Genomic DNA, 117,890 nt, shown 5'->3' with positions numbered 1-117,890 from the left:
GCTTTGTTTTATAGTGGTTGTGTATTAACACAAACCACACTGAACTGAGTGTAAAAGTTCTTGGCCAGCTAGTAGTTATCCCAAAATTATTGTCTCAACTATTGTCCTTTCATACAGCATAAAAGGATCTTATGTTACTTTTGCTTTCACAGACCTCAACAATTCCCAGATGAAGTTAGCATCGCACATCAGGAAAAACCACATGTATCAACACTTAAAAAGTACAACAGTTGTTTTTCTCCCGTAATCCGAGACTGCAACTGTTTTAGTTTTCTGATGGCCAATGCAGGAAACTCCTGAGAAGTATGCAAGGGTTCCGGGGGACACAAAGGGGAGAAGTTGCCTTGTGGGATTTCAGTTATAGAAAACTTTCTAAAAGGCTTTTCAGACCATAATTCCACCCCACACACATCCCCGCTGTGCCTAGTTCCACAGCTACTCTCCTGATCTTGAACACTAAAAAGCAGCTGGGCAGCAAGTCATGAACCCAGTGCATGATGTTCCCCAAATTAGAATGAGACTGCATGCTATAGAGAATGAGCTGCAGGCTTTATGGAAGTGCAGCTGATACAGCCTAAATGGTTGTGTGAAATGCGTTACTCCGGTGACCAAATGTCTAGTGACTGACAGGGCTGGGCTTTGAAACACAGCCTGGGGTTAACAGCTTAGAGTCTGACATGTATGTAGTGTGCCTTGTTGACTTAAAGCCTGTCTGTCCTTCTACCAAAACCAAATGTTGTGTAAGACCTACCAGATAATCTTGATTCAGCTGACACCTCGAAAAAATGTTGGCCCCTCTCAGCAAATCACGTGGTTGATTTCTTTAATTCAGCACTGTCCAAACCTTTAAAATGGGAACCCTGTTTTAGAAAAGGAAATTAATTACTGTGTGCTTCAACACTGCTGATGCTGTCGAGTCTACCACTTTTCAGTTTACATTTAACAAATCTACATCACCTCTGATGCCAGAACACTTGCATGTAAAGCTTAATCTCAAGAACAGCTTGCAATGCAACCTACAAGCCTGAACCAAACCAAAAGAATTGTATAGAGCAATTTTGAATTTTGGTGATATCAGCACTTTTTAAAAAAGTGTCACACTTGTATGCAAAATTGCCAGGATAATCTACATTCTGAAAACCATATTCAAAAAGAATTTGATGTAATTTCTCTAGTACCTTTTTATAAGCATAGGGGCTTACCCCATATACAGAATAAACAAGTGAATTTCTTTGAAAGTTCAAAACAATTAGGATGTTGTTACTACTAATTCTTAATCCACTCTTGTCTCTATCCTTATCCTATTCCAGTACACATCCATCCCCTGCCCAGGATGTGCTGTCAGGACTTCAGAAAAGCAAAGTTTATAAAGAGCTACAACATTAGCAGAGCAGGATATGTATTCCTATTTTCCGCAAACTTAGTTCCTACCAAACAGGAAAAGTAGATGGCAATCAGAAGTACCTAAATCCTAGTTAACTGGGAAGAAGCTGACCCCTCCTAAGCCTTTTATCCAATTACAGCAGCATGATTTATCACATGATGTCAAATGCAAAAATTAGAGATTTGCATGCCTTCAGATTTTGCTTGTTTTCTACAAAGTTATCTTCAACCAATAGTTGCTTGTGTTTTTCTAACAATTTTCTTTCCTCCTTTCAAAATTAGCATATTCTGTGTATGACTTTAACTGGTTATATTGAAACATTCATTCTTGGTCATTCTTCAAAAAAAAGGCAACTAGAAGTGGCTTTCGCAGTAGATTTGGACTGTGTTAAACTAAGTAGAATTGATTATGCCTGCTTGACGCAAATGCAGGGTGTCCCTCTACTGTTCTTGGAATGCCAACTGAAAAGAGGTTTGCCAACTTTCTGATGCCTATCCACCCATAATTTCTCTCCTCACTTACTAAGAATTTTAACAGATCTTAACACAGATTCAGAAGTTCACCAAGCACTACATGAGATTTCAGAAGATTTTCAATTTTATAATTTATTTACTTAGGTGGCAATTCAAACACACACTCCATCTTAATTTTTTCATAATGTATGTCAAGAGCTTAATTAATTTTTACAGTTACTTTGCTTTATCTTACTAAGGTCTGAACTTTTACAATTTTATTTACATCTAGAATCCATATGGATCCTTAGAGCTGGATTTATGTGCATCTGTGGCCCTCTTGGCTTCATGTAGCAAGGTCTCTGCCCAAGAGTTACTACAGTAGTAGCCCATCAAGTATTCATCCTGTAGTCCTCCCAGATAACCTTATTATCTCTTGAATATTCTTTAATTCTTTTTAAATAAGCAGAAAGAATTATAAGTCTCCTTAGGATTTTTATTCCATACACTAAATCTGTAGATGGTATAAAGGGCTTTAAACTAAATATGTTGTGGTTTTTTTTTTTTTTTCTTGTTTGTTTGTTTGTTTTAAGTGCTGCACTATCTCTTCTGTTCCACATAGGTTATCACATGTGATGATTGTGTTATTTCTGAAGCCTCCTTGGCATGTTGTCAGCAATCCTCTATTCAAACTCCAGTTGTAAGGGTCATAACTTACTTGGAGATCCCTTTGAAAATCTCTGTTTAGTAGGTTAGAACATTGTAACAACACTCTACAGTAACGTCTCTTTCACATTAGCTACTGACAAGGACTTGTCAACGCACACAAAAATGTATTGAAAGCACTTATTGTGTTTTTAACTTCATTAACCTTTGAAAATTAACACACAGAAACAGAAATAGCTGCAATCATTTTGCTCCTCTGGTTCTCCACTCTTCACAGGGCAATTATCTGGCCAAAAGCTAAGCAATTGCATGTGGATGTGAAACAATTGAGGAACCATTTCTGTTCCCGCAAAAGCAACCCCTGCAAAGGGCATTGACACCAGAGCATACACTGCCCTCCATGTACCTTCCTAATCACTGTGATTTTGCCAGGCACTTTGACAATCTTCAGACTGTCAGCCGAGTCCCAACAACCCCAGCTGGAGAAAAGCATTTGGAAACCCCCTTTTGATGTGCAGGAAACTCTAGGGCAGTGTTTTGTATGGTTCTCTGCTGGGAAGAGAACCATACAAAATGCTGTTCCCCCTGTACTCAGCTCTGGTGAGGCCACACCTCGAGTACTGTGTTCAGTTTTGGGCCCCTCGCTACAAGAAGGACATGGAGGTGCTTGAGCGGGTGCAGAGAAGGGCGACGAAGCTGGTGAGGGGCCTGGAGAACAAGTCCTATGAGGAGCGGCTGAGGGAGCTGGGCTTGTTCAGCCTGGAGAAGAGGAGGCTCAGGGGTGACCTTATCGCTCTTTTTAGGTACCTCAAGGGAGGCTGTAGCGAGGTGGGGGTTGGCCTGTTCTCCCACGTGCCTGGTGACAGGACGAAGGGGAATGGGCTTAAGTTGAGCCAGGGGAGTTTTAGGTTAGATGTTAGGAAGAACTTCTTCACTGAAAGGGTTGTTAGACATTGGAATGGGCTGCCCAGGGAAGTGGTGGAGTCACCACCCCTGGAAGTCTTCAAAAGACGTTTAGATGTAGAGCTTAGGGATATGGTTTAGTGGAGGGCTGTTAGCGTTAGGTTGGAGGTTGGACTCGATGACCTTGAGGTCTCTTCCAACCTAGGAAATTCTGTGATTCTGTGAAGAGCTACAGGGAAAAAAAGGGATGCGCACATCTCACAGGCATCACGTCAGCAACAAGGCGGGTTTCCTCTCACACAACGCACCCCGAAGAGAAGGGGGACGTAGCATAGAAACTCCCCTGCCCTCTGCAGGGGCACCCCCTGCATTCTGCCTCCGGGGGCCGAGGCTTTTCGGGGCCCGTCCCTCCATCCCCGTCCCACAGAGGCCGGGGCCGGGGACCCTCCTCCCCGCCGCATCCCTCCTCCCTCCCCTCCACGGCCCGCAGTCCCGCCTCCGCCTCCGATTGGCGGGCAGCGCGCCGGCCGCGCTTCCCATTGGCTGTGCCGGCTGCCACTCGGGGCGGCGGCGGCCGGGGGAGGCGGTGAGGGCAGCGGGGCCGCTCTTCGGCAGCGGCGGCGGCGGCGGCGGCACCATGGTGAGCTCCGGCCGCCGCCATCCCTGCCCGGCGCTGACGGGGCCGGGACCGGGACCGGGACCGGGACGAGCTCGGCGGCGCGGAGGGGAGAGGCTGGGGCAGCTGGGGAGGGGGGCCGGGCATCCGCCTTTTATTTTTTGGGGGGTTTTGGGGTGGGGGCGGTGAGGGGAGGGGGCGGTGGGGGTGTGGGGGGACCGGGGCCTCCCCCCTAGGGCGCCTGCTGACCGTGCCGCCGCCTCGCCCTGCCCCGCAGTACGGCTTCGTCAATCACGCCCTGGAGCTGCTGGTCATCCGCAACTACGGCCCCGCCGTCTGGGAGGACATCAAGTAAGTGTGTGTGGGGATGGGGTGTGGGGTGTGGGGTGTGGGGATGGGGTGTGGGCGTGTGGGCGTGTGGCTCTATCTGCAACTGGCGTGCAATTTTGATAATATGCTGCGCGTGAATTAGAAATGTCACTGCGTACAGGGACTGTAACTTCATGTAGACATCAGAGTGATTTTTGCGTTTATCCTCTTGAACCCGCTTTTTTGTATCCGACCTTTGCATGCAGGGCAATGACTGTCTCCATTTAAAACTTCTGATGGATTGTGGGATTGAAAGAAATATGCGAAATGCGTAGTGCCAACAGCGTTCTGCTTGCCAGAAATATGGTAGTTCTGATCCATAGCCACAAGTACAAGAAATGCTTTAAAAAGACATAAATGCTTACAGAGTTGTAAGCTTTGTAAGGCTTCAGGCTGCTATGTAGTTAGAAGAGATGGTTTAATATGGTCTCTTGATATTGTATGTTTTAAGGGAGAAGGAGATTATCCAACGTAGAGAAAGCAGTCTTCTTTCAACAGGACAGCTTCTATACTACCCTATCTCATTTATTCTGTGGCAGTTTTAATAATATGGCAGTGTAGCTGTCTTGCCATTGCTCTACTACAATTTTTGAGTTACAGGGTTGCCGTTGAATGTGAAATCTTTGTGACCATGCTTTTTTTTTCTTGAATTCATTCATTAAAGACGGGGTAATCTTACCAGAGAATCACAGAAATGTTGGCTTGAAGGGACCTCTGGAGGTCATCTAGTCCAGCCTGTGTTCCAGCCAGGAGTGTTACCAGCACTAGATCAGGGCTTGGCTGTGACTTCATCTAGCTGAGTCTTTAACATCACCAGAGATGGAGATCCACAGTTCTAGTTCAGCAGTCACTGTTCCACTGATCCAAGACAGTTAATCTCTAAATTACACATTGCAAATACAGTTCTATGGATTGCATAGATGAGTCTTTAGTGAATACCGTACAGTTTTGGACTGCAAGTTAAGTAAGCCGTGTTAAGTTTATTTTTCTTGCACACCTTAATTAAACACAACAATCTGTTTTGAATTCTTATGCCTCGATACTGAGTTTATATGATACATGCAAGTTAAGAGACTTAGTAAGGAAAAAAAACAAACGTTAGTGGTACATCAATCGTTTTCCATGAAAATTATAATAAAATAAGTATAAAATGTACTAAAGAATGCTCACTCTTTCCTGGCATATTATCCTTAACAACATGCCTTTGAGTCCCCTTTTGTCCAGTTCACCCGCTCATCAGAACTTGTAGACGAAAGGAATCCATCGGAGAAGATAAAGGTCTCCTCTAGTAAGGGTCGTGCTGCAGACTGTCAGGACCCCCAGCCATAATTTGTGATGCAGCCTACCTATAGGAATTTTGCACGTACCCAGTAGAGTACCAGAGATCAACATATAATGAGTATTACTCATTTAATGTTTTGGAAAAAAAAATATAAAAAAAATGTTTGGCTAAAGGTCAGCAGTGAAAATTCAGGAAGCTGCTACATCCTGTTTCTGTCTTTCAGCTGGGAAACATTTCTGTCTTGTTGCAGCCCAACTGCAACTAGGCTCTGCTATTAACTCCCAGAAGATGGATTTTTGGAAGGAAGCAATACCATAACACCATCCAAACAGAAGAGTGATCATGATCTGCAAGAAAGAGCAAATATATTTGTATATGCAACAGCTGCTGTAGCTCTGTATGCAAAAGGAGTTTGCAACTGGGTTTTTATTCATCAGGATTTATCTTAAGAGTTAGTATATTCTAGAGTGTATAAACCAGTGGACAAACCCCTGTAAATCTGGAACAGGTTACAGCAATTGCACTTCTTTAGGGGATGGTACAGGGTCCTCCGCTAGCCATTAAATATCTGCTATTTTAGGTCCTTTCAGTTCCTCTGTTACACTTAAGGAGATGTTGTTAGGTTAGATGGTTGATGCTCTGGTGAAAGTGCATCATTGCCATCATTTGTTGTTAATTGAATCAGAATGATGATGTCATTGTACTTCAGTCCTTGGAAGGAGAGACCTGGAATACATGTAGAAATGCTCTGATCAGCACTCCACTAGTCCTGCGGTCATTTTCTTAGCAAATAAACTGTTACTTAGAATGATTAACCACATTTTTGCTGAGAAGACACTTCTGATTTGTCCCTTCCCTGCTTGAGAACCTCTCTCAAACTCCTTATTTTGTCACTGTCACATCTAGAGAGCTAATTCAGATTGTTTGGCAATTGCAGTGTCCCTAAAAGATAGTTCTCAAGATGCCTTTGGCATTAGATATCTTTACTTCTCCTGCAGCCAACACAAATGCTAGCTAACATTTTAAATTGTCAGGCCTGACCACTTTCACATACATGCAGTTTTGTGCTCATGTTTGATCGAGGCCAAATTTGTGTTGCTGGGTAGTCCTGCAGTGTGTGACTGTGATGGTAAGCAGTGGGCATGGAATTACTGTCCCTATACCTGTCCAGAACAAAATAGAGACTACCCACATGAAAAACAAAACAGCAGTAACAACAAAAAACACAAGGGAAAGCAAACCAAACCAACCAAACAAACACACAAAAAGTTGTTTTTTGTTTTTTGTTTTTTTTTGTTTTGTTTTGTTTTTTGTTTTTGTTTTTTTTTTTTGTTTTGTTTTCTAGTGGATATATTTAAAAATTGTGTGGTTACATATTTTTAAAGGGACTTCTGCTATGATAAAATGTGAGCTCCTTTGCAACAGATTCCGCATGTAGCTGAGCAGCACAGCCAGTACATGTGAAAATCTGAGCACTCTGTTCAGCAGCTCTAAAGGTTTAAGTGTGTAAAAAACTGAAGTATTAACAGGGATGTCTTCCTGAAACGGCTCCAGGGTGGTATGTGGGAGCTAGGGCACTGTTGTCAGCTGGGAATATGTACACAGTAGCTTTTCCTGTGTTTCCCAACAGCATCACTTCACTCTGTGTTTGATTAAATGAATACAGGATTTTCCCACAGGCTCCTAAAGCTAAATTTAGGCCAGGTTAGTTGCTCAAACTGTGACAATTTCAGATATATTGCCAAGAATAGGAATGAGAACTTGAATGTCATATTAAGAAACACATTCAAACAGTGTAAAATGAATCAGTGTTTTTCCCACATAGGTACAAGAAGGATCTAAAGGATAGTTTTTGAGAAATGAAATGCTACAGTCACTCAACTGTAGCCTCCATCTTCCTTCTGTTTCTGTGTTAGAAGTCCCCACAAAACATGTGTAGCCTGTGAGCATGGAAAAACTAGAGCAGAAGTTAAAAACTGTTGCAAAAACTAAACATCTAGAGGTAAAAACACTTCTTAATTGATTCTAGAAAAGAACATCTGTGTTGAAATTTTCACAGTAGCAAAATACTCATTTTGTGCCCCGAGAGTCATGTATTCTTTGCCAGGTGAACCTTAGTATGGGATGCAGAAAGCAAGAAGTAGTATTATTTTCCTGTTGCTCAGTGCTTGGTGTGGAATCAAAGCATCATCCTGCCTTTGCCTTTTCGTGGATCAGTCTGTCATGCATTGGCTACACATGCTCTTAAATGCTAATGCTCAAGGTCTGAGTAGCCTGGATAACACTAACTTCCCATGGATTCAAGGACTGAAAGTGTGTACCAAGGAAGATCAAAAGGTGATCACTTTTCCTCTGAGGAAGGAAAGCTTTGCTGTCCTCCTCCAGACTTTGTCCATTATCAGCTACCAATCATCTAGGCTAGTTCACTCATTAGAAGTTGTTTTCCGTAACTGTCCTGTTATGCTTAAAACAGTGAAACACAGGGGGCTGGGTAATTAACATGCTATAATTATCCTGGTATAAAGGAAGGAGAGAGCTTCTCTCCTCGGATTCAACTTGGGTTCAGCTGAAGTGATAGAAAAAAATACTCAATTTGAGGGAGTGAAATAGGCGGTAGAGCTGGCATTTTCCTTTAGGAAATAGTACGGACACAGCTTGATGTCAGTAAAGGGTAGCATAGATCAGACTAGTTACTGTAGGCTTTGCAGTAAAAAGTAGATGATTTAAGAATACATGTTTATTGGATAAATTTTCAATGGCATTCCTAGCAGGTATATTGGTATTGTTGCCAGTTGGCTAATTAAGTCAAGAGAGGTAGATAATTTTGTTCATTTATGCATGTAAAATTGCCCTCCAATAACTCTCATTAGAGTTTGGGTTTTTATGAACTTATGAATTCATTGATAGAATGTGATATTCTCATTAATTTTATTTGCAGTTATATTCCAATATAGTAAATAATATAAAGTCAAATAATATAAAAAGAGAAAATCTACTCAACTGTGCCTTTAAGAATATGTATTATTATTATTATTATTATAATTTTTACAGGGTAAAGAATTGGATTTGGTTTAAACTCACATTGTTTCCTGGGAATTTCTAGTATAACAAAATCTAGAGTTTTATGTTTCCTATACAAACGAACAAAAAAAATTATTTTGCATCTGGAAAATAAAGGGACTATACTTCAGTATGTAGACTCGCATCTATATACTGAATTTAGAATGTTACCTTGCCAAAGATAATTTTCTCTGCTTATGTCTATGGCAAAACACAGTTTTTGTTTGTGGCAAATCCTGTAAAAATCAAGGTTTTTGCCTATTGCTTTTGCTTAGCAAAATGTTTAGATGTAATAATACTTCATAATGTGTCAATTTGCCTTTTCAGGTATTATTGACAAAAGCTACAATGAAAGGCTTGTTACAAGTTACAACAGTAAGCTCTTAAGAGGTGCTGGAGTTGAGGTGAATTGTGGATCTGATGCTGGTGACATGAAAGCTGTGCTTTGACCATAAAAAGTGCAGAGTATCATGAAAAAACAGGTTCACCTGTCTCAAACTGGGCATTCAAGATTAATGAAACCTTTTCTTCATTTATTGTTACCATTACATGTATTTTTTGATCTGTCGTAGTGTCATCCATTTAAAACAGAAATTATATAATTGGTCTCACTAGCCTGTTAATTAATACTTAACCATGCAAATATGGGGATCAGTTCCACAGACAGGCTTCTTGGGAAGGACCAATTCTGTCTTCAGAGCTGGATTATAAAACTATGCTGTATATCAAGCCTGATGTTATATATTGACTAATAGGATAAAATAAAATATTGAATAGCTGTGTACTATCTGTGTAGAGCCTGTCCTCAATACTGAAAGATTCAGTAGCCTTGGGGAAAATAAGATGTCAGGTGTGTTGGGTAGGTTGCATCATGTAGGCTCGGGGAGAGGCAGGGGAATGTAGTAAGGAGCAAATTTCACCAAGTTTGCTATAAACAGTACTTGAGCTCATCTTTCCAGCTTGTGCAAAGCAACAAAAAGAATCTCATCAAATACTTCTGGCTCTTTATGACATATTTGTTTTACTTATACTCATTTCAGAAAATGTCGTGTTCTCTAAGATTTCAGCTAATTTATATAGGGCAATATAAATAGAAAAGAAAAAAAAACAAACAAACATATAAATGTATTAGAAACGATGTAAAACTGTACCGTAGTCTGTATCAATCTGTACTGTGTTAACAGTATCACTTCTGCTAGGGGAGAAGGTAGGTTAATCATCAGCTTGTAATGTAAAGTTTCTAGAGAAACTATACTTCCCTTTATAGATACATAGGCATAGAAATACTTATGTGTACAGGTATATACATGTGTGCATATGTGCATATCACATCTACATAACCACAATGTGGCCTGGACAATAAAAATGTAGATTAAATAGGCAAAATCAAAGACCAGCATAAAATGTGGGGTATGTTATTTCAATTATGTATCATGTTGTTGAAGCATGGGATAGTCCTTTTTTTTTTTGTGTGTGTGTGTTTTTTCTCAACGAGCTGATTTGCATAAGAAGCTTGGTGCCAAACTCCTTTTAGACATCTGAGTGTAGACTTGGATGTGCTTAGGACTTCAATTATTTTATTTTATTTTAATCTTAATGCCTTTGGGATTTCTCCCAAGTTGCTGGCTTTTCTGTTTCTTTCCTATGTACTTCTCTTGGCAGGAACTGTAGAAGTCCAGGTGCCTATCAAGATGGTTATGGATTTTACCACACAGACATGTAGAACTATATTGCAGTACTGATAATGACTCCCATGTGAATCGTCTCTTGCTTTGTTAAGCTGCAGGACCTTGCTCAGTATTTGCCCTTCCCAGCCCAGAACTAATTTATTACAAGGAATGTTTGCTTTACAGTTTACCCAAAGTTACTGATTTCGTCATGCTCAAAGACATTACAGGCATACTGTGTTAATTATCTTAAGTGCCTTTTCACCATGAACACTAACAAAAAAATAGACTCTTCACTACAGCTTTATATATGGGAGTCCATACTTTTTCTGGGTTGTGTAGGACCAAGTTATAATTAACTGCAGTGGTCTGTGAAAAGCCAGGAAAATCGATTTTTTCCTGCCTCCATTAGCATTTTGTCTATCCAGTACTGAAGATGGAGTGTTCCCTTTGATCAATCTCATAATAATTAAAAAAAAAAAAGTACAGGTTAAGTATAAATAGAGGTCAGAAAGACAATTTGGAAAGCCATTAGTGGTGAAAGGACAATAGATTAATTGTTTTAATCCATTACACCTCTTAACATTAGTAAGTGGTTGCTCCTTCAGTTCCTCACAGCAGAAAGACCCGTTTGGAGGTCAGGATTTTAAACTGTGTGGATGCCAGATTCTTTAACTCATTTGGAAAAGACCTGGCTAAAAAGAAATAGTGCCATGGTTTGGAGCATGGTGTGAGTTTGCTTGCAGTATCTCTCAGGTACTTTTTATTTTTCCCAGAACTGGGAAGTACTTTTAGGTATGTCACGATACCAGGTGTTATAAACGTATCAGTCACTCTTATAAACGAAATGATTAAAAGAAATACCATTTCTTGGTATGGTAAATACCATTCCGTTTAGTCCACTTATGTAAAAGGAAGCAAAATAATACTAGCTTTGTGTTTTTAATAATATTTTTAGTATTTGGATTAGTAACAAAGAACTTGCACATTTGTTAACTGTATCTTCTAGGATAATCTTGTTTTGAAAACCTACATTAAACACTCTCATCTCCAGCTTGTAAAACTGGGAAATAGCTCAGAGCACTGAAGTCTATAAATATACCTATTTACTTTACCCAGAATGTCATTTTCCTGGACAGATTCCCATTTTTTTCTAATCTTGTAACTTAATATAATTTATGTTTTTCCCAGCTGGGTGTTTAAAATATCTCTAGACCATCCATAGCACGTACAAGTCTATTTTCTTTCTTTCTTTTTTTTTTTTTTCTTTTTTTTTTTTTTTTTTCTGGGAGGAGTGGGAAGATTGGATCAATATTTTAAATACTTTTAGTAAAGCATCTTTGTGAAATACATGAAGAAAGATTAATAGTGTTTTGAAAACACAAACCATGTGTGAAGTAATACAATAAGCAGTGATTTTGCCATCTTAATGTAAGAGGGATGCAAGGATGATGATTCGGATTTCACTGATATTATCTTTAGTTCTGACACATGTAATTCTGCTTAATAATATTGCTGTTGGAACTGAATTAAGCTTGACATGCTCCTATCAGTGAGATCAGAATCGTGCTGGGTTTCTAAGTGTTAGTAGTGTTATTTTGTCAAGAAGATTGTTTTGACTGGTTTCTTCAATTTAACAAGCACTTTTTCCATCCTTGGTACACCAAGAATAGTTAAGCACAATGGTGGCAAAAGTCCCAACAGAAACAACGCCTACCATGGAAGGAGTCATAGATGTGGTCTTGGAAGTCGCTGTTGTGGCCTGTTCAAGGTGACACACCCATGGCATGCACTTAGGACCATAGTTTTGATAGGAGGAGGTCCAGTTGTACTTCTGGTACAATAGATGATCTGTTAAAGTGATACCAACAGCTTCTAAATAGTAGTATAGCTGTCATAGAGAAGTTTGTGTATCTTGAGGATACAAAGAACTGTTCCACGTAGTCTCCAATCATCTAATTTTCCTGTTTGTATCCATTATATTTTCTCAACATTTACTGCATGCAAAGTTCTATGACGAGAAGGGTTCTTCTGTAGAAAAAAATGCTTTTTTTTCATTGTTGTTGTGTGTTGTTTTTTTTTTTTTTTTTTTTTTTTTAATTCCAGCCTTATGACTGACTACGTGGATAAAATAACCAAATGCTGCATAAAAAAAATAATAAAGTTCTGAAAGCTGCAACCTTCTACTTGATTATGATTTATTACAATTGCTTTTAAATGCTACAATCTGACTGCAAAACTACATTAAAATCCACTTTGTGGAGGATGTACTATATAAGTAAGAAAAACATGTATGTAGGACCAACCTGTCCAACATCTTGTCCAACTATGTTGCCTGTAAAATCTCTTAAGATGGCAAAAGGACATCCTTGAAACATCAAAAGAAAGTATTTCCCATATGTTTCCAGGACCTTAAAGATCAACATTCATAGCAAGCCTTTTCCCATGCATACAAGTTAGGAATCTCTGTGCTAAGAAAAAATGGGTCTTTTCTAGACCACATTTCTTTGAGGTTTACAGTGTGAAGTCTGAGAGTGAAATAAAAATGTGTGCAACCTGTGGTCTCAAAATCCATAGTACAAGATCTGTTCTCATTTTAAGAATGGTTTTTGTCTGAATGTTTGTTAGCACTTAAGATTTCATTCATCTTTGTGAATTATTAACGCTGCCTTTGAACATGAGTATGTGTTTTCAAATACTAAACTAGCTTCACAATGGAAAAGATTTTCAAAGGGCCCATTGTACACCTGTAACACTATTTTGTGCTTCTAGACCAATGACAATTTGGGGGTGTTAGCATGACCAGTAGCGGAAGGGCTGCTTTTAGGACTTGATCCTGCTTTGATCAGCTTGGTAGGAATTTTTCCATTGATTTGGATGATGTCAAGGTCAAAGCTGTACGTGAGAAATGTCTTCTGTGTTACTGTTATTTTCCATGGTGCAATGGTTAAGGTTATTTTTCCCCAAGTAAACTTCCACAGATTAACCTGGATAATTTAAACATTTGGGAGGAAAACATTTTAGAAAAAGTCCTGGCTGGAATCCTTGTTTGCCACAGTTGGGATAGCTCTGTGTAATCATTCAAAATTAGCCTAGAGTGAATAAAAAGGGCTGCCAGACCACAGCAGTTAGGACAGGCATAACAAAGGATGCGAGTTTTGAACCATGAAATAGCACATCCTGTGTGCTGACAGCAGGAGTCTGTTCAGGCAAGAGCATCAGTCTCCTGGGATTTTTTAAATTTTTAAACAAACTTACTGGGGAGCAAAACACACCCTTCTTTTATTTCTAGAAATGTAAATGAGAAATTAATTGTAAATCATGTTCTATTTGTCTTAGAACTTGTTTTGAAAGCAAGGGCATATGAAAGTTAAAAGTTTGCTACTGTAGTGCTGCTGCTTCACTAAAGAATTAACCAGAGCTGGAACTGGGAATTTGCCAGAACTTGTTGCTTTTGGTTCATTTCCAGTCAAGCCCTTAAGAAAGTCACCACATGTTATTGCTGTTAATACCTTTGTGATCAAACACCAGGGTCTGCAGAAAATATCTGTTTAAAAAAAAAAAAAAAAAGAATGATTGCAGCAAAATGTTTCAAGAGAAGTGCCACAGTTTTTCATAAAGCTGTGGATGATGACATTTTTTATGAAATATAGTCAGCCAAATGTAAATTCTGTGCATTGAAGGAGGCCATGTTATATTCCGGTTCTAATCCCAGCTCAGGAACCATCTGTCAACCAGGAGAGAGAAGCTGTTCAGATGAGAGCAGTTGCAGCCTTCTCGTATTTTAAGGTTCAGAGACCCAGGCTTATAGTCACATCTTGTTCCACACAGGCAGGTTTGTTTTCATACATGATACTCATAGGTCGTGGAGTAAAAACAGCTAAAACTGGTAGAATTGTTGATTTCTTCATATCACCCTTGTTGTAGAACCAGCTCCTTACTGTAAATGCAGACAGGTTTGATAGAACAGGTAGGGGTCAGGCAATTAGGTGAGAAAACTGCAGCGGTGAGGAAATAACCTGGGCATTGCCCATTCACCTAAAAGAACATTTCAATGGCTTGGTCCTGTTTCCTGGACTGCTGGTGTTAACATTGTGGTCAGCCTCTGGTGCTCATAGCTCTGATGCTGTGCTCTCAAAGCTTACTAGAAGACCTGCAATTTGATTCATTTGCTGAAGGACAAATGCCTCTGTGAAAATAAAAGCTTTCTCTCATTGCGTTGGTCATTTTGGATAAACTTACAGCAGCATTTCCTCATCACCTGTAGCCTTAAGGATAAAGTTCTCATTGATGTCAGATTACCAAGAGAAGCAGAAAGGCTTCAGAAACCACAGTTCATTTCACTGGAGGCAGGGGAAAAGGCTTCAGCCAAGTTCACTGAACTGCCTGTCATGTCCTCAGCAGCTCTGCCTACCTATGCATGCACAGCAGCAGCTTCTGTGACCAGGGGAAGAAGAGACTGGGAAATCCATCCAGCAGAAAAATAACCCAGTAAAACAAATACTTAGCTGAATTACAAGTCAGTTCTGCATTGAGCTAAATGATTGGGATGTACCAGCACAGCAGGGCTGAGAGGTATGTGGAAGGAATCATCTTGGGAAAAAAAAAATAATAAAATAAAATCTCGATTCAAGTATTTTTCAAGCACTGGTTTTAGAAAAAATCTATTTGTCTTTTGACAGAGGTTTACATCAGACATTGTCAGGGGATTTACCATAACTGTAGGACAAACAAAAAGATTTTTGCTCACACAGTTTTGAGTGAAGAATGTAGTCCCTTGCTACAGCAAATATTTACTTCAGCAAATTCTCTAGAAAGAAAAAAAATCCCAAAAGGAGTTTGGCTTCTGTTGAGTCACATTTTTTTAATATCTTTCTCTGTCTTTTTAAAATAAAAAATTACTAAAAAGCAGGCATTATTTTTTCTCTTGGATGGTTAGGCTGCAGTACAAACAGAAGGCTCTATGCCTGTACTGCTGGAATGCCCATCAGCACTGCTGATACTGAGGGAGAGTGAAGCCGTGAAGCTTGCAGTTTCTTCCCAGAAAATTATGTCCTATGCAGACGTAATTGCTAATGAACTTTTTGTTTGTTTAACTTTACCAATAAAGTTATTTTAATAGGAAATACATGCTAAGGCTGCAAAGATGATGGCTGCTGAGTGATGCAAAGCATCTAGAGAAAAGTGGAGAAAACCAAAAGTAGCTGAATAATGTAAATGGGGTAGGCATTGAAATAACCAGTGATAATTTTAAAAAGTGATGGCTCAGAGAGGCTGTAGGCATTGAAGACAAACTTTGATGAAATACAGTGAAGCTAATTAAAAAAGTAAGCATGGCTTGGCACTGAGAAAGAAACAGGAAAAGTTCCAGTCAATGTAATTGGAAGGAACTAAACATTTTGAAAGAGATACCAGACTGATCAAACTCGTTCAATTTTTTTTAATACAGAAAATTCTCACACACAAAAGCAGTGTCTAGTGGCTTGTGCAAATATGCAGTATTTCTGAGGATGTTCATTGCTTTTCCAGATGTGTGTGTAATCCTTTGTGGTTTGGCTGCGAACCGAGAGACTAAGAGAAAGCACAGTGTGTATCAGGGATGTGGGAAAGTTTGTGCACCCTTTGCAAACTTCCCTGTAAACCATATTTGACTTCCAGTTACATACCATTTTATGAGAATCAAAGAATCAAGATGGTTTTCTTTTCTCATGCGATTTCAGTTCAGTTCTTAGGAAGTGTAAACACCTTCTTGTCACTGAGGGACATCATATGCTTCAGCATGTTTACCATTAAAAAGCCTAGTTATTCTGCTGCTTAGGAAAAGATGGAATATATGGCATGGGAGCTGTTTGCAGGAATCAGTGAGACTTGATATGCTGCAGGCTGATCTGAAGTTTTCAGAGAATGATTAAGGAGGAGGACCAGAAGTATTTTTTTGGAGTATGAAAAAAAGAATTGTAGGGGACTGTGTGCACACAAACAATTTCTGCTTGATTTTTTTATAAAAGCACTATTTCTTAACATAACGAATAAATTATTGCAATTGATTATTCATGAAAAATAATACAGTGCTTTTTATTGTTATATATTTGAGAAAACTCTTGCAGCCAGTTTTGCTCTGTTTAATAATGTCTATTCTTTTATTCCATTTGGGAAGCTCCCACAGAGTAAATAAATAAATAAATAAGTAAACTTAATGTGGTTTTTATTATTATTAATGTTTTCCATGTCATTTAATAGCAAGTTTTATATAGTCCTTTTATATCTATCCCATAAGATGTTCACTTTCATCTAAAGGCTATATAGCCTTGTGAAACTTCTGAAACTTGAGAACTTGGGAAAGTTGTTTAGCTTGTTTTTAGCTCATTATGCCTATTCATAGTTTGGGTATAAAAAGGCATATGTCATGTAGATGGTATGAGAGCTCATTAATTACTAAAAAATGTCAGCATATTTTAAATATAAAACCAATGTAGTATATTTTTTGGTCAGTGGTCAGAATATGATGAGCATGATTAAAGGAAGTAGAAGAGGAAGAAGAACATAAAGGATTCCAGACTTCCACTGATAAGTGGGCAGATGGTCAAAGACTGATGATTACTAACTGGAGGGTTAAATGACAAGTAACTTCATTTAGGTCAATAGAATAATATCACATGAGATTGGAATCAGGCCTTATCAACAGTACCATTTGTCATCTAGCACTTTTAACATGAAACAGAATACTTAATCCTCAGGCCTCTCTTCCCATTGAGTAACATAGAAAATGTTTCTGTGTTTGTATGGATGGATATTTCCAGTACAACTGTAAATACGTGAATTGTTGTACAGGCATTATTAGTTTGTATTATTTCTTTTTAAAAAGAAAATATGCTAGCTTTAGAAAATCAGAAGCTAAATGCCAAAGAATTTTGTTCTAATGATGCATGAAATATGGTGGTAGAGATGGAAGATTTTGTTGTAAAAGGGGATACAGAATTTTAGATAGTAGGTTTAGAATCTAATTTTTAAAGGTTTATAAATGTGATGATTGTTAGAAGTTTTGAGCCATTAGAATATTTGCTCTTATGCAATATGTTTCAACCATATCTCAAGACAAGTTTTTGTCCTTCTCTGGTAGGAGCCCTTCATTACCACAGTACTAGTAAGTAACTTTTCCCCATGGTTGTCTGTTATTTTTCTATTAGAGAAATAATTAGGGTACATTGGTGAGTTGATGATTGTCTTAATTCATATGACATATACCTAGTTTTTTATTAAAAAAAAAATCACCTGTCTTTTTGAAAAAATTTCTAATCTTGGTTTATTAGATATTTACCTTTTTAAACTACAAATTCTATATTTAATTAGTTCAGTAGTTTCTTTGTGAGGCTCTGTGCTGAAGAATCATATTTATTTTCTCCCACATAATTATTATTTTCAGAGCACAAATGATCATAAGAGAATGGTGTTGCACTTTAATTATCCTGAGGTATGGGTCAGATGTATTTCTAATTTTCTACAAGTAATTTCTTAAAGGTATAACCTATGGACTTACCTTATTTAAAGATTATTACCAAACAATATGTAATTGATTTATAGATCTGGTGCTTCTCCCTCAACCAAAAATATTTTGTTATATTTTCTTTTTAGGAAGGAGGCACAGCTAGATGAGGAAGGACAGTTTCTTGTCAGAATAATATATGATGATTCCAAAACCTATGACCTGGTTGCAGCTGCAAGCAAGGTCCTTAGTAAGTAATATGGAAATCTTCTTTGCCCACTTATCACATGTATGATTAAAAAAAAAAATCCATGTAGCAGAGAGACACAGGATTTAACAAAGAAATAGAAACATGGTAATGGTCAGAGAGAAAACTAAGAAATCTCAGAAGAAAGGATTTGATCTCTGCAGCTTTGATCTCTCTGCTGAACAAGCATGCCCAGTTACAGAAGTGTTTATGGCATGTCATATTTCATATCTACCCTTAACTGGGGTAGCATTTGAGCATTTCAATCATTCCAACACTGGTCTGTAGTTTAAAAGGCAGAATTATGCCCATCATCTGTATTTTATCTGCAGACCCAAATGCAGTATGATTTTGTTCTGAAAGAGTAATTAGCCAAGAACTCAAAAGACAACAATGACTAGTAGTCATGTTGAATTAGAACAGCTGATGTGGTTTCACACTATTGTAACCCAGAAGTAACTCCCCTGAGATGAACATTGATGATTGTTTGCAAACAGTGTTTCCTTATCTGTATCAAAATCTAAAACACTACAGATACACAGAATGCACAATGCCCCCAAACCACAAAGGTAATCAGTAAATTGTACTGAGATTCCCGTATTGAATACACATTACTGGGTATGTGGACCCTGAATCATGTTGTCCCCATATTCTTGGCCTGCTGGATCTGGGTAGAGTTTAGGTACTGTCTTTCTTATTTATAAATATGAGACTAGTAAGCAAAGTGCATGAAATGCAATTTGAACTAAGTCACATTTTCTTGTTTTAACTAGATCTAAATGCTGGGGAAATTCTTCAAATGTTTGGGAAGATGTTTTTTGTGTTTTGTCAAGAATCTGGTTATGATACAATTCTACGTGTCCTGGGCTCAAATGTCAGAGAATTTTTACAGGTAAGATTTTTACACCTAATTATTTCAAATACATTGGACCAGACAGAAGTATGATCTAGCCAACAGGTTAGAATAGGATTTGGAGATAAAATGGCATAATCTGGTATTATCTTCCAGGTACTTGTGGAGAGGTGTATGAAAAATGTCTTTGGTGGTATTTGTGTTCTATAGATCTTTTCACTACTCAGAAGTTCTGGCATTGCTGTTGTGTTTCCCTCTTGGTTAATATATTCTTCAGTTACCTGATACTTCAGTCCTATTTCAGTACCTGATTTCAGAGTACTATTTTTCTCTTTAAACAATCATCTTTGTCTGTTTAATTACATGGAAAGGGAATGAGAAGGCAGGTAAGCTGGATTTGCAGAGGCATTCATAAATCTGAAATTTATTTTGAAACTGTAAAGAAAAGTTTTGAACAGTTTTCTAGGTAACCAAAGTACGGAGTACAAGAGACATGAAAACCCCGCACCAAATTGTCTATGCATGTTAATTAAAAGGGCTTTACGTTGTTTATATTAACAGAGAACATGGTCTTCACATTTGCAGGATATTTTGTATCCCAACTGCTCTTTGACTGATTACAGATACTTGTTATTTCTAATTGTACACTATGTACAGAGTGGGGCTCATACACAGCTCATCTTTAAGACAGAAGATTTTATTTTCTCCATGAACTGAGGGTGGGATAGAGAAGCAGTGTTTAAGTCAATTTTTGTGCTTTTGTAACTTGATAGAACAGTTTGATATTGTACTGTAAAACAAAGCAAACTGAATGTAGTTTTTCAATAGCACGGAAGAAGTGTAATGACTTCTCTAAAGTTTTATTTCCAAGTGAGGAAAAAAGGGGCTTCCCTTTCTTGTTGCCTCAACATTGTTCATTTCAAAAACAGTTTGAATTTACGGTCTGTGATATATATTACTCTTGTGGAGACCTGCATGCTGTACTGAGTTTAAAAACACTGAACTGATTAAGGTTTCACAGGAGATTGTCCAGTAGTTGTGTCAAACCTTTATCAGTTTTCACTAGAAATTTAGCAGTTTGTCATCTTTGCCCTTAAAAATCTCTCCAGTAGTAATAAGTGAAAAGAGCAGAAAGCACGTTTTGCTGAATTACTGGAATATTTACTTGTATCCCTCAGTACCTGCCCTACAATCTGGATTATTGCAGAGCATCCTAAATTTATTCAACCCAGAATTCTTTTACAAATCCCATGGACTGTAATTGCTGGGCAGACAGACAGGTTATGTGTTTGTTCCCACTGATGCCTACCAAGTGTGTGGTCTGTGTACCATTGTCTGTCAGTGGGAAAGGATAACCTTTATATTTTATAGCCTCATTCACAGGCTTCCCTCAAAGCAAGCGTTCAGATCAATGTAATTTTTAAAGATGTACTGAAGCTGTGATTAGAGTTGAGAAAGGAGAGGATGAAAAAAAAAAAAAAAAAGATGAAAAAGATGTAGCTGGTAGCTCCATCACTTTGGGTACACACTGGTGGGCTAGTCCTCTCATCTTTTTCTCATCCCCTTTTCCATTATACTTCTCTTTCCATTCCTTACTGTGAGTAATGGAGGACACATTTGTAGTACACACCGAACCTCTGTAATGTGAACAGCATACATTTATATTCTTCTAATGACAGTGTTTTAGGCTTTTCTGTTTGCATTTCAATGCTAAAAGATGACATTAGCTATTATGTACTTCTGTAAATTCTATCAAGACAAATATATTAATAGCTGTCCCAGCAATGTACTTTTTAGCTTTTAATTATGATGGAAAATCAACATTATCTGTGATTTATTGTTTTTGCAGCTTCCAGCAGTCAGATTAGGTCAGGAAGCTCATTTATATGCTTACAAAAATAGGTTTGATTAGACTTGATGTGCCGAGATTTTGTCAGATTCTTAAAATAAATAAAACAGTTCCAAAAGGTGCTTCTTGAGTCCTGTACTGAGCCCAGGAATATGTGAAATAATAGAGGGCTGCTGGTTTTTTAAGCGTGTGAAAATAAATCTCATATTTATATTCTATTTCCCTTGACATCTCTGAGAGAATTCAGTTTATTCGTAGATGAAACACAGATACTTCAGGCTTCAAGAAAGAGGAAGAAGACAGCACAACCAAATCTAATATTTATACTTCCTATGAAAAACACAGGACTGGAAAAATTGCAAATCATATTGAAAGAAGACACTGTGCCAAAGAGACGTAGCGTGAAAAGAGATACCTCCTAAGAAACCCAAAGTGTGCTTTTGTTATGTTCAGTAGCTTTCTGCTGAAAGAAAATGAAACACTGGAGTAGTGGTTTTAGTTCTGACTCATTTAGGTTATCATTTACTTGGCTATTTAATTGTTCATAATTGCAGTGCAATAAATTTAACGGGACTAATTGCTGTTTTAAAACACTTTCCAGATGCTCTGTACAGCACAGAGCTGAACAGCATATCTTTGTATTTCAGGTGCCAGTCATAACTTTGCTGTTTTCAGACAGGCCAGGACCTGCCTTAGTGTTGCTGGTCCATGTTCATTCCTGCTTGGAGATCCCTGTGTGTTTCACCATGGAGATGATCACTGCTCTCTGCAGCTCTAGAATTAGTGTCTCTGGTCACAGCACAAGCTCTGGCATAAATTTGGGAGCCAAGATTTCAGGGAGAGTACTTAACCTGTTATTTATGTGTACCTGACCACTCCTCTGGCCCACAGCAGGTGAACAAACTAGAAAAAAGACAAATTTGTTCTTCTAGAAGCTGCAATGTCAATTTAAAATGGTTCAAACAGAAGAAAGGAGTAGTTGTTAGAGGTGACAATGATAAGATGTCTAAATGACAGGATCTGGGAGCAATTTCAGCTCCTGGGTCTTGATGCATGTCTCTACTGCTTCTTGACTCTGTTGGAGCAAAGATCTGGATGCAGTAAGCTCTTTGCTCAGCCCATAATCTGCATGCACAGGGAGAAAACACACTGGGGACTCAAAAGCAGCTGTAGCGCATTCTGGGCAAGTCCTCCACTCCAGCTGTTTAGACAGTCGAGACTAAAGGGCAAATCATGTGGATTCACCTGTGCTGTTGCTTGGACAAAGTCAGTAATGAGGTATTAAGGAGGCAAAGTGGTCTTTCACAATTAGGCCACTGCCATTTGTTAGCAACACTTGTGCCAGACTTAAATGTTAATCATTAGACAACCATATTATAAACATTCTCTGCTTTACTCCTTTTGAGATTCTTCAGGTGTTGATGACTGTAAAACTGGATAGTGCACCCTCTGTTTCCGTATAAGAATCTTTTTTTCTAAAAGGTCAGTATATCCCAGCTGTTTCTGAGGCATGTGTACTGAAAGAACAGTTCTGCACACAATTAAGGAGATTCAGGAGCACTCCCTTGAAGTCAGCTCTCTCATGTTTTCATCCATGCTCTTTCAAAGCAGTCTCTTCCAATTTCGTTATCTTGAACTCTATGAAGATCTTAACAGCATTTGCCTTCAAGCCTGTTGCAGCTTTTTGCAATTGAATGCCCACTAACAGCTGGAATGAATTGACTCCCAGACTGTTGCCTCTTCCAGTTTTAATTTGGAGGTGTTGATATAGCAACAAAAACATGAATTTGAAACAAATTAAAAAACTGAAGGAGGAAGTTCCAGGCTGAGTGCCTGTTATGGAATTCATTTCTAAGAACCTCGTTTCCTCTGGAGGCCTCCCAAGAGAAGAGGCAGATGCTTGAGCGCCTCACAGCTCACATGAAATCAAGTTCAGTATGCTTCCACAAATTTAGTGATTGACAGATGGTCATGAAAGGTAGAGAATGGCCCAGCCCGCACATTGAAAGTATTTTCACCTCACTTCTCCTTGTGCAAAACAACGTGCAAAACCTGATGATAGCATTTGTTTGCGGTGTGGGGGAACTACATTTTAAATATACGGTAATGTTCTGGACTTAGGATGTAAAAACACTGCATACATTTTACAACAGGTAAATGTGGGTAGCAACATTAATCAGCACTCCAGATTGCTCTTTCTGTATTAAACATTATACAGTAAACAGCAAGCTGGAGCCATGATAATTGCTTCCTAATCAAAGTCAGAGCTAGCACTGTATTCTTAGTGTGATTTTGATCTTGTTGTTCTCTTTTTTATTATCTCATTAGATACGCCTATCAATTTCTCATTTTAACTTTCCTGCCCAGATTTGCAATTTGTCTTGTGAAAATTTAAAGTTAAATACATAAGATGTCCAGGATATCAGCTAAAATATAAAAGACCTTTTCTCTTTCTTGAATACCATTTTCTGAAACTTTTTTGTAGTAGCTATGATATGTTCTATGTGTTCTGTGTTGTTGGTTTTTTTTTTTTTTGAAGTTTGAGACTTTGTCAGGCCCTGTAAGCTTGGGTTGACTGTTATGGTGATAGAGCTAGTCTGTTGTTTCATTGACAATATGGAGAAAGATTCATGCTTGTTCAGACACACTTATTTGTATTTGACACCTAAATCTGAAGGGGAGATTATAGGGACAAGAATATGGAAAGGATGCAAATGGATGAGCTACAGGTTTGAGAAACACATGCAAGGTCTTTAATCACCAAATGTTTTGAAATACAGCATAACTGAGCATAAATTCTTAACCTAGAGTAATTTTTATAGTGCTAGTTTTGATGTCATTCATGTCTAAACATTTCCACAGTAGATGGAAAGAACTTTGCAAGCTACCTGAAAAGCCTGCTGAGGGCCATTTTAGAAATAGTAAAGCAAATGTGCAGGAAGTGTGACCAGGAGGAGAAAGGGAATCATGGAACAGATTAGACAAGATATGTACTTACATTCGTTAAAACTAATAAGTGAATGCCTTATAATTATGTTTTTAATTTCTTCTTCTAGAACCTGGATGCCCTGCATGACCATCTTGCTACTATTTACCCAGGTATGCGAGCCCCTTCCTTCAGATGCACTGATGCAGAGAAGGGGAAAGGACTCATTCTGCATTACTATTCTGAAAGAGAAGGTCTACAGGATATTGTCATTGGAATCATCAAAACAGTAGCTCAGCAGATCCATGGCACGGAAATAGATATGAAGGTAATGTGTGAAGGGTTGTACACATTGAATGTTTATGTCATTAGGACGCAATCAAGACAAGTGAAGTGATGGCAAACAATCGTTGTTGCTGTCCTCTGTTAGACTGTGGCTTTAGTATTGATTCAGGAAGAGCCACTGTCATTTGGGTTGCTTTAAACACATGCTGAAAAGGCCAGCATTTAATCTGCAAGCAGACCTACTCAAGAACAGTTCAGAACAAATTCTCATTGTTCAAAGAAGAAGATGATGTACAGAAACTTGCTACTGGGTTATTAGGGGTTCTCTTTCTACTTTCCTAAATTCTTTATCTATATGTAAACTGTGAGGCTGATGTGCATTGGTGATACCTGGCTGGAGAGCAGAGTCTTCCTCTTGGCATTCATGCCAGGTGCTTAGCAGAACCAAGATATGTTTGTGTGTCTGGGTTTGTGGGTTCCATTGAATGGGAATGTGACTGGATATGCACCTGCAGCCCCAGAAGAGGAAAAATTTTCCTTAGTCATACAGTTTACATAATATTATGTGTGCTAAGTCACTCGTGAAATGGAAGAAGAAACTTCTGATTTGAGTCTGTACGGAGTAACAGAGAAAAATTAACTGATCAGTCTAACAGTGTAAGATCGGGGTTTGATCTAACATGCAGTTAGCCTCAGATACATCAGGGGGAAAATGACAATATAAAAACTTGTTGGTGTTAGCAATACTGCAGTTCATATCAAATATTTTACATCAAGTACAGAAGAATCTAAGCAGGTACAGCATGCTTTTTTCTTTTATTTTTTTTTAATTGTTCCCTAACCACACTACCTTTCTAGCACAGTTTCACTACTCTAGCTGAAGTAATACTTTATTTTAGCATTAATTTGGCTAAAGTCTAAAAGCAAAAACTTCACTTTAACATTTATTTAGTCATTGCTATAAAATATGATTGATTGTTTGCTTGCTTTCATAAGAGATTTAAAAATGACCCAATGACAGAGGTAATTACTGCTCCTATATTGGAGTATTTGCTTATAACAGGCTTCCTGTTATAAGCTATCTCAAGTTTATAATGAATGGCTTTTTCCATATTGCAATGGAAATACGTGATGTCCTTTGTTTAAATTCTTGATTGGTAGAAATCCATATTTAAAACTTCTACAGCAAGTGTTAGCAGTCAGGTAGGTAAGGATGCAACAGAATCAAAACAGTCCTCTTCTTTTGTCCCTGTTTATTCAGTGTTAAGACAGGCTAGGAGGACCCTGTTGGAAAGCTGGCTGCAAGAATGCTGAAGCTGTTGCTCGACAAGCATTTCTTTTGGTGGTGCAGGCAACTTACACAGTCTCCCCTTCTCTTCCTACTCGAGCTTGTCCTAGAACAGCTTTTTCTGATGTGTCTCTCCAGCTGTTGTGAAGCTATAAAATAAACTAGATGGAGGAAGTGAACTAGGTTCAAAATAACATTTGTTTTTCTGGGTTATTTTTACCCATATCTGTTCAGTTATGTTGCTTGGTGTTCTATCACAGAGAGTTCTGCCAGCATAGTGAAAGGGTTATGTATAGACAAAAGTGATCACTGGGAAAGAGGAGAAATCCAGGTTGTGCAAAGCAGCTACCAGAACAAAAGTCTGACAAATTGTGCCCTCAGTCTGAATGTTACTTTACTGAGAAGATTGTATTGGACAGTACCAATATCTGTATATGACTTCTCACGAGTAATAAATGTCCTAAAGAAGTTTAAATAGTGTTTCTAAATTTTAATTTTCATTTTTATTTGTTTTTGTTAGGCTTTTCTGGATATCTTATTGTTGTGCTGTAATTAAATAGAATTTTGACAATATTGGTCAAATCCATTGTAAGTGAACACAAAGTTTCATTTAAATCCAAACTGTTTTTCCAGACTCTCTGATCCAAAGGCATATAGGCCCATAAAAATTGGTATTACCTCTTAACTGAAAAAGTGCACATTCTCTCTCATTTTGTTACATCAGATACCCTGATTTTTCTCATTGCTGTTAAAAAAATATGTCCCTGTTAGTATATTATCTCAGCCCTGAACTTCTCATCTTTGCTAGTTAATAAAGCCTAGCTTTTGACACCTTTAGTGACACCAAATAGTGCTTTACTCCACGGGTAATCACAAACTTCAGTGGTACCTAAGCAAGGAATAAACAGGTACTATGTTTCTGCAGGGTGACAGTGCCAAAATTTGCAATTAATCCACACAGACAATAGAAGTCTCTCCCTATTACACCATGGGTCAACTATTAATCATTGATGTTATAGAATGAGGATTTTAAACTAAAGTTTGTCATAGTGGTACCTGGCTAGTTTTACACCATTCTAAAAGTGGGAGCAGGAGAAAAAATTAAACCATTTTATTTCATCTCAATTCCTTGCTCCATAATTTAGTAATTACGTGTTTCTGACTGTTAGTAATGCATTGTTTAAATAGCACAGCACAGAGGAACAATGCAGTTGCTTTTTATCCCCTCAGTTTTTATAGACCAAGCAGTACCACCTTTTCTGTAAATTATTTCAGTTTGGACTTTAGCTAGATTTTTGCATGAAGAAGAATGTGTTTTGGCATTTATTTATTTATTTTGAACTGATAAGGTCCTTAGTACTCAGCGCTAAGTTTCTGATTTTGTTATGGGAGTTACCTTCCTACTTGAAAGAACAGAGCTGAGATTCCCGAGTTATCCTTCCAAATCTCTTTATTCAAACATTTATATTACAATCCAACATAGGACTGTTTTAGTAAGATCTATAGTTCTCTTTATATTAGTATGAAGTCCATATCTGCAACATGATGTTTAATACTTTGTTATCCACTTTTATCCTCCAACTGTTTAGAACAAATGCTCACATAAATCTTCTTAAGATAGTGCAGACTTCTAAGTTTACATTTACATTAAATTTTGCTTGAAGTTGTCTTTCATATTACAGTTTCTGAGAAGTTGGCAGAATATCTTAATTGTTTACAATTTATTTTTTTTATTTAATTAAGTGTTTAGATTTTGTTTCATGCATTGCACAGAATCACAAAATGGGTGAGGTTGGAAGAGACCTCTGGATTTCATCTTGTCCAACTCCTGCTCAAGCAGGACCACCTAGAGCAGGGTGCCCAGGACCACATCCAGGTGGCTTTTGAAGATCTCCAAGGAGGAGACTCCACCATCTCTCTGGGCAGCCTGTGCCAGTGCTCAGTCACATATATATGTATGTTCTTGTGTTATACAGTCGGGCTTTTCCCAGAACAGTGTCTGTCAGGAAAAATGCCTTTTAACGCCTGAGACGTGTGTGATGAAGGCAAGGAAAAAAGAAAGGTCTGAGTTTGTCTCTCTTAAACTCTGTTAGCACTGAAAGGGATTTATTTTTTTTTAATTTGAACTCACAATTCCAGCTGAATAGTTACGGAAAGCCTTGGTTGACATTAATCAACTGATTAGTTCAAATCCAATTTGCCTTATCTTCCCTGATATTGTAATCCATTTTAGCTAAATAGAATTAAGAACTTTTTTTTTTTTTTTCAGCAAATACTGTCCTAAGAATTGTTCCTGACTTTGAGAACACACTAAAAATATTTAACTTCTGCCAGTCTCAGTATGAGAACTAAAAATCGTCACACTGCTGGTTACTAGCTTTGGCGTAAGCTCTCTGTAAGCAGCCTTCTGGCTGTGCCTTCTCTTGCTTTGCTTGTCAGAGGTTGTTTGTATATAAATGAAGGTGACCTATAAAGGTGAAGTCAGGACACGGATTCTCTCAGGGCTACAAATGGTACAGGACAATGAAGAGTGTTGTAAAATCCTACAAAGCCAAAAAAAAAATAAAAATAAAAATTGGGAAAACAGCCTGCTGCAGTTCTGTTATTATCTGAGATTGGATTATAAAAATCTCTTTCAGACTGTCAGGGAAGACGGTTTACAGTATCAAATGAAAAAGTGCCGGAGAAGATCTTTGACAAGATCACAGGAGGGCCAACTGTACCCTGGGGTGCATCAGGCACGACATGGCTAGCCGGTTGAGGGAAGGGATTGTCCTGCTCTGCTCTGCGCTGGTGCAGCCTCACCTTGAGCACAGTGTGCAGTTTTGGGCACCACAGTATAAAAAGGACATAAAGCTATTACAGAGCATCCAAAGGAGGGCAACAAAGATGATGAAGTATCTAGAGAGCAAAACATATGAGGAGCAGCTGAGGTGACACTGCTTGTTCAGCCCAGTGCAGTTCCCTTCAGTTTTAGCCTTGGGTGTGCAAAGGTAACGATGGTACCACTTGGAACCACCCTGGAAGAGCTGCAGTGAAATTTGTCAAGTAGCATTGCACGGTCAGTTTTGATCAAAAGAGATAAAGAATGTAATCCTGTATTCAGTTTTAAATGACAAAAAAATGGCTATATATTCGTCTTCACAATGCAAAGGAAAAAGATCCTTGTCTAAGGACATTCTTGTTTGTCACTGATGCTGAGATCTGAGTATATCTCAGGCACCCACTCGTATGTATAGAACTGAGTCTTGTCTTGCAGTTACATTAGAGAAAGCTAAATATATTAATAAGCATGTGTTTGTTATACATGCTGTATCACATTGATACTGTTTGATTTAATACCTTGTGTGAAGCTCACCAAATATATTAAACCATAGAGGCATGTTTAAAATAATTGTTCCCTAAATTGTCCCTCCCTGAAATATTGGTCTGAGTTTTCACTTGGCTAAGCAAGAGCAAATGTTGAAAATACATTTTCTGAAAAGCACAGGTGGGTAACCAGTTAGATGTTATATATTCTCTTTGAAACCAAGAGAGTGATTTTCCCTTCAATTTTTAACTGCAGTTACTATGGTGATTGAGCTCTTAGACGTGGTGAGCTGATGTCACTTCAGCTAAGACCACAGAGGGAGGCAAAAGAATTAGACTTAATTCCTGGCTTTGTCACTTCTGTCACTGAACTTTCATTTGTCAAGCATTTAATTGAGGCTTCCTCAACAATATTAAAATTATGTTGAAATTCTGTGGCTTGCAATCTTTGCTTGCAGAATGAGACAATAGAAGAGTTCTATCCTAGTTAAGCTTACTTCAGGTAGAAGTTGTTGCTAGAAGCTGTTGCTAGAGCAGGTCTTTATGCCAAGTAGGTATCTGGCCAGTTAGGTTGGACCCATATGTACAAGGGTGAAAGGACAGACTTTAACGTATTATGTTAATTGCCGGAAGTGCTGATTTTAATTTTTCTGACAAGTAAAAGCTCAAGGCATTGTAGAAAAAATGACTAGAATTTAGTTACTGTGAATGTCACTGTAATTCAAGAATGCACTTGGAGAATGTGGTCTCTCTAAGCAGACAGCCCATGTTATTCTGTGTTACCTTCATTACTTTCTTAGGATGGATTTCATCTTCTAGGACAAGAAATATATATATGTATATATATATACAATGATATATAAATATATATCATTTTGAAGATTGATTTTTTTCACTATCTCTAATGCCACAGAAAAAGGGAAGTTGTAAGTTGTTTGAGGTGGGTGAGATCACAAGACAGGAAGATGAGCTAGTGCATAAATTAAATGAGCAGGAAAGACATCATGAAATTATATATCCAATAGGGAGTTATTTGAGGATGATTCAGTAGCTTTCTTAGCCTGTAGAGGAATATGATTGTAGCTTCTGTTAATAAGGGTCTGTGCATGGAAGACCAGAACCAAATTCAATAGATCTGCTGTGTCCACAGCATATCAGGCTTACCACTAGTGTGCAGCTGGTGCTCTGGCTGTTTTGTAGGTCTGACACATTTCCATGTGTTTTGCCTATAGTGCATCTGCTGCACTATCATGATGCGCTAGTACAGCCAGCATTTCTAGATGCCCTGGAGTCTAGTCAAAAATAGTGTTGCAAATGAAGTTGAAAATGCTGGGGAAATTTGCAGCTTTGTACTGTTACTGACATAGTTCTTATCTATAAAGATAAGTAAGATAGCACAATGTGCATGATGACTGACTTCATCACCGTGAAAGTCTGTAATAACTGCAGAGGATCATACCTCAAACAAACCTAAACATATTTTGAAGCAAGTAGCAGGTCTAGTTTAATGCTGTTCTTTTTTAACTAACACTTGAGTTTTGTTTATTGATGCATCATTCATTCTAATAAAAAATGGGAAGCTATGAAAAACCCTTACAGTGCTGCATGGTAGCAGGACAAAACATGTAAGTACAGGTGTCGCATGGTGACAGAGTATGCAGTGACTAAGATGGTCATTAGGTGGTAATACTAATATCTCTGAATATCATCTGCTGTTACTGTGAACATTTCCTTAAAAATATTCAATCTTTAAAGATGAATTTTATGACTGCTTTGGTGAATGAAGAAACTTTTTATAGTCAAATAGGAGATCTAGGAGCACCACCTTCTTAAATTTAGCATCATTTAGAAATAAAATACTATTATGTTGTTTTATGCTGCTGCGTGCAAATAGGAACAAATAAAGTATCATCACACCCCAAACCACCAGCTAACACAGCTAACAGTTGTGGAGGGAAAATGTTTAATAGTCTAAACATCACTGTTTGCACAATCTATGTTTTGTTTTCTTATTTTAACCGTTAGTCTCTGTGGCTAGATGTGTAAAGGGCAAAATCAGGATGCATTAGAGATTTTAAGAAGCCTTTTTTTGTTTCAGTGGCTGTTAAGATCAGGCTCTGTGAAAACAGAACCAAGAGCAACATGTTCCAAAAAGTTGCTGCTAAACAATACTGTGTAAATAGAGTTGTTCTGTTCCAGTCATTAAATCTAATTAGGCTTGAGAAGAGGTGAATTTGGCCTCTCAGGGTATATTATGTTATTCTATTAATTATTAGCTTTAATTATACTATAACATATGACTCTCCCTGCAAACAAAATAATCCCTATTAATTTTGTCTTCTTCACTAACTTTCAGTAAAATTTCTAAAGAGAAATGCTTATTCAAGACATTTGAGATTTCACTGATGCAGAATAACCAGAGTCATCTATGATTTCATTTAATATGGAATACAACTCTGAGAATCACACAGAATCACAGAATTTCTAGGTTGGAAGAGACCTCAAGATCATCGAGTAGAAGATTGTAATTGCTTTTTGTTTTATCTGTTGTGTGTGATCTTGAACTCATCACTGGATAAGAACTGCACATTCAAACCTTTGCTCCATTTACCTCTCTTCTGGCTGACTATGACATGCCCACCCTCCAATCAAGCACTATTTGCTGTTGTTTTACAGGCCTTGCAAGCAGTTTTCATTAATAGAAGGATTCAAGTGGTTTGTGTAATTCAAGACTTGACACAGATCCACTCAAGGAGAGGGGAGAGTCGTGTTGGGAGGCACATACCAATAAAAGCAAGCATAACCTGAGCCTGAATCCCTGATTTCAAGATGTACATTTCACTCATCACATATATATTATATTTGAATGATCATCAGTATGTTGTTCATGTGAAGAACAACTGTTGCTAAGCGAAGACACAATTCCTCCCCTGGAATTACAAATACTTTTTAAAATCAGAAATACTTACTAAAACACAGAATTTTTAAAGACACAGTTATCATTCTTGAATTTGTCTTTCTGGTCTAAATGTATCCCTGTCTTCATAGTAGCATTGCAGTTAATAATGAATAGAAGGGTTTTCAGTCTTTCATCTTTTCCTTCATTACTTTTTTTCTAGGTAATTCAGCAGAGAAATGAGGAATGTGACCACATTCAATTTTTAATTGAAGAGAAAGAGTCTAAAGAAGAGGACTACTATGAAGACCTTGACAGATTTGAAGAAAATGGTACCCAAGAATCTCGCATCAGTCCCTATACTTTCTGCAAGGCCTTTCCTTTCCACATAATATTTGACAGAGATCTGGTGGTCACACAGTGTGGCAATGCTATATACAGAGTCCTTCCACAGGTTAGATGATTCTGTTACATAGTCATAGAGATGCCTTATGCTAGATGATACACAGCTGTTGTTTGTTTGTTTATTTATTTTAAAAGATGAGTAAAACAGGTTTAGGATTCTCTGTCTAAACAGCATTTCCATTTAAGTCTGTAACACTTGCTGTACTGTGCTCCTGTTGTTTGAAAAAAGAATATGAAAAATAGCCCTTAACCTGCAACAGTTCTGTTCCTTAAAGATCATGTCTGTAATGTGCAGTAACAGACCAGAGAATAAGCTCAAACAGAGAATACCTGATCACCCACATGGCTCAGGTTTTAGCTTTTTTTTCCTTTTTTAATTTTATTTTTATTTTTTACTTTTCACGAGCCTGCTCCAAGATATATTTGTTGCAAAAGTGTTAGATTAACAAGTGGATTTATGACAGCATGACTTGTTGGCCTGTGGTTTAGGAAATAGTCTTGCACATACTTCTCTATAATGTAGCGGCAGGTGCATACTCTGTATATATTACTTCACAAAAATGCCTTGATATGTACTTGAGGTGTCTGATGCACATAAAAGGAAGAGCTGAATAACAGAAGTTATATGCTTTCTTAGCTTGTGCATTATAAGCATCAATATTAGCTGAGGTGAGCCAAACTATGATTGTGATATAAATCTGTGTTCTGAACTGAATGCAGCTGCTGTGATTTCCTCTGGTTATTTGAAATAGAAGATCATTCAAAGGCCAATTTAATGTTATGTATTCTGTATATGAATAGGATAACTTGGTTCTTGCCTGAAAGGACAGAGAGTTTCTAAAAATAAGCAGTAGGAAAAAATGATACGATAGAAAGAAACAAAAGTAAAAGAATTAAAAAAATAAATGGCCTTTATAGTTATGTGGGCTAATATTGCACATATGATGTTGTATATGAAACATAGCCATATTTTTTAAATGCAATTTTACATTATTTACTTTTTCCTGCTATTGGCTTGTGGTGATGTCTTCCTGGATTTTGTGGAATGATTTGAAAGAAGAGCTTTGAAATTTTTCTCAAGGTCATTCATGGAACAGCTATAACTATTTAGCCTGCTGAGGATGGCCATTGGAATCCTTGCTACCAGATGACACTTTAGAGAATATGGATTACCATTGTAAAAGGAGTTACAGGGAGGATACTTAAGAGGAAAACACTGAAAAGCTTTTTTATACTTTTCTGTAGAATGGGGGCAGTTTGTCAGATAATTAATGTGAAATATCCTAACACAAATTTACAAGGTTATCTTGCAGGCTAGAGTTGTACTTTGAATTCTAACATACTTTTGTTGTAAAATTCTTAATTTGAAAGCCTTGTGTTGTAATGGAGAAATGTAAAAAGTACATGTTCTCTTCTGTTCAGTATTGTCATCTAAGCTAATTGAATATAATTACTCCATGTATACTTTTATTGTAAAACATTTCATTTTTTCTTTCCTTTTTTTTTTTTTTTTCCCTTTACATTTTAGCTGCAGCCAGGAAATTGCAGTCTGTTGTCAGTTTTCTCCTTGGTCCGGCCTCATATTGATATTAGTTTTCATGGGATTCTCTCACATATCAATACAGTCTTTGTACTGAGGACCAAGGTAATTAGAGAATATTCACCTGGCTTTTCTATAAGTAAGTATGCTTTGGAGAGATAAGAAGTGCTGAAAAAGCAGAAGTATTCAGAAAATATTCTTTGAACAGTAGTAAGCTCAATCTCTTTTGAGTCTTGAGACAAGAAAAAGTGTCAGGTCTGAATTCATGTTCATTAGTTAGGTTAAATGTTTTATAGGAATGGTGAAGTATACTTACTTCATGCCTGATGGTTTCTTTGCAAGGGGCCAACCCCACATATGGCATATACCAAAGTAAATCTAGAAAGGTAATTATATGCTCTTTTGCTTCATAACAATATGGGAGACAAATATGAAATTTTGCTTGACAAATATTGCTTAAGCCCATACATTCCTATACATTTCTGTACCCTTTTCTCTAGGGAGGGGAGGAGGCAGCAATGTGAAGCAATGCAGCATGTAGAGTAGAGCCTACTATGCCAAAGAGCCTGTTTATTTATAGAAAACTGTACCCGAGAGAAACCAACAAGATTTCTTAGAGTTTCTCCCAGGCACAATTAGAACTTCATAGAATAGGCAAATCTTGTTTCAAATGATTGTGAAGAAATCACACAGAAGAAAACAAGAAGTTATAAACATGAAGATAAAGATACCATGTTTTGTAACTTTGAAGTAGAAAATGATAGTATTAAAGTAAGGATAGTGTGCTGTGCTCAAATGATAATTGGGTTTTAACGTTGGGTGTAACTTTTAGACATTCTGACAGCCTTCATTGTGAAAGCACTTAACATACACATTGTGATAAGTAACACACATACCAATGCCATAATAATTGTGACTTTGCAAATAATTGTGACTTTTTTTTTTTTTTAATCACCAGGAGGGGCTGTTAGATGTAGAAAAACTGGAGTGTGAAGATGAGTTGACTGGCACAGAAATCAGTTGCTTACGCCTGAAAGGGCAAATGATCTACTTGCCTGAAGCAGACAGCATTCTCTTTCTTTGTTCACCAAGGTACTTTAAACCATAAGAGTTCTGTAATATTGATTTTCATTTTACAGTTACTAATTTTATGAGCACTTATGAAAGTACTTCTACAGAGATTAATTGGCCCAGGTATTGATTTAATTGAATTTCGTTTATACTGAAAGAGGAGGTAGAATTTAAACATCAGAAGTTAGCTGATTATTAAATAATTCAATATAAACATTGAGATGCTCTGTCTTAGTTTGGACAAGTGAGAATATCTCATGATTCAGTGATTTTTGGCAAGTCTTGCCCCTTATTTCTTATTCTGGGAAAGCTGAGATGTCACTATGATTTAGTTTCCTATGAGGATTCATTTTTTGAGGATTCAAGCTTTAATTTAAAAGAGCAGTGATGTTTATAAAAAGGGATTGGGACTTGAATGGAAGGCTTTAGCTAATTGAGCTAGTATACCAGATTACCTCATTAATCTCACGTGTAAAAGTGAAACAGAGAGTGGATGAAGACAAGAAGAGTAGAGGCTACCTTAAGATAATCTCACTTTTATTTGTTCACTGAAGAATGTGCATTTCATATGTTCATGGAACTCCTCAGTAAGAATTCTGTATTTAAATTCAAAAATCAACAGACATGTTTTAACACAAATAAGGTAATTTGTAGAAGGAATATTTTATATATCTAACCAGAATTTTAGAAGTATAATTTTTTTTTCTGTTATTCCACAATCTCTGCTGTTCATCTGAGGTTTAAATGCTCCTTTGGCAAACTTAATTGTACCCATATTGCTATCTGTTTTTCCACACTGCAGTGTGATGAACTTGGATGATTTAACCAGAAGAGGGTTATATCTGAGTGATATTCCATTGCATGATGCTACCCGTGATCTGGTTCTTTTGGGAGAGCAGTTCAGAGAGGAATATAAGCTGACTCAAGAGCTTGAGATCCTCACTGACAGACTGCAGCACACACTACGTGCACTGGAAGATGAAAAGAAAAAAACAGATACGTAAGAACCAAATCCTGATTTTGATCTGAAACAGTCACAGCAATATGTTATTTATAGGTACCTTCTTCACAAAATAGAAGAATCTGGGAAGGAATATAAAAGATACGCAGCGCCAGTAATTTTGGAGTCAAGAAAGAGCATTTCATTTTAATTCGTTATAGGGTTTTCTGTAATTCAGATTGTCAAATGTCTTCTGCAGCATAGGCTGTAGCTCACACAGGTGTTTTGATGTCTCCTTCCTTTATACGGACAGTTATGAGAAGTGAACTGGCAATCCTTTTTGCTTTCCTAATTAACCTAAAATAGCAGTTTTGCAAGCTTTCTTACCTGCCATTGCTGTAGCCAGGTGAATCTGATGAATGCCCAAAATGTTACTATTAGACAGCGTTCTATGGACCACTTACTATATCCTCTGTACCACCACGCTGACAGGTTAGTAGATATAGCAGAAATGCTTAAGGAGTAAGTAGAAATGATCCAAGACACTACTAATGGATCATGTCAGAAGAATTAATAATGTCTGCAATATGTAAAGTCCTTTCTTAAGTTTCTTTCTTTTTTTGCTTTTGTCTTTCTTTCCTTACTCATTTAGGTTACTGTACTCTGTTCTACCACCATCAGTGGCAAATGAGCTGAGACACAAACGTCCTGTTCCAGCTAAGCGTTATGACAATGTCACCATTCTCTTTAGTGGCATTGTTGGATTCAATGCTTTCTGTAGTAAACATGCCTCTGGAGAGGGAGCCATGAAGATTGTTAACCTTTTAAATGATCTTTACACAAGATTTGATATTCTGACTGATTCACGAAGGAATCCATTTGTTTACAAGGTAAGCAGAAAAATTTCAAGTAATTTAAACTGTGACTTTTCAATAATTTACTGTCATGTCTCTCTTTTCCATCTTTTGGACTTCAGGCTTTTGAAAGAAGTAGTTAGATTTGAATGGTGTTGCCTGATAATACATAGCTAAAGAAGAGTATGTTGTTTATCGCTAAGTGTGTGAAGGAGCACACAGGGCATAGTTTTCAGCAGTTTTTCTGCACAGGCACTGGTTGCGTGGATGTATAATTTTCTTTCCACATTTAGCAAATGTAAATACTTAAGTAAGCAGTTTGTCGTTCTGCTGACCCTATGCTTTAAGACATATATCTCAGTCTCCTGGTTGTAAATTATAACCTATTACTTGGTTATTCAATGTGATTTTCATTCCTTCAGTAGCAATGAGGTATAGTTGGAGATATGGTCGTTACAAGATACAAAAGTAGATATGTATGTCTCATATATATATATATTTATGTGTGTGTACATGTATATGCTTGTATGTTACATGTATGAAATCTATTGCTAGTTTTTACTAGAAATCAGTTTTATATCCTGTACCAAGTAGATAAGTGTGTGAGTCAAAGTAAACACGGCACTCAGTTTCTACATGAATTCTAGAAGACCCAAAAAGAGAGGCTGAAGTTCACATAATCAGTGTTATTTTAATTTGTTAATACACTGATTTTTTATCAATACAATAAATGCTTATCAATAACAAGAAGAGGTCATTAGAATTAGAATGATTTGAGTGAAAGCAAAGGGAAAATATTTGAAAGGACAAGCCGTCTTGAAGGAAGCACTACATCCATTCTAGTACTCTAAAGTCCACAGTAAGAATTTTGTACTCAACTAATTGAACAATGCATGTCTTCCCTATTGCATAATAGGTGGAAACAGTTGGGGACAAGTATATGACAGTGAGTGGTCTACCAGAGCCTTGCATTCATCATGCACGATCTATCTGTCACCTGGCATTGGATATGATGGAAATAGCAGGCCAAGTTCAAGTAGATGGTGAGCCTGTACAGGTTAGTAAATGTGTGGGCTTGAATGAAGAGCCTGTTCTTTGGTATGATGATAATGCTTTGGTAAATACCATAATGCTAAAGTCCCAGTCTGTGCAAACTTTATTCTGAGACATATCTCTACAAATAATATGAAGAGTCATCACATGTAGATGTATTGTGTATAGTTCCTCAGACCTTAAAATTATGCTTAACCATTTAAAGAACTAAATTAGGTCCACGTCATGTGTGTTTGTTTTCTGATCTTTTTAATCTAATCAACAAATTTGCACTGTGCATCAAATACAATTAGTTGAGTCTTCTTCATCTCAATGAACAGAATGATAGTATCCCTTGTTGACATTTGCAATTGTGCTTGAGATCCTCTTGTCAGCATGGGAAAATAATTGCATTATAAATAGAAAAGTATGGTTCCATAGGCAGTTACATCTGTGATTCTAACAGTAGTGTATATCAGTGGAAGTTCAGTCATTATGGGCCTTTTAAAGGTGTTGGTGCATTAATATAGGATTGATGAGGCTGCATTGACCTGTCCTCATCAAAAAGCTCTGAGGGCAAAATAAATAATGACTTTGATACTAATTTCTATTTATATGAAGCCTGTTTCTCTAACACTTAGCTTAGGTCTGTGTTTTTCACTTTTTCAGTGGGCAAGGAAGTGAGAAGGTTTGATTTGGGGGCTTTACAGTAGCCATAATGTGCTATGAGAATTAGTTTCTTCAAACCCCTGTACTTGAGCTTTTAAGTGCAAAACACCATATTTCCTCTGAGAAACAGTCTTTCTCTTGGCCTAAACCATCCGTTTCTGCATCTTTGAGAGCTCATTAAACACAGACCTGCAGAGTATGCCACTCTCTCCACTTATTTTTATTTCACAGTATGTAATAGCAAAATGGCATGGTGCATGTTAGAAAAAAATGTTTGTTCTTTCTTGTGGAAGGCAGAGACATAACACTACAATAATAATAAAAAAATAAATAAATAAAGACACAAAATGACACAAAATGCAAAACTTTGAAGAAGCTGGAGTTGTCCACTGAGGGGGAAAAAAAAAAAAAACACAAACAACAGCTAGTAAATGGAAATGGCATAATATCTGTATTTAGTTGGAAGCAGCAGATTAGCCACACTGATTTTAAATATTCAAGCATTATTTTTTCTCTCTAAAGATAACAATAGGAATCCATACTGGTGAGGTAGTCACAGGTGTCATAGGCCAAAGGATGCCACGTTACTGTCTCTTTGGAAATACAGTCAATCTAACAAGCAGAACAGAAACTACTGGAGAAAAAGGAAAGATCAATGTCTCTGAGTATACATACAGGTGAGTGAGTAACCATTTTTACTGCTGTTGACATTTTAAAGCACTTTTTCTGTATAACATCAAAGTGTCTTCAGAACTGATAGTGATAGGAACCTATCAAAACATTAGAATCATAGGATTACAGAATGGGTTGAGTTGGAAGGGATCTTAAAGATCACCTACTTAATTCCAACCCCTGCCATGGGCAGGGACACGTCCCACCAGGCCAGGTTGCTCAGAGCCCCCATCCAATCTGGCCTTAAACTCCTCCAGGGATGGGGCATCCACAGCTTCTCTGGGCAACCTGTTCTAGTGCCTCACCACCCTCATAGTAAAGGACTTCTTCCTAATATCTAATGTAAATCTATCCTTTTTTAGTTTAAAATAATTTCTCCTTATCATTTTGCATTATTTAAGTGTATGAGTTCATATGAAACTACTGCAGAGTCTATTATGATACAACATTATTTGTATGCAAATATAATAATGATCTGAAGATAGACTTGACTGTTTTGTTAAGTTGCTCATGTATCTGTATGTGTAATATTTTATATAGTGCATGGCATGTGTGCATAGTACATAGATTTACATGTTTTCTCTTTCAATTTCAGGTGTCTTATGACACCAGAAAATTCAGATCCTCAGTTCCACCTGGAATATAGGGGTCCAGTTTCTATGAAGGGTAAAAAAGAACCAATGCAGGTTTGGTTTTTGTCCAGAAAGAGTACAGAGACAGAGGTATGACTAACCAAAGTGTATTTTTTTTAAACACAGTATAAATATGACAAATTTAATCTAAACTACTGAGATCCATTTGCATTTGCAAAATAAATGTTCCCTGGAAGAAATGAACAGTTTTGTATACACTTTCATTAATGCATTTATTATCTTGACAGCAGATTAAAGGCCGTGATTATTTGCCTTTGGAGTTTGTGCAGTCCCTGAAAGAATACTTTCATATTTTAAAAAGTCCTTGAGGGAATGCCAAGCGTTTAAATATTTATCTCTCTCTCTCTTACGGATTTCTCCACTGTAGTAGATTTTGCAATATAATGTCCATTTCTGTTTAGCTGACATGTCTGGTTATCAGCACTTCAAAATTTACCATTTGATTTCTTACAGTGAGTGATTAAATGTGCCTTCAAATATTTAGGCAACAGTACAGCAACTACTTGCAGGCAAATTTTCAATTGATGTGTGTGGTTTTCTGTTAATTTCAGATGGATCTGCTTGCTTGGACAGACTGTAATAGAGGTCTTATTTAAAAATATACAGGGTGAAAAATATGTCTTCTGAATGACATATGAAACTAAATCCTGCTGTCAAAATGACATAGTGTAAAGCTCTTCAAGCACTAAGTGGTCTTTTATGTCAATTTCAGAAGTTTGGGCACGTAGTAACCAAAATCTTATTAAAGAACAATGAAATTTAAACTCATAAGTGGGCTACAAACTTAGACACTTAATCAGGTTACTGTAGGCCAGTTGATTTGCCATAGCTGAGCAGGTGCATACATTCCACCCGTTGCAAACAGGGGGAAAAGTGGGTAAAAGTAATACACATAGCTTGAAATTTGTCCTGAAGTAATACAAAAAGGTTCTAAACTAATGTATTTTATCTTAAAAATACCAGACTAAAATAATGCAAGTCATCAGTAACCTTCACTGAACTGAGAAGTCACAGAGAATTAATTGTACTTTTGAATTCTCATGTGCTTCTGAAAATGAAATTTAGGCTGCTAAACCATTTGGGATCTTTAGGAAATCGGCTTCAGCTTTAATACCACTGGTACCCAAGTATATGAATATTGACATTTTGATGATAACTCCCAATATTAACCCCTCAGTATTAAAATTCAGGGGAGAGCCTGTACTTAAACTCTACTGAAGTCTGTATTTTAGTATTACTTGTAATAATATTCTGGGCACCACTTTTGATAGTACTTTTATGACTTTATTCTATATCAAGGTTAACTGTAATTTCACATGGGTACCATTTTTCAAATCCATACTTGTATATGAAATATATTTTAATTAAACACCTTAGATTTTTTTTCTGCATTAAAAAAATTATGTCCTATCATTTGTATCAGGGAATATTGTAATTTGAAATGTAAAACTTCAGATGAGTACTGAGTCAAGTTTGTTTTTTTCCATGTTTCAATCTCACATGACTTTAGGTTCAGGAAATTTATGATTTTAAATATTGCCGTTTCCTTTTAGAGGTCTTGTATAATATCTGACAGCAGCCCTGAGAGGTACCTGCTGTTACCATTATTTAATAATTCAGCTTTGTAGAGGGGGACATAGGGGCAGAAATACACCTGACAGAATACTGCTGTCAGGAGCACTTAAGAGTCACAGTTTAAGCACACTTGAAAAGTCTCTCTTGATTTTTGTTAGTTACAGTTATATGTATAATTATCATACACAGAAGGACTTCCCCCATCACAGGTATCTCTTTTATGTTGTAGTAAGTTTCACAGAATAGGAAAGTAGAAAGATAACTCATGTGGTGAATGAAACTGATAATCATTTTGTCAGAGGTGACTTTGAAAGAAGATCATTCTCTAATGGTCTTTTCATTCTTTTTCACTCCCTGCACCATTTCATCTGTCCACACACAAAAAGATGCTCTGAGATTTACTACTTTAAGATTTCCAAACTGTTGTTATTTCTGGCACTTTACAGTCTGTATATAATAGTTGTAATCCAAAAGTAGAAATCAGATAACAAACTTTTTATGTTGTATTACCTTAGAGTAATTGCTTTGCAAAGGTACAGTTTTGGTTTTCTTTTCAGATACTTACTCCGTCTGACGTTTCAAACATATACACATGCTTATGTTTATTATCATGTGTAGTGTGATTAATTTCAGTGGGGGCCATTCATAATGATTAATATTGCATGTTAACATATATTCGGAATCTACATGTTATATATATTTCTTGAACGGTCACTCCAGAATATTGCAGGAACTGATTTAAAGAAGTAAACCTGAAAATATTTTTAAGTCATCCTGAAGATATTTCTGCTGATAATTCTTTTACTGTGAAGTTTTCTACCTCCAATATCTTTAAATCTAGATTTGAATCACAGTGATGTGTTCCCTTCTTCATCATATGTCTAAGGGATTGATAAGCTCAGCATTCACAAATCTGTTAGCATAATGTTTTACCCTGAAGCCCAGTAATTGATATATGGTGGGGAAAGAGGACAAAATGGTTACAACTGGCATAGAGGTATGAAACCAAGGTCTAAAATATGCTGTGTGTTCACTGAGCCTGTAGAACGTGATAGGGTTGGAGCAACTCATCATACTTCAGACTTGGTTACCAAGTTGGCATCTCTATTGTGAATGAGTAGCATCTATTTCTGGGAAAGATCTGTTTTACAAGAATCACTCACTGTCTGTTCAGAACGCTGCTCCTTTATATTATTCCCGCTTAAGGTATCTCTTCCATATTACCATTCCAACAAAATTTAGAATTGCATCAGAAATGTACATAGAACCAAAGCAACTCTGACTACCTACTTGTCTGCTTGCTTGCATGAACAGAGGTTCAACTGCAGCTTCTCTCATGAGAAACTGACTCATAAAACATAAGGCTTGCAGAGAACCTCAGATGTCTGACTGCAATTTCCATCATTCCCCTCTTCCAAATATGTTTTTCTCCCATGTCCCCACATTACTAATTGGAACAAGTTAAAGTATCTCAGAGCTAGTAGTTCACCAGGGAATGTAAGAACTGCTACGTTCTTACATACAGCAAACGCATACAAAATAAATGCTTGTATTAACTATGCTCTGTTCTATTATTTTTATTATTTACTAATACTGGTTGCAAGTTGTCAAACATATTTTGTCACTACATTGATCCACTATGTTGTTGCTTCAAAGAAAATCCCTTACTTTTCAAATTCTACTTGCATGCACTCAAGGAAACAAAGCAAGATGCTTTCTGAGCTGAGGGAAGAGGAAAAGGATGCTGAACAGGGTGCAATACTGTCTCCAAATAGAGGGCCAGGCAGTAAGGATGAGTTTATGGATGTTACTTCACTTTATATCTTCCATTCCTGTGTGCAGTAACATTGTCTTTTGCCCTAGTCCTGAAATCATACTCATCATTTTCCTCCAGGCTTGCTTGCTACTTTTTCCTTAGTGTTTGGTATTGTTATATCTCTGCTATGGGCATGTATTTCAAGCTTTCCTTTTTCTTTTTGATATGCGTTTTTGCATGTCAGTTTTATGGCCCTTCCTATCACCAAATAATACCGAATAAAAATTGCATAATATGCACGCCATAAATAACCACTTCAGTCTGATGCTTCACACCATCTTCATCTCCATCTTTGCAATAGAGTGGTTGCAAAAATCAGTGACATTTCTGGAAAGATGGGAAGCATTTCAATTGTTTGGCAGAACGAAGAACCTAAAGAACTATTTGTAAAAATAATACATAAAGCACCATTATGAAAGCTATTCTATAAAACTTGTTTATCATATTTACTTCTGCTATTACCATGCTTCCTGTTCATTTTGTGAATAACACTTGATGCACTGTTAAAACTCGGTTAGAAAAAGGTACCTCTTTTGATGTCATCCTGCATTTTGGCTTTGTAGACACTAAGTAAACATTGTCTATGTTGAAAGGAGGCGGTTGTTTGTCTGACACTGCCATTTGAAGCATGTGCTGATGTACTTTTACTGAATTGCTGTTCTCTTGCAATGTATTTTGCATTGTTTTATATTAACTAAATTAACTTGTCATGTTAATAATAGTTTGCTGGACAATTTTAAGCCACTGATAGTGCTCTAATTCTTTTCTGATAGAGCTCCCAGAATTGACAGGCATACTGCTAGAACATGATTGTCATGGTTGCCTTTTGTTTTGGTCTCTAATTTTTAGAAATAATTTTATATTATTCCTGGGGAGAACCTGATGGTATTCTTGGCATCATGGCATAATTCAAAGATATATAGCTTGTAAGGGGACATAGTGTCTCCTATTTTACCAGCTGATACATTTGGTAAAATTGGACAAGGTTTCAGATGTGTTTGACCTTCCATAACTTCAATGTATGGTGCATTTTTGCGTGAATAATATCCATTCTTATCTGTTTGACATTTCTGAATATTTGCATTATAAAATAGGATAGTGCAATTACTTTGTGTATAAAAATTGTCTATCTACTATACTTTATGAGCACAGAATATATATGTATAAATGTTTCATGTTAATGTGCAAAATAAATTGCAATAAATTATTTTTTCCACTGACTTGTAGAAATCTTAGAGTTTTCTTTTTAATGAAAGTTTCATTTTAGTGTTGTAGTTGATACAAAACAAGCATGTTCTCCATGTTGTAATTCCAAGTTCACGATTAAGTAATTTCTCAAGTCATTGTTCCAATGCGTACATATGTTTAAGAGTCTCCCACATTCAGGTTTGTGGATAACATCCTCAGGTTAAAGTACTGTTAAAAATGTGTAGATTAGTGCTCCAAATATAGTAGAAGAGATCACAGAAACACATACATGGTATTTCCTCTGGAAAGTCTTCAAATAAATGCTGCACTCAACAGCTAAAAATAAAATTGCTTAAACATTTCTCTCAGATAACTTTGGGTATTTAGTTCCTTAGTGTGTGCTCTCTTGCCTCTGATTTAAATATAGTGATTTACTTTTTCAATAGAGGCTCTCTAATTGAAACATGAGGTAAAATAACTTAAAAAATCTGATTCAAAGGCATTTACAAATACATCTACTTTATCTTAGTATTGTTTTGTTAAAAAAAAAAAGGAGAAAGAAAACAAGGAGAAGAAAAGTGAAAGCAGCAATGAAACTACAAATTACAGAATGCTTAGCTGTTTCTAATCTTCTGGATCAAATGTTTTTCTTTGAATTCATATCTGCAAAAGAATTTGGTTTTCTGAGGTTTTACTAAGGCTGGCTGTGCAGAGGACTCTGCTAATATGCCTTAAAGGTGGTGCTGCAGTTGACTTGAGAAGTCTGACTGTTGCTAGCGTTTCCTGGATGATGTTTCCACTTTTATCTGTTATGGGGCTTGAAATCATCAGAAGTGCTTTCACTGGCTTTAGTAAATTTTGAAGCAAGCTTATTAAGCACATACTCTCAAACCTTAGAAGCTGTATTATAAAGGCTTACAATGAATGAAGCCATTTGATAATATGGCCTATATTTGTTGATCTTTTCATTGACCTTCCCTATGCAGAGTTTCATCAAAACTAGATGTTTTATTATTATTATTTACAGGGCTAGGCAAATATGCCTCTGTACTTTTTAGCAAAAATATTAACAATTCTAGCATATTAAGAGGAATGTATTATTATCATATATTACTTTTTAATCACCATTACACTTCTCTCAGGCTGTGTTTGGATTGAGATGTTACAGCTCATGAGCCTTATGCAGTTGATTTTTATTTATATTTACATGCCATAAAGTAAAATCTGTACAGTGAATTTTCAGTGGGAACAAATTCTGGAAACAAAACTTTGTGTTTGGTAACTTGGGGGGAAAAGAGAATAATAAACAATGATTAAGATACTCGTTTGAATATATGTTCGTAGTATTATCACAACATTTATTCTTGTATTTTTTACTTACAAAAATAAGTCATACTACTGTGTTTAAGGAACTAAAAAGGCTTTATAAATAAGCACAATTTGAAAATTAGCTCGAACCTTTAGCTGACAGGAAGGGTGGCATGCTTCTGTTTGTAACTCTTACGTATGTTTCTGAAAAGTTTTACATGGGGACAGACCAAGCAATAATAAGCTACATAAGCAGAACTCCAGCTTCTTGAGTGTGGGTCTTTCAAATTTTGCCTTCTTGGCAAACACATCTACAGATGCCATAATTAGGCTATAGATGGCAAGAATGAACAAGTAAGCAGATAGAGCAGAAGACAATATTAGGATGGCAGCTCTCGTTTTTCTGACTGGTATCAAAAGCTATTACGCAGCTCATACATAGTTCTTTTCCTTCACGTATGCAACAGCAGCTTAGCTATAATGATCCCAGAGATACAAAGTCTCTGCCTTGCACCAGAATTAAATGATATAAAAAAGAGATGCATTATTCATGAAAGTGGTGGCCTTTTCATTATTACTGTGATTTCTGTTGGGACTGTTCACTACCATCAGCTGAGTGCACATTTAAATTTTGCAGGATCTAGGGAGTTTTTGTTCACTAAGTCACTAGACAGCAATATGTCTTAGACTTGGGTACAGTAATAAAAACCATTGCCCAAAGGAGTTTTAATTCACCCTTCCCTATCTGCTGCTATTGGGCTGCTACTTTTTTTTGTGGGTTTATTTTTAGAGGAACCTCACATTTTTATCATCTCACAAATGCATCATTGGCAGCAACGGTTTACTAGCACCCAAGATGTTCATTTTTATATAAGTGTACACACACGAAATCCCTTAGGAAGGAGACCTGAAGACAAAAGTACGAAAAAAACAATTAGGTTATGTGAGTTTTTTTTATGACTTGGTTGCGGTGTTTAATGCAGGTTGGAGTACATCTGACTAGTTACAAGCTCATGTTCAAAAGACAATCATCTACATAGGAAGGAAATAGGAAACAATAAGGTAGCATTTGATATGAATAGGGGCTGGCTGGAGCTGAAGACCCCAGAACATTTTCTATTAACAAAACTCCTGTAAAATCTAAAGCTAGTAAACATTTGAGTGTGCTGCAGCCAAGCTGTACACTGCATTAGACATTTTTGTACTCTGAAACCTTGATAGCCTTATCAATAATACCCATCTCCGTGGAGCCAGAGCATGGTCTGAGGCATCCATATCCTGATGTATTTTTAATTCACCATAGTGACAGGTCAACAGTAGACATATGTTGTCACAAACTATAAAATGGTTATTCAGGGCATTTCCAGAGCCATCATGAAAAAAGGAAAGGAAAAGGAAGAGGAAAGGGAAAGGGAAAAGGCTTATGGACTATAGTAAAATAATTTTGCTGCTGTTTTGGCTCTAAGCAAAGGGATATTCCTAGACTTTTCAGTCCTTAGTTACTGGAGTGCCATGGACACACAGAGGAACCATGTTATTATTTTTCAATAAATGTTTCTCTTCATCGCTTGCTGACATTATCCTTTTTTCTGTGGGAGAGGCTGAAACTGTTGTCATTTCATGCACCTACCTGACGATGAGAGGTGGACAAGAAATAAGCCAGTAAACGGAGCAGTGCTAATCTAGCCGGAAAAACAAGTGAACAAACAAACAAGCAGAAGTCGTTCCATTTCCCAATCTATAACCACATATACAAGGCACTATTTTTTTCTCTATTGTTCTTCAGAGCTCTGGCCAGCTTTGGGTGACAATTGTGGAAAAACAGCAACAATACATGCTGTCTCCACCAAATCACTCATTGTTCATTATTAGCAGGAAAAGGGTAACGTTCATTTTCATCATAATTGTCAATGGGTCATTCTGCCAATATGACTGGTTTGGAAATAAAGATGACTAGGAATATAAGAACAATCTTTTGGTTCTTATTCTGGAATAAAAAGAGAACAAGCTTTCTGTTACAGAGTTTTTTTCTGGATGTAAACTCTGCAGTGGTTACCAGATCTAGCAGTCAGATTGACATCACCTTTTTTTTTCCTTTTTTTTTTTTTTTTTTTTTTTTTCCAGAAATTATTAGGGAGATTTCAATCTATATAAAGAACTTAATGCAAGTTTTAGGCTACAGTACAGTTATATTCTTTGGGGAAGTGATTTTGTGTCATGAGGGTATATGAATTCACAGCAGTTAGCCAATGCTAACACACATTCATTTATTTTTATCTGTTTACATGCAAGACACCACTGGCATGAAACCGGTGTGGTTTTTTATATTGCAGATTCTCAGGATTATTCTAGCCTTCCAAAACCGATTTTACACTTTGATAAATATGGTATTCTGTCTGGAGCTCAAGCAAGGGACTTGTGATTGAAATGACAGAATTTATCTGAGTGCAGACAAAAGACTGAAAATATACATAGTTCCTCACAGCTGTTAATCATAATCCCAAACTGGAAAACAATTAATTTAATAGTCTTTGAGGATTAGTTTAAAAACAAACAAACAACAACAAAAACACATACACACAAACTACACAGCCGTATTTTCCAGATGAAAAATAAAACTGAGTTCAGCATTACGGGCTTCAGCCCTTACGTCAAAACATGCATAATGAAAAATGAACTGTGAAACTAGCTTCATAAATCTCACTGATGTACTAAATGTGAAGAAACAAACATTTCTAACAAGTCCTGAACACTGGGTGTAAGGTACCTAGAAAGAAACGAAATGTTATGTCCTGTTATTTTCCAGATATGCAAATCAACTTAATGAATGGCAATTTTCATAGGGAAAGAGTTCAGAAGTGATCTCATTCTCAACAAAAAGCTTGCATAAAGAGGTTGAAAGTTAAGTACTCTTTTTTCTTCAGAGGATATAGTGAATCATTTAGAGATTTAACAGCGTGTACAAGAAACCAAAGCCTTGCCTTCTGTCACATACAGCAGAAATTGTGGGCATTTATGTAAATATATAGAGGGTAAAAGACTTGCCCCAAAAGGGAGGATACATGTCATTTCACAGAGCCTTCCTTTCCCATATCATCCTGTCCCTCTGGTTATATATCAACAGATAGACAGACAGACAGACAGACAGACGTAGCTTTAACTTCTGCAGAGGCTACCTTGCATCTTTCCTTGCTGCTTGGCCTGCATCAGGGAGAAAGACAATACTCATGAGGCCTGTAAAACAAGTACTGCAGTACTGTAGTAACCTGATGAAGGCATTTAAGTGGGGCCTGTGACTGCCCCTGCAGTTCCTCTTTTCTGGTTAACATAAAATGTATGAGTAATCTTGGGAGTGCAATTATTGACAGGAAAGGATACAGCTGGGGACATGAGGGGAACACCTGAACGCCAACTAGAATTCCAAAGGAAGGCTCTTGGATTACAAATAAACATTTTTTTGTTGTTGTTGTTGTCACCTATGGCTCATACCATAGATATCTCAACCAAATTTGAGGTTGAGGTTCAGTGTACATACATTGTGAATCTGGAGATCGTAGTATTTTCTTAAACTATAATTAATTGATGTTTTATCCTGGAGATGGCAAGAAAAAAGCAGCGTTTATATATGTAAAACTTGTCCAAGGATAAGTTTCTTGCTTACTCAAATTACTGGGCATGAGTCATTTTCCCAGTGTGGCATCTGTGGGTAAATGTTGACTTGTATTTTCAGTTGGAAAACACAGCACTACAGCTGGAGGCAGTGTCATCCATCTCTTGCATTCCCAGGTATGTCACATTTTAACTTCCTTATCTTTGGATGACATCTTTGCTGGCACTACCAAAACTGTGAAACATTGCTCTCTGACGGAGTACTGTAGCCTGTGAAAAAGATCCAGCCTGAACCCAACTTTAAAAAGCCACTGATTCCTTTGCTTGTTGCATTTCCTTCCTTCCTGGCCTCACAGGGCTAAAAACTCTTTAACAAATTGTTCAGAAAGAAGCTGCAAAATGAAGAACTGTTGCCCCATTGGGAGACCAGGCCGCAGTCAGCCAGTCAGCCTGACTGGTAGCTCCTTGCTGGCACGGCTGCCAGTCCCCAGGTTTTTGTTCTTTCCTGCCTAATGGCAGAGCCTGTTCTCTGTCAGGTGACGTCATGGTTAATTAAATGCTGCAGAGCACTAGTATTTTCTCTCCCTGTTGCTACAATAATACTAGGCAATCTATACAGAACACTGTGACCCTCTCGAAGAAAACAGAAAGCATGCCGTGCTAGGCTGCAGTGTCCAGTTTTAAGGGCTCTGTGTAGCTGAGAGGACAAAGCCACAGCTGATGCTCCGCACGTGATGCTGCTCGTAGCCCTCAGGTCCAGACCCCCAGAGCTGGGCTGCTGTGCTGCAGTAATGGCCGTGAGGATGGCAGAGACACACTGTAGGGGCATTTGTGTCCTCTGGTGTGAGAGCAAGGACTTACTTCTCCTCCTTCCCTAATGCATTTTTAGCCATAAGATGTTGCCCTGGAAAAAAAACAGCAACAGAAGAGATGCACCTGTATGTCCCACTGTAGTACCACCTGAGTAAAGCAATCTCCATTTGAAAACCTCAATTCACTTTCTAAGATGGTAAAAAAACAGCTTAGAGGAACACACTTCATGAAAGGAAACCCTACTTTTTCTAAATTGAAACTTAAATGGTGAGCAATGAGACACGCTGCTGAACAGGAATTCATGCTTGTCTCGCTAACACTGTCAGGGACATTTTGGTAAGACATTTGCTCAACTCACCTGGTATCACTGCATGTATAGTGGCTTTAGTGACTTGACAAGAATGGAAGGAATGATGCGTAGCTCTCCAGTTTGTTCCATGGATTGCAGCAGTAGCACTGACATGTCAGTGTTGAAGAGCTCACTGAAGGAAAAAAAAAAAAAAAAAAAAAAAAAAAAGTGGGTGAGTTGCAAGGTCCCATTCATCAGGTATGGCACCACAATTAAGACTAACAAAATTCTAACTACATTTATCCCAGTCTACAGAAATACGTAGGTACAGCTGACCTTAGGATCCCACACCAGGCTTGGTGAGCAGGTGGTGAGTGAGGCCCTTGGGAGGTGGCCTGATGCTGGAGGGCATTTCCAACCCAGCACTGTAGACACCCAAATGCCTGATTTGCAATCATGGAGCAGAGACTCTGCTGCCGGAAAGGGAAGCGCAAAGATCCCGCTGGCAGCAGGACTGTGCAGCTCCAGGCTCTACTCAAACCCCCATGTTGTCACCATGCCAGCAAAAGGGTGTAGAGAAGCCACTAGGGGGCCAAGGGAGTTACCGGGGGTACTGCTGTTGTAAAGGCTTGCTTTCTTAGTAGTCCTGCTTTTGGTTGGAGGCAGCAGGATCTTGCAGGTATTTGTGAGGGAAGAGGACCAGAGACCTTGTCACCTTGCCAATCTGAGCTGGATGGAGGTTCTCCATGTTTAGAAAGTAGAGAGGGAGAAAGAGGGGGGTTAGGTGTTTGGTTAGCTTTCCCCTTCCCCCCTGATTGCAGAGGGGTGTCCCTTCCTAGGAGAGCTCAGGAGAAGGCCCGGATAAGACTTTTAGTCAAAAAACTCTTCTCAAAAGGAAATTTGCCTCTGAAAATAGGTTATGCCCAAGGGATAGTGAAGCCCTTTGGGAAGACTAAAAAAATGCTACATACTGGGGCCTGATTTCATACTGGCAAAAGTCAGTAAATCTAGAGGCATAACTAGCAGGCAAGCAGCACTCCTGCTTAAAAGGTGAAGAATTAATCACTGACTAAACAGGCAGCTTTCTGCACCCATTTGTGTACTGTACAATTTTGCGTGTGGTCTAAGCATCTGACATGACAAACGTGGAAGTGCTCCAAATATCAGAGGTACTAAAAGTGCTGCTTAGAAGTGAACTCCCAATTGTTTTTCAATAGCTTGTGGTACAATGGTTATGATATGCCAATGTATAAGGGCAAGCTGTAGTGCTATTTTTGGCAATAGAGCACATTAAAAAAAGAAAGCCTCGGAGGTGTTTAAAAAAAAAAAAAAGAATGTAATGCACTCCAGAACATTGTTGTATTCCTTCTCAAGAAGGATAGCTTCTCCATGTGGTATGTTCTTAAAACAGAATCTGTAAGGCTCCTCTGGGCTTGATGTAGCCAAGGCTATGATTATCAGCAGTGCAGGTTGATTTCTGGTTTAAAGAGATCACTGTAGACATTGCCTTGGGCTCTTGCCTAGAAATGCGCTGGTGTTTAAAGGCCTGTTTTTCCTCAAATGCAAATGTGAATCAAATGGCTAGTATTATATTTATTGTTAGAAGAGAACTCCAACAGGGTAAATAAATAGGATAACACAAATAACTCCTAACCTACAATGAAAATTCTGTTTCATCTTACCCTCCAGAGGAGTAACAATAAGACAAGCTTTTTCCTTATTTTCTGGTAATCTTTACTCACAATTTAGGATTTCTGTCTGGTTGATTGAGGTGAGACTTGCAAACAGAAGACGTAGCATGGAATAGTTTGATTTCTTTAGCTGTGCCATGGTCAGGGTGCTGTTGGCTCTGCTTCATTTTGCTTCCTATGTTGCTCAGGGAGCTGCTCTGTCTACTGCCAACAGCCTGGCTAAACACCTTTCATGCCTGCTGCTTGATCCTTTTTGTTTATTCAGCTTTTCACAATCAGAAGATACCGTAATGCCTTCATTCCCTCTTAGTGTTCCCTTCTCCTTAAAAGCTTTGGGCAGGGAACACAGAGATTAAACACAGTACAAAATGAACTTACTGATGGGGCATTTTCCAGAAACGCTTCTGAGATGTTCTTCCTGACAGAAAGATAAAATCTATTGCATTGGGAGTTACTATAAGGAGAAAGCTACTCAAAAGCTAACAGAATTCATTATGTTTGCCACTTGCTGAGGCAATCGACTCTGGGGCAGACATGTTCTGCAGTGGAGCAGGGGATTGGACAGGCAGGGCTGATTTTTCCAGCACCGAGCCCACTCGAGGGAGCCGCCAGGACCCCGCAGCTCTCGTGAGGGAGGTGAACAAGGCGAGAATGAGGCGTAGGTGGAGCCAGCAGCACCCCCTCCCCGGCAGCCGTTCATAAACTGCCCCTAGGGAGCGACCAGGATGGGCAAACAGGGCGTGGCGCGGCAGTTAGGGCGTGGCACATCAGAAGGGCGTGGCGCAGCAGTTAGCGCTGCACTTCGCACAGGAAGGGCAGAGCATTCCCCCCCACCCATACGTACACCTCTAACGGTGGTGTACCGCTAGCTCAGCTGCAATGGTGTACACCAGGCACAGTGTGCTCTCCAGGAAGTCTGTACACACCCACACCGACTGCCCGCTCAAAACTGCAGCAGTTCAGGTCTCCGGGTACATCACACAGCACTTACAGGGCAAGCAGGCGATCAGGCCCAGTCAGCATGAAAGGCATTTATGAAAGGCAGGTCCTGCTTGACGAACCTGATCTCCTTCTATGACAAAGTGACGCGCTTGGTGGATGAGGGAAAGGCTGTGCATGTGGTCTACCTTGACTTCAGCAAGGCTTTTGACACCGTTTCCCACAGCATTCTCCTCAAGAAACTGGCTGCTCGTGGCTTGGACTGGTGTACGCTTCACTGGGTTAAATAATGGCTGGATATCCGGGCCCAAAGAGTCGTGGTGAATGGAGTCAAATCCAGCTGGAGGCCGGTCACTAGTGGCGTTCTCCAGGGCTCTGCACTGGGGCCGGTCCTCTTTAATATCTTTATCAATGATCTGGGTGAGGGGATAAAGTGCACCCTCAGTAAGTTTGCAGATGACACCAAGTTAGGTGCGTGTGTCGATCTGCTCGAGGGTAGGAAGGCTCTGCAGGAGGATCTGGATAGGCTGCACCGATGGGCTGAGGTCAACTGCATGAAGTTCAACAAGGCCAAGTGCCGGGTCCTGCACCTGGGGCGCAACAACCCCAAGCAGAGCTACAGATGAGTGGTTGGGAAGCTGCCTGGCAGAGAAAGACCTGGGAGTGATGGTTGATAGTCAGCTGAATATGAGCCAGCAGTGTGCCCAGGTGGCCAAAAAGGCCAGTGGCATCCTGGCTTGCATAAGAAGCAGTGTGGCCAGCAGGGCTAGGGAAGTGATTGTCCCCCTGTACTCGGCTCTGGTGAGGCCGCACCTCGAGTACTGTGTTCAGTTTTGGGCCCGTCGCTGCAAGAAGGACATCGAGGTGCTTGAGCGGGTGCAGAGAAGGGCGACGAAGCTGGTGAGGGGCCTGGAGAACAAGTCCTATGAGGAGCGGCTGAGGGAGCTGGGCTTGTTCAGCCTGGAGAAGAGGAGGCTCAGGGGCGACCTTATCGCTCTCTACGGGTACCTCAAGGGAGGCTGTAGTGAGGTGGGGGTTGGTCTGTTCTCCCACGTGCCTGGTGACAGGACGAGGGGGAAACGGGCTAAAGTTGAGCCAGGGGAGTTTTAGGTTAGATGTTAGGAAGAACTTTACTGAGAGGGTTGTGAGGCATTGGAATGGGCTGCCCAGGGAAGTGGTGGAGTCACCATCCCTGGAGGTATTTAAAAGACGTTTAGATGTTGAACTTAGTGATATGGTTTAGTGGAGGATTTGCTAGTGTTAGGTCAGAGGTTGGACTCGATGATCTTGAGGTCTCTTCTGACATAGACAATTCTGTGATATGTTCACGACAATACTGAACAGTTACAAAAGATTGTCCTATGGCATACAGACTGTAAAATCTAAAGTCAACAGCTGATGGAAAAACTTGCAGTCCTGAGATTCTGAACTCTCCTCCTAAGCAAGATCATGAAAATAATTGCCTTTTCATTTGTTCAATGGAAGAAGAGAAAGACCAGTTTTGCTATACAAGAAAATATTTATATTCAAAAGCATTTCCTTCCTTCAATGCATAATAATCTGTCACAGTACAGAATTGCATACATTACTTTCAATTTCTCAGTTTACGAGGCTGAAAAGAGAGGCTATCTGGACAAAAATGCTGGTTTAATCATCAGATCTCTACCTCTGTAAAAGGTTTTACCTCAACTTTCACCTGAACCGTATTTCCTAGGGAAATGGTCCCTAAGCCATGCTGCATACCTGTTGAAGGACACTCTCCATCCTTTAAGTTAGAGCTGTTCTACTTCCTACGAGGTACTGATTGAAACAGAGAACAGAAGACTAGACTGGCTGGCTAGCTGCCTGTTTTGGACATCAGCTACCTCAGAGACGGCTTGATTCCCATGAATGTTCACTTCTGGGCCTCTTGTCCAACTCCTGTGTCCAAGAGAGTCTCTCTGAATCCAGGTCTTAAATGTGCTTTTCAGCTGAAATCAACAAATACCTTGGGGTCAATCAAATTGCTTCTTTGGCTTTACTTTTACTAAGTTGTGAATTCCCTTCTTATCCCTGCCTGCCCCCACAATCCCCAAGAAAACAACAAACATTTCCATTCCTGACTCCTGACCTTCCTTTGGACTTTGGGTGTCAGTTAAATGTTTGTGGTTGATGTTCAGGTCATTGAACACTGGCAGTATTCATGTTATTTGAAAAACACACATCTTGTAGTTCATTACATTTTAGTTTAGGAAAACACAAAACAGATGTTTTATCTCTGATGGATGTGCTGATACTTTGCATTGTAGCAGCTGTCTCGTGTGAAAGGATGTGACATAACCTAGCATTTTAAATGAGCATAACCTATTCCAGTATCTACATACGAAATGAGTAAAAGGTCATTGATCTTTAACCTTTTTTTTTTTTTTTTTTTTTGGTAAGGATTCTGTAATAGTATTGTTATGTAGTAATGTCAATTCACAGTAAATGAGTTAAACTTTTCCTGAGCAACAGCACAAATTATTCCTGTAACTACCTTTACAGGAAGCTTAGCTTCCAGCTCCATAAAATAAAATAAAATAAAATAAAATGCCCTAGATGCAACAAAAACTTGTTACAAAACAATTGCTTAAAGACTTGTAAGCCAAAGTTAATATATTAGCACAAGTTTCTAAACATTTAATTTCACATATAATTTTTTACAGAATTTTTCTGTCATTTCTGCTTGCATATTGGGCAGTTTTATTGCCCTTATGAACTTGGAGACTTCTTGTAACAACCATATTGCTGCAAGACAATGTGATATTAAGGCATTACCATGATGAGTTTTATCTGTTCTGTTAACGCAATTAGTTGACTGAAATAGCTCACTAGCACTTCAAGAATGGCTTCTTTTGTGAAGTGCTCACTTTTTTGGTAGGACTTTCCAGCTTCTGCTGAAAATATTCATCCACAGCATCACTCCCAGTGCAGCGTAGTCCATTTTACAGTTCTGTGCCTCATTTTCATTTTGAACTCTGTAGTCAAAGTGAAGTTTTGAGCTCTAGTGAAAGTACAGAAAAAGTTCTATTAAGACAATTTGTACTGAAGTTGTCTTTGATTTGGAGACAGGATTGAAAATACTTAAAAAAAAATAAAAATTCTTTGTATCCAGGCTGTTTCTTGTACCTGGAATGTGATGAAAGCCCCTAAGTCTATTGTTTCTTTTGTGGTCTACAGTTCTTACATCTTAAAAATACTTCATAATCTTTAATGATGAGGATTTGGATAAAATGGCTGGACTGGTGCTATGGAGTCTTTACTTCTTTCCCTCTTCTGTTTCTGTAAAAATTCCCTTTCCTTTCCGTTCATCTTAACAACACAGATTTGAACTTTTGGTTACTTTTATCAAAATTGTTTTACTTGCTCCCTGTACTTGAAAACATCCATAAGTCATCAGTAGCAGGGTCAGCTTGGAACATCTCCTACTCCTAAAGAACAAACACATGCTGGAAAACTCCTTGCCTGTGAAAAGATACCAAAAAGCAGCTTTCTTCTGGCTGCCATGCAAACGGTTAATGCTATCACCACATAAATTGGTGCAAAAAAATGTAGAAGCAATCAGGAAATAAGGACCTAAGTGGGAAATTGCTCAGAGAGAAGGAAGAGATTTGATGGTTTCTGACCATTAGGTCTCTTTCACATCCATTTTATTGTCTGGGCACTTCCGTGAACGGCAGCTTGTGGGACACATCTGTCTTGCCCTGCAACAGTGAGCATGGTGGCTTTTTGCATGCAGAGGACCTGGGCAAGGGAGGTGTAAGGGGGCATGGAAGGTGCTGGAGGGTCTGGTCCTTGCTGAAGACTTTCTCTTCTTTAGCACCCAAGGAAACAGCACAAAGCAACATTGCTGATTTTTCATTTTATTAAGAAAAGGAGGGACAGAAATCAGGCCCTAGCTGATTCTGTAAGTGTGGCCATTTTGTGTTGTGTCTGCAAGCCACCTTGCATCTGTTGTCCGTTCTGCTGTCCTTCACGTTCCTTAGGCCAAATATTTCTCTGTTGATAGGTTTTTCTTTTAATTAGCAAGTGCTGAATGTGCTTTATTTCATCAATCTGCTATTAGTAATACTTACAGTTAGAATATCTGCTATAAATCCCTTTCTCTTGAAGCTTTCTCAGCAGGACAACAGCTCTGTTCTGCTGGCTGACTGCTGCAGAATCTTGAAAACTAACCCTTATCCTTTTTCAGCTGATTATTTGAAGGACGAGACCCTTTGCATAACCTAATGTTTATAATCCATCTGGGAAGACTGAAAAAGTAGTCAGATTTTATCCTTGATGTAACATGTAGAATTCAGCCAGCTTTAGCCACTATTTTTTTGTTAATGAAATCTATGTTGATAGATGACTTCTACATATTTTCTTTATAGGGCATCTTAGAATTAATTGTTAATTCTCCTCATACGTCTTGTCTTCTAGACCCTTTGCCATTCTCATAGCATTCCTTTGGATGCTCTGTAGTAGCTTTATATCCTTTTTATACTGTGGTGCCCAAAACTGCACACTGTGCTTGAGGTGAGGCCACAGCAGCACAGAGCAGAGCAGGACAACCCCTTCCCTCAACCAGCTAGCCATGTAGTGCCTGATGCACCCCAGGGTACAGTTGGCTCTCCTGGGCTACTGCTGACTCCTGTGCAACTTGCCATTAACCAGAACTCCCAGATCCCTTTCCACAGGGCTGCTCTCCAGCCTCTGTTGCCCCAGTCTGTACATACAGCCAAGGTTGCCCTGCCCCAGGTGCAGAACCTGGCACTTGCTCTTGTTAAATTTCATGTAGTTGATGACTGCCCAGCCCTCTAATTTGTAAAGATCTCTCTGCAAGGCCTCACTCCTTGTTGGAGTCAACAGCTTCTTCCAAGTTAGTGTCATCTGCAAACTTACTTATGCATTTTTGTCCTGCATCCAGATAATTTATAAAAACGCTAAAAAGAACTGGCTCCCAAATGGAGCCCTGGGGAGCGCAACTAGTGACTGGCCAGATGTAACCCCATTTACTATAAATATGGTGCTGTACTGCATGATGTCGCTTTGTTTCCTTCTGTATTTATTTATTTATTTTTTTTATTTCTTTCAGCCTTTTTTTGAATTATGGAGACCATTTTACTGTTTGCTAGATTTTCTTGTTTCAACAGTGAACAGCTTCTTACAATTAGTCTTAGAACAGACATTTTGTGATGTTTCTTCAGTTGAATATTTTTGTTTTCTCATATCTGGTTTGTTTCAGGTGAGGCACTGTTTGCTATTTTCTTCATACTTTTCTGAGAAGTTTGAACTAAAATAACCTGAAAGCTTCCATTTATTCAGACTGCAGGAAAGGATCAAGATGCAGTGCAGCCCTTCCAGACTAAAGCATGCACAATCTATAAGTGAACTGTAGCATCACATTCACATGGGCATGACCTGAAGTTGTTTGGTATTTTTAGGGTGGAAAATTTCCACTGAGCTAACCAGATCAAGTCTATAACAATTTCTCTGGCTAGAAAAGTTAAAGGTCCATAAAAGGTTGCAAGCACAGCAGACAAGTTGACCAACAGGCAAATCTTCCAGGGCACGTTCTCTTAGCTTGGAGTAGTAGTAGGCTTTCTAAGTGTGTTTTCTCTGGCAGCCTCTTCGCACAAAGACCTGTTGGTTACACCCAGAAAAGAGGTTATATTAAAATTCTTAACTGAAGATATTGGGAGTGTCAGTTATAGAAACTGCACTAAGAATGGCGTTATTGTTGTGGGAGGCATATGGGTTGAGTTGAACAACACCAGAAGGATTTTTTTATTATTATTATTATTATTTTTAATGAATGCTTGTTTACACTTTATGGCACATGTGCAACCCCATATATTTCACAACTTGTTTACAAAATCTTTCTTTTTGTAACTGTTCCTACTTTTTATCTCTGATTGATTCACCTTTTAAAACAAAGCCTATAAAAATGTGGTAGATATATCAGTAATGGTCAAATAGGTAATCATCACGTAAATCAGCAATCCCTCCTTGAATGCCTATTTTCTAAGCCTTTGGTAAGGGAACGTATCCCTGTGCTTACGTGGACACCTACAACATGACATGACATGACTGAGACATGTCCAGCCTATGTTAATCTAGGTGTCCCCGACTTTAAACAACTGGTCAGGTTGAAAGTCGTTTTCAGAGTGTAATGGTTTGTTACTGTTTCTGGTGACTTTGACAGTGTGGGCTACAAATCTTTTTCATCAAGGACCCTGAAGTGTACTGTAAGTATACTGTATTTTCCAAGGCTCAGGGCCATTTCTTTGAAGGGAAACCCCAACATTAGCAAGGCAAAAATAGATGCATTTGATCAGGCTTAATGAAGCAAAATGACACATTTTTCTAGAAGGAGAAGGGCTTCAGTATATGAATCTTGAAAGATCCACATGTGAATCTCTTTACCCTGTGCGGCTTGTAAAAACACTTCTTCAAAGCACTTATCCAAAAAGAGGTTTTAAAAATCACCGTGACTGTGCCTGTACCGGGACAGGGGATGGGTATGGAGCCCCTACTAGGATGTTGGTTGTGTGTGCGGTGGGAAGGGCCATGCAGGAGTTTTTTCTCCTCAGAAGAAGCTGCCCTTTTATCTGTGAGGACTTCGTTGCTAGTGAGGGGTCAGCAAAGGTGAGCTTCTCCAGGTGGATGAAGGCACTTACAGAGCAAGAGAGTAACAGGACCAGGATGATCATAAGCAGCATCAACAAGATGTGATGCTAGTCCTAGATCCACAGCAGTATCCTGTTCATGTAGAGCTTATTGTTTATAAACCTATTCGTGTTTCAGCATCGCAATAAGTAATTGCTACAACACAAGCTTGAAGATGCTTCCTGTGTCCTGAGGTTTAATAAACACAGCAGCTGTTAGCCTGAGAACACGTTTAACTCAGGATAGAATTACAGCAACTTGATGTACCAAAGTTTATAGTATAATAAGGGATATTCTTCTAAAATACTGTGTAATTTGGCAGGCAGTATGAGTGAACCATTGTGGTTTATCTTGGCCTGGGCTTCTTAGAGTTGCATGATGATCCTTGAATTTCTAAAATATGGAGTAATCCCAGAGCATTCTGAACTGGAAAGGATCCATAAGAAACCAAGAGGCTGTATCATGCTGCCATGGTGCATTATTCAGGTGGGGAGGGCTTCCCTCCTGGAGTTCTACCAGCACCCGATCCACACACAGTGCAAAAAGTTGTATTAGGGTATTTTAGTGAGTGATTTTATTTAGTGAGTGATTTTATTTTATTATTTTAGTGAGTGATTTTATAGGGAAATTCAGCTCAGAGATGGTGAGGATTGAGGAGATTTTTCTTTGCACTTAACCAACAGTAGATCATCTGGCTTGTATAAGCTCGTTAAGAGATCCAATAATCAGCTTACTCTGATGCAGAGGGGAGTTAGTTATATTTTTGTTTTGTTTACCTCAGAAATTCAAATATGCTATCACTCAGTTCAGGATGAGTAATATCAGGTTTGTCAGCAAATCCTTTGAAATACTTCTCAAGCTCATACATCATTAAAGAGAGGGAAATAAACTGGCTCAAGTTATACTGAGTAATTCCGTAATGGATGCTGAGAAACTGACTCCATGCACGAGAAGCCTGCTGAACAGGAGAAGCCTAAGGTAAGTGGGGCATCTACTGGTGAGACACTGCAATGAACTAACCTACTGTGTGAATGTCTGATCCAAAACCTTTACAGGCTGTTCTGTGCTCATTTTGCTTTGCCAGATAAGCAAGTGCCAGGCCTGCCTGCTGTGCTCTTTTGCCAAAATCATGCAGCTTCTCCTTGAGTAAATCCTTACTTTACTGTCACTCCTTTAGAGATATCTGCCACATACATTGCAAGAGTAGTTGTGAATACAGTTAGAAGAAGAAAAGAAGTGAGCCAATGAAACTTTTCAAAAGATGTAATGCAAGTCTCTAAGCATCTCCAACCATCCCCTAGCCCAATCTGTCACTGCAGAGTCTCTGTCTGTTAGATTATAAAGCTTTCTTCCTTGTACCAGGAGATACTTTGATACCCTGGTCTGCTGCCCAAGGGTGTGAAAAGCATAAGAAAACGCAAGAATACTATAGGGAGATAAAATCCAGATCAACCAAGCACAGGTTGTTATCCACACCACCCAAGTTGCCTTCCTCCATTGTTCAGAAAATGTTATATGCAACAGCATGATATTCTCCACAGTGTTAAATACCCGTTAATGACTTCTGGAGAAGTCATTTAAAAATGTTCCATTTTTATTTAACATGCAACATTTGGGGCCAGGTGGAGGGTGTCATCTTCAGGCTGACATGTTTATAGCTATAAAATTCTATGTTGCATCCCATTGTGCACATGAGACATTGATTTGGAGGGAACTCAAGTGGGCTTGCCCAGTCATGTCGTGTCATTAATTTAATTTATTTAACATTTTAGATTCAAACAGTCAGCATGTGAAAAGCTTGCTTCTTTGTACCGAGAGCATGCAGGTGCATTGCAAAAAGGAAACATGAACAAATAAGCAGCAGAATAATGCTAAATTATGAAAGAATTTGATCATGCTGTTAAATTACCTTGCTTATGTTGCCTTTGTAGATATACCACCTTTACTTATCCAGTAAAGTGACATCTTCTTTTAAGCCAACTTTAAATTCTTTTGTCTTTCTAGACCCACAGTCACAAGTTGAAATACAAAAGCACCCTTAATTCTGCTCTGCTGCACAGCACACATTTGCTATATTTAGCTGTGCCGAGGAATCAATTGCTTTATATAATCTCATCACAAGCCATTGTTGAAAAAGCATCCAAGTCTGTCACTTGACCTTGGGGAAAACACTGGTCTTTGTGTTTTCTTCAGGGCTTCTTCTGCCACGTATGTTCGAAGAATCTGTAACCAAGAAGTGCTTTCAGCCATTCTTGTCCAAAAGTCAGTGGAGTAAGCAAAAGTCATCTTACTCCAGTACTTAGATCTTTGCTTAGTTAAACCTTCCCTTTCTGCAAACTGGCTTTTTTTTTTTTTCTCCTGATTCTTTAGCATGTTCTGTGGTTCATTTCATTTGAAATTTGGCACAGCAGAAACAATTCCAGTTTTATTTTGTTTATTCTTTGCAATACTAATTTTCTTTTATTTAGCCCTTATTTGCAGAAGCAAACAAGAAAAAGCATTGTGATTGAAAGCTGCAAAACACTTTGATCTCTACACAAAGTGTGTTAGATCACTGTTTAATCTGTCCCTTGCTTTTCTTTTTATCCAGACGCCAGATAATATCTGATTCCTACTCCTAAAAAGAGAATTTCTTCTGGCTCAGGAGTTCCACAGCTACAAACTGTTTAAGGCTGGGAGAAGTCTTTAGAGAACTATCACGGTACGTTCATTCTGTTCCTTCCACACTGACCAATATACACCTCGGACAGTGGGGTTAGATAGACCTGCCCTTATGGCTGCTGTTTCAAGTGTGCATGCACTGGGTAACAGGGAGCAGGGAAGTCCCAGCAGAAATGACAAATAAAAAATAACTGAGCAACAATCTGTATGTTAACCTTAAGGTGTCTCAAACCTGTGGTTACTGAGGAGTAAAATCAAGGCATCTCTTTCTAAGAAAGCAGAAACATTTAATTTGTTTCCTGAATTGCTTTTCCAGAGCTTATGTTCAAGGGAAGCTGTTGATGGCCAAATGGTAGCGTTTTCATTACTTCATAATTAACATAATAAGAATAATAATAATTAAACAATAATTAACATAATAAGAACTTAGATGCTTAGCACATCCATTTACTACTTTATTTACAGAAAATGATCTATTATTAGTTGCTGAAGTTGAGTGGATGGTGTGGAAGAATAGCACGGTTTATAGAGCATGGCTGTGGCAGACTGTACCTGGTGTTTCAGGCACAGAATTGGTGTGAGAGCAATAGAGCATGGGGAGCGGTGGTTCAGAAGGTATGGTGTTGTAGTCAGTGTGAGCTTTCTAATTGGACTTCAAATGCTTTGATTAGCAAAGTTAAGTCTGTACAGTGCTACTCTGAAGTATAGGCAACTATCAGTAGGCTTTTAAATAAAGTTACCTATTGCTCTCATATAGAGGTAATTGAACAGAAGTCATTGCTTCAAATCAGGATAACCCTTTATCACATATTCTTAAATTCAGTCCTGGGTGCATTTTATATAAGACAGTTCTATGTCTACCTCTCCTAAAGGGTCTCCACCCAGGCTCTGGCACCTCCAAAAGCTCTGAGTCTCTGGCAAGATGCTTAGCCAAGTGTGGATTTGTTCAGAGCTGTATCCAGAGACACTATCTAGATAAATTCACTGTATACGGTATCTTCAATACATTTCTTTATCCTATTGACTTTCACAGTTTTCAGTGACTCTGAAGTTTACTAAAATGTACTTTAAAAGAAAAAAAATACCACCCCACAGTAACTCCGCCAACCCGGTGCACACTTCCTGTTCTATGGTCTGTAGTGTGTTTGTGTGGGAATGGTATCTATTTACTCTACGTTATTGCACATCTTTGGAAGTTTATTTACTCACCAAAACCTTCTTTAAAAACAAGAGACTCTAAAGCACTGCTCCAAGGGCCCACACAGATGTAGGAATGCACAGCAGCTTTTCTGGGGACTTTTAAATAAATAAACTTTCAGGAAGCCTGACTCAGCACTAAAGCCACTGAATTCTTACTGTCACTGATTTTAGTAAGACATAGATTAAGCCTTTAGTCTTAATTATCCTCTTTTATGACATTAAACGTTGAAATTTTGTTGTTCAGTCCTACTGAGCCTTCCTGAAGTTTTATTGCTTCCAGCAATGATAAACTCAGTCAATAGTCTATAAAATGTGGGGTCAGTAGTTTCATTGACATAATGAAGCAATCTTTTTGGCAATTAAATTAGAACTCTGCCATATATCATACAATTTTATGTCTATTAAAAATAATAGAAGGAAAACAGGTCTGTTTGTAGTCTCTAGAGTCCAACAACATGAACTTGGCCTATGTTTGCCCTCTTGCCATCTACCCAGATGCTCTAGGTTTCTCAGTTTTGTATTTATAGTAGTTGACAGATTCATGAGATTTTAAAAAATATTTTTGATGCATTTCTGACAGACAATGTACTGTAGCAGTTATTGTTATTAGGTGTATTTTGATAGGCAAATCTACAATATCCTTTTCTGGAACATGTAAACCTAGGAGCAAAGACTTTGTCGTTAATACAGAATCTGCTTTTTCAGCTTAGCAGTGCTACACCTTTATGGTGGTTAAGAAATTCCTTGTGTGTTAATCTGGCATGTGTATTATTTCTCCTCACTCGGAATACAGAAGATAAACTGGGTCAGAAATGCAAAATTGCATGGAATGTCAGTAACACTTGCTGTGCTATTAATAAAAATTGGTAATTTAAAATAAAATTTTAGGTAAAAATTACATTTTTCATTACATGACAAAGAAAGCAAGTGTTTCCAAAGTTCATTCTTTAAAAAATTGTTTAGCACAGTGACATGGCTCTAGGTGCTAAATGAAGCAGAAAGACTAAAGGAAGAGAGCCTTGGAAAATATTACTGTCTCCTTTACATCTTAAAAAGGCAGGAAAGTAGCAGAAATATTTAGTTTTGTGAGTCTACAAGCCACTAACATTCTTGTATTCCTGTATTTTTCTCCTTTTGTATTCCTGTATTTTTCTCCTTGTGTGTTGGTTGGTTCTGGAATGGATTATTCCATTGAGGCATTTCAGGAGCTTTCAGTAGAAGAAAGATGCACATCCAACAGAAATTAGTAAAAATATACTCAAGCAATTCTATGAGTGTAATCATACTGGCACCACAAAACAATCCAAGCTGGCCACCTACATCAGCTGTAATAGAAAGAAATAAACATACGTCATACTAAGTATTTGGTTTAGTCTAGCAAGCAAACAAAACTCTGCTAGTACTCAAGCACTAAATAAATTCAAAATACATAATCCATCACTTTAAGAAAACAGAATTAATATTCTTAAGAATGTTTGTGGGAAAAAGATGAATCTGTTTATTAAAATTCTAAATAAAGCAAGTACAACACAAAACTTCCTACGGTGGAATATGTGCTTAAAAAATCTCCTGCTTCTTTTTCTGTTAAGCTATTCTCTTGCCTCTCCTCCCTATGTTTTCCCTCTCCCCTTTAAATCCCAGAAGCTTCCCTATGCTTACAGTTCAGTATGTTGTGTAGCCATAAATTAGTGCAGAATTTAATTACTACTCTCCACTGCAGGTCATTTAATGGTATGGCAGGAGACCATATCAAAAATGAGCATGAAGCAAACATGATCATTACCATTGTAATATCAAAGTCATTGTTTTTTGTTTATAAACCCAGATAGCCTATGACTTTGGAGAGGAGAAAATAATATCTATTTTTATGTATTTATTATTATTATTTTAGATTAAGTATTGATGAGCAATAAATAAACGTCACGCATTCACTTACCAAGCAACTCAGATACAGACAAGGCCTTCTGCTGCTGAGTTATTTTGTAGCTCAGATCATGGTACTTAATGTCAATAAGCACAAGGTTCTGCCTAATGACAAGCACATACAATATTACATGACACAGCCAGGAGTGCTGTTTGTTTTTACCAACATCCATCAGTATGAACTGCCTACATGGAGAGTGATGTATCTTTTAAAGAGCAATCCACTAAGAGGTATAAAAATTAGTTAGATGACTGAAAAACAATATTTCCTAATACTGAAAGTTGTAAAAGGATCTCATTGGAGGAGTTGATCTCCAGACTATGCTAAAAGAACAACTCAGCACTACTGAGATAAAATCCTAAAGGGTCACAGAGATAAGCTTAAGTGGAAGTGCCAAGCATCCTGAACTACAGCAGATACACTGCTTGGAAATGTAGTCTAATATAGCCTGTCATTTATGTGCAAATGCAGATTTAATCCTGATGATCTCAGTGACAGTGTTTGTGCAGAAAAGCCCTTGTCCTATACTCAGATGCTTAGTTCTTCCCTCTGCTAAAAGCTTTTCTTACTTGCCTGCTGCAAAAGTGGAAGAGCAGGCAAATCTTTGGTGGAGCAGGATCTGGAATGATTCAGCGAGAATAAAGAGCTCATCTTTGTGATATCGTGACTACTGAAAGAGTCAGCGTAACTGCTAAATAGAAGATAAACATAGCAGTAGAGGAATAAAACAGACACAAAAACTGATTGCATAAATAATGTCATATCCTTTAAGAATAAAAGTAGTGTTTATTCAGAAGTGTAAACAGCTACAGATTTTGAGGTTGAAAATGATAATGAGCTTATTAATTTGATATTCACTGAAAATGCAGTATTGGTCATATAAAATGACTTCCATTTCTTTAGGTGATAATTCTAAAATGTAGGTAACATTGGGTAATGAAAATAATCCTACTTTCATGGGTTTTTACTGTAAGACCTCCTACAATTGTCATAGGGTTCCTAGTAGTTCTACCCAGTAAGGTAGTAAATAGTTAACTTTTCCCTTCTTAAATTTTCAGAAATTAATCAGTGTCTGTGTTTTACAGTTGTATGTACTTTTTAATATGTGGGCAGGATTCCTATTGGTTAAGGCTTGGTAACAGGAGAATGTTCTGTATTTTCTCTTGCCTAATTAAATAATTGCTGGGCTGTGCATGATGTTTACATACAATAAAATAATCAACAAAGATAAAATGTTCTCAAAGGATTAGTATCTTTTGCATATAATAATAGGTTTAATTTTCATAATACTCATATAGTTCCTGTTCATATATAAATATATGGAAGCATTTGCAGACTGATGGCTTCAAGAGTGAGAAAACTGAAGTCACTGAAACAATGAAATGAAATACTCAGAGATATTTCATTAGCCAGATTTTCTACGGTTCTTTGTAAATATATTTGAATCCGTGAATATTATTGGTTCATGTAGCATTTGTGTTAATACTTATGTGCACAAGTAACATCTACCTCTGTGAGTATGAGGTAATTTGGACTACAAAACTGTATTGAAACTTCTCTTCGAGAAGTATCTTTCTAGCAGAAGATTATGGAAATCATTCTATTGGGTATTTAATGCATGCATTTTCAAGGAAATTCAGTATCAATTTATTATACTGTAAGCGTGAGGTATGTATGCTTTATTAAATCATAAGTATATATGATAATTCTTCCACGAATTTAAAGGTATTCAGATTGTGTTATCTTAGTGCTACTACTGAACAACACAGCTCTGTGCATAACTTAATTTATAACATAATTTACGAGATAAATGTGCAGTCAGTACCGTAGAGACATATTTTTACACTAGAAGGTCTCTTCTTTGGGTATAGTCCTACTTTGTTGTTGTTGTTGTTTGGTAGGTAGCATTTTCAGTCACACAGATGGAACCATCTTATTTTGCTACCTTATGAGAATATTTCATCAAATATTTTCTAAATATTTTTTATAATGTAAATGGTATCAATAGATTTTACTAGCAATAGAAAAGAATGTTAAACTTGTGACATTTTTGCCACAATAAAACCTAGCTCTTTTTTCTGGTAATGCATTGAGAGAAAGAAGGACTTTATCTAGCATCTATTTGGGTTATTCACTGACTTCAGTTGTGAAAAATCTGTCTTCTTTGTTGGGTGGATTGCTCGTGTGGGTTGTGAATAGGTTTGATAACCCTGATCTTTCTTTATACCTAATTGCAAAGAGTGATTAAAAATAACACAAAAGGTAGCATAGAACATTACTTTCCAACTGAAGTATAAATTTTATGTTATCCACAGGTCTTAGATGTATCTCAGTATAGTTTAGACCTACATGAACATGTATAAATCCTAAACTAATCTCTTAGACAAGATTGGTCACCTCAGAGACAACATGTTAAATACCACACACTTCAGAGTATATTTTTAAAAGGTCACATTTACATCATACACTCTGTTCACACACTTAGATATAATGGATTATTTCCTTATTAGACAAAGCGTTAAGCAAGATTACCTGATGTATTCTGGGCTTTTCTTCAGTTTTGCAGAAATGAATTTTATGGCATTTTCTCCTCCAAAACTTGAATAGGTGACAGTGGTAGGATATTCCATTTCTTCACAAGGGGCAGGGCAAGTGGAATTGTGAGTTCCTACTGTACACAATCCTTTTATCTCTATATCAGCTGAAATTTCAGGAGAAAGAACTTGCATAATGTTTCTGAAACAGCACACATTGTTAAGACTTTTCTTAACCTTACAAAATGACTTTAATAAAGACTTTGATTAATTATCCTTAGAAAGGTTGGTGCATACTAGTTTGAAGGAAGAAACATGCATTTGTAAAAGGCACTTAGGTAGCTGGAGCACAATATTAAGGGTTGAAATTTTTGGTTTTGATTTGTTCCCCCTTTCAATGCTCCCCTACAGAAATTCAGCACCTTCAAGTCTTTTCACCTTCATTAGGACTTTAGGACCTTACTCTTTCTCATCCATGATTTATCAGTAGGATAGATCATACAGAGGGGTGCCCATGTTCTGTGCTAGCCTTCTGGTTGCATACTTCAGTTTATAATCCTTGGTCTTGATGTTTGCCTAGCTCCTTTCAATGCACAGGAGTAGGTTCCAGAGCAGTGCCAGCAGTAATTTACTGTCATCTGACAATTTCATAAAAGTTTTGCTAAACTGAGCTTGCTTAACCCCCCTTCCCCTGTTCTTTGACTTTGGGCTTAAGACAGCTGACGGAGATCCTTCTGTTTTCTCAAATACTAAACAGATATCACACAATTCTGCAGGTGTGGCTGCTCTGGGAGGCCATTGTTCTGACAAGGCTCTAACAGAAAGAAATCACTGAGGGAATCTGGAAAAGCTGCAGAAAATCAATGTAGAAAAAAAAAAAAAAAAAAAAGGTAAGGCATAAATACTTCCTGAAGCAAAAACTGTAACCTAAAGACGTCCGCTCTGAGGTGAGTACCATAATCTCCTGCCTGTGGTGCTCGGTTTGCCCTGGGGTGGTGGCAGCTGCTGTGCCTTCCCTCTGCATGTGGGCTTCTCATGTTTGCATGCTGGAGGACAGGAAGTATCTCAGCCTGTTAGGTGACAATTTGAAGCACTCCCTTCCTCCAGAAATAAACTCGGTAATCTACATGGTTTCCTAATTGTCCAGTCCTTTGGGAAGAGAAAGTCACATCACATAGCTGAATCCATAAGAATTAAAAAGGAGGCTTTCTGAAATTCATGAAAAGTTACTTCTCAGATTATCACTCACAGTATTTTCCAGGAAGTCTGCTGTAGTGACTTAAGAATTTCATATCTACTGGGTGTAGATTATTTGCTCATGAAAAGAATTGTATTTGAAGCATTTTGAAAATGTATGATTCACTTCATTTTTATTTTTATCTTTTTAATTATAGAATATAATATAGAATATATAATAATATAGAAGTCCAGTGATTTAGTGTTATTTTTTCATCACTTACCAAGCTTTTTATTACTGTGTCTGATCTCTATTTTCAGAGTCTTAAATGAACTGGGATGTACTCCATTACTACTTTTGGTATTTTAACTGATATTTTCTACTGTTTGGAATTGGCTTAGAAAGTATGAATATGAAATTAATACTTACAGACTGCAGGATAAACACAATTGTAAAACTTCAGCAAATCACATTCGGTTCCATTGCCTTAAGAATAAACAAGTAACTTTAGAACTTAAATCAACAATCTAGCTCTTAGCTCTGTTTGTGTTAAACTGAAAAATAATGTCATCAAAGCCCAGACACCACTTTGTGCTACTCTTTATACAACTGAGAAAACAATTCAGTAGGGCACAGTGCAGTTATGCCACAAGGGGTACATAGCAATAGAAGACAATAGACTAAATCAAGAGGCTCACTGGAGGACTGAACATTATTATTAGGCATGCCAGCTAGAACTGCCTTTAAGGCTGTGGCTCACTCTTTGTATTAGCTTGCTAAGAAATTTCTGTCTTAGTAGTGAAAATACAAAATAGGTAGATGTAATTTATGATTACACCCCACATGTTTCAGCAAAGGTTTTAAACTTCGTGGAGGATTACTCAGATACCAACTTGTCTCACAGCCCTGAGGAATAATCTTTTTCAAGATTTTTGGTGTGTATCCTAAAAATAGCTAATGGACAGATGCCAAGTCTAGAGTTGAACAAATATCTTGCTGCTTTTCTCTGAATTAAAAAAAAAAAAAAAAAAAAAAAAAAAAAAAAAGATTTGAGTAAATTAAATAATCCCAGTTGTAAATATCCCACAAAGATGTACCCTGTCTCCTTTGCCATTCAATAATGAGTTAGTTCTCCTAGCAAGATGATCATTAAACAGAGCATATGGTAGTCCTAAGAAATACCTGGCAGAATGAAAGGCAAACAGCCACACCAGTCCTGTATGTACCGGGCTTTGCATTCTTGCAAACAGCCATTTGTACTATAAGTATTCTGGTACTGAAGCTTTATATCAGGCTTGCACTCTCCCCATGGGTATTCTTGGATAATTGACTGTAAAGTAATAATAACAGAATACATAAATTTCTCTTTTAATTTAGATATCGCTTTATCACATTTTACAGTGCTAAAGGAAGCCTGTTTGAGACATAAGCAGTAATACTGTGATTTAATTGGAGGTGATTACAGTTTGTGCTTTTATAATTAAAATCATCTCTGTTCTCACACAGCAAAACCAGGACCTGATCAGACAGCCTAGTGCAGCAGGATAGTCTTCTCTGGTTGTATCAGGAAAGGACTATCAGGAATCTGATACAAAATTAGCTGTGATGTAACATATTGATGCTACTGCCCTATCTTTGTATTGTTATGTCAGTGAGACTGTGAGAGGTTAACTTGAGTAAAAGCAGATTAGGCAGACCATTAATATCCTGGAAAAAAAAAAAATCAGGCTTGTTGGTGGGTTTTTTATATAGCTGGTGGAAATGTTATTCTTAGGGCTCCCTGTGGCATGATAAATATTAAATAACTGCAAATGTTTGTAATTTATTTCCATGCCTCGGAAGAGATTAGCAATGGTACAGACTAATATTTCCACCTGATGGATAAGGTGCTTACCTTCAGCTGGCGGATTGCAACCTGTGCATGCATGCCGACTGGTGTTAATAAACCTAAACCATCAAAGCGTGGAACCTCTTTGGGTGAATGGATAACGAAAGTGATGCCAGCATCAGTATAACCAAGGGCAGGATCATCAGTGAATTGCTCCTGATACAAAAAGAAGTATTGTAAATAGTTTTGGTTTTGCTTATGCTCTGAAGGTTAAGCTATATTTAAAATGGTGCTGCTTTATTATTATTATTATTATTTGGTCTTATTTCCCTTGTTACACCTTCAGCAATTTACAGGAAAATGTAGAAGTAAGCTGACTTGAATTTTCTTCATTAACTTTGTAGGTTTCCTTCCAGTTACCCTAAATTTTAGTGTGTGTTTTTTTTTTTTTTTTTTTTTTTTTCCTTCTATCCTCTCCCACTTTCAAAAGCAAGAAAGCATGGATGAACCTTCTTCATAACTTGGAAATTCACTTCTTTTACTTGCAACTACTCCATGTTTCAGCAAGCTTTCTATTACTCTCTTGAGAACCTGTAACTCCTCTCCCCTATAGTTGCTAGAGAGCAAAAATTAATGTCTAACTCTTAAAATTCTAGGTTTTAGTTTTCTTCCCTGATCTCGTAAGGTGATATTCCCTGAGCTTACTGTGTTTTGTGATCAAAAACAATCCTAGCAAGGTCTTTACAGTGCAAAGACCAGATCATAGCTGACAAGAGACACTTCAGATGCTGCTGAAAAAAAAATCAGTACTACTTAGAAATTGGCATCATGTGACCTTCCCTAGTGGATCTCTTACTGAGATAGAGATGTTATCCTGAATTGTTTGTATAAAACTAAATTATTTTTCTGATGATACTTTTCAGCTGTAGGTGAATCATGTTGATATATGTATATATGCTCGCTTGCAACTTTCTACATCATTTGTTTTGGGGACACAGTCAATAGCTATTCAGAGTTTTTATACTAGTTTTGGGTCTTTCCTTTAAAATATGCTTTTACTTATGAACAGTCTTGAAAAATAATTTTGTGCATGGAATTCTGAAGGTCTGTGTAAAACAAAAAATCTGCTGATCTATGAATTATTACATGATTTTGTATATAATCATTGGTATATCTGTACCTGTTGGACATCAAAAAGTAAACGTAAGCCTCTTCCAGACAAACTCACACTTCTTGCTGGAAGACCATTGTAATTAAAAGTAAAGCAGTTTCCATATTCAGTGAAAACATGTTCAAAATCCTTCAATAAAGGAAAATAGGGAAGTGTAAAATTAAAAAAAAAAAAAAATCACTTAAAATTTCATTAATTTCACAATGTAATAGATGGACTAGTGTTTTTTGGTTTAGTATCCCCCCACCCCCCAAGGCAGTGCAAAGAATAAGGCTAACCTGCAAGAATATGGGACCAATTTTTCTGTCCACGTATTCTATTGAAGTTGGGAGTTGTTGTATGGCAGAACTGAGACACAAATAAGAGGATCATATTTTTTCGTTGCTGCTGCAGGACTAATTACATCAGTTAAGTGCAATGCAACCGTGTTGTGCAAAAAAACTCCATTCACACTGATGTTGGTTATAGGCCATTTATGGGAAAGGTTGCTGAATGAAGCCTGGAGGCATGACAGTTTTCAAAGGCTGCTATTTATGCAGGTGTGGGACTAGGCGGAGAGCAACTTAAACTGAAATTCCATGTTACAGCTCAGGTAGGCCAGCGGGCTGCCTCTGTGGTCACTGGGGTTGCTCCTCAGGGTCATTTAGAGCAGGATGTTTTCTCTCAATTGACCAACTGTGAAGGGAAGGCAGGGGGAGTAGCTGGGAAAACCAGGTGTCTGAAGTTGAGTGGTAAGAATACATCCCCTTCCCCTCCATGCTTCTGATGTAATAAAAGGAAAAATATTTACCTCTGGGTGACATGTCTTTCCAAAGAATTCACATTCTAGCAATGTGCTGTGGTTTAGATAAAACCCATTTTTCCTTGTAAACTCTTTAATGCTGAAGTTCTGGTTTCCAAGAAGAAAATCATTTATCTCTTGAGAAAATTTGTCTTCCATAGAAAATTTCTGGACAACTCCAGACACGATGTTCCAAAGGAGAAAAATGATTTGGAGATTGCTTACTGCATGAGCTTGAAACCTGTCAGTGCGAAGGAAAAAGAATGGCTTGGAGTTCTGCAGAGTTACAGGACTGATCTCAGTGCTCTCACCAAACCCATGACATGTTTTGTCGCCTGCTCACTAACTGCATGTGATTCTTGCCCACCATGCCTGCACTTGCACTATAACATGGATAAACAATATAGTCTCCATTTCTAGGAAAAGGTTATCTTCCAAACAAGAAAGTAGGAAAGGGACCCCTTTCCAGGGTTATTCTAGAAACATTTCTGTTGTGTGTGGTTATTTAATAAATAAAAATTAAAATGGTCATCTGCATAAGCCAGCTGTCAGATTTCTAGAGCTGAAGAAAAGCTGGACAATTGCATTTACATGAGAAAAATAAATGTAGCTGGAAGGAGCTGTTCCTTTGGGGCGGGAGGGAGCAAGAAAAAAAAAAAAAAAACAAAACTGTGTTTTCCTGATGTCACTGAAGACCTTTTCTGAATTAAATAAAGGGTTCAGAGAACTTTTACGGTAAGTTTAATTTCAAAATACTGAAAAGAAAATAAAACCTAAGAAAATGGCAATACCATGTTCTTTAGAATCACTATTTTACATAATCCTATTTTACAAAACGTATCAATGTATTTGTGCAATGGATCTTAATGCAGAAGCATAAGAAAGATTGGTAGGAACAGCTCTTCAACTGAATTTGAGTCAAAAAATAAAGGCAGAGGTAGAGCTGTGCCTCTTTGTTCCACCAGCAAAGAAAACTGTCGCTAAAAACAGGAGGAAAGGATAAGCACGACGTGAACAACAGATGGATGTAGCAGCAAACTGCCTCATAGGCAGATAACTGCTGTGCTCGGGAGCTGTTTGCTCGCAATGTGTTGCCACTATAGATGCAAGAAGTGAGAGATTTTTATAATACACACTGTACTCTACCTGCAGTGTACGTTCTACAGAATAACCCAAAATGGCTTTACACGGGGCAATGGGAAGGAAAAATAGTGAGGTGGAAAGGCTTCAGTTATCTGGGACTTGGACTTGTGGTTGATTCTGCCAACAAGAGGTAGAAGATCTCACAACTTACATTGTTTTCCTGAGAATGCTAAGATTTCTCCATTACTAAAACAGTTGTTAAATATTTGCTCTAAAAATCAGGCAGTGGTTTTGCTGCATTATTTTCAAAGTGGTTGCATCTGAATCCTGGCCAGTATCTTAAACTGTAGAAACCTGTAGTGAAGTTTTTGCTTAGATATGACTTTCAAACTCGCCAAGTGCTTTCCTCCTACAACTCCCACTGACATCAGCTCGAACCATAAAGGCGCTGAGCACCTCTGCGGAAAAATAACTGCTTTGACTAAGGTTTCTACATTTGCATGAGGTTTTGTTCAAACCTCTCTATTTGCAAATGTTGTGTTTTATTTTTAACTTGGGTATGACTGACTGTGCCTTAGTTACACTATAGAAGGAACACTCGAGGTTTATGATTATACACAGAAGAATAATGCCAGAGATGACTTTATACTCCCCCTTACTTCTTGAATCTTAAAAATCTGTGGTGCAGCTCCTCATTTGACGAAAGGGAAAGGATAAAGACAACCTCCCTTGATTCTCATGTTTTTCTCCTCAGTTAAATCTCATGTGGTGGTGTGAAAGACAGACCCCTTGGAGCCGCATTTTTTTTGGTTTTGTTTTATGTGATTTGTTCAAAAAAGCTGTGGATCCCAATTCCTTTATGTTAGCCAGAAAAAGAGGTGTTGCCTCTCAATAGTGAACAACAAACACAACTTTTACCTGTTCAAGTTGCAAAAAGTCACAGCAGGGAATTTGACGTTTTCCACGTACTGAACTACCACCGTAGTTGTGGTTGGCCAGCTGAAGTAATAGGTAAAGCGACTGCAGATTTGCCAAATGACGATGCTAAGACAGCCTGTGACCACTAACAGCCACAGCCCTCTGTGTGTCCGGCTTCGCCTTCGGACAATATTTTGCACTCCATGAAATGAAGTGGATGAGGCGAACTCCTGGTGATACCTCTTTCTGTCTTCCAAACACGGCTGCAGTTTCTTTATTAAGTACAATCGTATCTTTTCCAATTTTCCTTAATATTGAACAAAATGAAAACACATTTTTTTAAATTAACATCTAAATGGCACTTTGGAGAGGAAACTAATTCTAGTATTGGAAAGCATCTTTAAGAGCTGTAAATTCTCTCTTTGATTAGTGAGCTTCCTTCTACGAATGGTTTAGAGCCCTGGAAGTCTTGTGTGCTAGATTAACTCTCTTATCTGCCTGAGAACAGACTATACCTTGCAATATTTTATGTATACATATTCTTAAACATATTAATATTAATGAGGAATTCCACCTCTATGGAATTTTTTTTTCTTTTGACATACCTCATTAATCTAAAACCACAGGATGCTGTGAAACTGTAAAAAGCTAAGCATCTGATTATTACAGTAGCATCCTAATGAACTCCTGGCCCTTCATGCTTGCTCTAAGAAATAAGGTAAAAAGGGAATTACATATTTTTCAGGCTTTTACTATTCCGTTATTGAAACTCTGGGCAAAATTTTAAAGGTTACAGGTTCAAAGGGAACTCTACTATATTCCTTGGGTTTATATGAGTAAACTTTAGAGTATGGCATGTCTTGTAGGATGAACATACACACTTCATCAGACTGATTTACTAGAGGCTGTTCCAGTTGGGCAAAGGAATGAAGGGATGCACAATTCATCTGCTATTGCAATCATGACCACATTAACACTGGGATTTTTTTTTGTCCTATGTGCAGACTGTGATAATTAAATCCCAGGTGGGTTTGGATTTCAAAGTGTTTCCAAAAGAAAATATATGTATATTTAATGCTTCATATGAGAACTTTGATCAGTATGATTTACTCTAACTTCTTTTAATCATCAAACAGCTGCTTCTGCTGGAAAACTGATCAGAAGTTTTTCTTCTAGCTCTAGTGACTGTTAGATCCCTTTGGAAAGCTGATCAGCCATGGGTGCTTTTGTACTTCACATTGTAATAGAGGGAAAATGATTAGGAGCTATGTCTTCTGTGCAGACTATAATGTTGGTCCAAGAAGTACAGGTAGAACAAATTTTATAAAACAGATATAGATGCTGGCAACTATTTTCAGGATCTGAAGATGTAGTTTTTCTTTAATCATTCATTTTTGGTCTCAGTCTGGTTCTCCGAAAATGAGCAATGACTTCAGTGACTTAAAATGATTTTACAATGTCACTAAACAATTATTTCAGTAATAGCTTCTCAGATTCTTTCTGTTGCAAGCTAGATGTTTCTTTCTAACACTTTTTCTTATTGTTATAATAGAATGGTTATTCCAGGTTTCAATTAATGAATGGTAAAGTAATACATCTATATAATGTCAATGAGTGTAATCTTATAAATAATTAGCCCTTCATCTTATGCTCTATAAAATTAGGTCATGTGTATCTGGGCTAAGGTTGTGTATCCAACATAGTTGAACTAGCTGTGACTAGGTGAGTTAGAGTATCCAAGCTGGTACTAGATAGAAAGACCTTAGGCATACATTAGACCTTAGACAATCGGACAATAAGGTCTTGAGAGAGACATCTTCTTTTGTACTCTACAAAGTACATTTAGTGCAGGCACTCAGATAAAAAAATAATAATTGTCAGATGTATGGATAAAAACAATTTCAAAAAAGGATCTAAAGGTTAAAGGATGCATAAAAAAAAATAAATGAGAAAAATCCAGGTTCAGGAGAAAACCACGTTTCAGTGTAGGCAAGTATGGAACATGCATCTAAGAACAAGCAGGGTAGACTATACATTCACGATGGGCTGTAGGTGCTTTGCCTCAGAAAACACTGATTGCTGAAGAATCCCCAAGAACTGTGATTTTTTAGTCAGATGAACCTGATTTCCTAGTCCAGTGTTTTTACAGGAGAAATGAGTTCCCTGTATATATAACCCAGGGATATGTGTCCAGGGACATGCTATTTTAAGTTTGCCTAAAAACTTCAGAAATTCACAGTATCTTTACATTCAACTTAGTGTTAACATAAAGAAGGTTTTTTCAACTTCAGTAAGTAGGTAATTGATTACTACTTGTATAGGAAACTGATAGGTAATAATAAGTTATTTTGACCCAGTGGGAGAAAAAGATATAAAAGAACTGGAAGCTAAGCTCTTGTACAACAGAAATAAAGTAGAACATTTTTATTTTTACATTCCCAATGGTAAATTGTGATTGGATTTTCATTAATGAACTTGTTAAAAAGGAACAGCTTTGTGAAAGATAGCTCAACTTCAGCCAGAGCTCTTACCTGAAAGGGGTGATTTCAGGAAGGTTACATGTGACTTCTGTCTATGCAAAGGTTAGTTAGTCCAGATAGTTTCAGGATTTCCTTTTTGCCTTAATCTAAAAATCATTAAAGTATGGCATCATTCAGAAAAGTCATTGCCTAGTTAAAGCTCTGTTAATTTTATTCTAAATGCAGGACAAATAACTAGAGAGTTTCCCTCATGTCCTAAATGTAACACTATCTCTGCAAGCTCTTTTTCATCTCTCCCTTCTTCTTTATATCTTGAAAGATGTACATTACTGCTATTTTTGGACAAGGTTCCAAGAGAAGAGAGACACCTTTTCTTGTTCTGTTTGTCAATCCTGAAAAAAAAACTACCAAAATGTAACACTTTTGGTAAGGCACTCTAATATGTCTAAGTTACATACCTTTAGCATCCAATTGAGTGAATCTCCCCAGTTGGTCCATGAGGCTCTGCTTATTTCAGTAAGGAAGTAAAGGATACAGTAAGCTGGTTTATCACTGTGATCATTGCTAGCTAATGGCTTTTATAGAAAACTAAATGGGAGGTGATACTCGATGACACATAGCACTGGGCAATTTACCTGCCGGGGTTGCTATGTTTTGCCTTTAAATAACTTGGTCTGCAAAGTACAAGAGAAGATTAGTTTTATGACAGGATCAGATGTTCAAGTACTTATGATACCAATAATAATAGAAGTGCAGACTTCTGTCTTGTTGCATCAGCGTGCAAATTATTTTTTTCAGAATTTTTCCTTTTATTTCAGAAAGATCAATCATCTTCACTAAGGTACTGTGCTGTTCAGAACTGAATAAACAATCTTTAAGTAGATAGGAACCCTTTCCCTGGAGGGCAATGAATGTTTGCCACGGGGTTCCCACCAGCTATAGGGTGGAGTTCACCCTTGCTTTGAATAGCTGTCCTCATAACCACCTCCAGATTTTACATTCGTGTGGGCTTTAGCAAGAAATGGGCTGTTATTCTTGAGAACTGACTCTGATGTTGAGGAAGAAAATATGTGGAGAATTGGTCATTCCATTAACTCCTTATTGGGGAAAAAAAAAAAAAAAAAAAAAAAAAAAGAGAGAGAGAGAGACAAACTGCTTTTCTGGAGGATGCATGGTATCAGCTTGTTTGAAATTCATTTCAAGAACCGAGCATCTAATTAAATGCAATAGAAGACACTCAAAAGCTCAGACCTGGGATGTACCTGATGAATCATCTAGGAAGATCTAAAAAACTGTCATAGTCCCTCTCTGATTTGCAGGGGTGGTGATTTTGGGACTGCTTCATCTCTCATTTTTCTCTTAGTAAAGCTCCTAAAGCTAATGCCCACAGTGTCCTTGGGTTTCTAGGTGCACTAGCGCAGCCTCTCGGTACCTCAGTGGCTGGTTGTTCACCAACTGCTTTCTGGCCGTGTTGGTCAAGCAATGAGGTGCAAGATGAAGCACTGAGCTCCATTTAGTCATTCCAGTGTGGCAAGCAGATTTCTGTACTCGGCTTCTTGGAAATCCCTCTTCCTTTTGTTACTCTTGCCTCACAGATGAGGCTCTCTGCCAGGGCAAGCTTTGAGCAGCACTTGCACTCAGTCAAGCAGTAAAGTACTTAATAGTGAACTGTTTTTCAACATCTATACGTAACTCAACCATACCTAATGCACTGCTGAGCAGTTATTTGCAGATCCACTGATTCCTATTAATGCAATACACTCTAATTCACAGTACCCAGACAACGCTTCTATGTCACGTAAAACTTGCTTGAGTTCTTAAAATTATATTGGTCTTTTATACTGCTACGTACATAGGATTAAAGAGGTACAAACTGTAAACTGCTCTTTACACAGCAAATATTCTTCATCTAACTATCTTAAGCATATTTTACGAAGAGTTTGTATTCAGGATGTATTAGATGAACATAGGTTATGTTCTCTGGTTGTTTTACAAAAGAAATTGAATTTTACAATATTCTTTCTTTTATGGTTGTTTTATGTTAATTCTTGTGCAAACAGTAGGGGGCGAAGACCAACCATCTTGTATTTGTTCAACTTTCCAAATGGCTTCTAGAAGTAGCTTTCACATCATAAATTGGTCCCAGGGAGCGTGGTTTGTCCATTCACTCTTCGTGGTGTGTATCTGGTTACCCAAACCACACACTCCCTAATTCTTAATGCAGTAAAGGTTAGGAAAACCAGACAATGACAGAGGTGATCTCAGTTTTCTATATTCACGCATATGGTAAATTTTGTATTTCAAATGTGTTTTGAAGTCAGTTGTCAGTGCTTTTCAATTCCTTCCTTGTGGTTCCAACTTTAAAAAGATGCTGCAGCCAGCATAACTACATAGCTATTTGCTGAGACAAACAGATGAGGTGTTTCAGACAAAGTTCTGTTTTTATGGCCTCGTTGCAAGAAAATGTCTTCTAAAAATACTTACGGGCTGCTGAGAGAAAGTACATGCATGCATACGTACACACAGACATACATGTTCAGCACATTTAGCTTTTATTGGACTTTTTTCATAAAATGTCAAAATGTTTCCTTTCAACTTCTGTCTCATTGTATGAAGCAGCTCTCTGACTGCTTTATGGACAATAATGCTTTTAAAAATGTTTTTCCAGGATCTCTTTTCTGCCTCTTTCTGCGTGTCTCCCCATCCTTTCTCTCTCTTCTCCCTCCCCCTTCCCCCTTCTTTCAAGAAGTTGCTCAAATATTATTTTCTTTTAAGACAGAAAATGTAAGGCGTTTAGTTATATGGAGGGCTGCAAATACTCATACTCATTTTGTACAGAAAATATCAGTAAAAAAGCAAAATGGAGAAGAAGAAAAGGAATTGACCACCATTTGGACTTTCATAATATAGTGTCAGTGCGATTTGATGGCAAAGGCTGGGACATGTGCAAAATGGTAGCTAACTGTAAATGCAAGTAGGTATGCCAGTGGATTCAGCGATGGGGAGTGGGCTGCAAGAAAGATGGCTTGAAGAGACTTTAAGGACTCATTGGGCCTATCTCTATCCATCAGTGCAGAAACAGCTATGCAAGAAGAAATTATAAGCTCTCATCTGTGTATTTTAGTGTTCTACTGACAGTAGAAAATTCTCTCTTTATTTCTTTGTTTATTTTGATCTCTCTCTTATCTTGTCATAAAGTAAACTGGTTACTCCTTCTCTTGTCCCTCTGTATATGAAAGACTGTTTATTACTCTTCCCTTTGAAGGAAAAGTATTTATTACTCTTCCCCACAATCTTCTCTTGGCTATAGTAAAATTTGTCATCTCTCTTAATGGGCCATGTTTTCTATGCCAAATGCTCATTTTTCTTGCCATTTTCTTCTGAGCTCTTTCCAAGTAGTCTTCATCTTTCAAGAAGAGTGGTGCCAAGGACGTAGTACAACAGACATCCCTTCTGATGCTGGAAGGAAAAGAAGCTTTCCATGCCACATGGAAAGCTTCCATGTAAAATTTCCAGTATGAAATTCACTCTTTCCAACAGCTTTGCCCTTTGTTGCTTAATATATTATTTTTGACTATCTGGAACATCCAGCTCATTTCTTAAAAAAATAAAGATTAAAAAAAGGCTTATTTGCTAGTTTGGTTATCACTGCTGAACTGCTGAAGTTCAGAAGTACTGGTCTTTGCTTCACTGAAACTGCACGTTATTTATTTCAGTGCATTAAGATCACTTTGATTTCTACCCCCCATCTGCCAACATGCTATTATACCTTCCAGCAGTTCTCATTTGTCAATTTAAAAAGTGTACAAGCTATTCCATCATCCAGGCCATTTGTGATAATACTGAATAGCATCAGATTAGCAAATTGTTACTGGAGTTTGTCCTGAAGCAGCCCTTTGCTCTTACTAGGCAGCTCTACCATGGAGTAAACAGCAGCACAGACTGAGCCACGTGGAGGCACGGTACGGCAGCAGCTTATGGCTCTACATTTTGACTTTGCTGTACCTAGCTAGGAGCCAAGATTCATGTCTTTAGGAGGGAAAAATAACAATTTTCCTGTAGGAAAGAATTGAAACTTGCAATGTGTGATTGCGAGGCATTAAAAGAGGATATATTAGCCTTGGGAAAAAGCAGTGGCAGCCTGCATGTTCTTATCTGTGTTTTTTTTCAAGCTTTGTTGTTTTTCATAAATTTATCATTTTGGTTGATACTCATGTATTTCAGAGATGAAAGGAGGAAATTTTGGTATTAACAGGGAAAGAACACTTCCTCCATGATTTGGAAATTAGTCCTCAGTTGGAATATGAGGAAGATAAAATGTTCCTATGGGACAATTGTGAGAGCAGGCACTTCAGACAATTTCACTTTCAGCAAGTGAAAGCAGACTCGCTATGAGAGCTTTATATTAAGGAAATAGAGGTGTTGAAGGAACTAACTGGTGGTAATCTAAGAAAAGTACCCATTTAATCACAGTTTGGGGCAGGAGATTGGATGTTGGTACTTCTGACACCAAAAGGGTCGGGTGCTGTGTGATGTGAAAGAAATTGTGCAGGGCCGTAAATGGTAGACACCGAGAGGTGTGGGGGGATTGTGCTGGGACATCTGAAACGTAAACGGAAGTTAAAGGTATGTTGAGAAGTGACGACATGGTTCTTTGTATTTAAGAAGTAGAACAAATACAATATTAAAAAAAAAAAAATCTTTGCAGCACTATCTCTTCACTTTGTTTGTAGTTTGCAAGACCTTGAGCTCTGTTCCTCCCCCAGATACAAATGTCTGATTGGATTATTAATATTGCATCAACTTTAAGCTAGTTTGTTTAAGCCTTGAGTCACTAAATTTTATTTTTCTTAAAGCAGACTGTGAATTTCAAATGTTGGTTAAATACCAATGCCAGTTTTGGAAATCACAAAATGCTCATTTGAGAGGAGAGCATGTTTTGGTGCCAAACCTATTATCTCCTCCTCATCTTCCCTTCTTGTGTCTTTACTCACATGTCTCTCTTGTTATATTTTTATTATTAAATTATCTGTGGAAGTAGGTTTTGTTCAGGGGTTGTATAGCAGCTAGCACAGCGAGGTTCTGGTGTAGGCTAGTAGGAGCTTCAGATGTGCCATAGGCTATAGAAGGAAGTCAGACAAGGATACACAAATGTAGTGTGCTGGACTGAGCCTAATGGTAAATAAAAACTATCAAATGCAGTACGACCAATGTAACTGCCAACTTATTTAAAAACTTAAAGTTTTGTAAAGTCTTTTTGGGACAGCATTTCTGTTCCAGACATTACTTAATGAATGACAATTTCAGTTACCTTCTCAACCAAAAGCCTACCAGTAGTTGCCATCCTGCATCCTGAACATCAGTAAGATATTTTGCCTTTTAAGTGCTTCAGCTTAGAAACAGAATTTGAGCAATTGCAGATAAGGGGGACTGGGACTATAAAGCAGTTATTTCTAGCAAGCTCATAAGCCATGACTTAATACCAAGTGGTAATTAAAATTACTTGATTACCTGGCAGGAAGTTTGAAACCAGCACAGGGAAACCCTCTTTCACGTGATATGCACTTCAGTTATGGAAGTTGTTGCAGGCGGTGGAGTCCAAGGAGGGTTATTAAATGGCAAAGACAGATGTATCTCAGGCAGTCCTCAACTATCAGGATTCAGAAGTGAGCTGGAGAAGTTATTTCACTGTAAGCATGCATTTTTGTTGTTTGATTGATTGATTGTTCTAATAGCTCTTCCCAATAAATCTTCTAATTTCTAGTAGAAACTCTTAAGTGTGGTGTGACCTATTTGGATCTTGTATCCAACCCACTACAGCCACTGTTATGGAGGTAGAAACTATTTGTGCTGGATAACTCCTAGTTTGTGTTTCTAGGATAACAGTGTTGGGAAGCTTCAAGCGTCACTTGTTTATTGCAGGAAGGTCTCCGAGCTCTTTGTTCAAGTTAATGAACTTCAGAAAAACAAATTGATCTGTGATGATTTTGAAATCAGATTGAAAGTATGAGCAGAAGAATGGGTAACACTGTCCAAACTATTTGTACGTGCATGTTCTTCTCCATCATCAATTTTATGCAGGATAACTTTATTATTTAGGATAACTTCAGATTCTGTTTAGGTGCACAAGACACTTCTAAGTTCATAGGATCAAGGGCTCTTGCTGGGTTCATGACATCACACAGGCAGTCATTCATACTTACCTCTCCTTATCAGGCTAATAGTTTGGACATAGAGCCCCACGCAGTAAGAACAAGTGGAGTCTTGGCTCTATCTGTATCTACAAAATAAGGCACAGGATGCCTCTGGCTTGCACCAAAACTCCCATTGGCCAGGCTGGAGAGAGGCTCCTTATTTTCCCTTAAAATTCCCTTCTTTCAGTCCGAGTAAGCTCAGTTTGTCTCCTCTCTGCAACCTTGTTGCAGGTGAGACAACCCAAACTAGTCCATCCACCCCATGTCTACAGCTGGGGATGGGGAGGCAAACAGGGGATGAGGGTGGGCTAAGACAGGGTTTTAATGAATTCTGTGCTAGGTCATGAAGATCAGGACAGCTTGAAGGCCACAAAGTGCAGTTCCTGGAATCTGCGATTTTTTTTTTTCTGCTGTGTTTAATTGTTTGTCTTACGTTCAGCCCAATCACAAAAGAGAACATTCTCTCTGCTGAAGGTTAGAGTCCTGTGATATGTTTCTGGGATGAAGCCTTTCTGTCTGACTTTCATGCTATAAAAATAAGCAAGCAAGGAAACAGAGAGAGAAAGAGGAGAGAGAGAGAGAGAAAGAAAAGGTCAAGGGCATGCACGTGCTTCTGGCTTTCATAGCCTTGCTCAGTCATCCATGGCATGAACAGCAACTTGTGTGCATGGTTACATCTGCTTTTACATGGCTCTGAGTGTTCAGCAGGGAAAAGATGGTGCATTTTGAGAAAAAGGTAATACCATCAGTTAAAATCAGGGTTATGTTTTGCTTCAGATCTATTCACATGGAGGAGCTTTTTCCATCAAGATTCCTTTACAAAGGATTATACTATAATAAAGAGATTGCAAAGAATCAGAGCATAAATGCCACTCAAAACACTCAAAGAATTTGGTCCTTATGGTGAGCACCAAGTTTGAGCAGCGTGGCAGATGCACAAAGACCCATTTACTTCCCCATCAGTTGTAAGGGTGTCTGCAGCCAAGCCAGAGTTGAAGGCTCAGAGCTGAGCAAAGCCTTAGGGCTCTTTCAGTCTGTGCTGTTGTCCACATTGCCAATGGACAGTTTCATAATCAGGTGGTACGTCAGGCTTTTTTTTTTTTTTTTCCTCTTCTTCTCTGTTTATCATTACATACTTGTGAGGCCTTGCTGAGCTCACGTTAAGGCAGCCAGTAAGATGAATGAGTGATGGGACCAATCAGTTGGGAGGGCCTCAAATGGAGAGTCTGGACATGCTGGAAATACTGGAGGTACTCCCTAAATTGTGTTAGTCTGGCTGATTTGTTTCATCGACTGAAACTTGTCTGCTGCTGAATCAGAATGGGAGCTTGTATAGCTCTTGGTTCAGACAGTATCCTCAGCTAGATTTTGAGGGAGATTAGTAACCCTGAACCAATTAAGGGTAGCATTACTTCCCAAATAGGGAGTTAATGTTTTGTTAAGCACAGAGTTTAAAAGGGCTCTGAGACTTCAAAGTCCTTCCCCTACAGGGCAGGCAATGTAAAGGTTGCAAGTCAGAGACTATTGCTGTGGTAGTTTATTATTCTCTGGGTCCAACAGGAGAAATTGAAACTGCACAAGAAAAGAGACAGTAACTTCTTTGAGGTTAAGTGTCCAATATTTTCATGTGTCCTTGTTGTTTGTTTTTTGTTTGTTTGTTTGTTTTTTTACTGCACTCACAATCTTTCTTTGCTTGTGCCTTGAGAAAAAGATAACAAAGTTTGACTTTGCAGTGGATGTTCAGGCTGGATGTTTCAGCTAAAGGTATACAGAAATGACAAGCTAAGCCTTCCTTGCCCATGCCTTTGAGATCTGCAAGGGGGGCAGGTTATATTACAATGTTCGTAATGCTGTTTCACTGGAAATGGCACATTTTTCAGTGCTGAATTCCTGATGTATACACACCAGTGCCCAGACTTCACCTTCATCTCTACTTTCCTACGTCCAGAACAGATGTACAGACAGATTGTTTGTGGTGAGGATTATTTTACTCTGTCAGCTTTTACATCCAGAAGGAAGAACACCTTGACCTTCCTGATGGGGACACCTCAGTGGTGTCCCGCTTTCCTTGTGGCCCAGATGTATGAGAATACAGTTCTAAACTAATATTTGCATAGCCTGACATACAGCATCTGACGTAGCAGGGTATACATCCCATCACCCACGTGCCACATCACATGGAACTTTTATTTTTTTTTACAATTTTTTTGGTGATGCCACTACTGTTAAGCGACTGGAGCAGCTGGAGCCAGCACGCAGGCACTGCTGCCCAGTGCAGGTCTTGCAGAATGCTCTGGGGTCACAGGGGTCCCAGAGCTTTGTTTGCAGTAAAACTGAGCATTAACTATTTTTTTTTTTTTTTTTGGAACAGGCTGGCAGGCACAGAAGAAGTGCACACTAGTTACACGTTACTTCATACTGTGTTCAGCTGATGATTTACCAGAATTGAGTAACATTTGTCAACAAATGAGAGTGAAACATCTGCAGGCGGAAATAAAATCAAGAAATTGTCAGGAATTAAACCACTGGAAAAATAACAGGAGATTTATATGGCTATTTTTACTTGCTTTACTTAATCTGTGTGCATGTTTTGAAAATAAGCATATTATTTGAAAGCCTTTAACAAACCTTGTTCAGTCTGCCTTAGAGATATGTTCTCTTTCCCATCCCCTCCCCTTTCCTTTCCTTTTCCGTATGTTTCACTTTTTTAAAGTTCAAAGTATCTTGATGTTTTGATACAAGGGGTTGCAGGTTACAAACCCACTTAAACAATTCCTGATTTAAATATTGAATATTTTTTTTTATTCACACACAAGCCTCTCATTGACTTACTCCTGACACCAGCCTGAGTCCCCAAACAGCAACTAGTGGAAACCTTGAAGGAAAAAGCACAAAAAAAGTGTGATACGGGACAAAGCAGGTATCTCAGTCATTCTTATTTTGACTGAAAAAATAATTAAAAAAAAAAAAAAAAAAAAAAAAGGAGAGCCAAACCCACATGAACTTATTGACCTTTGTGCCAAGGTAGTTGCTGTAATTATGGAATAGCAGGGATGGGCTGAGGGCTAAGGAGGAGAATTTGGGGGTTGGCCTATGCAGTGAGGTAAGGTTATAAATTAGGTGGCTGCAGTGGATTTGGGCAAACTAACGGAGCATATTCCCCAGAGCACAGCTCAGCAAGTTTGGACATTGGAACTATGAGTGGGTGCCCCTTTGCAGGGAGCAAAAACCTGTGAGTCCCTCTTCTCTCTATTTTACTTTAAAATATATAACTTTATATTAAAGTTTGGAGGGGAATTAGGGGTTATCAGCAAATACACTGCTGTAGCTCTTGCTAAGGGAGAAGACGTTGTACAAGGGCTTTTCAGAGCATGCTACCAGCTGTTACTGTGGCAAGATGCATGCTTGGTGTGCTGTTTTTCTCGCAAGACTGCTTTAGTGGTTCATTTTGCTGAAAACAAGGCATTGTTTGAATTTTAGATGCATCTCAATAAAAAGGCAGTCATAGTCATAGATCCCTAATTAAATAGTTATTTGCTTGTTTTTCTTCTTAGATTTAATTTTAGCAAGCTATCTTTGGAAGAGGAAAAAGATGACAAATCACAAGAAGGGATGAATAAAGCCAGCAAAGGTGGACTTATCTATGGAGACTACCTACAAGTAAGTGCAAAGATTTGATTTTTACTGCCCTGGTCACTCTGAAGTCTTGAGCCAGGACTTGTGATTGACACTTCTCCCTGTTGTGCACTGACAGCAGTCAGGCAGTCACCAAGGCAGGTCTCAGTGTCCTTTCCCTGCCTGAGTTCCCAGGTATACTTGCAGCACCAGTGCCTGACTCAGCCGAGATGGTTGCAGGCAGACTGTGGGATGACTTCTCAAATTGCAGGGAAGCTGGGTATTTAGGAGGGTCAATAGGGAACTGCTTGTTCTGGCAAACCTCAGCTGTGACGTGGTGCACCACAAAAGGCTTTCACTGGCCTGACAATTGCCAGTTGGCAATTTCTCTACATGTCAGCAGGCCATGTGTAACTTCCCCAGATTATTGCGTGAAAGCCCAGAATATTTGGCTGGAAAAATACATTGCAGTACTCTTGGGTGTGATACAGAAAACAATCAAACAAACAAACAAAAATCACTAAAAGTAATTAAGAAATATGCAAAAATCAATTGACAGAAGTAATAATATAATTCAGACATTTCCTTTTTTTTTCTGGTGACAGCAAGAACTGAAGTGAGTGTCCAAAAGATTTATTTGTTGATGTATGATACAGAATCTTGTAAAGATTTCTTTTAAAGCAACTAAGATTGTGAATTTGACTGAGTAAAAAATCAGTAACACCAGAACTGAAATAACTAGTACAGCCTCAAATCAGAGCTCTTGCATGGTTATGCTATTATGTGATTACACAGAATCTTACTATAGGACTTATGCTGCACTGAACATGACAGTATTGACATAAGGTCTGGAGAACGCACTGGATATTTGTTTCTCCCTCTCTCTCTTTTTTTTTTTTTTTTAATAATTAAAAACTCTTAAGATAGTTTTCAAATTTTCCTATTTGATGTACCAAAATGTTAATTTCAGGCAAGATATTTTTAAAATTAAAAAATAATGCCTGAGACCATTTAGTCTAACTACTCATATAACCTAGTATATTTAAGAAAAAATATTTTTAAAATAAATATTTATTTATTTACTTATTTATATAAATATTTATAAATATTTATTTACAAATATTTTTTCTTAAATATTAGCTCTACATAGTAGGACTACAGTACGCTGTGGCTAATAGCAGAATTGAGAACTTTACAAATAGCCTTATTTTCATTTTTAAGCTGAACAAAATACTGAATGCTCAAGAGCTTCAGAGTGAAAAGAAAGGAAACAAAATCCATGATGAACATCTTTTCATTGTGACACATCAAGGTAAGTGGTTGGGAGGACTGAAGTGATGGTTGTCTGTCATTCTTGCCACAGAGAGTTATTTAATGCTGAAACATACTGCATGATTTGTTTTCACTTTAGACGTAGCCACTACAATCACTCTGTCTTTTTATCTGCATTTGTATGTATACCTGTATCTTTTGTAAGGCAGTAATCCACTCTATGCTTACGAAGCCACAATTATAAAATTTGGATGTGGAAAACCAAAAGCTCAACAGTTCTGTTTCTAGAGAAATTAAGGTAGGAAAATTCATTCTTGGCTTGAATAAAAGGCTGCTCTGCAGTTTATTGTAGGCAAGTCTTGTGTGTTGGCTTGTGCCTTCTCTGAAACTTCAATCCACCTTTTTAACCATCACAAGGCTTTCTAGAAGCCAGCACAATGGTTAGGTGCTCCCTAACTTCTAATATCAGACCAGTGTCTGCAAGCCATGTGGATAATACTTTTTCTGTTGTTGGTGGGAGATATTTAGATGGCATTAAGATTGTAAGCAGCCCTGGGGAATATTGTAGGCAGAGGGGAATGCCGTAATGCTTTTAATGAAGTATTGGAGCTGGATTTTCTCTTTTCACCTTGTGTAATCTGCATTCTGCACATCTAATAACTGGCATGAAAAACATGCCTTAAAATTTGTTTACATTCTGGATGCTAGATTATTTCATGTAATAGTTTTGGTAACAGACAGCATACTTGAACAGGCAACACATTTGTGTATCAGTGCTTATTTATACAGTGGCATTGTTCACTTTACACTATTTTGCTGTTCACTTTACTACTCACTTTACATCAAAATCTGAGAATTTTACTTCATCGCTATCAAGAAAAAAAAAATTGTTGAAGATAATGCTAACAGTATCCTTCTTGTTGTAGCTTATGAACTTTGGTTTAAGCAGATTCTGTGGGAATTGGATTCCGTTCGGGTGATCTTTCAAAATGGCCATGTAAGTCAAGAGCAAATATTCATTTTGGGAAAATCCAGTCCCCTTTCTCTTGTCTCTTTCTTGCCGGCCTGATATATATGTTTTTTTCTAAATCAACACGTGCTGTATTTATATATAAAAACAGTGCACACCCCCTCCATCTCACACCTTCACCCCAACCCAAAAAATTTCCTCTTGATGTCTGCCTTTTACATAGATCACTCTCCAAGACCAGTTTCATTGGCTAAAATTCTCTCATACTTTCCTGCTAATAGTGGATAATTGTAGGAGCTAACATGGGTATATTTTACTGCAGAAAAGCCATACTCATAGGCAAAAATGAAAACAGAGCTATCAGGTATCTTAACATTGAAATATCACTTCTGCATTTCTTCAAGTTTTTGAAGTCTACATACCATTTTCTTCTATCCAATAACTACTATATGAAAGCAAAACTCTTTTTGGTAATTTAGTTGTATTAAATCCAACAGAAAGACAATAATCAAAATCACAATGTACAATTGCCTGAGAATTTATTAAAATGACAAATATAGAAGAATATTTTTAAAGTTCTAAACATTTATCCAACATTAAACACACCTCATAACTAGATAACGAAGGAATACTCCTCACCGAGTATTGTACTCACAGAAAAAAGGCAGACTGCATGTATTTAGAGAAATGCCTTGAATACCTTGAATAACAACCAGAGTACCTGTATGTGAAGAAAATCTAGAAGTAGATCAGACTTTCTTTCACAAAGAAGTAGCCTTTTCCTTATAATGCTCAATGAGAATGATCTTTCTTGTCATAATTTTGTTGGCTTTTTAGTTGAAAATTGTATCAAAATATAACTGACCATAATTATATCTTAATAGAATCATTTCTCATTATTTATTTTTGTGATAAATGAAAGCTGCCTTACAATCAGAATCTGAAATGTCAGTGTTAAAGTTGAGAACACAGCAAGATGATTACGGAAATGGTTTTCATTTTTCATTTTTGTAGTTTGATATTTCCTTGTTGTGTGCCCTGGTCTTAGAGGTAAACTTGATTCAATTAAAATTAATAGGAATTTTAGCAGATTTCCCTTGAGCCAAAGCATCCAATTTATTCTTAAGAGTTCTGTTGTTTTCCATTTCATATTTTGTATTTCCCACTAGATGCTGTCTTTTCTGTTTTCTTCTGCTTGCTAGTGCAAGTCTTTGACAAGCATCTGTTTAGATGTTCTGTCCTGATATATCTCAGATTATTCTGCTTCTCAACTTCAAGTACTTTCTGCACTTGCCTTATGGCTTGTTCTCTCACAATATAGATTATAGAAATGTTTATAATAGAAATCATAATTATCATGTTGTAATTTATATCATTAAAATCATATTATAATAATTGTTTATTCTAGAAATGATTTTGGTCTAGAATTTAATTTCTTGTGGTGACTTTTATTTTAGTCAAAATACATGAAAGAAAAAAAAAATGTCCACGTTGTAATGTGTCATCGTGGAGAGAAAAAAAGCTTTTGATCTTTGAAAATCACACTTTCAGTTTTCAGCTAAAAACAGGGCTTTATACTCAATATAAAATTCTGCTGCTATGGATTTCACATGGAATGGACTTGGGATCTATAGTGATGCACAACAGCGGAAAGACCTGAAATAAATAGGTAGAAGGTAAAGAGAATACCATTCTCTGTCTGTTTACGGTCTTTATTTTTTATTAAGGTAAGAGATGAGAGAAACATGCTGAAAGTTATCACTCGAATGAACAGAATTTCAATGATTCTGAAATTACTTGTGGAACAGTTCTCTGTTTTGGAAACTATGACTGCATTGGACTTCTTTGATTTCAGGTAAATACTTACTATATTTCTCCACAGTAACCCATGAGCTAGTAATTCTCATCCTTAGAGTAGGCTGTGAATTTAAGCAAGGTCTTTAATGTGCGCTGGCAGCTTCCAGTACCTGGATTGTTCAGCAGGGTGAGAACATGTCTGAGAAGTAACTGTAATATTACAGTACAAGAGTCAACTAAGAACCTGAGCTTGAATACCCAGCATACCCTGAATAGTCCAGCATACCCTGTAAGGAAGTACAAGTTCACTGTTGGTGGTGATGTGTGTTGCTGATAAATGTCTTCAGATAAAAATAAAAAGAATAGCAGAAACAGTAGAAATAGCTCTTGGTTCTGTTAACACCTTACTAGAAACTTACCACTGCACAGTTGCAGCCATGTTCTATGACAAATCATAAAAGCGTTTGGGTGACAGAATGCACTTTCTGTGTATTATCAAACAGATACTTAAACTGTCTTGTTAGGACAGTGTTTCATTGCATCCCAATGTGGGCATGCAGTGCTGGAGGCTTCAAGTGGCTGAAGGAAACATTGCTCTTTTCTTATTTCTGCCCAAGAATTTCTGCTCTCCAGTAGCTGCCCAAAGTATTGTCGCACCAGCTGGTTGGTAGCTCATCTGCCTTCTGCTCAGGCTTTATTTGGGATCAATTGGTTTGCTTCATTTCTCACCTGGCATTTCCTCTCGCTTCCCTCACCACAACTAGCTGCTTCCACTGCCATGCACGACAGCTTCATCCACAATCCACCATCTGCCTTTCTGCTTCCGTTCTGCTTGTGCCCCTGAACCGTCTGACTCATGAACATAGTGCTGTCCAACATCCCAACCTTTTGTACCATTTGTACCATTTTCCCTCTGTCTTTTAATGGTCCCTAACTAAAAAGCATGTGAAACTACAATTTGGCTTCCTGTGGAAGTTTGAAATATCTGTCTTCTACAGCAAGGGAAATACATGGGCTAATCATTTCTTTTGAAGAGTTCTTGCTTCTGATTTTCAATGACACACCATATGTAATATAATAAGCAAATATAAGATCAGATCAATTACTTGTTTTTCCAAACCTTATATTTGCAATTCTAAGTGCATTACAATTATCTAACGATGTGGGATTTCAGATTATTTTAATATATCAGTTCTTCTAAAGTGGTCGCACAATTTAACCCAGAAAGAATCCTATTAATGAATCCTTCAGAATATTGTTCAGAAAAAGATTTAGTAGATTTTTATTTATTTCATTTTTATTTCATATTTAATTTCATATTTATATTATATTATAATTATTATATTATTGTATTATTATAATATATAATATAATATAATAATATATTGTTATATTATATTATTATATTCATATTTATATGAAATTAAATATGAAATAAATAATATGAATATATTTATTTATTTCATACATAGCAATTATTCTGAAGTATAACAAGCCTACTTAAAGGCCATTTACTGGTACTTGAGTGATGTGGAAATTTCCCTGATACCTATTTGGAGTGACACTGCTTATGCTATGTGGAAAGAAAATTATGTTCACTGATGTTTTCTCTTGTACAACATGTGTACATACACACACAGCTGCAACTTTAAAACACAATATAAACATTAGTGAGTATATGTCTGTGTGTATGATTTTCTAATTAGAATATATTATACATATGTTATAGTTGCACTAAACTACCATTTTTTTCTTAATTGGAAGCATACCACAAATGTTTGGCCATGTATTTGATATTCTTCAAATGTGAAATATGTCATTCATTCTTTAGGTGAGAACCAGAAAACCCCATTATTGTAAAATAATATCCTGCATTTTTTTATGTTTTTCTCTTCTATTCCCCAAGAGACTACCTAAGCCCAGCCTCAGGTTTTCAGAGCCTGCAGTTCCGCTTGCTAGAGAACAAGATTGGTGTTCCCCAAAGCCTGAGAGTCCCCTATAACAGAAGGCATTATCGTGATAACTTCAAGGGACAGGATTATGAACTACTGCTTAAATCAGAGCAAGAACCAACACTTCTGCAACTTGTGGAGGTAACAAAGTCTGTCTGAGAACTTGCTTTAATGTTTTCCCCTGAATGTCCTTCATTGGTATCAGCGACAAATTCTTCTCCCTGGATAGAAGCAAACATGCTGGCAGCTTCCCAATGAATCACATTTTGTATGCTTATCAAATTTAGTATGAAGGAGTTGGTATGAAAAAGAGTTGGTAAGCCAACTGATTTTTCACAGCTTCTGCCTGAAAAAACTGCTAAACTAGTAAATGGCATTGCAGAAATTTGAGTTGTCCAAGACTGTAAATCTACTGGTTTGTTTGAGTTTTTCATGACCACAAACCCTTTTCAAAAGAAAACTTTAAAAATACTTTCACTGTTAGTGAGGTGTAGTAAAGAGGCTAAAAAACAGAACATGAAAAATGCCAACCCGAAATGGAAAGGAGAAAAGATGTTTTAACAAGTGTTTCTTTCTCACTTACCTTGATTTAATGGTGTTGTCTCTAAGTTATGAATCACTCAAACATGGTGTTTTCTTTAACCCCCTTTTCCTTTTCATACACAAACTTAACTTGCTAAAGAATAATGCAATATAAACCTCAATAAAAACATCTGCCTCTATGTGACAAAATTATTCTCTTATTGGAATGATATGGCGTTATATGGAATCATTCCATTCATCTATTGACACCTGAATATATAAGAAACTCATGTAACTTTTCTTCATTAAGACTTCGTGCTATTAGATAAGGAGTAGCTAAATTAAATTATCTCTAAAGGTAGTTTGGCCATAAAGATTCCCCGTCTTTTTTTCTACTATGTTATTAAACATTATTAAAAGGAAATCAGAGAGGAGGCTTTTCTAATGCTACATAAATTTGTCTTGTATTATTGCATATTTTGGTGTAAGCTAATGGCAGATGGTGTGATCAGCGTTCAGCCTGACCTGATAAAAAATGGTTGTACTAGCAGATGGTTCTACATCTTCCTTCTGAGATTTATCTTTATGTTTATCATAAATATGTGGAATAAGACTGCATTCCTGTGTCTACAAAGGAATTGATTTTAACAAGACAGCTTTTGTCTTCCAACAGTAATCTTTTAATTTGAAACCTGTGGGTGTGTTTGCATGGCATCATTATACAGGTATAAATCTTCCATGTAGACATGCTTATTCCAGTGATTAGCACCTATACATGGGTTATTATATTATCCTGCTACAGTTGTTCTGGTTTATGTTGTAATTTTAGGGTAATGTATTTGCATTATTAATACTTGAACACATTATTATTATTATTAAAGGCATGGCTGGAAAGAACTCCAGGACTTGAGGCAGAAGGATTTGATTTCTGGGGACAATTTGAAGTGAATGTTTTAAAAGGTTTAGAAGAGGAATTTGCCATAGTGCAGGTTAGTAGTGTTCTATTGATCCCACTATAACAAAAGACAGCTGGAAAATCACATATTTTTGACTGGCATTTTGGCCCAGTCATGGTTTTTCACTCATTTTACTTAATCTTCAGCAGCCTGTGTTTGCAAGAAACAGGAAAATTACAAACTTTTCCTGGATATCTGAATACATTTATAATTTGACATCTAAGAACTCTTAAAGTATCTAATACATGAAATGATTGCAAAAGAAAAGGGAAAGTATCAATGGAAGGTCTGAAATCCATTTTACTTAAACTATGTCACCTTGAGTGCTTGTATTTGCAGTTCAGAGTAAAACTCCACAAAGTTTGGGTCCATGACCTGTGAGTATAGAGTGTCACTATAAAGTGGCTATTTTTATTTAACAGTATATGGCACTTTGCTGCTATGTGATCATTTGAGTTACACTGGCAAATAAGCATGAGAAAATACCAAAATACTGTAAAGTAGGTATAAGTACATTTTTAATGAAAAAACACCATAACATAAGAACTCATTAAGTTCTTGGGAATATGTTTACACCTTTCTAATTTACCCAGCCTTTCTATATACAATTTTCTAACCCATAGCTGTGCAAAGGTGTTTTCTTTTTGCCTTGAAAATGAAGAACTAAAATAATTAGGTCTCAAACAAATTAATATTAGTTGTTCCAAGGCCTCTAGACCTAAAGAAAAATGATAAACTGCCAGTTTGTTTGCACATTCATTCATCTGAACTGTTCTGACAGCTTATTAATTGCACATTTTGTGGCAATTGTGTTTTTAAAGGACAGTGACTCAGTGACTTGTCTATCCTCTTTGGAAAATACACTTCATACATTTAAAGTGTAAATTTGAAGGGTGTTTATAGTAAAAACAGAAGTTACATTAAGGCTCTCTAAGGGCCTAATTTTCCCTACTGAATTCTAAAAACTCCATTTGCTTTAAATATCAAAGGCCAAACCAGAATCAGAAGAAAAAGAAGACTTCTTATCTGAATTCCAAAAACAGAAAGATGTATTACTTTCATTATTTGATGAAAAACGGCATGAACACCTGCTTAGTAAAGGTATGTTCATATATTCATATATGCTTTGGGTTGATATTTTTTGTATACAATACATATAGAATAATTACATCAAGAATCAGCAACAAACTAAAGATGGTTGTATTTTACAGGAGAAAGAAGACTGTCTTATAAAGCACTGAAGGGTGCCCTGATGATCTACTTCTACAGGTAATGCTAGAAGATTTGTCTTCAGTGCTTACTGTTAACAGGAGAGGTGAAGGTTAAAGAAAACAGCATAGGATCATTTAGGTTGGAATGGACCTTGGAAAGTCCTCTGGTCCAATCCTACACCAAAACCCAGGGCTATATAGTAGATCCAACCTGAAAGTCAGATCAGGCTGCACAGGACTGCATCCTGTTGTGTTTTGAATACCCTCAAGGATGGAGGTTCCACTGTCTCAGCAGGTGTTTCTCCTCAGGCCCAAACTGGCAAATGCCCTGTTATACAAAGTGACCTAGAAAGTTTTAGATTATTTTTCCAATCAAGGAAAAAGAGGACAGATTAAGACTTACATGTAAGAAGTATTTGTTAGAATATCTACTGGTATTTCAATACTGATTTAGGAAAAATATACATTGAGTGTATATTTTGCATTGCTGTTTTGCATTGCTGAAGTGGTATTTTGAAAAATAAAGCACATTATAAGAGATCTTACTGTCGCCTCTTTCATTTTCCAAGAGAGGAGCCTCGTTTTCAGGTTCCCTTTCAGCTTCTTACCTCTCTTATGGATATTGATGTGCTCATGACCAAATGGAGATGTAAGTTGCAATTTTTTTTACTCTGATATTCTTTTAGATGCAAGTAAATTGTTCTATTTCATACTTTCTTAGACTAGTTATACCCAGAGTTTTAGAACCAAACTTCTGAGTTCTTCCTTTAAGAATATATATATATATATATATTTTATTTTGGCCAAGAGGAAAGATGAACAGCTTCCTCTGTGGTCGTTAGACACATAGGTAGAGCTATCAATTCTATTACATGCTTTAAATTAGGTGAGCAATTTTATTTAAGGTGCAGCAATTTATTTTCCAATGCCTTCCAAACCCTCATCATGACAACTCTTCACATGCAAACATTCCTTCTGTTCTTTCTCTACTTAGACAACTATAATTGAATGTATTAATTCTGCACCAGCAGAGCACAATGATGTATAATAGTGTTTTAATTTTGTATTAACAATCATTTTATGTTAGTTGACTAAAGAGTGGCATAATTTACCCCTGCATTGCTTAAAACCTAGTAGCACATCTCTCTGTGATCTTTAATATTTCAATGATTCACCTTGATGTGACCTTTTTTTTCAATCTTAACACTGGCTATTTGCCATGCCCTTGGTTTGTGTGACTTAGATAACCATGTCTGCATGGTGCACAGAATGATTGGCAGCAAGGCTGGCACAGGAGGCTCATCAGGCTACCACTATTTGCGCTCAACAGTGAGGTAAGAATAATGTATTTCCCCCGTTACTTACAATAACACAGTTTGTAGGCATTATACTGCCAGGAGACAGATTTCAGACAGCTCACTAGAGGTTAGGGGACTGTTGTTTCTCTTCTGGGGCTCTGTCATTTCCTTCTCTTTCTGCCTGTTGTACATTTACTTATCAGGTTGACATACGTAAATTCAAAACCTTTTGGGGCAAAGGGCTTTGATCACTCATGCAAAATGCCATTTATAAGTCTCAAGCAAGGGATCTAGGCATTACCGTAATAGAAATAATATTAATTCTGCATCGTTTAGCTCGTGCGCTATCCAGCCCAAGTTAATTAGGTGATACAGGTTGGAAATGAGTCCCGTCTGCTGTGCAGCTAATGACATTTGCTTTATTCCTTAGAATGACTCTAAGTATATAAATTCTTATAAACTAAGGTACTGAAATTTAGGGTTTAATATATTCTGAAAGCTGATATTAATTAATACCCTCTAGCTGTGCAGGCAAAAAATCAGAAACATGTTTCCTTCTGTTGGATGAAGCAGCGAGAAAATTTAAAATTCCTCTTTTAGTGGATGGTTTGGGCCTGAGTGCAGAATTCTTACACAAAATTTGAGAATTCAGCTAGTTTGGTTTGAGCTTTTTAGGCTCAAATGTATCCTCACTATGTCCCAAACCACATTTTGTCAAAGAGCAAAAGAACACTTGAAATATCTTCTAAGAAGACCTTCTTTTAGGATTGTTTTCAAATAGAAATAGCACGCAGCCAGTGACTGGCATCTATAGCTGTGAGCAATGATTCTTATCTAAAATATTATAATACAGCGGGGGAAAGAAAGCAGGCAGGTTATATTGAATTCAGTGAAGATGGCTTAAAATTCAGGGTTCATTTTCTTTTCAACAATCCTTCTCACTTTTTCTGAAATTCAGGTTAACATTCTTCACAGATACATTCCCCTTTATACCTACTACAAGAGTGGAGATTTGGAGGTTAGAGCACCTGTAGTCTGCAATTTTAGGAGAAAGATGTGGATATTTCCCTTTAAATATAATTTAATCTGCTATGCCCTAGAAATAGTACAGGACTTTTATTCTGAAATATTAAGGAGAAGGATGGTTAGTGCAGAAATCGTCCGTCAATAAATGAGAGGGAACAATTCCTGAGGTTTTGGAAATTATGGCCTCCTATGCCAACACAGCAATATTAATTGTTTCAATTATCTTTTTCAGTGACAGATACAAGGTGTTTGTGGATTTGTTCAATCTTTCAACATTTCTAGTGCCAAGACACTGGATACCTAAAATGAATCCAACTATTCATAAATTCCTTTATACAGCAGAATACTGTGACAGCTCCTATTTTAGCAGCGATGACTCTGACTGAACCTTTCTAGACTGGTTGCTGTGAAGAACTTCAGAACTTCTATCTTGACTGGTGCTATCCCTCAAGTATAGCAAGTGTTCTCATGCAGCATGGGTGTGTAAATATTTATTTATGTATGACAATTATGTGAATAGTATGATCGACTTATGGAAGAAACTTAACCATTTGTAGAAAAAATAATCTGTATTGAATTACGCTATGTTAAAGCTAAAATGATAACCCAATTCAAATCAGTGGCCAGTTTAACTTAGCAGAAGTGTTGAAAATACAGCCCACACTTATGGAAAGGGAGCAAATTATAATGAATTATCATGATCGTGTCTTATTTGTACATATTGTTATGTGTTAGTTTGCCTAATGGCTTTTAGTAATTTAATTCTTCGAGTCAAAGATATAATTATTCTCATCAGCTTCAAAAGAAAATTAATTTCTGAGCAGTAGTGGAATTTCAAAAGGAATTTTGGGTTAAGATTTTCAAAAGCTACATTTTGAAAAAAATACTAAGTTCAATCTGTGGAAACCCAAACCTCCTGAATTGTGTTACAGATGAACGTAAATTCCTTCAGTAAAAATACTTACTTTTAAGAATAGTAGATATAAGTACTTACTTTGCAGTTTAAATAAAGCTGTATTAAAGCTCTTCTTTTGTTGTCTTCTAAAGCAAGCACAGTGTTCAAACAACAGTATGGCAGAAATGTTAAGTGTTTTTATTCAAAATATCATTGAAATAAGAATAAAATTGATATATCATAAAAGTGAGGTGACTTTGGCCATAGGGTATTGATACATGTAGAGCAGGGTTGTCATCTCACTAGTGGACTCCCATCTGTACAAATGCTTTCCCTGGAAATATGCATACACTGCAGGCCTTAATTTCTGTTGAGTTGTTCTGTATAACAATGCTTTTTAGGTACTTAGGCCTGGTTGTACAGCTTCAAAAGCACAGATGAAACTTCTATATTTGATACTACTATAACAACGTTACTCTTATTTATGTCAATTTAGAACTTTAGCTGTTTTTTTCCAGTTAGGGAAATGTGCTATTTGTTGTTTGTAATCTGCTAAGGCAATACTACAGAAGACTTCTCCTTTTGGTTAATGTGAAGTTTTCAGGCAGCAAAACTTGTAAGAAGCAGAACCTGAAGTAGTGAAACATAGTACTTAGTCTTTTCTTTTTTTTTAATTGAAAATAGTAGAAGTCCTTCAAAGTAGAATGGCTAAAAAGACATTATTTACACAGACAATTATGAACATTCATGGCATCCGTTACAAAAGGATTGTACTACAGAGACCTATTTAACATGGTACAATGAGTGCAAAAATTACAGAATCGCTTCAATACTTTTCCTAGTAGCACTTCATTAGTGATACAGGTAAAGAATTCCTGATGACAGAACACTTTAAAAGTGCATGTTCAGTTTTAAATTCTAGCTACATTTGTCTCCAACTGCAGTTATACAGGTTAGCAAATCTAGGACCACTCTTTGGTTCCCAGCAAGTCTCCTGTGAGTTCAATAAAGTTCAATAATTTTGTAGGAAAATTCAACATCTACCTTATTTGGAGTACTCTGTAATTGCTGTATTTTTAAATGTAGAATATATATCAACACTCTACTGCCATCATTTTTTCTATAATAGACATTTTTTTTTGCATTTCTGCTTTGCCACTGGTTCTACTGTTAGTCATGATGTAGTGAAGAGACTTGTGGAAATTAAAAGAAAGAATAGTTGATTTGCAAACACTTATGTCTTGTCAAGGCACAGGATTAAGCCACTAGAGGTGTCTTGTGTTTATCTAAATATAATTTCTGCTTGCTTTTCTATCCATCTAACAAATTAATTCAGAAGACTCTGATATTCCAGGCACTTTCTAAAGCACCCCCTACTCCAAAGAGCTCTGAATTTATATCTACACAAGAAAGGTGTCAGACTGAAATGGAAGGACTGCAGCACTACACTGACCCTGGGTGCTCAGGAGACAACTTTGACTACCCATTCCCCTCCTCTTTTCTTCTAGCTTTAGAGAAAATGTAGAATTTCACAAAAAGGGGGAAGACAAAATGTCTGAGGTGCTACAAAAGACAAGATGGGTATCAAAGCATAACAAAGAGAATGTTTTCTTCCAACCTCCCCTTTCCCCACCCAATAAAACCAGACATAATCTCATGTTCTATGTTCATGTTCATGATACTCCATCACACTGTTGATTCAACTTCCTCATTTGTCATCCATTTTTTCCTAGCAAGATTTTTATGGAGTGTATTCTTCAGTATTGAGCACCTTGATAGGGTTTCACATTCACAGTTCCAATCCATCTTTTTAACTTCCTTCTGCGCACTCTGTGGTTGATTTAAAGCCTTCTTATTCCATGAAAGATTTGATACACAATACACATTCCAAATAAAAACATTTTTAAAAACTCCTGCTACCCCATTCCTGTAACACTTAAAATCAGGACCTCCTCATAAAGTTGTTTCTTACTTTAGAAAAGGTTGCCTTGGAGTAAAATCTTCACATACAGTGTATGTCAAATGATTATGCAAATAAAGATCACGGTCTTTGGCCAGTGTCAAACAAATACTGATGAAACTGTATCTGCTATACCTGCAAGTGAATGAAAAACAAAAGAAAAAATGAGTTAGTCTTAGAAATAGAGACCTACCAGAAATAAGTTACCAGAATTGATATTCATGTTACATCCTCTCTCTTCCATGTGTTGACAATATGGACAATAGGTAAACTGTTGGGGTTGGGGGCAGGAAAAAAAACAAAACAACAAAAACCGCTGCAACTCTTATTTCTTCATTGCCTGACGCTATTTACAGTTGAGCTCTACCCTCCTCCCTTCTCTGCTTTCATGTTCAAAACTTCATTCTTTTTTAAGGATTCAGCATTAATGATATTTGTGTGGTGAAAATCAATCTAAACCTTGATATCCTCTTCCCTTTCAATCATACGCATTAGTAATGGACATTATGTTATATGGTTTGGTTGAACTAGCAAACACTATTTTTCTACCTGAACTCATCTACCCTCTCTTAAAACATAGCAATGATTTGTATTTCCTCTGTGAGGATCCCCTTATATCACTTTACTTACATATAACCTAGATTATAGCCTTTACCAATTGCATTGTTTTCCATCAGACTTACCACAGACATTGCTGCCTATCTTAACACGAACATAACCATCTATTCCCCAGGTACGTCCCCAGGAGTTCTGTACAATCCAGTAAGGGATGGTACCTGGAAAAGACATTTTCATAAACAAGAGGCAACATGAGATTTGGATAGCATAGAAAAAATAATAATCTAACACTCTTTGATTAGCATTTTAGTGTCTCATAGGATGTTGATTGGATGACATAGTACAGACAAACCTACTGTTGTTCACAGAGAAGACAGAGCTAATACACCAGCGTTTAATAGACTGGATATATCCTCTGCTAGGATAAAGACACAGATACCTGTGTTCTTGACTTTACAAGGACATGAAGTCCCACAGAACCAAAGGAAAAAAACAGCCTTTTTCCTGGGATCAGACCTCACTTCCAGAATGGAGGTGACACCAAATCAAACAGTTCTCAAAAGCACAACCAGTTGAAGCATTATGGATTGTAATCATTTGCCCTGCAGGAGGCCAAGTAAGAGAATGCAAAAACCTAGAAACTCAGTTGATGAAAACATACCTGTTCTGTCAAAACCCGTGATAAGTACAGCATGATTTGCTCTCCCACTGGAGCAGTGATACTGTATGATCCCACCAAGATAATCCTGCCAGCTAACTGCATCTACTGTTACTGCCAGAGGACCCCAGTTAACAAGCATCCTCATCATTTCCTCTTCCTGGCCACTGCGAAAGAAGTGAGTGATAATGCAGTTAAAGTTAGCATAATAATGCAATTTGAGAGGTAGTAATCGACTTAAGTATGATCTAATACTCAAATAATTACTTTTCCCTGTGAGTGCTACACACTACATAACATACATCAATAAACATGAATCTTATTTACAACGCAGTAACATAAAAGTAGGGCACACACTATGGAAAAGGTGCTGATCAAAAGACACGATGCTATTAAAAAAGTCTGGGTCAAATTGGTAGGCAATACTAAACACCACGTACCTTTTATGCACCGCTCCTCTCAATTAAAAATCTGCTTTGGACAAATCATTAGTCGACATTGTTATTGCCCATTAATTTTCAAACATACAGAAGTACGTTTTACATATTTTAGTGCATTGTTATGTATGTTGTATCTCAAACATATCAAAACACAGGACATTACCAGTAACAAATATTTGCCATTAGCATCTGCTTATGTAATGTATTATAGGAGGAAATATTTATCATTGCATAGTATCTGTAATAACTAAGTTTGGCATACACAGAGTGGCAAAGTTATAATTGGTTTTAGTTCCTTATATGTGGCAGTAATTGGCTTCCTGATTAAAATTACATATTTTTTGTCTTGTTCAGTACGCAGCTGTATTGTACTGATAAAAATTAAAAATGTTTCTCAGTACAAAAGCCTAAAAAGCTATGAGTTGCGTTTACAAAATTCAGTTGACAATACTGTTTGATAAGTCACAGACTGGAGGAGGATGTGGGTATGTAAGCAGATAAATACTCAACTAACTGAATACTTCCTAAGTTTTTCAACAAATTCCGATTAAAGTCATAGGATATACTGTTACTGACTCATGGTTCCAATTTAAAGATAGACAATTTAAAAGACCTAATTTAAAGACACTCACTTAGGCTTTCTAACTTGAATGTAATTAGTGGCTACAAATTATTAGTTGCTGTAGTACTCGCCACATCCAAAGAAAGATAAACATTTAAGAAAATAACTCATGTTTATTGCTAAGCCCTTATCTAGATCCTGAAACAAGCCTCGTGCATACCTCCATATTAAGGGGAAAGGTTTAAACATTAACTTTTTAGAGTCTCTGAATAAGTACTCCTATCATTAAGACTCCAACAACAAATATGAGTGCCTTCACAGAAAAGCAGGCCTCATCTCCTCCCACTGACTACATGGAAAGTCAAAACTTTTAATTTTGTTATTTTGGCATGCAATTATTTTGGCACAAAATTCTCCATTTAGAGATATCACTGGGGTGCATTTTCCTTAAGAATACAGGAGTTTTTATTAAGTCTTTATTATTTATATTCCCCTGCCTTCAAAAGAAATGACAGTTCTGAAGGTCTGCTTATACATATGAAAGTACAATAGTGGTAATAATTAAAACAAAACTACTATTCTCACTTTTTTAAGAAAGAATCAAAGTCCCTTTTATGTAGGTGTAAAAATGCACAAAGGCATCTCCCGCCCCTGGGCAGAATCACCATCATCTGAATAGGGACAATCTAAATAGAGATGATACACAATTACTGAACCTGAATGAACAATAAGAGGCAAACTACCTCAAATGTGGAAATTCTAGCGGAGAAAACATGAGGGATGGAGAAAAACTGCTTATGCCATCCCTGGAGCTATTTAAGAGGTATGTGTATGCAGCACTGGTTTAGCTGTGGACATGTAGTGTTAGGTGGATGGCTGCACTTGACAATCTTGAAGGTCTTTTCCCACCTAAATAATTCTATGTTTTTATGATTTAGATGCTTTTATGCAACCGGGTTCAAGCAGTTTTTCCATGTTTTCACAATCATTAGCTGAAATTTCAAAAACTTTAATAAGAAAGAATATAAACATCTTAAAGCTAACAATGGCCTGGATTCTAGGGTTACAGTTCCTTGGAGAAGAATATTTATGACTGTTGATAGTTTATTTCAAAGACATTAGTACCTCTGTTTTAATCTCATCTAAAAAATCCAGTGGTAGTAACAACAACTTGCACAGTACCACATTAACCAAAACCAAATTATGTTAAATATCCCAATACAGAAATTAGCAAATAAAAAAAAAAAAGATAGTAGTTACCTGAAGTCATATGCAGCAAATCCTGTTATTGAAACTCCAAAATCTGACTGACCAAAATAATGGCACAGTCCTGTCTGAGCTTTAAAAGTGTATTCTGAATCTCTCACAAGTTTTACTTTTGTCTGCAAGAAGAGAAATGAATGAGAATTCAATGTGTCTTGACTTTAGCTCTATGCAGATCACACCAGGCATTGAAACCAGCCACAGAACTGACTCAAAATACAGTATGTTCTTAGTGACATTAGAAATAAGAATATGATGTTGGGAGATAAGATATTTACTATCTATAGTTTCTCTGTTTGCAGAGAGAGTTCCCGAAGGGATTCGGATGTTCCTTCATTCTCTCCAAATGATATCCACACACAAAATTTTCCTTTCTTTAGAACAGTTCAAGAACCACAAGTATCCCATATACAGTTACACAAAAAATCTGAAATGAAGTCCAATCCTGCTATTGACTTCAAATATTTATGCCACTATATAACTGCATTATGGCTGCCATGGTTCAAAGTCCAGCTGCAAAGCTATTGTATCAACCTTTTGTACTTGTCTTCTGCAATACGGTATTTTGAGATAGTGTCTTCTCCAGTCTAATTCACTTGTAGACCCTCTGCTGTCAGTCAAGAGGGAGTTTTGCTTTGGAGGAATCCAGATGAATATCCTCTATCTTTCTTGAAATGCAAACATAAACAAGTTATCTAGACTACTACTAGTAGGGATTATACAAATCTTTATGGGTAGAATTATAGAGATCCTTAAAAAGAAGAATCACCCTTTTTAAAAAATAAAAATAAACACTGAGGGATTCTTTTTATATTCTTGCAACTCAAACTGACTTCCTAGAGAGTACTTTTTATTTCAAAATATATTAAAATGTTTCTTCTTACACATATTATAATCACACGTTTTACATTTTTAGAATGGAATGTACCAGCTATCGCTAAAGTAGAATTCATTTTCGAAATTATGCCTGCATTTTGATTGTTTCACGTTGCAAGTGATACAAAGATAAACAAGGTTGATTTTATTTTGAGATCCCCAAACTTCTGCATGATTTTACAGTGTTTGTAACAAAACTATAGAAACTTGAAAACTGAAAATCTCTATCCCTCCTTTTCCCCAGATGTTGGTGCCCAAACCAGAAACTCAAATCCACATAATGACACTTGGATCAATGGCTCCTTCTACTGTATGTCTGTTCTTTCCATTGATTTCAGTAGCAGTACTGCACCTTTCAAGGAACATTATTCTCAGACCTGTAAGCTGAATTATTATATTCACAAGTAACATATATACATGCTGAAATTCAAATAATTTCAATTCTGTATGAAGCAATGCTTAATTCTAGACTAAATACATAGATGTATACATATAAATACATGCATACATATATGCATATAAAACTATACTTACACGTAGCTCATCCAATTTTTATATGAAAGTATATGTATTTTATATATGCACGTGTGTGCGTAAAGCATACACTCACTCTTCCCCATCATTTTTCTCCAGTAAAAGAAAAAAAAAAAAAACAAAAAAGCCAATATGAAAACTAAGGAAGGGTTCATAATTTATGAAAAGTTTCAAACCTGATTCAGCCAGCTCAGAGCACTTATAGTGGATCCCCCGCTGCAACCATAGTTATTGTATGAACAATCAATAACCTGCTGTACACTGAGTTCTTCCAGGTTATTTCCTTTAATTGCATAGGCAGACTCTATACCACCCACAACACTGAAGGCCCAGCAGCCTCCACACTGGTACAAAGAGAAGGGAAATAGGAGAAAAAAATAAAAAAGTCAGCTTTGTTTTTGAAGTCTGATATGGAGAGAAAAAATAGTTCAAAGCGTTTCCCAAGGCTCTTCATTTTAAATCATCATCTTAAATCAATATTTTTGAAGTCTTGTTAAGTTTCTTTCTTAGTGCCTTAATTTTTTTTAATTTTTTTTTTTTCTCCCTCCTGTAGTACACTGTGAAAGCTAGAAATGCATTATCAGGATCTTATTTTAAGGATTCCTGACTCATTTTTGCTATGATAAAAAACAGCCCTTTAAAATAGGTCTGAAGATGCTTTTTACTGTGAGATATGTATTTTCTTAATTAGAGACTGAGGATCAGAAAGAAATTATTTTTTAACCATCTTAGTTTTTGAAAGGGAGGTACAGACAGTCAATGGCTTTCTTTAGACTATAGGTTTTTCAAGAACTATATTAGATTACGGCTTAAGAAACAGTAAATTCAAATTCAATGCAAGAGAAAAAAATCTTAGCTAGTAACAAAATATATATTGTAGTTCTCAGCTCCTTAAATTGTGATGTTTCAAATAGAGAGTATAGTTTATTCCCAGGCACGGTGTAGATGAAGTGCAGGAAAGAAATATATTGGGGATTTAAAAGCTGAGTTGTTTCTTACCCTACTAACAAGTTACCAGGCCTATAGTCAATTTGGGATAAACTGTAATCAGTTGGGTTCCATTTATTTTCCTGTCATGTGTACATCTCCACAGGTATTTCATGGTAAAGATACTGGTCTTGATCAGCCATGGGCACTCTAAACAAGGGATTTGTACCCAGGTGTACAGGGGACAAGAGGTCAAGTACTGAATCTACCTCAGTCTCTCCAGAAAAATACAAGATACTTATAGTGCAAAATATTTGCAGACTTAGTTAACTAGATCCAAAAACATATTACACACAATTTATAATTGCACAATTCCTAAATACGCAACAACTTTTACTTCTCATGCTTTCAAGTCTAATCCCACTCTGCATGTTACTCTGTCTATGTTCAACTAGCCATACTTGTGTCAGCGCTCCAAGAGCCTTGAGGCAGTGCTGATCCTTTCCTTTCCTTCATTGTGCTCTGCGATGTACTTGCTGGAACTGTCTCTGAGCAGTACTTGAGAATCAGGAAAGCAAAACACCAGGACTTACTGTTTGCTGATTTCTCACTTCTGTAATGACCTTCTTGTCCCTCCAGTCAAACTTCTTTGGCAAAGGTTTTTCCTTTCCCTTTGGCACTTTTATGTATCTGGGAAGTTTGTGAGGTATGCTTCTTAAGTAAATAGCTAAACACAGAACACAAACATTTATAAATCTTGTAACACACACACGCAAAAAAAAAAAAGAAACACAAAAACAACTTTTTTTTTAGAAGCCATAAAGGTAAATTTTATCTGTAGTTACAATTGTGAGATTATATCTCATTCTCAAATCCACAGAGAAATTAAATGTCTTAAAATACTGATCATACTCCAGAACGAATTTTAGTATGCCTACATTTCTAGAAAGAACAGAAATACTCCATGTGAGAACGTGAATACGGAGTATGAAGACTTACTGAAGCTAATCAATAATAAATAAGTTTTGTTAGAATGTTCACAATATGTTACTTACTGAAAATATTACTTTATTTTAGTCAGAAAAAAAGGAAAAAAATAGATGAAAAAATAAAGATTTTGAAACACACTCAAGTTGTAAGTTTTTCACTTAAGAAAAAAGCTCTTTAGTTATCTAAAATCAAAACAAGGTTTGAAATCACTGCAATGAATAGTATGGTATCTAACAGCAGACTTGAACTGTAGAGTGAAAAATCAGGTTAGGTAACAGACAAATCTCAGTAAAAATGAAAAAAAAAAAAGAAGCCATATTGCTCCCAATAATCATAGCTATAATTGCACAGCCTTTGACTGATGAGCACTGTTTGGATCGTAGCCCATTTTGTCTTAGGATTGGGAAAGGGAACTTAAGACTACTGAAGAACATTGACTATTTTTTGCTTTTACAACTGTTGTAACTGAAAATGGTCTTAAGGCCCTGTGAGAAGAAAGAAAGAAGAAAAAGTCTGCATGCTAAATCAAACTCAGGCTCTAAGCTATTCAATCTTGCAAGACCAGAGAAACATGAAGAGGATTGTTGTATCCTTCAGAAGTACTTACAGTTTGGTACCAGACATTGTAAACTAGCTGATTATCAGCACTGGAAGAATCTGTAAATGTGAAAAATACAAGGTTCTGGAAAAGAGTAAGAAAAAAACAATAGGAAAGACATTAGCAGCAGCCAAAAACTGTACCTTTGAACTCTTCAGGAAATAGGTGAGAAAACTGGTTTGTTCCATAGAATGCAGATGCGTTATCATTTGATGACGAATTCAGAAATCTAACTCTTTTAGCGCTTTCCTAAAGAAAAAACAAAGGTATTGTGGATATTATTAAGTTACCATTAGTGACAAAACCGTAAGAGCAGAAAAAGGTTACAAACAGTAAACATGAACTTGGACACTGTTCACCTCAGATTCAACCCAGCTTCATCCTGTATTCCTATCAACCCAAAGCCATGACTAATTTCAACTCCAAGAAAGATACCAAGAAACGTTTTTAAAAGCATAGAGAAGGAAGAAAAGTGATTCAAGGCAAGCCAAACAAATAAGCTGGGAACAAATTGTGTCAAACCCATCTGATGCCCTTCTTTGACAACTCAGCTAACCTTGTGGTTCAGAGATACGTAAAAACATCTTGTCTTTCTTTAGATTAGATTTAATCCTGCCTTATGTTTGTACAAAACAAAAGGGCTGTACAAGGGCCAAAAGACTTTCAGAAACCCAAACTTATCAGGAAACCTAGATCTTTGAAAAACAAGTTTCTGAAATATGAAAGCAAGGCGATCTGTCCCCCCTGCAACTTCTGCTGACAAAGCTCAACATGAAGCATGAAAAAGGTGTTAAGACACCTTCTCCTCTGGGTATGCAACCCAGACTTCATCACACCCCCTTCAGCAGAAGGCACCGCTCGTCCCGTGCTGGTTTAAGGCACAAGGGAGGCAGGATCGCACCTTCAGTCCCACCACCACAAGCAGCCACCGACCCCTCGGGGGCTGGCAGCAGCCTGGCCCTCAGCCTCCCTGCCCGGTCAGCACCCGGGCAAGGGGGCACCCGGGGGGAGGCTGACACCTCGCGTCCGAAACGGGGAAGGAAGAACAGCAGCAACTGCTCCTTCCTCTTCCTCTTCCTCTTCCTCCTCCTCCTCCTCCTCCTCCTCCTCCTCCTCCTCCTCCTCCTCCCCCAGCGGTAGCCGCTGCCTAGCGCGGATCGCGAGGGCAGGGGCGTGCAGGGCACCTACCCGTAGGGCGGCCGCCACCGCTTCCCTCTCCCGGCCGCCTCCATCCCACCGAGGATGTCCTGGCCCGCCGCTGCCCTCCTCCCCACGCCAGGTGCTAACGGGCAGCTGGGCAGCGGCAGTAGCCAGCCATAGCAGGGAGCACAAGAGCCCCATCGCCGGCAGCCCCATCGCCGAGAGACCCCAGCGGCACTCCGCTCCCTGCCGGCTTCCCCACCGCCGCCCCGCCCCACGGCCGCCATGTCATGGCGGGGTGTGGCCGCGGGGGGACGCCCCCTGCTCGCCGCAGGGCTTGCAGTCGGGCTGTTTATCTGGGGAGACGGGGGTCTGAAGACTTTTGTTTTTCAAGCCTCTACCCAAACGCAGCCCTCGCTTCATCCCGCAGCGGGACCCTACGAGCCTACGGTTGCAGCCACCGTGAGGGGGGACAGAGAGGGCGGAGCATAAAATGGCCGCCGCCCCCCAAGGGGCAGGGCGTGCTGCTTGAGGTGGTCCTGGGCTGGCGCTGCTTTCGGGGGTACTCGCCCGGGTTTTGTTGAGTTTCGGGTCCTTTACACCAGGGGTTTTCCAGTTCCTGGAAAAAAACTCGTGTTTTGGGGTGTGGGAGATGAGTGTGAGGCTGTACGAGAGCTGTGCCGTGCAGCAGGCAGGCTGTGCCGGCGTGTGAAACAACAGCTGCAGGCTTCAGGGACAAAAACTAGGGGAAAAGAAGAGCTGAGCGTTCAATTAAGTATGAGGTAGAAAATCAGTAGAAGGCTTTCCCTGACAGGAAAATGAGTTGATAAGTGCAAACTGGACTCTTATTAGGAAGGAGGAGTAGCTACTTCCTTGAGGCAGCTTAGTTTGTGGCCTTTAGCATGGGAAGGCTTCATTGGGGTGTGAAGAGTTACAATGTATTACAAAGTCAATCTCCTCAGCCTTTGATATCCTGTACACGTGTTACAGTAGAAGAAAAACCTTGAAAAAAAGTAACTGCATGTGCAGCTGCTCTGCTTCTTTAGAGACTATTCAAGTGCTGATACTTAAGAAAGCAGGTTAGTGTTTGGCATCTAAAGCTTTTTGTTATGCTGGTGTAAATTAACAAAATTCTATTTTGTTTATTTCCGTTGTTAAATGCTTTACATATTTAATGTTTGTAAATAGAGTAGTTCTGTGTTTAAACTTAATGTATTATTTTTCAGTTACTTTTTCTCCCGCCATCTTGCTACAACAACAACATGAAAACATACACGCCCTGTCCTGTGGTAGCAGCAGCAAAACGTGCAGCTCTGAGTTTACTAAATGCTGAAAGTTTAAGTTACTGAGTGGGAAATGTTGCTGTCACAACTGTATTGTATAACACCAAACTTTGTGGCAGCATGCGCTCTGTAGAGCATTGCACCAATACCTATTTTTTGTAGCATGTAGCATTTTACTTGGTAATACAAATTTGAAAGAGAATTATAGTGTATGAAACATAAGACACCTAAATGTTTTATTTCTAGATGGGTAGATATATACAGTCTTGGCAAGCAAAACACAAAAAACTAACAGTTTCAAACTAACAGCTCCAGTGTGTGGAGCTGGATGCAGGGTTGGTTGGGGAGGGCCTACAGCCCAGCTTGAGGTCTCTGAGTCAATGCAGCTGCACCATTCCCTGTCCTGTCCGTCATGGCTCAAGTACCTGAGATACCTGGGTTTGCTGGCTTCTGAGATTCTAATTATTTTATTTTATTTTTAAAATATTTTAAAGTGTTCCTCGTTAAAATTGTAACTCCTATTTGAGGAGATGCCGGGTGACTTCATCAATATGAGTGCTTTACTGATGTCTGGCACCTCACCATGTGTGACTGGAAAACTTTAAATTTAAAATGTAAATAGCTTTTATCAGAAGCAGTATGGAGTCCTCCATGTTGCATAATAATTTTAATGTCCTCCCCCCTCTCATAAAATGGACTTTTCTGTTTTTTTGTGATGAGAAGGTTAGAAGTATTCTGATGTTGGCTGTATTTTCTTGGACATCACAAACTACTGAAAGGTACTTGAAACGCTTTTGTGAATATCACTGCAGTTTTCCAAACCAGGACTAAGAATGACAAAATTGGGATAACAGGAAAGTTTTCGGATCACATTTTCTATTTGATTTTTAGTTTATTTTTATTTGCTTTATTCCATCTTATTCTGCCAACTTAACTAAGGTTTTTATGGGTGTACCAAAATCAGTGCAGGGCTTGAATAGCATCTCCTTTAGATGCTGTGTTTGCTATCTTAAAGTGAGCAACTAAACTTATTTATTTATTTATTTTATGTATTTATTTTTTCCTGGAATGAAAGCTACTTTACTTTACTACTTTAACAGAATTATTATCTGTCAGGGAAGTGAGAACAAAAACCACTACATTTGTGAGAGGACAACAGTTCTTTCCAGTCTACTCCGCTGATAAAGGAGCACTTGTATTTAAAAAGAAAAAAAAATAATAATTATTCTGCTCTGTAGCCTGGAGTTCTATGTACTTTTGTAGTAAAGAGAGAAGTTAATGTACCACCATTACTGAGAAGTTGAAACAGTTTAAGGAACATGTACATTGGCAGATCGATTAGTGATAAAACAATCATGGCAGTTCAGGAACCTCCTGGCAGTATAAGTAAAACTCTGATCTGATCCCACCACATAGCTCATGTCCAGGGCTGAATAAACCTGTAGCTAATCATGATCCAGCTTTGCCTTCTCCCTCCCATCAGGCTGCTGTCGAGGTTCAGCTGAACTGTTGCAAGCTTTGATGCACGAGTACTACTTATGCTTTATATCCAGGGTATGAAAGAGTATCTTCACAAAACAGCTGTTACTGAGTGCTCTGATATGTTTTATCACTGCAAACCCAGGACTGGCATAAGAGATATTGTAGTAACTTATTATAAATTTGTGCTGACATAATGAGCATAGGAACTAGATAAGACAAAGATAGCAACGTGGGAAGTGCATGGTGAAACCCTTTTAACGAGAGCCTGAACCTCAGTAGCCAAATTCTGAGTGCAAAACTGAGTTTGGGCATCTACTAATGGAGTCTGTTGGGCTGCAGTACCAGATGGACCCTTTTGTCTGGGTCTTCATCTTGGGAGACACCCCTGGGAGGAGTGCAGGGTGGTGGCTCACAAGGAATGTCAAAAGAAAGCTTGATTTGTGAACCATCGCTTCAGATGTAGTGGTCGTAAGCTTACAGGAGGGTTTACTACTGTAACGGTCATGTGATTTTATTTTGCACAGGATGGTATAATGGAACAGGAGAGAAGTTAAATACGATAAAGGATGAGTAAAGTATGATTTCCTTAAACTGAAGATATTTTCTTATTTTTAATATATAATCATTTAATTCTTGTCAATCAGTTGACTTGTTCTACAAAATTTTAGTTATTTTTCAGTTTTTATTTCCATCGACTGTGTATTGTTTGTAATAGGAGAAGCTGTTGTCTCGGTCAGAAAAGCTTTCTTTTTCTGTGCAGAGACGTTGAGTTGTTTTTTCCTGAGAAACACACGAGGGCAGCAAAGGACCTTTGGAAAGGTGTTTGCAAACCATGCAGTTATTTGAAAAACAAAAACAAAATGAGAAACAAACAACAACAAAAACCCTCCTATTTTGGGAAAATGGATGTATGCTAGATTGATTCATGGAAAAAAAAAAAAAAGCATATGACCAGAAAAAAAGTGTTTTGTTTCTGAATTTGCCCTCTAAGTGTGCTAAGTAGATGCCTCAATTTATCTTGTTCATGAGGAGAGTGTGCCAGAAAAATCAGTGTCTTCTCTGATGACAAGCTCAGGGAGAAGTGTAATAAACAGTTAAAGGTGGGTGACTGACAGCCAGAGTGTTTCAGAATATTTAATTTTTCCACTAAACTACCGTAGTACAAAGCACTTTGTTCTTGAGCTTAGATGAACAAAACCTCACACAAGTACATGGAGAGCTCTGCCTCCAGGTACACAGTTTCTGCTCTATTTTGAATTACTCCAGTGTGAATCCATTTCTGCTTCATAAAGATAAAAGGAAGCAGACATGTAAAAATATAATCAGGCCTGTGAAAAAGGAATAACATGTAAAGTTTTTTTTAAAGGCCTTGTTGATTTATTTATGTTGATGTATATGTTTATGTTGATTTATATTTATGTTGATTTATGTCCTTCAGTGGCACAAAAAAGTCATATATTAGTTACACAAGCCACCCTAGGCAGGTGATTAAAATCTTTTTTTACATAAGTGTATATTTTATTTATATTGCAAGACTTTTTTTTTTTTTTTTTTTTTTTTTTTTTCAAAGAGTCTAATGCTGAATGTTATAACGTGTAAATGCTAGTAAAATATAATATAAGCATTTACAATCTCTTTACTGTTCTGGCTGTTTGCTAGAAATATTTCACTAGTCCAAACAATGCATACTAAAGGAAGAAACAATAATGAATATATATTTTGGAACTTCTAAAATAATTTTAAAATACTTTCTTTAAACGAATACATTCTTGTATTAACAAAATATAGTTCTCATCTAGTGCAAAATACCCACCTCTAAAGTGATCCATAACTTCCAGCAATGTAATTAGTGGGTGGATTTTCATACTATTACAGGGTCAGAATTAACATATTAATATTTAGTAGACTAGCTTCCCCCTCACCTCCAGTGACTTTTAATAGCTATTTGAAATGGTTAATTGAATCTTGTAAGACAGTTTGGCTTTGGTGCACTTTGGCTTCTGTGTTTATAATTATCATAGCAAACAAGGAAAAAGTACAACAAATTACTTCTGAGCTGAAGATGGGTCTTCCAGGATGGGAAGTGCCACTGCTAAGGTCAGTAATGAGAAGTGGTAATCAAGTGTTAATGAATATGTGGGGAAGATGTACGGTTTCCACTTTGATAGTTATCTACCTAGCTATCTGCATAGTTTGGACTATTGCCTTTTGCATGTGTATAAGATGTTTAAAGAATTGAAGAAAAATAAATCCCTTTCTATTGTGCAGCCTTGAGCCTGTTAGGAGAAATAATCTAAATCTAGCAGCAGATGGAGCTGAGCACCTTTTCTTAAGAAGGCGTGTTGGGAAATACGATTTCAGTATAAGTCTAAGGCTCTATTTTAAGACCTTGCTATGGTGTTGTTGAATAATATAGTTGCACTGGTAACAGTTACTAAATGTAAACAAAGAAAGTGCAAATTGCAGTTTTGGGGTGAAATCTGGACCCATGTAAGCCAAAGCAAGGGTAAATAAGCAGCATTGCTGCAGCTAACGTTCAGAAGTCTTTTTTAAGTTGTGGGTTAGACTTTGAATGTTGTAAGCAGAGGAGAAAATTATTCATGGTAATAGTTGGATTTATGAGAATAACCAAGATGTATAAGGAGTTGCCATAGCTAAATTATGAGAAATATCTTGGTTGACCGGGAACTTTTTCCTGTTAGAGCTGTCTTTCTTTGCAAATAATGAAAGAACTGTAGGACCTGCATCTCAAGCCTGGCTCTTCTGTATTTCAGCTGAATGTCCAAGCCACTAGTAAGTCTCTGACCTTTTTTCCTTTTTTTTTTTTTTTTTTTTTTTAAAAAAAAAAAAAAAAAAAAAACTTCTTTCTCTCTCTCTCCAGTCTTGTCAGTAGGGGTGAATTATGAATGAAGAAGGCTGGCAGTGGAGTTAATAATTCAAATCAAATGATGAACAAATATTTGAAAATGCAGAAAAATGCAGTTAGGTGTTACACTGTCATAAGAGGAGCAACATCTGTTCTGGGTGAGACTGAAGTAAAAAGTCATGAGCGTGAGAGATGGTTTTTAAGTTAGGGACTTCAAACTCTTATTTTCTCTATCCTTGTTGTCAGTCCTACTTTCTTGCGTGTATAACACCTTGCTGTTAAGTATTAACAGCAAACGTCTCAGATCCAGAGCACTAAAGCTTATTTTCCTTTTCACTACTTTTTTTTTTTTTTTTTCCCCCCTTCTTTAATATTTAATTATCCTCTGATACTGAGATAAATGGTCAAGTTTCAGGAAGAAATTTGTGCAGTACTGGGTGCAGCCTGGTTCAAGGATACAAGGTATTGATAAACATTTATTCACTTAAATCAATTTTATTTCTTTCAACAAACCGTTTTATTATGGGAGGTGGGCAGAGTGATCATGAGTAGGAGTAGTAACTGTTTTTCAGAATCACCTCTTGCAATTTTTGTAAATTCCCCAATTAACTAATTTATATACCCTTCATGAATCCATCAGTGGCTTTGTTGGTAGAGGGATTTATCAAGAGAGCAGGAGGACTTGCTGTATTCAAGTAGAAAGAGAAAGAAATACTGTTCAGAAGTCTGGTTATTGCTTACCCTGCATAGTTCTTTTTTTTTTTTTTTTTTTTTTTTTTCCCCATTCATATTTGAAGAATCTGGTCACTTACACTGATGACTGTAACTCAAAAATGCTATTTAACCATCCCTACCTTATATTCCTTCTGCTCCATATAAGATTCCTTCCCCTTTTGTTTTACAATGGAACTTAAAAGGACTGATTTTCCAGTCACATCGAGGTGAATAAGTTATGACTATTGCTGCTATGATTATGATACTAAATAAATTATAAATCGTCCGTATGGTGCTTTGTATCTGTAGATTTCCAGTGCGCTTTGTGGGAAGGTCAGCAATGCAAAACCAATGTCAAATTTGCACTGCAGGTATGAAGTCTGTGTCCACGACCAGCCTGCGCACAGAAATAGAGGGTCTGTTTTGCATCAGTGGCTGACATCAGCCTTCCTCAGATTTTGTTGTTTGTGTGTCACATGCTGTTAAGGTCTGACATAATGTCCTTGCAATAAGGCATACTATTTTGGTCTGTAAAATTGTGGTGGAAGGTTTATGGTGTGTGTGTGTGTTCTTTGTTTGTTGGTTTCTCTCCTTCAGTCTTTGTTCCAACTATAGGCTTTTATGCAAGAGAAGTGACTGTACTGTCTTCCCTACTGCTGCTTATGCAAAACTTGCCCCCACGTTGTCCCTATTTCCATACAGGCTGCTAAAGGTGCTGAGCTTTTCTGAAGTCTTGCAGCTCCTCTAAGCTAGGAGGGTAGCATCCAGCTGCTTGTTTTGAATGGGAGGATTTATGTGAGGAAAATAGGGGGGAGGCAAGAATTATGACTGTGCCATTGATTTCCTCTTCTCCTGCCATGGGGAACATATAACCTGGAATGGTTGTCGGTGTCTTCAGTCAGCATCTACAGCCAGTAGTATATTGGTGCTGTGCCTTTGTCATGGTATTTAAATTCTCTGATCCTGAGTGGTGGTGCAGATACACATAGGCAATTTCTGTCTTTATAGTTTCTGTCTATAATTTCTGTCTGTATAGTTTGCCTTTGTATGCACTGTCTCATTGCAAAAGCAGAGCTATTAACATTTTGTATCTGTTTTACTTCTCTTCATTTTAAGCTTTTACTGTGTGTTCTAATCATTTCTTTCTTTATTTATTTCCCACTCCCTTTTGGTTGTGAAGCTTCCTGCAGGCTTTGGTTAGGATGTGTGTGTGCATGTTCAGATAGGACAGTACATAATCAATTTTGAAGACTTCACAAATATATTAACAAATATTTTGAAGACTTCACAAATATATTAACAAATATGCTAAATTGAATGCATTTAAAACATGGCGCTGCTAATGGAGAAAGTACCTATTGGATATTTATAAGTGAAATGCTGGAGAAAGTTCACTACTGTATGCTGCTGAAGGGCAAAGAAATGAACTAGGTGACAGATAGAGACCTTCAGCTTTTATTTCTCTGATTGAGTGATTGTAATCCCTTCCTTATTTTGGGATGTTTCCTATTCAGTTGCAAGAACTGAATTAGCTATTTAGAAAGAAAATGTGCAGTAGGAATGTATGATATAAAGGGGACTTGGAAGTTATTAAACTGATTAAAAATTTGGACCCAAAATAACAGGTAAAAATGTTTTTATTATGTAGAAAGACAAAATGGTTTAGGGTTCAGATAGCTTTCCTTTCACTGAGATTAATATTTTATGAATCAGAATTTGAGCATATTTAGAAGCTAGGGTGTCATAAATAAAATAAACTATGTATATGTAAATCGTGTCAGTCAACCAAATTGGGATTATTATTTGTACTTTATATACTTGGATTTTATATTTATTGTTAAAATAACGTTCTAATTATTCTGTTAAGCTGATCCTTCTTTAAGGCTGTAAACAAAAGTACAGTTCCACAATAATTGTGCAATTATTGTGTGGTCCTAGTAGTGACTTTAGGTGGTGCAAAGTAGGAAGACTTCCATTTAAGTGAGCGTGGAATTATCCTGATGTAAAATTAAAGCCATGATGAGCACAGCTGAGCCTTGTATAGTTATTTTAGTTATGGACCTTGAACTTAAGTCTAGCTGTCAGGCAGAAGGGAGAAATCCAATTACAGCTTCTCGTTTTTGTCTTACCAGACAGTACTGCAGCCTTCTCTGTGAGACCATACATGGCAGTGCAAGTAATTTCCCAGATGATTAAATTACATTGCCCTGAAAATTTGAGATGATGTCAGGAATGGTTGCACAAAGAAACAAATTTCCATTAATTACTCAATTACTTACTTATTTTATTTGGGATAATTAAAACAT

The 117,890-nt window shown here is 37.5% G+C and overlaps 4 protein-coding genes across 4 annotated transcripts; 2 read left to right on the top strand and 2 right to left on the bottom strand.

Moving 5' to 3' along the window:
* Positions 1–4,012: 4,012 nt before the first annotated feature.
* Positions 4,013–43,982, top strand: GUCY1B1 (guanylate cyclase 1 soluble subunit beta 1). Its single transcript, XM_082759837.1, has 13 exons — positions 4,013–4,045; positions 4,299–4,372; positions 18,032–18,132; positions 18,903–19,021; positions 23,888–24,085; positions 31,759–31,989; positions 33,469–33,585; positions 34,439–34,572; positions 35,354–35,551; positions 36,144–36,381; positions 37,262–37,402; positions 38,569–38,723; positions 39,314–43,982. The coding sequence occupies exons 1-13, from the start codon at positions 4,043–4,045 to the stop codon at positions 39,444–39,446; spliced, it is 1,842 nt and encodes a 613-aa protein (XP_082615963.1). The 5' UTR covers positions 4,013–4,042; the 3' UTR covers positions 39,447–43,982.
* A 17,418-nt stretch (positions 43,983–61,400) lies between these two features.
* On the bottom strand, positions 61,401–82,664 carry ASIC5 (acid sensing ion channel subunit family member 5). Its single transcript, XM_082758741.1, has 12 exons — positions 82,537–82,664; positions 77,484–77,529; positions 74,546–74,852; positions 72,554–72,785; positions 71,773–71,892; positions 70,659–70,808; positions 69,947–70,094; positions 69,194–69,250; positions 67,586–67,754; positions 65,066–65,157; positions 64,236–64,454; positions 61,401–61,491 (listed from the first exon to the last, which is right to left on the bottom strand). Exons 2-12 carry the CDS (start codon positions 77,521–77,523, stop codon positions 61,418–61,420), a joined length of 1,608 nt encoding a protein of 535 aa, XP_082614867.1. The 5' UTR covers positions 77,524–77,529; positions 82,537–82,664; the 3' UTR covers positions 61,401–61,417.
* A 3,664-nt stretch (positions 82,665–86,328) lies between these two features.
* On the top strand, positions 86,329–98,685 carry TDO2 (tryptophan 2,3-dioxygenase). The gene is made up of 12 exons (XM_082759139.1): positions 86,329–86,451; positions 86,774–86,879; positions 88,056–88,146; positions 89,033–89,103; positions 90,804–90,931; positions 92,780–92,966; positions 94,229–94,336; positions 95,293–95,404; positions 95,515–95,572; positions 96,084–96,163; positions 96,758–96,848; positions 98,071–98,685. Exons 1-12 carry the CDS (start codon positions 86,417–86,419, stop codon positions 98,222–98,224), a joined length of 1,221 nt encoding a protein of 406 aa, XP_082615265.1. The 5' UTR covers positions 86,329–86,416; the 3' UTR covers positions 98,225–98,685.
* A 140-nt stretch (positions 98,686–98,825) lies between these two features.
* Positions 98,826–109,531, bottom strand: CTSO (cathepsin O; the record flags this gene model as incomplete). Its single annotated transcript, XM_082759140.1, is given in 9 exon segments — positions 98,826–100,828; positions 101,377–101,469; positions 101,913–102,076; positions 104,172–104,293; positions 105,761–105,928; positions 107,105–107,238; positions 108,243–108,348; positions 109,288–109,515; positions 109,517–109,531. Coding segments are annotated over 9 exon segments (1,065 nt in total). The 3' UTR covers positions 98,826–100,793.
* Between the last annotated feature and the right edge of the window lie 8,359 nt (positions 109,532–117,890).

Source organism: Aythya marila, assembly GCF_965140915.1.
Source record: "Aythya marila genome assembly, chromosome: 4".
NCBI lineage: Eukaryota > Metazoa > Chordata > Aves > Anseriformes > Anatidae > Aythya > Aythya marila.
Note: the sequence above shows the minus strand (reverse complement) of the source record. Positions and strands in the feature narration are given on the sequence as shown.

What these genes read in the sequence shown, in the direction of transcription:
- GUCY1B1 (XM_082759837.1), top strand. An exon ending in ATGTCAGAGAATTTTTACAG is followed by an intron (nt 19,022 to 23,887) that starts GTAAGATTTTTA and finishes TTCTTCTTCTAG; the next exon opens with AACCTGGATGCCCTGCATGA. An exon ending in TCTTTGTACTGAGGACCAAG is followed by an intron (nt 33,586 to 34,438) that starts GTAATTAGAGAA and finishes TTTAATCACCAG; the next exon opens with GAGGGGCTGTTAGATGTAGA.
- ASIC5 (XM_082758741.1), bottom strand. Translation starts at nt 77,523, where the DNA reads ATGGACCAACTGGGGAGATTCACTCAATTGGATGCTAAAG. An exon ending in TTTGCCTTTCATTCTGCCAG is followed by an intron (nt 69,251 to 69,946) that starts GTATTTCTTAGG and finishes TTTATTCTTAAG; the next exon opens with GCAATGGAACCGAATGTGAT. An exon ending in TTGTGTTTATCCTGCAGTCT is followed by an intron (nt 67,755 to 69,193) that starts GTAAGTATTAAT and finishes CTGAAATTTCAG; the next exon opens with CTGATATAGAGATAAAAGGA.
- TDO2 (XM_082759139.1), top strand. Translation starts at nt 86,417, where the DNA reads ATGAGTGGGTGCCCCTTTGCAGGGAGCAAAAACCT. An exon ending in TCTATGGAGACTACCTACAA is followed by an intron (nt 86,880 to 88,055) that starts GTAAGTGCAAAG and finishes TTCATTTTTAAG; the next exon opens with CTGAACAAAATACTGAATGC. An exon ending in TGATCTTTCAAAATGGCCAT is followed by an intron (nt 89,104 to 90,803) that starts GTAAGTCAAGAG and finishes TTTTTTATTAAG; the next exon opens with GTAAGAGATGAGAGAAACAT.